Below are 144,179 nucleotides of genomic sequence, written 5' to 3' on the forward strand. Positions count from 1 at the left end.
ATGTTTGCTGTAGGTTTGTGGTAGATGGCTTTAACTATATTGAGGAAAGTTCCCTCTATCCCCATTTTGGCAAGGGTTTTCATCATGAATGGGTGCTGGTTCTTGTCAAATGCTTTTTCTGCATCTATTGATATGATCATATGATTTTTATCTTTTCTTTTGTTGATATGATGGATTATGTTGATTGATTTCCGAATGTTGAACCATCCTTGCATCCCTGGGATGAATCCTACTTGGTCATGATGTATGATCTTTTTGATGAGTTGTTGGATTCTATTGGCTAGTATTTTGTTGAGAATCTTCGCATCCGTGTTCATCAGGGATATTGACCTGTAATTTTCTTTTCTTGTGGTGTCTTTGTTTCCTTTTGGTATTAGAGAGATATGGGCTTCATAGAAACTGTTTGGGAGAGTTTCCGTTTTTTCAATTTCCTGGAAAAGCTTGAGAAGAACTGGCAATGTTGTCCCATATTTTTTGCACAGTCTTTTCTTGTAATTTGTAAATGTAAGGCAAATGAAATTAAAATTATTTTCAAAAAATGAACATAATATATAAAGTTTTTTAAAAATATAAACCATATTTCATTTTATCAGTCCATTATCTAGCACATATGACGTTTAAATAAATCTGAATCTCTCGAAGAGTTTGGGACTTTGGCTATGGGAAGACTGTTTGCTAGGGAAAGGGCATCATTTGACTCAGGTCCCAGGACTGAAGTCAAAGCAGCCACAGAAATCAAGCATTGCAAACATCTGGGACGATGCTGATGCAAACAACTTGCTTATGAAAAACATTTTATGTTGAATTTTAATGAAGAAGGGTGTGTTTCATAAAGTCAAATTGTAAGTTCCATGCCAGTGAATTTTAATACTTCACTGAGCATATGGAAAGGAAAGTACGTACATGAGTCAGGAATGTGAAGCTTTTTACGTAAATGGAAAAGTAACCCCCAAAAGCCTTATACTTGTTGATGGTCCAAGTGAGACCATCGAAGTTAGTAGGCTAAGTTACCAGGAAAAGGAGATTTAATTTCATCCTTTTAGACGATGTTATCCATAATGAATTTTGCTTAATACTATGACAATTGGTGGATCTGACTATTGTTTCATAATGAATTAATATTGCTGCTATAGGGATGATTCCTTATTCTAGGAACTGCGCAGAGTTTCAAGCATAAAAACAAGTAGTCAACAGAGTCGGATCTTTCTTTCTGCTCAAGACAAGATATACAATCAGTTCAGTAAAGTGTGCTGAGTGATCCTTAGCAATGTAGATAGGATGCACAAGGAGAATTGACAGGGTAACAAAAGTATTTTAGAAACTGGAGCGGACATAGTATTATAACATAGTAATGCAGACTGAGAACTCACAAAGCCTATTGAGGGGTTCTACACCCCTATGTGAATCTGTTGAGATGCCGGACAGAGAAAAACTCATGATAACATCTTAACGTAGCCTCAGACTTAACAAACTTTGTTGTCCTCCCTTGAAAGTTCTTCCTGAAAATCTCTGTTGTGGAATTAAAGTAGGACTTCATATTTTATTAATTCAATTTTCAGGCACTGCAATGCTACAAAAAAACCCTTTTTGTAGCATTGCAGTGCCTGAAAAATTATGCCTTCCTAGGAGGAGAGGGAGAGTGGCTCAGGAAGTCTGTTAGAAATCGTGTCTTTGTTGCTGCTATGTTTCCTGTACAGTAGGCAGGCCTTCCTCTGAAGTCCTGACAGTTATAAAATTGCAGCTTACAGCACTAGGATGCCACTTGACTGATGATGCATGTGCAGTATATTGCTGGAGTGAAGGGTTTTCTGCCAAATAGCTTAGACACAGGTAACAGTCTAGTAGCTGGTAAACTTGGCTAGGAGGAAAATCCTGAAAAGAACAAGAGTCACTGAAAGCCAAAGACAGCTGTAAGAGGGCTTTCCATTGTTGCTGTTATTATTTGTTATTTGCTTTTGTTATTATACCTGTAGGCTATTACAAAAACACTCAGAACTAGATGACTGACTTCTTAGAGAATCAATTCACATTTTCCTGGTTTTTTCTTTTTAATTTAAAACCTAAAGTGACATTTTCCTTTAATATTTGGCCTGTGACAGAGGGTTATAAATTCTTCCATTAAAATTAGGCCACATGTGCTGAGAGAGTGCTAATAAGGAGCATGAACTTGGGAAGAGAGGCAGATCTAAGTTTAGTTCATGTTCTGCCACTGTGTGAAATAGAAATATTATGTACTTTTCTCACTTTCATTTCCTCTCATGTGGATGAGATAATAGACACCATGAAGTCAAGTCGTTTCAAAGTTAACTTGAGGAAAATATAAAAATTCTAAGCAAAGGGCTTAGAACAGATGCAAAGAGTGTTCACTAAATAGGAGCTCATATCTGTATCATATTAAAGGAGAAATGCACATTCCCAGGCAAAATTGTAACGTTTTGTGTAAGACTATTGGTCTTCAAGTCTCTATCAACATCAGTTCACTCTCTTCACTTATATAAAATGTAAGCATTCATAATCAGATGGCTATGCATTAACATTCAGGTAAATGTAAATATCAATTATAAAGTCATAACATCTTAGAACCAGGGGATTCCCCCTCCTCCAGCCCACATTTACAAGTGATTCTTGGTAAAAATGTGGATTTATAGAAATAGGGATAAACTTGGTGCAAAAGGATGAGGGACATTCCTGTCGCTTCTCTGCTCTGACACTGAACAAGTATTAAACTGCCTCACTTCTTCAAGGCTGCTTTCCACATTAAGAGCCATAACACTTCACTGCAAAATTGTAACGATTTCATAAGGTAGCATAGCGTACTTCATCAGTGAAATTATGAAAGGAAAACCTCATGTTTAAACAGTATGAGAGTGTGTGTCCCTGAGGGAAGGCTGAAAACAAGAAAGGCTGTGAGTCTGTGAGTCCATCAAAAAGACAAAACGAAAGAAAGAGGAGCGATTGATGAGCCTTCGAGACTTGTTATAATGTCAGAGGACCACGCATTTGAAGAAACCAGAAATCAAGCCGTAAGATTAAGGTAAAACGGGATATCCTTGCCTGAGAACTGACCAGACTTCCGGGTTCAAGACTGAATGGCAGGGCAGAGGCACAGCTAAACCTGAGAGAGCCAGGAAGGGGAGCCCGCACATGAAGAACTTGCTTCAGAGTCAAGTTGTCTTTCACAAAAATGAACAAATCCAGCAGGATTCATTTTCTCCTTTTTAAAAGTCTCTTATGAAATCTCCCGTGGAGCTGATAGCCACAGCAGAGCTGTGAGTGTCATCAGAACCCCAGCCCTCCCCAACACACAACGTATATCACATTTGGTCGGCTGATACCAAAGAGTATGATTTCACATGTAAAAAGACAATACCACGCATTGTTGAAAAGTTGGCTTCCACATTTCAAGAAATTTAGAATTGGGTGTCTTGTTTGGGTGCTCAGACAAGAACTGGGCTCTTGCACCCAAATTGTCTATTGAGTGAACAATATCCCAGCATCATCAGGAATCTTATTGCAGCAACAAATGAGAAATCTTTCTTCTTCTTTTTTTTTCCACGATATTCCCTCCATGCTAGAGGCTAGGATTACTAAACTCCATTCCAGGTGCAGTATTGACATTCATCTTTCTATCCACCATCCTGTGATATTGTGAAAGAGATAATTTCTACTCAAACACTTAAAGCCTGTGTTCTCTGTCACATTTGATGATAGGATTTCCCTTGCCTTTATTAGGTGTACATTATTCAGATGCTGTATCAAAGAGTCATTGTTTTACTGAGCCCAAAAAGTAAATTAAGTCTTTGAGAGGTGGATGACTTTGATAAAAAGCTTTAATTGGGGATACATAGAAAGCTGATAATTTTGCTGCATGTTTAGCTGAAGGTATGTATACCAGCCTGTGAGTTCGGGTGCCTTTACAAGCTGCTACTGCAGCTCAGAGAAGCTTTTATTCTCCCTTTGGTAAGGGGATAACAGTATTGAACATTGAACACAAGCATGACTTCTTCATAGGCAATGTACCTCATGTGTGTCAGGAGGATTTCAGCTTGGATTCCTGTGCCAGTTAAAAACTAAATCTTTCTTGGTGGAAAGCAAATTGCTGACACTTGGAGAAAATTCTAATAGAAAATCCCATCCAAGTGTATTCAAAAGTGAGATGTCAATCTTTTCTGAAATTTGTTGAGCAGTCTCTTAGTATCAGCAATGAGTTCATTTCAGTTAAGGATACAGCAATGATAAAAGATAAAGATTAGAGAAAAAATGAAGTTGGCATTTCTTTTCTCCTTAAAATTAATTTTCATGCTAAGTATCTTGGCGTAAGTATTTATGTTATTCTTTCAATTGCTTTTAAAATAAACTTTAGTCACTGTGATTTACCATATTGTTAATGGCAGGATTTCATGCATACAATACTCAACATCATCTTTCACCAGAGAGTCCTTTTCCCTCCACTATTGTCTCATGTTATCTTCTCAAACTATTTCCAACACCCTGCCACAAACTCCACCATGATAAGCTCAATTTTGTAAGATAACTTCTCAGAATTTGTTGTCTTGGTCATTGGTTATCCCCTGATTTTTTTTTCCCCACATGAGAGATCATTTTGTATCTGTTCTCCTTTTGGCTAACCAGCATACAAGGCTCCAGTACTCCAACAGTGTTACATTATGACAAATTGTATGAGTTAATCTTTTAATATAGCTAAGTATTACCTCCATGTATATCTCTTCTCCCATTTTTGATGTTTTCCTTGTTGAATTTTAAGTGATTTCATGTATGCGTGTATAGGTATATATATGCACATATAAGGCTGTTGTCAATTGAGTGAGGGTAAATACTTTCTCCCAGTTTGGGGGATTTTTTTTTTCTGGTAGCCATTTATTTTACAGTACAAAATCTTCTTAATTTGTTTATCCTTGCTTCAAGTTGTGTGGCCACTGGCATTGAATCCTCAAAGATACCTCGAGATTCAATGTCATAAAGAATTCTACCTATGTTTACCACAACAAAATACATGAATTCAGGTCAAACATAAACATACTTAATGCATTTTGAATTTACTAGAGTGCATGGTATGAGATAGGGGGTCTCAACTCATTTGTTACATGTAAATGACCAGTTTTTCCAACATCATCTATTGAAGACATTTTATTTATTCCAGTCATATTTTTTAGCTCCATAGTCAAAGATTAGAAGACTATATACCTGAGGATCTTTTTCTTGGCTCTCAATTTTATTACATTAACATTAAGAACGTGTCCTTATTCCATTAACACATTGCCTTGATTACTATAGTTTTATGTCATAATTTAAAGTTTGGAAAGAAAAAGTCATATTTTTATTCACACGACTGCATTGGCTATTCAAAGATTTTTATTATTCCATATAAATTTCAGCAGGATTTGTTCTGTCTTAAAATTTAAAAAGCCACAGGCATTTTTATAGGAAATGCATTGGATATGTGTAGTGCGTTGGATAGGATCGTCATTTTGACAATAATAATCCCTTTGATTCATGAATAAGGAAATGAGCTTCCATGTTCTTGGTTTTTTCTTTTATTTATTTTAGAACAGATTAATATTTCCCTTTTACAAGTCTTCGACCATTTTTTATAAACTGGCTCCTCCGCCCCTCTCAGAGAGCCCAGCAAGCTGCCGAGAGTATTTCCCCCACACGGCAAAGCCTGGCAAACTCCCCTGGCAAACATATGAAGTATTCGATATGCTAAACACAGTAAAAACAAGTCTCACAATGGAGATGTTACTGGGCCCGCTCGAGCAAATCAATGAACAATGGGAGGACAGTGCTTATACTGAGGTTCCCAAATGTTGGATATTTTAAGGTTCAATTGTGAATGACAATTTCTTAAATAATTCTCTCTTCTATTTCACTTTTTTGCATATGGGAATTTCATGGATTTCTCTGTGCTAATGTTGTAGCCTGTCATGTTTCTTACACATTTTCTTTATTTTTTTATTTTTAACACTACTTGATTTTCTGGCACTATGAGAAATTTCATTACTTCTACTCAGATTTCTTCAATACCCATGTCCACCTTCCTACATGCCAAATTCCACAGGATGGATATGTCATTCCCAATGTTCTCTCTTCTGAAATCTGACACGCCATTTCGTCGGTAAAGAAACAAACAGCACCCGGCCCAGAAGAGGTCAGATCTGAACACCTGAAGAATCTGCCATCAGTACTCATCAATACGCTGGCTCCACTCTTCACATGCTACCTGTCTGAATGCAAGGTTCTGTCCCAATGGAAAACCAGCAGGACTGTATTACTGTAGAAGAAGGGAGACATCCACGACATTGGCAACTATCACCCGTTCTGCCTATTGTCTGTCATCTATAAGTTGTTCACTCAAGTCATCCTGAATAGGATTGGCAGAACACTAGATGAATGACAACCATGAGAGCAAGCCAGGTTCCAAAAAGGAGTCAGCATGATCGACCATATGCACACAATAACCAAGCTATTGAGGTTTATCGGGAGTTCAAGATGCCGCTCTATCTAACGTTCATTGATTTAAAGAAGGCCTTTGATTCTGTTGAGATGGAAGCAGTCACTGAAGCCCTAGCCAATCAGGGCATTCAAACTCAATACATCAGGATCCTCCGTGAGCTATATTACGGATTCACTATCAGGATCTCACCATTCTACAAAGAAGTGATCGTTGATGTCAAGAAAGGGGGTCGGCAGGGTGACACCATTTGACCGAAACTCTTCAGTGCCACCCTCCAGAACATCATGCAACGACTGGAATGGGAAGGAATGGGAGTGAAGAAAGATGATCGGCAACTACAACACCTTTGCTTTGCTGGTGACATTGTTCTAATAACACCAAACATTAGCCAAGCGGCACAACTGCTGGCCAACTTCGACCATGAGTGTGGAAAGTTAGGACTATAGCTGAATCTTACGAAGACAGTGCTTATGAGAAACAGCCTTGTTCCTGACGCTCCATTCACTCTCAATGGAACGACCATCTCCGAATGCAACAGCTATGTGTACCTAGGTCGAGAGGTCAACATGACAAATGACCTGGCACCCGAGCTGCGCAGGAGGAAGAGAGCGGCTTGGAACGCCTTCAAGAACGTCGAAGAAATAGCTAAGAGGACGAAGAACCTCTGGCTCCGGGCACATCTCTTTGATTCCACTGTTCTTCCTGCATTAACATACACCTCAGAGACCAGGGTCCTACGCAACAAGGATGAGAACGCAATTGCTATTGGATCTCCCAAAAAGGAATTGAAAGAGCTATGCTTGGAGTATCACGTTTCATTCAAATGAGAGAAAGAATCCGGAGTCCCATCCTCCATTGACAATCAAGAATCAGGGATGCTGTCTCATTTGCCAAGGCATCAAAAATCAGATGGGCTGGACATGTAATGAGATTTGGAGACAACTGCTGGACTAGAGCCGTTACCGACTGGATTCCACAGATCGTCAAAAGACCGCATGGCTGTCCACCTACCAGATGGTCAGACTTCTTCATCAAGATCCTGAACAATCGGTTTGAGGCTCTTCGTGTTCCTAGAACACACAGATGCCAATGGGCTACACTAGCACACAACAGGGACAAATGGAGACGTTAATGGCGCCCGCTCGAGCAAATTGACTATTAACGGGAAGTCAAGTGATCAAGTGATGAGATAGTTCAAGATCTTATGGGAAACTGTCTGTTCTGCTCTTGAGCAAGATTTCTCTTACTAGTAAAGCAGCATTAGAAACAAAAATTTAGTTATTATCATTTTTGTTGGGTGTTATTTTTTCCAGTCTCAGTTTTCTCAACTGATGGGCAACAGAAATAAATTCTAAGAGATTCTAATGGCTAAAATATTGAAAAATCAAATAAATATTTTTATTACAACCCAGATTTAAAAATTAGTACTCATGAATCTAGAGAGGTGTGCACAACTGACTGAGTAAAACGTGCGGAATAGATCAATAACTCATAGAGAAGACTTCCCATTAATTCATGTAGGTACTCTGCTCTCAGAAAGACTACGAAAGACATAACATGCGTTGAATGAAAGCTGAAGAGTGATATTTCTTCCAAACCCTTTACTCTGAAAAGAAGGGAATAAGCAACTTCACAGAGCGGGATCCTGACCAAATGTCCACAGTCAACCTGGACATGTCATATTTGATATATAACAAGCAAGTCTAAAAGTATGCATTTTTAAAATAGTAGTGTTGAGAAAGGGAACTTTGCTTTTGATTCTTTTCCTGAACTCAGAAAATCAATAAGAAATTCCAAATATAGTATATTCTACAAAGTATCTGTTCAAGAAACTTCACAATTATCAAGGTCATCAAAAATAAGAAGAGTCTGAGCAACTGTTCTAATCAATAAGCGCCTAAAGAGACATAGTAACTAAAAGTAATGTAGTGCTTTTAGAAAAAAGAAAAAATGTTGTGCAAAAACTAATTCTATCTGGATAATGTACATACTATTTAGTCACAATATATTAATATTTGTTAATTGTGGTAAGTGTTTAATGCTAGACTGTTAAGACTAGTGGAGACTGTGTGAGATGCATAAAGTCCGTACTATGCAATTTTTCCAAACCAAAAACTAAAGTAAGAAACTAATATTAAGTTATTTAATATGCTTTAAATTTTGGATCACTACACTCTGAAATGAGAAGTACAGAAAGGACCAGGTTGTTTCTATATATTGGAGGGATTGAAAAGCAAAAGTGAGTTTTTGAGTGGCTACAGAGGGCCCTGAATCCTGAGAGTATTCCCAGCCAGGGTCGGTAATCAACACTCTACTAATTAGAGACCACAGATATTTGATTTTTCTCTTGTACTTTTCCTCTGGGTTCTGAAAAAACAAAAGGTATGTGCCTCAAAGCCTCCTTTGGCAGTAGATCTCTGGGTATATGCCTCAGAGCCCCGTTTGTAAGTGAGTCCCTGGTTACTAGCACAAAGAAGGAAAATTATGTGACATATATGTAAAATGACCAAGGTATATGCTATACACAGGTCAGTCAAGTGAATTTTAGGATGAATTTTGGGTTGTGGTTTGTAGTTTTCCCTATCTGTACAAAGTACTGCTTTTTGCAGCGTGCCTCACTCTATAAACTCAATTTTAGCCCAAAAATTATATTTAGACTGATTATAACAGATGCCATTTAGTAAAAGTAACTATAATTATATGTTTATCTCTCTGAATTTTTGCTTTACTTTATTTCTTAAAAGACTTTCATGGATCCCAAAGTTATATTCAATAATTTTTAAAAGAAGGTGTAGACATTAAAGTCTAATATTTAAATGAAAGTCAAAGATTATAAGGCAAACTAAAAATGAAACTGTGGAGAGAGAATACTACATAAAAACTTAATGTAAGTTTCTGGCATTTGCAACACTGGTGAAAATATGATTATAGATTTACTATCAACCAAAATATAAAATAAATATGACTTTATGCATAATTCACAGTATGATAAACCTGGGTCAGTAGCAATGAATACAAAAAATGCTTTTGAGCTCTGGAAATGTTATGATTTTTATTCTGAGTAATGGTTTCACAGGTATAAAGTTGTGAAATTTTGCAAAGTTATATATCTGAGATGAAATTTTCTCTATGTATTTTCTACTTCACTAAGTTCTTTAAGTCGATGAAAAGAACTGAAGCTGAGTAGAAATTGTTTTGCTTTTAGAGAAAAAGGAGCTATTTGACAAACTATGTTTTATCAGAGATTAGCCAGAGACAATATCAGTTCTCTAACTACTTTCTTTTGTGCAATTCTATTTGGAAAGATACAATATAACGTGGTGACTTGTACATACCAGACCCTTCTCTTGTCTCAACCTGTTTAAAATAAATATCTATGCATGTACAGGGGTATCTTTTTGTTGTGTTTCCCAGTGAATGTGTGACATTGTGCCCAGATCATACATGCCGTAATTCTAAGCAAACAGACTAAAAATGCTACTTTGTCCTCTGTGTAGCTGTTGTGTTATCTTGCTCCTGATCTGAGGCTACAGCATGATATCAGTCTCAATTCTTCTCTGTTTTATTCTGTCTACAGTAGATATTATTTCGAGAGCTGTCAAACATTCAGGAACTAAACTACTACCCTTACCAATTCATTTCCTGGTATGGTTCATCTGTCCCTAGAATTTATCACAGTGACACAATGATAGACAACCTGCTATCTTTCTTTGTTACCTTTGTTTCAAACTTAGGATATCAGTTATATTTCCTATCAATTTATAATGTCAAAGGTTTTTAGATCTCCCCAAGTCAGGTTTTTCTTATTTTCTAGAATGGATCAGAGAACTCGATATGCCCACTTAACTGTTAGATACATGAATTTTGTTTAAGTGAATGGTTCAAGAACAGCAAGATGTTAAAGTTTCATAAATCAAGGTATGAAGAAACGTTATGGCACATCCAAGCCCTCTTCAGGTATATAACTCTCCGCAAATTTCTATGTATCTGTCAACCCTGAAGTTCTTCAAAATTTGTCCTGCTCAGTTTTTTATTAGAGATTAATTATATAGTATTCCATGTTAATTCCAAGTTAGTATACCACCATCAGTGACTGAACTAAACAAACAGCTCCTCTTGCTCATTGATATTTTGGGGAGAGCTTGGAAGTTTTGATCCTATCATCTACCATGTGATTGGGTTTTCTGAACCAGCCATCATTGTTAAATGATTATAAAAGTCACCTGATTGTAAAAATGAAAGATGATTTTGTCATTTTCAACACTTAAGAAATTTCAAGTGTTTGGGGTATTATCACCTATAATCTGTTGATAAAGAACACTTATCTATATCTACACTTATCTGTATACCTAAATTAATATCTGTATGTTATGCAACTCACAATGCAACAGGAAGTAAACAATTCATAGGGAACATAGAGGAAGATTATCTTCTAATACTCACAGGCTAAATCAGCTCCACAGAGGCCACCTGGGTTAGATCTGGTGCAGAAATCTCCAGGGGAAAAACAAAAAACATAAGCCTTCGTAAAAGAAGGGCAGGTTGAGTTGCAAAGACAGGGACTTGGGTATGGCAGATGGAGACAGCAGCCTAATTACCAGAAGTGGTGGAGACTTCAAAGACAAGCTTGACAGTTCTTCTGTTCTAGTCTTATTTTTAATTGTGCAGACATATCAGCCTCACTTCTGGCTTCAGCTTTTACACACTCTTTTTTCTGTGTGCATTGAAGGCGGGGCTCCTCTCTGGATTCTATTAAATGCTCTCCCTCACTATATATGACTCATAGCCCCTCTATTACAGCCTTTGTCATCACATTGGAGTCTTAGATTACTTCCGAGGCTTTACTGGCCAGACTCCATGAAAATAAGGAAAATGTTCTTTTATCTATAGAAACTTTCCTCTGGTCAAGTTTCCTCAAGTCAAATGACAGACATTTATTAAGCCCCTGTTGAATGAATACCAGGGTTATCTTCTCAAACTATTTAATACAAGGACACAATTAGTCCAAGAATAAAAATGTTTCCAAATCATCAATCTAAGAGTAAAATAATTATTGTTGACAGAAAAGTTGTTAATAAAAAAATCTAAGAAAAAGGTAACAGAGAGATATGACAGTGGCTAGCAAATAATTGCCCTACCCAAGTGAGTTCAAATCCTGGCACCACTGGATCTCCAAAGCGTCTCTTAAGATAGCTCTGGAAGACCTCAAGTATCTCCAAAGTGATGCTGGTGATGCCTAGAACACAGGGTTTAAGCTGCACTGCATCTATGATCCCTCACACTGAAGTCCCATGTTGAATATCACTGGGAGAGGCACTTAGGCATAATGAGCACTAACTGGGAGCCCCTTAAATAATTAATAAGTAGGCGTATCACTTTCTTATAGTTACATAAACTATTCCTATTTATATCTCTTTCTTCACACATAGCAAAGTTCTAATTGTTCATCTTAAAGCTGGAGAAAATTTGATTTGGTTGATATTTTAGACTTTGCAGTTACTATATCTTAAATAAATACATAAATGTCTTAGTTGATAAAATTTAACTTTGCTTTGTGAATCCTTGGAAATACCTTTGTATTAATTTATTTCTTGAATGTATTTGAAAAGACTACATTAACTATTTAAGGAAGACTGAACATTTAGTCTGAATATATAAATGACTTGCTCCTTAAAAATAAATATCCACTAAATAATAATAATCTGTGCATTAATCTTTTCAAAATGCTATTGAGAGAAGCACAGTTAATGAGTAGATCATTATTGTTCCTGAAAAAAGAAATAATATTCAATGAAAGGACCGTTGATCTGTGTAACTATTGCAATATAACTATATGCTCAGGAAACAAGTAAATCTTTGGGGAACTTTTTCTTTAAATCTTTGTTTAAATTTTAGAAGTTGAAAATCATCAAATTATAAAATCAATAATCATGATTTGAAATATTATATAGTTGTGTTACCTTACTAATGTTTATGAAATTCCAGTGGAACATTATATTATTCTAATAGGGAACATATAAAAATTCTCTCATCTTGAGATCAATTGAGAACACAATGGCTATTTTTTAAATAATATATAATATATAATATATAATTATTGCATAATCATTGATGGTAACAGTATTCAAAAGGATCCTGGAGTTATAGAAGTATTTTGAAACTATCCCTATGTTAGTACCCCTCTATCTTTATTTTTTACCTTCAGAAGAAATAGACTCACCATTTTTGTTATGACAAAATGCTATTTTCACATCACCTAAATACGGCCACTCAAATCACTACTTGTAAACTTGCTACATTTTACTTGATTTCCACATTCTACAAAAGACAGCAGAATCCCAAAAATATTAGAGAGAAGGACTGGAAACGATTTGGCTGGATACAATTTTTCCCGCAGTCTTAACTGAGTTCTTAACAACCATGTTAATGAACTTCTCTGTCTCTCTATAGCATCAGGAATGAAGGGGTCCTGTTACAACTTTCTCCTATTCTCAATCATAAATTTTTTGCTATGCATTTGCAAATATTGTACTTGCAGTATAGAATGTTCTATAATTTTGCACATAGAAGTTACATGTTTCTTTTTCACAAGAAGCACTGATGACATTTGCATCTTTCCAATGAATCCTAAGTATAACTAATGACTTAAGTTTTATACAATTAAAGAACTCATCATGACATCTGTGATGACGTTTATCACACCTACAAACACTATTGTTGAACATAAGGTGGAACATAGTGGGGTGCTTTCCCCTCTATGTTAGTGGATGTAGCAGTTAATAGTGGCTGAAAACAAATACATGGTACCACATGATGTTTTGTGTTCTCCCAAGAAGCTGATAATATTGAAAGTAACTCCGATAATTGGAGATTTTATTTAAAAGTTTCAGTTCCTGCTAAATTAGTGAATGTTGAGTGAAATGTTAGTCTTCTATAGCTTCTTTTAAAGATGCAGAAGGTACCAATGTAGGACAATGCATCTATATACTTTTTGTTATCTTTTAAAAATGAGTGAAATGAGTGTAACTTGTAATAAAATTAATATTTTATAATAAAACTTTCTCTTTTTTCTTTATCTATATTCTTTAAAAATTATAATCTGAATAAGCATGATCAACTTCACTCTGTCTTATTGTTATTGTGGTTATCTAAAATCTCTAGGAATTTCTGTTAATCCACTAACTTGTGACTCCTGCATTCCTCTCCTGATATCTTCTAGGTGGCTTGAATAGAAATATAAATGATCCACTCAATTCTCTAAAGGCTTGATTTTTTCAATCACCTCTTTTATCAGTGATATTTTTGTGATGCCCAGTTCAGCTCTCCAACATTCCTATTCTACATTATTACATTTCCCTTTTTTTATTTTTTTGCTTTTTATTTTATTTTATTTTATTTTTGCTTTTTGTGTCATACCCACCAATGCACAGAGGTTACTCCTTGCTTTGCACTCAGGAATTACTTCTGGCGGTGCTCGGGGACCATATAGGATGCTGGGAATTGAACCCATGTAAGCCAATGTAAACGCCCTACCCACTGTGCTCCAGTGCCACCTTTTTTTTTTTTAAATCTCTACCACTCTATCCTATAAAGTCTCATACAAGCTCTAGCTCTCAATCTTACAGACACCAAACTTACTGAGAAATACCCCAATCTTATTTGGAAATATCAAGCCTAAAAATCAATTATCAATAAAATCTGAACCACTCTTAGAGATACCTGATGCTAAATACATTTACACAATTAAAATGACTTAATATCATGGTTTAATATCACTGATAAATGATTACCAATGTCTTGATAATCATTTGTATATCCTCTTTAAATCTACTATCTTTACTTTAAGTAAAAGTAAAGTAAAGGCCCTCCCGTTGATCATCGATTTGCTCGAGTGGGCCCAGTAACGTCTTCGTTGGAGACTTTGTTGTTACTGTGTTTGGCATATCGAATACATTATGGGGAGCTTGCCAGGCTCTGCTGTGCGGGCGAGATACTCTCGGTAGCTTGCCGGGCTCTCCGAGAGGGGCGGAGGAATCGAACTCGGGTCGGCCATCTGACAATTATATACTCTCTCTCTGAAGTTCTAGAAACCTCATGAATTCAGCTTTTTTTTTTTTAACTCAGCTTTAGTAGAGTTCATGGCCACTACCACTATTCTTTACTTTTATTTGCCATATATTGGCTAGACTAAATTTTATTTCAGATTAAACTTAATCACATTTATTACCTATTATATTTTCTCCACTATGGTTAACACTGCCTTAAATTTTAACCTTATTAATGCATTTGTATACTGTCATTATGAGTTAATGTTATATAATCATATTGTTCTATTGAGTTATGAGAAAATTCAATTCAGTGTGGAGTCACCTATAAAAAAATGTATGTACACCAGAGCCATTTCTGAGTAGTATATGCAAGTGTGGATGTTTACAAGCAGAGGATATAAGAAGAAATCACTTCTATTTTGTCACAGATATAGGAATAAGCTTTGTGTGTAGTTCATCAGAAACATAGAAAATTCATAGTAAGCAATTTGTGTACACTTCAAGAAAATTATAGTATGTGAGTTCAGAAAGTAATTTCTTATCTTGAAAAATATTCATATTCTAGTTTATAGCCTCATATAATAATTTCTATCAAAATTCTATATATACTTTTATTGGTTTGGGAGCGACACCTGTGGTGCTAGGGTCTTCTACTGGCTCTGTGCACAGAGGGGACCATATTGGATGCCAGGGGTCAAATCTGAGTCTGCTGCATGCAAAGAAAACACTGTACCTACTATACTATACCTAAGGACACTATAAAAAAGGTAAAGGCCCTCCCGTTGATCGTCGATTTGCTCGAGCGGGCCCAGTAACATCTCCATTGGAGTCTTTGTTGTTACTGTGTTTGGCATATCGAATACACTCAGTAGCTTGCCGGGCTCTCCGAGAGGGGCGGAGGAATCGAACTCGGGTTGGCCATGTTGGCCGCTTGTAAGGCGAACGCCCTACCCGCTGTGCTATCGCTCCAGCCCAAGGACACTATATCTTATAGATTTATATACAGAATTATGTAAGGTAATATACAAGGTAATATATAAATATAATACATATTTATGTAAGTTATATATAACATATACAAATTTTGTACATTTTACTACTATAATTAGCTTACATATTAAATGCATGTAGTGTTTATAATCCACATATATGATTTTAAGATGAAGCACTTTTTTAATCTATTAAGAATTTATTTACATTTGAAATTTACTTAGGAAAGGTTTCCTAAAACCATGCTAAAAATATATAGTTGGGTTATTTTTAGCAACAGGGTGTTGGGAACACACTAAGACTGAACTACTGCCTCTTCCCTTTATATGCAATGAGCAAACACATACAGACATTGAAAATTCATGAACCTTTCTTAAGTCAGAGGCATCCAACTCCCCCAAAGCAAGAGTTCATCTGAATTTTTCTTAGAAAATTTAAAAAGTTCAAGGAAAAGGACACGATGAATGGTATAGCACTCACACTCACCTTTTGACTGAAAAGCCATCTGGAGAATCTTGTGTCAGCACTATGCATTGAAGCCAGGAAAGACCCACAGTTATGAACCCAGGAATTAGATCTCACAGCCACCTCTCAACTGTGTATGCACAAAGAAACCTATTCTGTGATTGATGCCGAGGAAAGGTCACCTTCATCTTGACCATTTGGCTCTCTCAACCCTCTGTCTCAGTAACCAGAGCTGACTTAATTATGCTCCTTCAAAAAAGAACAGATAGCAGGAAGGTCAGGTTCAGGGAGGGGGCTATAATTTTCGAAGCACTTCCTGTTATGAGTCTGACTTTTGATCTCTGGTTATGGCTCAGGCCAGTGAGTTGAAGCAAATGGTATGCATGAGTCACTTTCTGGTAGTATTAAGTCTGGAGTGTGGGCACATATCTGAAGGAGTGTTCCACTTTTGACTCTAGAAATTACCTTTTCATCCCACTTTTCTCTCATGTAGGAAGTTTGAACAAATTGTGTCAACATTGTCTGTGTGTTTGAATTGAAATTTATGAGACAATACAATAATGCTCTATAATAAGCATTGAGTTGTTCTAATGTGCTACTGACATAAAACACTTAGTTACGGCCTTTCATTATTGACACACTGCTAATATATTAATATTGTCTAATTAAATTATTAACTTAATCGCTAATTCACTTACTAGTTAATGGAAAAATTGAGATTATTCCCCAAGTTGTATAAATAAACAAACACTGTATGTCTCTGCTATGTAACATTTTTATACACTACCATATTGATCAGGCATCAGTCAAACATGGAGGTGATATGATCTTGTAATGAAATCACAAGAAGAATGTGCTGAATGAGCTTTCTGAGGAATTTTATAGTAGAAGTAAAATATGCACCAATAATTTAGTTTTATAGTTAAAATATTTTTGTATGTAAAACAAAAGTCAATAGCTTGAGTAGTTATTCCCAAATAGTGCCATCATTTTTTAAATTTCATAGGTTTTCAAACTTTAGATATTCTGAATAATAAGTTTTGAAGTTTCTTTATTTTGCATCCTACATAGCCAGTTTAGAAAATCAGTTTTATCATTTTCATAATTGTACCTGGCTCCCAATTCTATTATGTTAACACATTATTTGAAAAGTTCACAATCAAGATTGAGAAGTAGAATAAAAATTGGGGCATTATTTCTTTTTGGGTAATGAATATTGTATGTACACTTGAGAGTTCAAAAAGTCAGATTAATTGGTTAGAAATATTCCATATTTCCTGAATTGATGCAATAGTTACTAAGAAGTTAGGAGTCAGTGATTCAAAGGAAACTCTTGTACATTTTTAAAGAAAACATAAAAGATCAAAATTATTTATATAACTATGTATTTCTGAATATACTGTTTTTATTTTATTTTGATGTGTGTGTGTGCAAAGAGGGGGTGAAGTTGTGCCATAGTTGGATATAACTTAGGCGTACTACTGGCTCTGTGATCAGGAATTACTCTGTTCATATTCAGGGTACGATATGTGGTGCTGGGGATCAAATCATGGTCAGCCATATACAAGATAGTGCATCTTCTTCATACTGTCTCACTGATCTTAAACTTCTGGTTTTGACAAAGAACCAGTCACATGTCATAAACAAAATTTGCTAAATGGAATGGACTTTTAGACCCATTTGCTTAATCATTTAAACACAAACACCGGGGCTGGAGTGATAGCACAGCGGGTAGGGCATTTGCCTTGCACGCGGCTGACCCGGGTTGAATTTCCAGCATCCCATATGGTCCCCTGAGCACGCCAGAAGTAACCCCTGTACTTCGCTGGGTGTGACCCAAAAAAAGCAAAAAAATAAATTAAAAAAATAAACACAAATACCACCTATGGTCATATCCAAGACAGTATTGAGAACTGAACGCTGAAAGATAAAAATGAATATTATGGTATTGCTGATTTTTTTTTCTGAGAGCTGACTCTTCTTTTATCCAGCGTCTTCTGAAGAATGGTTTGCTTCAACGAATTACAAATGAACAGTCTCTGCAGGCACACCATTCTTTTGGAGGCTGATTCCTTTCTACAGTTTAGCTCATTCGGTTTTAAATGTTTCCTTTGACTCCAATGAAAAATTAGCTTGAAATAAATACTCCAAGATGACCACAAAGCCCTTCTGTGCTGCCCACCGATTGTGCATCAGCGTCAGATTTGAGTGAAGGCATCTGGGGTCAGGCACAGCACGACCCTCCAGCTCTGGTTTCACTTAAGCTCACATTTTCTCTATGAAGATAACACACACTTTTCAGGTTTGGTTACCTGCTTCACCAAGTGTGCTCATTCGTCCTGATATAATTTTTAACCTTTGAAATGTTTTGCTCTTCCCCTTTATTTTCATAACATACATTTCATGGGTTCTTTACAAGAGATGTCAGCATACCAAAATCTGGTAAGGAAAAAAAAAGTAGGAACGTTAATAAAACTTTTAAATATTATATTTTTAAAAAATTGAGGTGCAGAGTGTTATTACTGTGAATTGGACACTTACCTTGCATGTGGCTGACCTGGGTCCCAGCCCTAGCACCACGGTCCCCAAAGTCCTACCAGGAGTGATTCCTGAGGTCAGAGGCAAGAGTAATTTTTGAACACCAGCTGCTGTGGCCCAAGAACAATCCAATGGACCAACCCAAATACTCTAATAAATAGTTACTGGAGAGAGAGTACAGCAGGTTGAGTCACTTGTCTTGTATGCAGACAACCTAGATTTGATTGTCCAAACCTCATATGCTGCAACCCCTTTCCCATCCCCGCACCATCCAGAGTGATTCATAAGTACAAAGTCATGAGTAAGCCCTGAGCACAGTCAGGTGTGCCTTGCCCATATACAAAAAATGAAAGAAAGAAAAGGAAAAAATAAGAAAAAATAAAAGAAAGAAAAGAAGAACAAAAGAAACTGAAAAATTGATCTTTAAAGTGTGTTTTTTTCCTAGAACATACAAATTTGATTCTAAAATTCATTAAAAAAAGCTAAAAACAAATGCAAAAATTTGAATAAATTAAAAAAATCAAGAATAAATTAGGAGAACGGCAGAGCCTGGCAAGCTCCCATGTCATATTCGATATGCCAAAAATAGTAACAATAATGTGTCTCATTCCCCTGACTCTGAAAGAGCCTCTAATGCGGCACAGTTGGGAAGAACGAGTAAGGAGAGACTGCTAAAATCTCAGGGCTAGGACGAATGCAGACATTACTGGTGTACACTTGAGCAAATCAATGAATAATGGGATGACAGTGATAGTGACAGTGAAATTAGGAGAAAGTTGCATTATGAGATACACACACTAAATGTCATAATGATAGAATGGAGCTAAAAATAAATTTTAAAAAATACAGGATTTAGCGAACACATGCTTAACCTGGTTTTTATCTCCACTATTGCTGTTCTCCTGCTTATCTTGTGGTGCAGTTTTGGATACTCTACCACTGAGTGGCTCAGGTGGACCCTGTAACTTTAGGGCCACTTGAGTGGTGCATCATGTCTCTGAACTGACCCATTATCTTGGTAGGAAAGTATCATAAGTGGCCTCCTGACCCTGGATTACTATTAGGAAGTTTTTTTTTAAAGGGAGAGAACTATACCATTGATATACATATAAATATTATAGGAAATAAATACAGGATATGGCTGGTAGAGAACAAAAAAATCAGAATCAAATCTGTTACTTAAGGAAGTTTATTGCCAGATAATCACACATTAAAGACTGATTATTATGGCATTTTTTCAAAAAATGGTAGAAGTAACGGATAAAACAACAACAAAAGGATTCTTCTCTTACTATAAAGAGATGTGACTTCCATATGGCTAAGAGTTAAATATGAGAGGAGAAATTTTTTATTGTTTCATTAAATCACCATGAGATAATCAGTTAAAAAGTTGTCCACAGGGGCTGGAGCGATAGCAAAGTGGGTAGGGCATATTTCTTGCATGCTGCCAATCTGGGTTCAGTTCCCAGCATCCCATATGATCCCCTGAGCACTGCCAGAAGCAATTCCTGAGTGCATGAGCCAGGAGTAACCCCTGTGTGTTGCAGGGTGTGACCCAAAAAGCAAAAAAAAAAGTTGTCCACAATTGGGGTTCACTTATATAGTGTTCCAATACCTGCCCCTTCACCTGTGTACATTTCCCACCAATTTCCCTCCTTCTACCCCCCACCTCTAGTCTGACTCAATGGCAGACTCTCTCTCTCTTTCTCTCTCTCTCTTTCTCTATCTCTATCTCTATATCTATCTCTCTTTTTCCCGCACGTTTGGGCATTTCTGTTTGCAATACAGGTACTATAAGGTTATTACATATATTTCTCTACTTTCATCATCCAATTATTGTCCAGTTATCATTTCCAATGGTCATTGTCATAGTAATTCCCTCTCTATCCTATCTGCCCTCTTCCTCTTTCCCCCACTTGGATCAGTTCTCCTGGCCTTCATTTATGCTGTCCAATATGTGCATTCCTCAAATAACTGGAAATTGAGCTTCCATATGACCCAGTAATACCACTCTGGGTAATATTGCCTGAGGTCCAAAAACACACAGCAGAAATGCCATCTGCACTTCTATGTTCAGTACAGCAGTATTCACAAAAGCCAGAATATGAAAACAAATCATTGAGGACTGAAGAACACATGAGTGGATAAAAAAAAAAAAACCTATGGTACATGTGTACAACAAAATACTATACAGCCATCAGGAAGAATAAAGTCATGAAATTTCTTTATAAATGGATTGACATGGATAGTATTATACTGTGTGAAATGAGTCATAAGAGAGGATGACTGCTCTTATTTGTTGAATATTTTAAAAAGCATGGGAGAAACAAAATTTTAAAAGAAAAAAATAAATATAAAAATATCTTAACTTGAAGCCACATATAAAAACACTGAAAATTCAAAGTTTTTAATTAATTTTATTACAAGTAAAATAGGTTTTTTTTTTTTTTGCTTTTTGGGTCACACCCAGCGATGCACAGAGGTTACTCCTGGCTCTGCACTCAGGAGTTACTCCTGGCGGTGCTCAGGGGACCATATGGGATGCTGGGAATCGAACCCGGGTTGGCCACGTGCAAGGCAAACGCCCTACCCGCTGTGCTATCTCTCCAGTCCCAAAATAGGTATTTAAATTTATAAAATAACAAGTGTTTAAAAACTTAAGTCAGCAATTGAAAATGCATTGCTTTATACATAAGATTTTTAAATGATTAATGTCTAAAATATAAAAAGAACACTTGCAGTCAAAAAATCAACAGCCCAGTATTAAAATGATCAATTAATTCATCTGTATAATAAAGAGAGATATCAAATAACCAATAACTAACACACCAATACCTTTTTTTATATTTGGGTCACACCAAGTGATCCTAAGGAATTTTTTTGTGGTTTAGTGCTCAGGAGAACATGTGGGGTGCTGGGGATCAAACCATCTGTCTTCCCCCTGTCTCCACAAAAAAGACCAGGTCTATGACTTTCCTTAAATGACTGGCATTCCATCTGCATTTGCTAGCAAGACATGGGATGTAGGACGTACCAGAGCTTCACTTTAGGGACCAGACAAGAGTCCTACCTCCACATTTCTAATCAATCTTTATATTACTCCTATTACTATTGAAGACTACAGTGGTGAAAGAATATGAGGAATTGTCCCTTGCCTTGCTTATTCCCTCCCTTCCTTCATTTTTTTCTTCCTTCCTTCTTCCCTTCCTTCCTTTCTTTCTCTCGTCTCTTCATTCGTTGCTTCCTTGCTTTCACTAATTTCCCTTGTCCAATGATGATGCATGAATAAATTCTTTGGACAATGCACATGTCATATTGGTCCTGGTAGTCATGGATACGGAAAGGAAAGACACAAATGATTGCCCTGGAAAAGTTGAATCCATAATTTTATTGAGTCAGAAAAACTCTCATAGAGTTTTAAAATGGTTCTGTGAGAGCACAGATAGTAAAATATGTGAGAGAAACCTGGGAGAATAGAGACTGACTACAGAGGCTAAATGCACTGGAGTGGAAGTAGAGGGCTCATGGAGTCACCAGTATTTAGCTTATTCCTTTGACTACGGACCATTGAAACAAAGAGAACACATTTCAGACAGAACAACTCAACATGGGATAATAGAAAGAAAAAAATACCAGGTCCAGAAAGATAGCAGAGAGGATAAGTCACTTATTTAACATGTGGTTAACTCCAGTTTGAAGCCCAGCACTGCATATGGTTTCCTAAGCACTATCAGGAGTGATATTTGAGTCAGGAGTTAATCCTGAACACCGTTGGGCATGGTTCAAAAGCAAAACAAAAACAGTAACAACAATAACAAAGTGAATACAAGTATAAATCATATGTGTTGACATTGTTCAAGGACAGTGAATTTGGGGCACAGGTAGGACCTATCCCAATAATTGATTCGTGATGAGGGATTAGGTACCATCAGACAGAAATGACAAAAACTGTGTTTTTAACATTTTGATACAATATGAATGACTATCATGTCATAAAAATCATGTCCAAGTACATAAAATATGCATCATAAATGCACTGTTAAATCACTATGAAATTTATATACTACAAACGATCCTTATATAAACTTTATACAGTTCCATATAACATTTATAAGCATGAAGACACATCTTCAATGATAAATGATTAGCTTTATAGATCTATATTCAAATTTTCTCTACTTTTAACTCACATTGATAACTACAAAGAGCATAAAATTAGGAATATAATCAGTTCAAATAAATTTTATTTTTTACCTCTTTGGTCATTTACTTTTTACAATTTTTTTTTGTTTTTTGTTCAACCAAATGAAAACTTGTTTTAATCCCGGTGACTTGGCCAAAATCTTTTCTTTTCCTTAAAAGAAGAAAAAAAAATTTTTTTTAGAAATTTTCATTTTTCCCATTCTAACTTTTCTCTATGCATTCAAACTCATTGTTTGTTTTTGTTTCTAATTAAGTGAATTTTCTGGTTCAGGGCTTTTGACAATGCCAAAAAAATGTAATTAAAATCACACTGGTCACAAGAGGAGACTTTTGGCAAAGGCATATTTTTATTCCATTCCTGAAAAAGAACATATTCAGGACCTTGGCCAACCTGATTTTTATCTAACTGGCTAAAAGGCCCAGGAGCTGTAAACTGTCCATCCGACTTGTATGCCTGCCAACCCTCTGGAATTCAGAGGCCTCTTCTCAAAAGTTCAAAGACTAACTTCTGATTGTCTGTAAAGCTTATTTTGAATCTGCCTTGAGGGAAGCACTTTGAGGTTAATCCTAAAGTCTAAATCCAAATGAGACGCAAATGGAAGGCTTCTCCAAAAATCTTGCCTCAAATCTGAATCCGGGGTAGCTCTTAAAAGCAGGCCTTGCCATGGGGACAGTGACCTGCTCAAACAGGTTGAGGAGAGGTAGAGAAAAGAACATTGACGGGGGAGGACTGAGATGGACTGTTTAGCAGAAAAAATAAAAGAAAGGCACATCTGGCTCTGTTTCCCTTTCAAAGATTCTGTAGAGTTATAGAGCAATATTGTATCATTTAATTCATTCATTATTATCATTGCTTAATCAGAGGATGATTAAAGCATTACTCATGGTAATTTTGTATCAAAATGCCCTACAGAGTAACTGGAAACCTAAAAGAAAATGTTTGTTTTCCATTTCTGAAAAATTCATTAAACATATAAAAGTTTGTTCTTCATAAGAGTATATCTAAGAATATCTAAGATTACAAGGTTTGTCACAGTCACCACCGATAAAATGTGTGTAAAGAGGGGACGGAAGGAAGGAAGGAAGGAAGGAAGGAAGGAAGGAAGGAAGGAAGGAAGGAGGGAGGGAGGGAGGGAGGGAGGGAGGGAGGGAGGGAGGGAGGGAGGATGGGAGGGAGGGAGGGAAGGAGGGAGGGAGGGAGGGAGGGAGAATGGGAGGATGGGAGGGAAGGAAGAAAGGGAAGGAGGGAGGGAGGAAGGGAGGGAGGGAGGGAGAGAGGGAAGGAGGGAGTAGAGCAGGAGGAAGGATGAATGGAGGGAGGGAATAAGAGAAGGAACAAAGGGTGGATACAGCTACAGAAGACAATATGAATGCATGCAGCTCCCACAGGACTCAAATGGTCTTCATTTTCTACCTTGATCTTGCTCTTCACTTTCTACCTTGCTCTTACTCTTACTTACAGCTTAACTTGTGTCATTTCAGCCTTTAAATCTCAAATTCTTATCATTATACAGAAAAGAATTGAAGTAAATAAGTTTGTTCAGTTTATTAAAATAGAATGGACTCAATGTGTAAGCTTAAAATATGAAAGGGGATTCTTTTATGTGCACATCCATTATAAAAGCTTACTACACAGAGGTTGATTAAAACATCCATTAACGCACACAGTTACCTTCTTGTGTGTGTATGTGTGTTGTATAAACTTTTAAGAATTTCTCACTTAACAGCATTCAAGTTGAAGGCACAGTGTCATTGTTGTTAATGACAGTCACTGCACTTTATATTATATTCTCCAGAAGTTATTAGTGTATTATATTGTCTTAATTCTCTGAAATGTTAGAATGTGTGTACGTATATGTATATATATATGCATATATATGGAAATTAAATTAAAATATCAAAGGGAAGCAAGAAAAATTTTGAAAGAGACAAGGCTGCCCAGACTTCATTCCGTAAAACAAAGACAAATAAGAGAATTAAAATTCAAAACTGGTTGTCTTTTCATATTTGTAGTTTTGTATCTAGAACTTGATATGTGTTTATTATTTATGTGGTCACCTCCCCTTTTTTTACTTCCTTTAAAAATACAATATGGCTGTCAATAAAGTAATAGATCCTATATGAAAAGTCTAATTTCTTTTCTACTCTTAAATATTGTACTTCTTTCGACCCCTTAAATATTGAATAAGTGCATTTACTGACCATTCTTATTAGGGTTACAAAAAAGGTCAGAATTGTTTTGTATTCTATTCTAGACTATGAAAATGTACCTTACAAATATTTGAAATTGGATATCTAAGATATTCACTTACATTTTTTAATAAAAGGTAAAATGCATATAAAATATAAGTTTATAAAGAAACAATTCATTGTATCTTGATTTAAAATAAAAGATTATTCGTGAAGTTGTAGCCCAATGGGTGAATTAAAGTTCAGGGATTAACTTCTAAAGTTTGACCTTCACATAGTTCTGTGATAAATATTGAAATAAGTGGGAACAGAGAGTTGCTTTCACTCTAGTTTGCTGTTTGTTCTAGTTTGCATCTTTTTTTACTCAGTTCTACACAAGAATATCAATAGAATTTTTCAATAGCCTGAAGGGTTAACTGTGCCTTCCTTCTGAGCTTATCAGCTTACTCATAGGGAGTAACTTACAAGCAAGCTATAAAGAAAGGCTAAATTCTTGGGTCAGAGTGTAAGGCTGTGTTAAGTAAGGAAGAATTAGAATTGAACATAAATTAACAGGTTATGACCTAGTAAAAGCTTCCCACAGTTAAAGCTCTTTGAAATTGCAGTTTGCCTTACTGTGTATTTTTGAAAATCAATAAAATTAATACTAATGCTTCTGAAATGATTATGAGGGGAGAAGACTACATTTTAACTTCTAAATATAATGCTGAGTTGGCAGCTTTGGAAGATAGAAGGATGATGGTAGCCTACTAAACGCTGGATTCACTGCTTTAGAGTTCTTGGTATAGATATAACCTAGAACTCCCATTGTTCCAGGCCTTCCTCCAACCAGATTATCAAGAACAAATATTTCTGAGATGATTCCCTAGGTCATGTTGTCATTAGAAGAAAAACAAAAGGACTCATTTTGAAAAGATTTAATTTTGAGTGGTTTGAAAATAGATGGAACAAATTAAGTAATGTTTTTGTTTTGTTTGTTTTTAAGAAGGAAGTTTGGTAACTTCCAGGGAGCTGATTTGGGTCTTGGGTGTTAGATCTGGAGATGGTGTCTCTCCACTGAGAGCATGTCAGATGGTACTGAGTGAAGGAAGGAGATTTGAAGGAAATAGATCACATCTCTTTACCAGGCATTCTGGCTTCTAAGGAACAGTAAGAAAGAACAGCTTAAGTGAAGATGGCACTAAAAGACACTCACATAGTAACACTTCACACTTGGAAAAGTTCACTGAATGAGAGCGGACTCGGTTAAAGGGGAAATCTATCATTCCTTGCCCCACAGAATGTCACCAATGCTAGAATCAACCTGCTCATGTCTTTTTTTGTTATAAAACAAACAAAAAAAACATTTTGATAAAACTGATATGTTTACCTGTATAATAGAGTCAAAAGAAAAATATTTTCAAAACATGTAGAACGCTTCTTGAAAAACAGAATTCAGCTGAACCTGAGAAAATAATAGATTCAGTTCTGTTTTTGTTTCAGACTACGTGGATGAATCTCATTTTTGGCATTGGTACTTTTTTTTAATATTATATGTTAAATTCTTTATTGGTGGCAAAGAATGAAACTGATTTTCCTTTGAGAATATGGTAACTTCTAAATTTACATTGGTCAAACAAGTGTATGATGAAATGCTACTGTTTATAACTGGTCTTCTTCTACTTGAGAAGAAAAACCAAACCCAACTATTTATTCACTGAGAATTATTGAAGATAGATTGTCTGCAAGATATTTTTTCATGTAACTGTCACTGTCACTGTCCTCCCATTGTTCATTGATTTTCTCCAGAGGGCCCAGTAAGGTCTCCAGTGTGAGACTTTGTTGTTACTGTGTTTGGCATATCACATATGTCACGGGGAGCTTGCAAGGCTTTGCCGCGCGGGCAAGATACTCTTGGTAGCTTGCCGGGTTCTCCGAGAGGGGCAGAGGAATCGAACTCGGGTTGGCCATGTTGGCTGCATGCAAGGCAACTGCCCTACCCACTGTGCTATCGCTCCAGCCCGTTTTCATAACTCCCATTTTCACTTCCATAGAATGGAAGACAGGATAATGTTAAAGCCCTAAGTTATGAGAAAAGGTCAGAAATTCTTTATTTTATTTTGCTTTTTTATTATTTTCATGAGGTATCTTGATTTATAATACAGTTAATTACACATTTCATGTATACATCATCTCAACCCCGCACACATCACCAGAGTGCCTTCTTCCTTTAGAATTCTTCAGGATGATGATGTTTTACTGATTATAGCATTAGAACAGGTAGTCATTCATGGATCATAATTTGCAGAAATTACTTTGCTGATATAAATATCAGTATGTGTCTGTGTTGGGAGATAAAACTCTACAGGTCCAGAGAACAAAAAAAGAAGATGGATAATCTGAACACTTGGCAAAGTATATAATTTTTATCTAGAAAGAACTATATTTTAAATATTATCTTTGTGTGATAAGGGGAATGAAGGGCATATTCATGCAAATGTCTTCAAAATCATCTAAAATTATAGAAAAGAGAGGCAAATATAACCATATGAATGCCTCATGATGAACACAGCTAGAATATAGATGGAAGTACAATTTCTAAACCACCTGTAATTACAAAAACACATACCAAAATCCAGAAGGATATTTCTAAAGCCCTGCATATCTCTGAGAAAATATAGGTAAAAAGTTGTCTGTTGAAAGTCAGCCTTAAGTGGTAGCATAAATATTTCAATCAATTTCATTACTAACTGTGTGGAGGGACTTTAGTGGGATCAGATTTCATCTAAATGAGAAAAGTGTAAAAGGAAAGCATCACTGTTTGGCTCTTGAATGATACCGGGGTAAGGGAATTGGAAAGAAACATTGAATCCTACAAAAAAAAATGGAAAAAATATCAAACATACACAAACCCTTCCACAACTTTATCTCAGAATCCCTATGGTAATGAAGCTACACTTTCATATGCAAACCAGATGGGTGTGGTTGGGAATTTGTAGTCATACAAGCTAGCACATTATTAAAAAAAAGTCCTTAAAAGTGAAAATATAAGCTGGCTTCAATGTATTTAATGTAGAAGAAAGGAATGAAAGGGAATTATAAAATTTTACCTAATAAAACTGCTCTCCCAAAACCCAACCATGAAATAAAATAAAATTACAACACATCACTCAGAAGTGAGTTAATTTTCAAATGAACATACTCATAAACAAAATTTAACAAATAAACCATATAAAACTTTAAGGACAAAAAAGTTGCACAGATTATTGTAAGGGAGATGAAGATTGTCTAAAAGAAATATTTTTAAAATATTAAATCAGAAATGAGAAATAATTATCATATGACCAAGAGATAATAGAATCTGGTATAAATTTAATAACAGAGATTTTTTTTAAAGAAAACAACCAGAAGTACATAAATGAGACAGCAAATAAACAGAAACTATCACGTTAAATTTGTTGAAATAAAACTAAGAAAAGCAGTTTATTTTACTGGAATGAAATAGTCTTTTTAAAGGACTCTCACCTAGAGAAATTTGAGGGAAGAGAAATAGTACATCTTCAAGAGAAAACGTAGGTGTCTTCCGAGTGTAGGGGATCCCAATATATGTACATTTATGTACATTTATGATTGTCTATTCTTTATCTTTGTTGGAGTTTACCGTGCATCTATTTTCAGTTTTCAGCTGGGAGGAAAATATTGTCGCACTATCACTTCATTTTAGAGAAAATTAAGAAATTAAAATGATAATAAATTATTTATTTTCCATTTACAGAAAAAAAACAGGTGGAAATATTTTTATAATACTTAAAAATATGTTAACACTTTAAAATTATCATAATTTTTAAGTATTAACATAAAGAAAACTGAATATTAAACTCCAATGAAGATAAAGAATAGACAATCATAATCCTATTTTTTTAGTCAGATTTTGCCTTTGGTAAAATTCCAGAGTACTAAAAGAATTATTTTAACCCTTATATCAGTTTTATAATTGCTTCTTAGAGAAAAATTACTAATTTTGTACTACTTTTGTACTAATTTTATTAATTTTAGTCTTTATTATCAATATAACTTTGGTCAATGTCATTTTACATATTTCAGAAGTGATTTTTTTTAAACATCTTCAAAAGTGAGTCATCAGACCACAGCATCAAAAGTATTAAAGGTTTAGTTTTAGATTGGTTGTCTATGAGACTGTTATTCATTTCATTTTGTTTTGCTACCAGAAGAAATTCAGAGCTATCTCTTTTTTGCAACTATGAAATCTTTCCTAGGGTTATGCTTTGCGATTTTTAAAATATGTAAAAAATAATAATGTAAGGTTCTTTCAACAGCGAAGAACACACTTAAAACTTAAAACTGTTGTAACATCATATACCTATTTGAAGATCTCAGGTAATCAGTAGAAGAATAAAAGAACGTTAAATCTAGGGAGGTAAAAAAGACTGATAGAATCAAGCAAATAGAATTAAATCATCTAATCAGTGCTTAGAATATCACTATGGACATAATATTTAATAGAAAAAAATTATGAAAAATTACTTTTCAATGGGATAATGGCATGTTAAAATTTATATTTTATAGATTTTTACTCCAAAAGAAAGCTATAAATGTCAACATTCTAGTTAAAAAAATTGTAAATAAAATACATATTAAATTTAAAAAAAACTGAGGAGTTATATATTTTTTTAATTTTAATCTGGAACTAAAGTAAAAAAGAATGAAAAAAAGAGAAAACTTTTATGTCATATTTGTAATATCTGTAACCTCCCTTCTGGATGTTTGCAAACCACCATGCAAATAAATCAATACAATATCGCTAGGAGATGTCATAGATGCAGGTTTTTTACTTGCTTTATGGAAATAAAAATTTGTTTTAAGAAATAGTCTGAACATAGACTCACTGACCATCAAACAAGTTATTTCTTTACTGTGCATTTTCTCCTCTTATTTAGTTTAATCCATCACTTTTCTAATTCTTACTCCTGTAAACTCGATTTTCTAAGATTGAAATAGACAATCTTAAACCCACAGATTTCAATGACCATGTATATACTCAACGCTACAGAAGCAAGAAAACAATTTTCTGCAGTCGAAACATTTGAAGTATTAGAACACACACACAAATGCCCATGTCTTTAAGTTTATCTTGACATGATTTGTATCTCTGTTACCACATGTATTGCTTGACTGAAGCCAGGGAAAGACAATTTCCTCCTTTGTTTTTCCGCTTGCATCTATAATCTCCAATATCCTCCAATAATTTGGCTATACTAACATTTTTTGAGTCCAGTTATTTCTAAACACATGTTTATCAGTACTTTCAATATGAGTAGGAACTTCCTATATACATTTTAAAATCAGTCATCGGAATTATTTTTAAACTGACATAGCACAGACAAGACAGACAAGATATGAGTAGAATTCTCTTCAACTGTACTTTAAAGGCATTAGAAGATGTAGTTACTATCTGTTTACTGTGCATCTACTTCCAGTTTTCAGCTGGGAGGAAAATCTCTATTGTAGTACCATTTTATTTTATAGGAAATTAAGAAATTAAAATGATAATAAATTACTTCCTTTCCATTTACAAAAAAAACAGGTGGAAAAAATTTAATCTAAGAATCCAGAAAAATTTCTCTAACCTTGAAAATCCCTAATTCTAAGAAAATCCCTGATTCTTATTAACAATGTGAAATACTTTGCAATAAAATTTAAAGTATGCGAATATTATATTTGCATACTTTAAATTTAAATTCTCATATATTTTCCATACACTTATGGTAAATATAAAATACATCTCAGTTTTATTTTTCTTTTAAATATCAAGGAAGAAATTTTTAATAATTACTTTAATTATCATACTTGTTAAGTATTAACATAAAGAAAACTGAAGATTAATACATTCTGAAACCATAATATAATTTTTTAAGTTATCATCCTCTAGTTTAAATTTATTATAGAGTTATAAATTTTATTTCCAACTTTTGCCTCTTAAAATATAGATATGGACAATGCATTCACAATGCAAAAATACCTATCACATTCTAAAGCATGGTGTTTATCTATTTATTTTAATTTTGTTGTTGTTGAATCGCAATGAGAGACACAGTTACAAAGTTGTTCACAAATAGCTTTCAGTCATATAATGTTCATATAATGGATATTATATATATGGATATGTCTCTTTACCAGTGTCCAGGGTACACTTCCCACTACTAACATACCCATGTGTGGTGGGAAGGGATTGGCTAGAAAGCATGGTATTTTAACACAGTAAAGATTAAAAATTATGAATTTATTTATTCAAAAGTCTTTAGAGCATTTGAAACCTGAGTAGAAACAGTTTCTAATGGGGGCAGGGGGCATGAAATAGATCAAATAATATGGCCAAGATGTTGCAGAGCTAAATTTACGTGAAGAAGATCAAAAAGAAACAGGTGCAAGCACTTCAGAAAATAAATATGAAAGGTTAAAAAGGGTGTTACGAGAAAGGAAAAAGAGATTAATTAAGCATCTTATTTAGATGGTATAGTCAGAAAGTTCCTCTCTAAATTGACAAAAGAGATAATATATAAAATATGCTCTAGAAGTTATAAGCAGCCAGTATTCAATGTTGAAGATCTCTTGCTAACTTGACCACAGTTACTATAAATGATATGGATATTATGAATATATTATGAATATATGAATATAACAAGTAGGTAGACCGCTATTTCATCACATGATGGAAGAAATAGCTTTTCGTCTGATGAAAGAAGTACCTCTATGACTGGGCACATAGGGAAATTCTATGGTTAGCAAATTCTCTGCATAGAATGCTCTAACTTCCTATTACACCTCTCTGGTTTCTTGAAAGATGCTTTTTCTTCAGCTTACTTTCAACACAAGGAAAAAAGGTGAGTCCAGTTTTCAGGTTAATCATCTGAATATGCACTATTGTCAGACAAGCAAAACCCTTTATGTTGGGCTTGAATGCAGTAGTGAAAAGTATATTTGCTACTGACAAACTTTGGAAGATATAATACATAGTTACTTTTTATAGAGGGAAAAGTGACATATGGTAGAAATGTATGTACATTAACTCTTAACAATAAAGGATGGTTTAAAGAACAGTAAAACAAGAAAATTGGAGGAAGTGGATGAAACAGTATGTATACATCATGTGGCATTGTGTACTTTACAGAGGACATTAATACTGTAATGGTCACGGTTCTCCCGTTGTTCATCAATTTGCTCGAGCAGGCCCAGTAACGTCTCCACTGTGAGACTTGTTGTTACTGTGTTTGGCATATTGAATACGTCACGGGCAAGATACTCTCAGTAGCTTGCCGGGCTCTCCGAGAGGGGCGAAGGAATCGAACTCGGGTCGGCCATAGTGGCTGCAGGCTGCATGCAAGGCAAACGCCCTACCGCTGTGCTATTGCTCCAGCCCAATACTGTAATGATATTATATTAATCATGATGTCTATATTAATGATAATGTCTATAGAGTGCCTACAAAGAAGTCATTTCACAGCTTGCATTTGAAGGTCACCTCTTCTTGCCTTAGAATGCTTCTCCAAGGGTTCAAAAACAGAGTGGTTATGATAGCAAAGACACTGCAGAGAACAATATGGGCAGACTCCCTCTTACAAGGCTATAAGGTTGTTGTGTGCCACTGATTAATTCTAATGCCTCAATGCACACTATCCTTACCTCGTAAAGCTGTGTTTCTACCAGACTTCATTTAGTCTATCTATATAAGAAGTGATTCATCCTTCCCAGATTTTCAATTACAGGGAGAAAAAAAATGTTACACTAACTTTTGTGCTATGTCTTTTGTAAAGCAGCATGTTTTACTTTAATCAATTGAAGAAAATTTTCATAAAAGGTAGAAAATATAAAGTATATCTCATATATACATATAACATACATAGACATATATAGAGAGAGATATAACAGCACATATATATGCTGATACATACACACACATGCACGTATATTTCAATATGTACCTATGTTGATCTCTGGACTACCCTTTTATCTCGTTATTCCCATAGTAACCAACTATGCACAGTTGAGGCATGGTGATACTTTGTGTGAGTTTCTTGCATTCTGATATCTCTGAGAATGATGTCTGTGTCTGTGAATACAGAGAATGATAGTGAGAAGATTAGCAGCCTTTAGACTAGAGGAATTTGAGTAAAGGTACATGGAGGCACCAAGAAATGCTTGATTTCACTCTCCCTACTGACTCATTTTTTTACAAATTCCCTCTTTATATTGACTATGTGGGTCCAAGCCTCTCTCAATTTTTCTGGAGAATTATCTATTGGGTCAAACAATATCTATTATTATTTCCAAAGTACATAAGAAATTGAGGGTTTGAAAGATTAAATAAGAGTCAGAGAGATGTAAAGATTTGTCTTGCTTTCAGCCAACCTGTGTTCCATTTCTGACACTCCATATGGTCCCCAGATCCCACCCTAAGCACCTTCAGTTGTGGTCCAGTATTTTTTTTAAAATGAACCTTGCCTAAGGCTCAAAGAAACCTCATAAATTGAATATATATATATTTCGAATAAGAAAATATTTAATAGCTGTATAATTGAGGAATGGGCTGGAGTGATGGCACAGGGGGTAGGGCATTTGCCTTGCATGTGGTTGGCCTGGCCAACCCAGGTTCGATTCCTCTGCTCCTCTCAGAGAGCTTGGCAAGCAACCGAGAGTATCTCACCAGCACAGCAAAGCCTGGCAAGCTATCCGTGACATATACAATATGCCAAACACGGTAACAACAAGTCTCAAAATGGAGACATTACTGGGCCCACTTGAGCAAGTCGATGAACAATGGGAAGACAGTAGACAGTGGACATAATTGAGGAATACGTTGTTTTGATTATCACTCAAATGTTGTTATTTTATTTTTTTAATGAATCACCGTGGGGTACAGTTACAGATTTACAAATTTGCATGCTTACATTTCAGTTATACAATGATCAAGTACCCATCCCTTCAACAAGTGCCCATTTTCCACCACCAATGATCCCAGTCTCCTTCCCACCATCCCCACCCCATTCCCCCACCCCATCCCTCCTTTGTGGCAGGGCATTAAAAAAGGTTGTAAGCACCTCTTTAATATATCATAATTATTGCAGATTATAAAAAATATACTGTATTTTCAAGACTGATAGCTGAAGCAAAGTATTTGAATATATTTTATTCTTTAAAAAAATAAGAGAGAAAATAAGTTGAATAAAATTCTAATATTGGAGCTTAATTTCACTATTATAACATGTTTGGAATACAAAATTAACCATCATAAAAAACAAGAAGTGGTGGGGCTGGAGCGATAGCACAGCGAGTAGGGCGTTTGCCTTGCATGCAGCCAACATGGCCTACCTGGATTCGATTCCCAGCATCCCATATGGTCCCCCAAGCACCACCAGGAGTGATTCCTGAGTGCATGAGCCAGGAGTAACCCCTGAGCATCGTCGGGTGTGACCCAAAAAGCCAAAAAAAAAAAAACCAAGAAGTGGTGAAACACTATTAAATTCAAGTATTTAAATCAATAAAATTAAATTGGATTTTTAAAGTTGCCAGTAGATTATAAGGGCTGGAGCGATAGTAAGTGGTAGGGCATTTGCCTTGCATGCAGCCAACATGGCCGATCCGAGTTCGATTCCTCTGCCCCTCTGAGAGCCCAGCAAGCTACCCGTGATGTATTCGATATGCCAAACACAGTAACAACAAAGTCTCCAATGGAGATGTTACTGGGCCCGCTCGAGCAAATCAATGAACAACGGGAGGACAGTGATAATGACAGTGATAGTAGATTATAAATGAGTTATCTCACCTTTCTTGATTGTTAGTTCTCCAGTAGAAAACCAGTGTCATAATTTTACTCAAAAACTTGATATAATGTTGGGCTACAATAATTGGTTAACAAGTATTTGTTTTACTAACAGGTCTATTAACAGATAAAATGAATAAAATGTTATGTCATTTAAGAAATAAGACATAAACCTATAATATAATGTAAATTAAGTTAAAAATAGGGGGACAAATATGTGTAGATTTACTTGACCTCAAGAATCTAATGACATTTTTGATAACGGGGATGATGTAGCAGTAGCACATGCTAGTACTACTGTAAAGGATGATGCCTTAGTAAAAACGGATTTTCAAAATAGATTAAAGAAGCCAGAGAGATAATACAGAGGTTAAGGTGATCTCTTGCATGATGTAGATCCTGGTTTAATCTCCAGCACTTCAAGGAATAATCCCTATATTCAGAATGATAAGTAAGCTGTGAGTACTGCTGGGTATGACCTTCCCCACCCTTCACCCCCACCAAAATAGGAAGTGTAATTATGAATTGGTTTCTTTGTATCTTTAAAGGTCATTGGGATTTCTAAGGTAGAAGACTCTCCAAATACAAATGAAAGCCATCAGTTTACACAGGAATCAGATCTTTTAAAAGTTTCAAAAATTGCATTAAAATAGGTTTTTATTTTCACTTTTGTAGGTATTCAAATTCTATTTTACTTTCACGAAAAAAGGTTTTTAATATGATGTCCAAAGAAAAGGACTTTATGTATGTATATATATATATACACATATATATGTGTGTGTATGTGTGTGTATTTATATGTACACGGTGTATGTATAAGTACACACACACATACATATATATACTATGTCATCAATAATTAAGGATGATATATCAAAATAATCTTAGGTAAAATTGGCTTCACAACAAACAAAAAAGAAATATAGATAATATATTAATAATAATTTTATAAAATTTATTTATTTAGGGACTACACCTGACAGTGCTCAAAGGTTATTTCTGGCTCTGGACCCAGGAGTTATTCATGGACGTTCTCAGGGGACCATTCAGGATACTGGGGATCTAACCCAGGTTTACCCATGCAAAACAAGCACCCTATCTACCTCACTATCACTCCAGTCCAATAAATGATAAATTATAGTACAGATGAGCCTTTACTGATGTCCTATAATTCAACAACAATCAGAAGACTACTGAGTTAATTAACACTGGGTTATTATTAGACATTAATTTCCAGTTTTGCATGTCTGAGCTGCACGGATCATGATTATGAGCCAGAAGTCACGAACAATGAGCTCTGACTCTATATTAGAAACTTTATGAACATTCTTTTATTAAGCCTGCATGAAACCCTATGTAGTAAGGACACTTACCATTATACAGATTGGTAAACTAATGTTAGGAGAAAATAAAATGAACTCCATTGAGTTTGCAGGCAAGTACGGATCTATGACTTGCTTATCGCGACAGAATGCACATCTTCAACACACACACTAATCGTGATATTTTTCCCTGGAGTACAGTCCAGGAGGGGAGAAAGAGAGACTTCCCAGATAAGCAACATTAATACAGAGTGGGCTCACAATTAGAGAAGGGGGTAGGGCAAGCTGACGAATGAACCTAAAATAAAGCCAGTGATTGGAAATCATGAATCCAGGGAGGGCGAGGAGCAGGTGCTGAGAATTCATCATGGTATGGTAGAATGATGTCAAAGGGGACCTCTCTACCTGTGCATATCAAATCTATCTGTGCTGAGAACTATGGCACTCTAGCTGAAACCATACTGAACTCCCAGAATCTTTTGTTTGCCTCCTGTATTCCCAGCTGATTTGAACATCTGCCTGCAAGGCACAGCTCTAATTAGTGTAAATATGCTGTGCTGAGATTAAATAAATATCAAAACACATTACTGCTCTTGCCACCTCATTCTTCTCCCATTACCTTAGCTGGAATTGTAATGGTTCAAGTGCAATATCTCCCAGTAGCTCTCTTATTTTTTTTTTCCTGGTGGAGAAGCCAATATCTAAGCAACATAATTCAGTTTCTCTGCATGTCATCATTTTGAAAGGACTTGAGGAGATTTAACTGAAGCTGAAAACTATTACAGAAAACAGCCTTGCAAAGCTGACTCCAAGTTACCAACAAACACCTCTTTGAATTGGGTCTTCTATTTTTGCCTGTTTTCATTTATCATTTTTATTTTTCATAGTTTTGTTAAACATGTGTTACTTGAAAAATCATGTGCTAATACAGATTCTGGGTTGCCAAACAAAACGAAATAGAGACCAGAGAGATAACATGGGGATTATGGTCCTTCCTTTGCATATAGCTGACTCTGATTTGCTTCCTGGTACTACTAGAAGTCACTCCCAAAGCCAGGAATAAACCTTACAGACTTCTGGGAGTAACCCCCACATCCAAAATAAATACATAAAAATAGAACACAGTAATGACAAAATGTGATTTTCCTAATAAAGCCACATAGTGGGGTAGAAAACATGAATATATTATATAATACAATGAAAGCAATAAATTTGATGCAAAGAAATATATGAATTTGGAAATAGATTATATCCTTATGGAAAAATGACAGAAGAAATCTCTGCTGACTTGGGAAGAAGAAGAATATTTTACTGCTATCTGGATTAGAGATTATATTCAGAGATGAAATCTTCTGGGAGAATTTTGACCAGAAGAGGGTTCATGAGCTATTTACATGCTTCTTGAAGTACAAAGTACCACTGCACTATAGCACTGTCCTCCCGTTGTTCATCAATTTGTTCGAGCGGTCCCAGTAACGTCCCCATTGTGAGACTTGTTGTTACTGTGTTTGGCATATTGAATATGATTATGGGCAGTTTGCCAGGCTTTGCCGTGCAGATGACATACTCTCGGTAGCTTGCCGCGCTCTCTGAGAGGGGCGGAGGAATTGAACCCGGCTCAGCCAAGTCAGCTGCGTGCAAGGCAAATGCCCTACCACTCTGCTATAGCTCCAGCTTTCAGTTCAAATAGTTTCCTTGCCCTTGCCAGGTATACCATTCATTGTCATTTAAGATAGGAATATTTCACATATTTAGCCAACCATCTGCCTTTTATAATTAAAAGTAAGCTTTATGAAATCAAGAGTTTAAGTTTCCATGACCATTCATATGCTTTCAACAATATTTGACAAATAGCAGATTTATGATAAACATCACCATTTATCAACAGCAAAGTTTGAGGAAAAGATTTTCGTCTTTGGCACTTTCCTTTTTCCTGCTTTCTATTTCTTTCTTCCTTTTTTCTTCCTCCCTCCCTCCCTTCCTCCCTCTCTTCCTTCCTCTCTTCCTTTCCCTCCCTCCCTTCCTTCCTCTCTTCCTTTCCCTCCATCCCTTCCTTCCTTCCTTCCTTCCTTCCTTCCTTCCTTCCTTCCTTCCTTCCTTCCTTCCTTCCTTCCTTCCTTTCTTTTCTTTCTATTTGGTGGGAAGCTGAGGGTTGGAGCACTTCCTTTAGCTGGATTTAAACCCTCAGGGTTCTGAATCTTGTCCCAGTTTTATGGATGAAAAACTAAGTTTCACTGAGATTAGGTTTCAATGAGGTTATATAACTGAACCAAAGAACCTGGCCACCTCCTGAGGTGTGAAATCTGTTCTTGGAAAGGGGGAATTAGTGGAAGTGAACTTGGCTGTCTGGCAGGAAAAAAGGGAATGGATCTAACTAAATTCAGAGGCTGGTGGATAGGAGGGTAATTTTATTCCTGGAATAGCACCAAGAAGTGTCAGTACCCACAGAAGCAATAATTAAAATTCTAAAGTAGTACTTGTCCGAAGTCTAGGTTAACTAATCATTCTTCTATTTCTTAATGATAAATATGACATCAGATTCTATGCATTTGCTCTTAGAAAATGTCATCTATAACAATATATATACCATATATTTTTCAACTTCATCATCACCTAACAGATTTTTAAAAAATAAAAGAAAATGAACAGGGGTCTGGATGCAGTTCATTAAAGTGCATGCCTTGCAAAAATGAGGCTCTGTGTTTAATTCCCAGCATTACAGGAAAGGCAGTTGCCTTGCCTGCTGCTAACCTTGATTTGATGACCAGAACCCTACACAGTTTTAGAAATTATCTTAAACTTGGAGAAAACTTGACTCACAGTTATAGTGACATACTGCTCACAAAGAATCTAGAATTCAGGTTTATCTGTCTTCCTGTTCAATGATCATTAGGTTGGTTTTTCTGTGCTGATTATCTCCTTGTTTGTTTCCATCTCCTTTTGCCTTGGTTTGCTGGCTCATCTCATTGTCTTGGGTAGTTTGTGTGATAGAGGTCTTTGCAAGGAATTTTAAAGGAAAGATCCCCTATAGACATGTTAACCTAAAAAGATTCCTAATATAGAATTTTCATTCAAGCAAAGGAAGGTGTAGACAAGGAGCACGGTTGCCTTTCTGATTTTGTCATTGAAGAACCGACTTTCCCTTGGCTGTAGTCTCTGGACTCTGTGGGGTATGAAGTACAGTGAGACGATTTCTGTTGCTGACCCCCGTAACCTGCACCTGGTTGTAGCTGCAGAGTCGGGAGAAACAGCTTCTATTTTCAGATCCAGCACAAAGCAGAAGAGATATAATGAGATGGGAAAGAGGAAAAATGTCTTTCTAAAATCCAACTTTGCAGAAATAAAAAAACCCTGAAAATCATAAGGAACCTACTGATTGATGCTCAGAACACCCCTCGCCATTTAAATCAGCCAAGCCTGACTTTGCTCTGTCCCTTAGGGGAGAAGACCTAGTTCCTCCCTTAAAGTGACTCTTAGTAATCCTTTGAAGCTAAATCTTACCAGGAGCAGATAAAACTGTTCTAAACTTTCACCCTTGTGATAATGCAAACACAAAAACAGTGCAGGAGGGACATTATTCTGGCAGGTAGTTTGAAAATGCTTATTATGGTTGGAGGGACCGTTCGGGATGGGAAATGTGTGCTGAAAGTAGATAAAGGACCAAATTTGATAGCCTTTCAGTACCTGTATTGCAAATCATAATGCCCAAAAAGTAGAGAAAGAGTATGGGGGAAATTATCTGCCATAGAGGCTGGGGGAGGATTGGGATGTGGGAGCAAGGGGATACTGGGGACATTGGTGGTGGAAGATGTGCACTGGTGGAGGGATGGGTGATGGATCATTGTATGACTGGAACTCAAACATGAAAGCTTTGTAACTCTATCGCACAATGAGTCAATAAAAAAAGAAAGGAAAGGAAAAGAGAAAAGAAGAGAAAAGAAAAGAAAAGAAGCGAAAAAAGAGAAAAGAAAAAAGAAAAAAGATGCTGCAAGGTAGGAGGTCATTGTTGATAGAGGTAAAGATGAAGTTTGGATATACAGGAACAATGTGGTTAAAAGGAGTAGGCTTAAGTATATGGATGCTGATAAAAGATGAATCTTGTTTGTTTGTTTATTTTTGTTTGTCTGTTTTGAAACTACCATATTTGTACTTAGGAATCTCTCGTGGAGGTGCTCAGGGAACCATAGGGAATGCCAGACATCGAACCTGGACCAGTCGCATGCAAGGTAAATATTTTACCTGCTGTTCTGTCTCTCTGACCCTAAAGATGAATTTTTATGAATTTTTATGATTTGTGAAACCAATGGAACACTGATCTGTATAAAGCATTATCAAAAATGGGGGAAAAAAACATGTACTGTCAAGACATTGGAGAAACATGAAATCATACTAGAGTTACCACTGGATATAAGTCCCTATTATTTATTTATTTATTTATTTATTTATTTTATTTTATTGCTTTTGGGGTCACATCCGGCAATGCACAGGGGTTACTCCTGGCTCTGCGCTCAGGAATTACTCCTGGCAGTGCTCAGGGGACCATATGGGATGCTGGGAATTGAACCTGGGTTGGAGCGTGCAAGGTAAACGCCCTACCTGCTGTGCTATCACTCCAGCCCCAGGCCCCTATTTTTTTTTGTTCTCTAAATGCTATATAATGAGGGAATCCTTTATTTTTATTTATATATTGTATTTTTTTGACCCTCCAAAGCCGTGTTTAGGAGGCCTGGGGGTTTCTAACTATGATTCTCAGCCATTGGGGATAGTGGTTCAATTAAAGGACTTGAGGATATAGTCCTTTCCTGGGGTGACTGCAGTTGCTAGGGGTTACACACAGGACACTTTAGTTGTGCTGTGGTGAGATGGGGATGGGGGTTGAAGGTGGTGGTTCAGGTCAACACTTAATTGATGCCCTGGAGACTGTGTAGTGTGAGAGACAGAACTGAGGTCAGCGACATGCAAAGTACGTGCCTTATTCTCCAGAGATCTCTCTAGCCCCTGAACAGGAAATTTAGCTTTTTGGGTTTGGGCTTTTTATATTTTGAGGAATCCATGCCTGTCGATATTCATGGGTTACTCTTGGCTCTGTATTCAAGAATTACACCTGGAGGTGCTCAAGGGAACTTTATGGAACTCAGGGGATCGAATCCAGGTCAGCCACATGTAAATAAGAGCCCTACTCACTGTACTGTCCTTCCGGTTTTCCTAAATATACAGTTTAAAATTAAGAAGTTTTTTTTTCTTCTAATTTTAAAAGAAATTTTAATTTTAAGTGTCTAAGGACCCAAACAGCCTTCCACCTCCAACTGTAATGTATCCAAGTTCGAGTCCACAAGGTGGGGAGGGAGGGTAGAAAAGGAACATGAAATACTCATTTCCAAATAAGTCTTCCTTGGGAATTCCTGCCTTGAAATGGAACAAATCCAAGCTCCAGGGGATAAGACTGAGGACCCTGAGGAACATTTCCCAAGTTATGTTGTCATCTGGACGTTGCAGCCTAGAGATGGCAATGTCAGGGTTCTCCTGATTTGGGAAGCCCTCCTAACCGCTGGGCCTCTGGCCTCTGACCGCAGTTCCTTGCATTTCTGGCAGTAAAAGAAGTCAGGGACATTGGTCTTCTTTTGATTGATATCCAAGCCTACTCGTATTGGAGTCGAGCATCCTCCACCCAGATCCTCCAAATTCCAGTAGGCGGGGGTCACACCCACCACCTGGCCCCCTGGCGCCGTGTAATCCCATCAATGGCCAAGACTCGGAGACTATAAAATCCAGCTCCCGGACGAGAACAGTGCAGTCTCCTGCCCCCGCGCCTGGCTGTTCCTCGCCAGGGCCCCTTGGAGGGGAGCAGGTTGAGCTTTCCTCCCCGCCCCGACCAGGGCTCCGGCAACTGAAGACCTCCAGGACCAGCCACCACCATGCTGAGACCACTCTCCTCACACATGAAGGTACTGGCAGAGGGACAAATCCACAGGGGTTCCAGGGCCAAGATCTCCAAGCCTACTCGGACTGGAGTCGAGCATCCTCCACCCAGATCCTCCAAATTTCAGTAGGCGGGGGGTCACACCCACCACCTGGCCCCCTGGCGCCGTGTAATTCCGTCAATGGCCAAGACTCAGAGACTATAAAATCCAGTTCCCGGAACCACTCGGCCGCGAATGCGAATGTCTTTTCAGGACATCTTTTTTATGACATCTTATTATCTTATTCCTACTTTGGACAAACTTGCAGGCTATCGAATGTAGCCTGCCCACAGGGCAGAGTCTGGCAAACTCCCCGTGGCGTACCAAATATGCCAAATACCAGTAACAATGATGGGTCTCATTCTCCTAAAGAGCCTTGAATATAATCTCAGGGCTAGAATGAAAGAGACGTTACTGGGGCCTGCTCAAGGCAATCGACAAATAACAGGATGATGAAATGAAATGAAATGAAATTTAATTTTAAAACTTTTAATTTTAAAAGTTTTTCATAGAAACTCTTTTAAACATTTTGAATATATAAACTAAAAATTCCAAAATTTTATCACTCAGAATGATTGTTTATTATAACTTATTTATTGTCATTTATCTTCTGCAAATATGCACTCTTACATATTAGATGTGTACATATTTTACATGTTAAAGGAGACATTTTTATGTACATACACTCTTGAGTGGGGGCTGGAGCAATAGCACAGCGATAGGGCATTTGCCTTGCACGCAGCCAGCCCAGCTGAGCCGGGTTCGATTCCTCCGCCCCTCTCGGAAAGCCCAGCAAGCTACTGAGAGTATCTCACCCGTATGGCAAAGCCTGGCAAGCTACCCGTGACGTATTCCATATGCCAAACACAGTAACAACAAATCTCACGATGGAGATGGTATTGGGCCCACTCAAGCAAATAGATGAATAATGGGAAGACCATGACCATGACCCTCTTGAGTCTTACACTTCTTAGTTTTATGTATTATAATTATTTATATGTCAAAGACAATTTTTTCAGGATATTGCTTGGCTGGAGCGATAGCACAGCGGGTAGGGTGTTTGCCTTGCACGCGGCCAACCTGGGTTCAATTCCTCTGCCCCTCTCAGAAAACCTGGCAAGCTACATATCTCGCACACACAGTAAAGCTTGGCAAGTTACCTGTGATGTATTTGATATGCCAAAAACAGTAACAACAAGTCTCACAACTTGTTGTGAGACGTTACTGGTGCCCACTTGAGCAAAATGTATAATATTACATTATTAACATGCATGAAGATAGTGATTTTACCTAGTTATTGCTATCCAATCACTAATTTTTGCATTAACCTTTGAAATACAATACCTACATAATAGATGTTGTATACGTGTCTGATGTTTTTCAGGGCACCTTTTCAGAAGGGAGATGAGTGAGCGCAAGATAGTAAGCATTTTTAAGTCTTATAATATGCTTCAAGTTGTCTTAAATAATGCTTTTATTAATAAAAAAATTACATAAGTTTTAGAGTTTCTCTATTTCTGAATCCATGCCAATGTGGATGTGATCATTTTTTTTTTAAATCTTTGACATATCACACTTCCATTGACCTTTAAGAATGTTTTATATGTGTTGTAATCTGCTCTTTGGCAGATAAGAAATGAAAACATTTTTCTCCCAGTTCTTAGCTTGTCTTTCTATCCTCTTCTCAGATTCTTCACCAACAAAATATTTCATGCAGCACATTTCAGAGGTTCAATTTATCAATATTTTTTGCTATGATTGTGGGTTTTGGTAGAAAGTCTCTTTGCATATATATATATATATATATATATATATTTATTTTTCTTTCCTCTCTTGCTTTTTTTAAAATTTTTATTAGTGAAACACCATGAGGTACAGTTGTAGACTCACAAATTTTTGTTCTTAGGTTTCAGTTATACAATGATCGAGTGCCCATCCCTCCACCAGTGCCCATTCTCCACCATCACTGATCCCAGTATCCTTCCTACCCCCCAGCCCCCCATCCCATCTGAGTATATTTTTAAAGTTTTTAAAGTGACATTTGTTTATAAGATTATTTAGACTCCAATATGCATCGATTCAAATAAAATCCTTTATAATCTATTTTTTTAACCACTAAAACTGTAAGTCTATTCTTTAATATAGATTTACCCCTTTTATGGAAGTTTAGCCTTCTAGGCAGTGCTCATGGAGGCCAAGGACCATTTCTGGTTATCTTGGACAACTGGCTGGGCCATACAATGCCAGACAGGATGTGGGTCAGCTCCAACGGTATACCAGGTTGTATTGGGTATTAGATGGGGGGAGGCAGGAAAGGGAGGTGGGGTTGGGAAGGGCATATTGAGAAACTGCGACCCAAATTCTGGTCCATCCCCGATGGTCCTCTCATTCCCCAAAATGAATAAAGCCTAAATTTTTAAAGTCTAATAGAAATACCATAGCAACTCTACTCTTATTCATCTAAAGAATATGAAAACATTACTACATGTGTCTCCTTTTAACAAAGTTTGCCCAATTTTCTTTCTCCTTCCCTTTTGGTAAACACAAATTTAGCAATATAATTTAAAACTTTATTTTTGATATACTTAGTTTATTAATTTTGTTTTTATGTACAACAAGTGAAACCACATAACCTTTGTCTTTCTCTAACTTCACTAAGCTTGTTACCCTATAGTTCTAATCATGCTGTTATAGATAGAGGTTTCATTTTTATAGCTGAATTAAATCCTAATCTCTATATAAATCACAATTTATTTATTCAATATTTTATAAATGAGTCACTGTCACTATCGCTGTCCTCCCATTGCTCATCGATTTGCTCGAACGGGCCCAGTAACGTCTCCATTGTGAGACTTGTTACTGTGTTTGGCATAACAAATATGTCAAGGGGAGCTTGCTAGGCTTTGCTGTGTGGGTGGGATACTCTCGGTAGCTTGCCGAGCTCTCAAGAGGGGTGGAAGAATTGAACCCGGGTTGGTCAGGTAGGCCGCATGAAAGGCAAACGGCCTACTGCTGTGCTATTAAAATCGCCCAGTGTGTGTAATATAAGCAACCCCCTGTTTAAGTTGTGTAATATAAGCAACCCTCTGTTCAAAAAATAATTTTGGAATTACTGCACCAAGGTTTGACTGAAATCTTACTCCAACTAATGAGACTGTCTTGGTATTTGGAATTATTCCTCGTTTCAAATTTTGTGTTTTTTGTAAAAAAAAAAAAGGGGGGGTGAGCTGTAGGATAACACTGTTCTGTCCTTCCTGCATAGCCTCGGGTAGTTTAGGTTTATTGTGTTGCTCCCATCACAATGTTCCCATTCCTCTGTTTATTTGTAACATCTTTGTGCAAATACTGTTTTTCTCTTCTCCCAAAGTCCTTTGCATAGTCTATTCAGAGCAATCTCCTTTTTGTTTGGACACAAGAAGACATGCTTTTGTAATGTGACTCTCGGTGATATTTTCTTCCTGGGCATGGGTTCTCTCACCTAAGCCTCAGCTGCCTTTACTTCCTAGTGCCCCTAAAAAGCAGAGTCCCAATGAGGGACTGGATGGAACCAGGGCAAGCGGTAAGCTATGTACTACCCTGGCATCGAGATGGGCCTGGCCAAAACGCCAAAATGCTTAACTGTAAGTTAAGAACTTGATCATGGACAAATGCTGTCATGATTCAAAAAGTAATAACTAGATTTGGACCCTGCTAGGGTTAGGAATGCTTCATCTGGCCTGAGTGCTGTAGTCTGAGTCTGTGGCAAGATGTCCCCAGGAGAGCTGCCCTACAAATCTCAATGTTATCTCTTACTGTGTCCATACAAAAATAGCTAGTATTGATATGTTGGTAGTTATTGGACTGAGGAAAAGAGAAAAACACCTTCTGAGGTATTTTGCCCTTGGGCAGCCAGGAAGGGCTTTGGAATGCCTTTAGGTGGTGTTCCCTTTGAACTTGGTGGGCCCTCAGGAAGGACTTTCTTATGTTGATTTGGCTACCTGACTGGGTGGTGTGTCAGCCCAGACTTGCAAGGGAGTTTGAGAGACAAGAGTCTGGGAGAGGAGAGAGGAGAGAGCAGGGCAGCAAGATGGACAGCAGGAGAGGCTAGCAAGGGGGAACACATGCTTGAAAGAACCTGTGCCCTCCGTAACATAAATTTCTTCTATGGGATAAACTTCCTTGTAATAAACTACTGTTGATGTAGGCAGGTAGACAGGGAGGGCCCCCTCCCAAGGCAACGACAAAAGCCAGCCCTGCAGAAAATAGCAAAACAGGAACTAAGGCTCGATGACCCTCACCTGGCTCCAGCAACAGACCCAAAGAAGCTCCTCTAGGAACAAAAGGCCAGGAAAGAATTTCAAAGAAGACCATCACCACTCCCATCCTCCCTGGCAACCTCCTTAGCAACGGGACATTTACCTGGGAAGAAGCCCCACGTGGGGGCAGGTTGGAGGAACCCTATAAAGGCCACCTTGAACTAAGGAAGTGCGTGCATTTGCTGCCTGAGCCCACGTGCTGCTTGCGCCCATGTGGCCGAGCACATGTGGTTCCCGAGCACATGTGTCGCCCGCATCTCCCCTCTTGAGATGTGTACTTTCATGCTTTCGTGTCTTACTTTACTCTCTCACTCCCTCTCCCTTCCTCCATACCTAAAAATCCTCCAAATAAAATCTATTTACTTCACTGCTTGTCTACTCCTGAAATTCCTTTCTGCGAGGTGAGACAAGAACCCAGCAACCCTGGGTCCCAAGTGACAGAGGCGGGTGGGGAGAAAATGACTGTCTTTCTCCTCCCCGCTTCACATAAGTCACCCGTGGGGCCCACCGACATCACTGTGAAAACCAATCAGCCTGGCCCTTGTCTCTTCCTTCTTCTTTCCATTGCCAACAACCGTACCAATCCAGAAAACACACAGTGGCTCTAGGGCACCAAACATGGGCAATGAGATAGAGCTGTTCAGAGAGCCCGTGAACACACAACTTTCAGCATGCCTACTTTTTTACAGCTAGTGTAAATGAGTATTCAGATTTTTTCCATTTCTTGCCTATTATATAATGCCATAGTAAACATTGTTATGTATAACCATCTTTAATTAAATCCTATGGAATTTCAGTTTTTTTGCAAAGCAATCATTTTAGTTTCTTATCATGATTATACTAATTACATCAATTGTATCTGTAAGGGACAGGCCCAAAATGGACCACCACCATAATTAATTTAGCTTAGCTTAATAGGAACCTGCATTGCATAATAACTTGTTTTTCAAGGAACAGGTCTAGATAAGCTTTTTCAGATCCGCTTTATAGGAGCCTGCACTGCAAAATAACTGGTTTTTCTGCCCCTGACCAAGGAATTCAGATACAGGTACTCGAAGTGTGGGGGTCAGACCAGATAACCGGATGTCTCTCATAAGACCCATGTTGCAAGACCCAGGACTGCCTTAAAAACCTGTCAGTTCCTAAGCACCGACGCAAAATGCTGATCTTTAAACTATAGGCTAAGAAGTGATGTACCCTTAATTGGATTGGTTAGGAAAGCATATGTTGTTACAAATCTATTGGCTATGAAATGCGCGGGCTTTGCTGTAACGGCCAGTGAAGGCCTATATAAGATCCCCTTTGAAGAGGTTCGGGGTCTTGCCTCACCTAACTGACCTGCGTGTCTGTGTAGGCGGCTTGACCCTGGCTAGCCAGTCTTACAATAAACCTTGCTTGCTGTTTGCAGTCTCTGGAGTTTCTTTGTCGTTAAAGGGAGATCACGATCCGCGCCCTAACAGTATCAAAATAGAGTTCTTTGCCCTACATATCTCCAATGCTGTTTCTTCTTTGTCTTTTCATAGCTAATTTCATAGGTACAATAGAATTTATAGGTTCGAGATAAAACTATTTAAACCTGGAGAAATGATATGCATGATTTAATAAACTAACTTTCTTTTCTATATAAAAATTTTATCTATATATATAGTTGTCTTACATTTCATGAATATTTCCAATGTATTTTTAATTTTTTAATAGAACTCAACAAAACAAACATTGTGCAATTAGAAGTGTTTTATAAATATCTAAAATAATAATACTATACAAACATCACATAATATAGATGAGGTTTATGTGTCTTAAACAAATGCTAACAAAATTAGAAAAATTCTCTCAGAGAGAATTAATGGTTTCCATCACTCAGTATTTTTAAGTTGGGAATGGTGAATAGCAGTTGATTATATGTGGGTTAAATAAAAATTTAAATAAATGTGGTATGAAAACAGAATATTATAGAAAAGTCACAGTGAAGATGAATATACCAAGCTTACAAAGTTTTGTTCATAATCCCACCACTGAATTTTGTGTCTTTTCTTTCTTGCACTGCATGCAATATTTTCTGTTGTTAGTTTGAATAATACAGAGTTTTAGAAGGAAATCTGCGGTCACAGTAAAATTGATGATACAGAGACTCCCTTTATAATAAACTCTTAGCCTTCACACAGGTCAAACTTTCCCAATTATCAACATTCACAGAAAAATAGAACAGTTGTTATAACAAATGAACCACTGAAATCCTTAGTTTATGTTAGGGCCCACTATTGGCGCTTATGCATTAGTATGGGCTTGACCAAATGCATAATAAAATGTGTCAGTTAATATAATATCATACAGTATTTTATTAGTTATAATCCCCCAGTACATGGAAATATAAAGCACTTTCTTATATTCATAGTTTTTCTTTTTTCATAATGCATATAGTTATAATCAAACAGAATGCACCTTTCTCAGACCGGCTTACTTCTCTTAGTGATTACATTTAATTTTTCTTCATACATTTTTATGACTTGCTTGCTATTTTATTTTGAAGCCTCAATTACATTCTAATTATCTAAAGGTACCACAGTTGGTTTGTCCACTAGCTTACAGAATTGTTAGGTTCCAATATTTGGCAATCAAGTATAAAGCTACCATAGGTATCTGTATAGATTTTGGTATGAAAAGAAATTTTTAACTTACATATTTGGTTCAAATGAAAGAATTGTGATTTCTAGATTTTCTGGTAAGAATATTATTGTTTTGGTGATAAATTGCCAAACTGTTATCCAAAATGGCAGCCAACAGAAGTGAATGAACAGAAATGAATAGAAGTTTGATTGCTCCACTTCCTTACCTCCTTTGATGATGTCAGTGTTCCAGATTTTTCAACTAGTAGATGTGTAGTATTACTAGCTTGTGTAAACTCAAAAAAGGGGCACAGCACAGTGGCGGTGGCCCTATCTCTCCCGCCACCCGCATTCGGTAGTCTCACCCTGCTTCCCCCACCCTGGGGAGGTTGATGGCGATGGGCAGGCGAAGGAAGGAAATGAGGGTCAGGCTGGTTGGTCTTAATCGCAGTTTATTCCAATCCTCTCTCCATCCATACCAGTCTCTCTTCTCTGCCTCTGCCTCTGTTTCTTCCTCACCCATGCTACTTCATTCTCCTTCTCCATCCCCCTTCATCCTCCTTCTCTGGAGTTTGGATTCTGATCCCGATCTCTTTTCTCCTCCTTCTGATCACCCAGCCCATTCTTAAGTACAGGTAAATTCCAAAGCATGAGGGGTTAGGGTAATAATTACACATAGGTGTGGTCACAATCAATAGGGGTAAAATTCTTTCCCGCAGGGAAAGCGCTCCTAGGACAGATCCTCTCTCAGCAGGACAACCCACCCTAGAGTGGAATCCCATTGGTGTGTATCCCCTCTCCTTGTCCGACAAGCATATAAGCATATACAATATAAATCATTTTGTATGGATACAGTAAGAAATATCTTAAACTTATAGAATGGCCTCCTAGGGCCATCTCGATCTCAGACTACAGTGCTCAGGCCAGATAGTCTTTCCCACCCCTAGCAGGATCCTAGTCTTGTCGTTACTTTTGAATCATGACAGCATTTGTCTATGATCAAACTCTTATAGTTAAGAATCATGGCACTTTGGCCTGGCCCATTTCGATGCCAGGGTAGCTCACCGCTTGCTCTGGGTCCATTCAGTCCCTCACTGGGACCCTGCTTTTGGGGTGTTAGAAACTAAGGGCAACTGAGGCTTAAGTCGAGAAAGCAGATGCCCTGGAGTGAATAATATTGAAAGCCAATTAAATCCTAAGTTACAAAGCATAATATTAACGGTCTTCCTGCATTCTTGCAAAAAGGGCATTGCTTTAAAGTAAACTGTTCAGAAGAGATAAGGAAAGGAGAAAGGCAATATTTCACTCATACATATAAAATCATAGATTTCTGAGGAATCTAACCTTACAAGTTAACAGAGTCTGTTTAGGAGGAAAGCTGATTAACTGATTGGAGAGGAGAGCATAGGGAAGAATTTAAAGATAAACACAATGGAATGGAAGTGCCTCAGGAGCACTGTAATGGGTGTAACCTGATAAACCTAAGCTCCTTGTGGAGAAAGGACAAAGCAATGTCATCCTACACTAGCTCTTTATGACTTTATATTTTTCCAATGACAAATGACATTGAACAACTTTCCATATGCTTCCCACCTGCATTTCTTCTTCAGAAACAAGATTGTTCAGGATTCTATTCTACATTTTAATTGCATTGCTCAAATTTCTATTGTATTTTTAAGGTTTCTTCTATTACTTTTAACATATTGGTGAGCCCATGCCTCTATTTTCCCAAACAATCACTTATCATCCCCTTACATAAGCACTCTTACTACTCCCAACAGCTCACTGAGCCAGTGACTCACTCTTCATTTAACTTGTACATATTTGGTCTCTCCACTTATGGACAATTAATTGTTCTCGTTTTCAATGTTATCAGAGCTATATGGGTCAAAGAAAACATTATGCAAATTAATTATTTGTCAGCATAAAGAAAGTTTTTGTAGCTCTGTATCTACCATTAGAATTACTTAGTATAATTCTCAAAAACAAACTGTATTTAAATAGTTAATGAGATCTTGACTATCAAACTTAGAGAAATCTGGAAAATTCTAAAAAATATTAAATTTATTTTTAAAAAATCTCAATTTTAATTTTTCTGAGGAAAATCAACAGAAAACTGTGAAAACCACTTTTTAGCATATCTTCATTATCAAGTAGAACAGTTGCCCTATACATTCCTTTTAGATTTCTTATGAAGTAGTAGCATTGTAGCACTCTCCTCTTATTGTTCATTGATTTGTTCGAGAGGGCACCAGTAACGTCTCCATTGTGAGACTTGTTGTTACTGTTTTTGGCATATCGAATGCATCCATGGGGAGCTTGCCACCTCTGCCATGCGGGCGGAATACTCTCAGTAGTTTGCCGGCCTCTCCGAGAGGGACGGAGGAATCAAACCCAGGTCAGCCGCATGCAAGACAAATGCCCTACCCACTGTGCTATAACTCCAGCCCTTATGTACCACTGTCACTGTCCTCCAGTTGTTCATCGATTTGCTCGAGCAGGCCCGGTAACATTGTGAGACTTGTTACCGTGTTTGGCATATCGAATACATCACAGGTAGCTTGCCAGGCTTTGCCATGCGGGCAAGATACTACATACACTCGGTAAGCTTGCCGGGCTCTCTGAGAGGGGCAGAGGAATCGAACTCGGGTCAGCAGGGTAGACCACATGCAAGGCAAACGCCCTACTCACTGTGCTATCGCTCCAGCCCTTATCAAGCAGTATTTTATTATTTTGCATGTTTTTTATTTCAACATATGCACACACTTTACTTTCACAGTAGCAATAATAAAGTGAAAGTGCCCATCCTTACTGTCATGTGATATCTTCCCAGTTTGTGTGGATTCACTTTTACTTTCTCTCTTGAATGCTGAACCTGTCTTTAGAACTGGATATAAGTTCCACTTTCAATCTCTTTAATGGAACAATGAAGAGTTATGCTCTTTTTATCATTCTACAGAGAAAAGTATTGACTAACAGAAAGAGTAACTAACTAATAGGAAGAGTAACAATCATAACACAATGCTACCCTGAGAATAATAGGCACTACCTTTCAAATTTCTAAGTCTTCAACGAATCTGCCCAGCTGAAATGACCTTCTATCAATGTAGCTTCTTTCTCTTGTTCATGAATCTTGTTATGCATCTGAACAGGCTCCATGTAATTTTTTAGAGGATACAAGTAAAGACAATCCCAGACCTCTGAGATTTTAGTCTGTATTCTAAAACTTGTGAAAGTAAATGTTCCTTACTTAAAATTGTATAGGGTAACAGGAAAAAAAAAACATAGAATGTATTTACATAATAATGTTAGGATTTTCTCATAATGTGACCTATGAGGTTAAAAGCCTTTCCATTCAAGATTAGATCAAAGTTATTTGAAATGGAGATCGGCAATCCAGAGGGAGAGAGATGAAGTAAAGAGAGACATTAAATGAAGGAGGACAAAGGGCAGACTAGACCAAGAAAAAGAAACCAAAAAGGTTATGTGCCAAAAGGAGCAGGTTGGGATTTTGAGGGAAATTGGGGATATTGGTGAAAGGAAAGTTACACTGGTGATGTTGAAACGCCAAATGCTCAAAACAACTGTATAAGGAACAATTTTGTAAATCACATGTTTTTAGTAGTGATCAATTTAAAAATACATATATTTCGATCAAAAAAAGAAGAGAAAAACCAAATTAAAAGGAACCTTCAGAGAAAAGTGGGACACAGGGAGAAAAAGAAAGTCAGCAAGGCATAATTTGGTTCTCCTACTGGAATTGGTTCTAAGAGACTGACTACTGCAATAGCATTTAGTGTGGCCTGCAAACTCTGCTTACTGATTTTTTAAATAATTTTTTTAACTTTGTTAGTATTCTTTAAGAGAGTCTACTACAGACCTTGCTCTTGACTAAACATGGTGGAGAACACAGGTCCATAGGGACCAGTAGATGCAGTGGCAGCCTTGTCTCACACAATATATCACCAGATAATAATTTCAAAAATGTTATTCTCATAAAGGGAAAGCTGCGATAAAAGGTTAGATTTTGAACCAGGCTTACCCCCCATAACAACTTTTTCTCCCTGAAAACATAACAACAAAGAATGATGAACTGTAAATATGTGGCTCTGTCTTTTTTTTTTTAATTCTGATGAAACACAATGATGTGAAAACCATAATTCTTGCCATTTAGTCAGCTCTGTGTTTAGCAAACATTTATTGAGTAAGAAATAAATGATAAAAGAATGAAAAAACTTGATGCTTGTATTTTTAATTCATTCATTTATTTTTTTAATCAAATCACCTTGAGATATAGAGATACAATGAGTAACAGATTGGGTTTCAGTCATTCCAACAGCCATCTCTTTACCATCATATATTTCCCACTACCAACATCCTGTCTGGTGTTTCCCTCCTGATTCCACCTATCCCAGACTGTCTCTATAACAGATTTTCTATAACAGTACTCTATAACAGTATTTTCTGTGTGTCTGTCGGTCTGTCTGTCTGTCTGTCTCTCTCTCTCTCCTTTTGACATTATGGTTTACACTACATGCATAAAAAGGTTATCATGTTTGTCCCTTTACCTACTTTCAGCACTCAGTTCTTGTCCAGAGATAATATCTTACAACCATCCTTGTTGTAGTGGTCCCTTCTCTATCTTAACTGCACTCCCATCCACCCCTACTTCTGTGGTACTTGTTTTGAACTCACAAATGGATATTAGAAAATAAGTTCACAAATGCATAGTCCTGCCAATCTTATTTAATTTCCACTATTACCTATTTCCACTATAATTAGTCTACAATTGGAAAGAATATGTATGTTCTCACTTCTCTAAATAAATTGATCTTTATTATCCGAAGCATAAACTCATTAAACACAAGTAAAACAAAAGATCTTTTTTAAATATACATTTCTTTCTCTCATCTGACTTAGTAGGAAGACTAGAAGATTTATAGCTCAAAGAGAAAAATTGTAGATTTGTATGCTCTAGTAAGGTTTACTGAAGATTTCAGCTAACAGAAGAAGATGCAGCATTTCTGTTGTTAAAAAGTCTAGGTCTGCCAAATCCAAGAAAGCTTTTTTCTCATCAGAACTGAGCAGGCACAACCAAAGTTATATGAACAAGACAGTGTCCTCTGACCTCGGGAGGCTGAGGAGAATGACAGGACTTTTCTTTGTGGCTTAGCTGGTGTAATCATCTTGGCTCTTAGCTGAAGTGGCTGAGTGTTCAGAAGCTGGGCACTGCACATTCATTAGGAACCTAGCAGTTATATTGCTGCTAAAAGCCATTTCCCTCCTTACATTTCTGCCTATGTCAAAGGGCGCATTTCAATAGATGCATTATAAGCAGGGTGCATTACCCTGCTTTTAACTTGAAATCTTATAACTTTAACTAATTTAGGAGGGACAATCTTGAGTAATTTTTTTTAATGTGGATCCGATGCCAATCAACTGGCATTCTTAAAAATTATATATACCTTATTTCGAACCTAATCAATTAAATGACAATGCCTTCACTTGAGCCTGGGAAATTAGATTTTTATTTAATTTTATTATTTTCATGCCAGGCAAAAGAATAAAGTTCTTTAAAAGTGCCATCAACAAAGGTAAGCACCCAGAATAAAAGATGTTTTGAAGACCAAACAACATTAGCAACATTAGCCATCCTGCCAATATTAGTGACAGCGATAACCTAAGTGTTTGTTCAATGGATCATAAATGTGGAATATAAATATTGTGAAAGATTCCAGACAGGAGCTAGCATACTCAGTTTTATCTATATATGGCAAAAAGCAGGGCTCCCAGACTGGAAACTGATGGTTTGCTCATTCAAAGTACTAGATGAATTCAGTTATCTACTTTCCATTGCCAACAAAATAGAAACTTGAGAGATAATGTCACTATGTCCAAAATCATCAATAAGAAAAAAGCAAAATTGCTCACTAGGCAGCAAGCTTATTTTTTCATATTGTTGGCAAATGTCTTGCAAGGAATTTCTTATTGCTTTAAAAATGAATATTATTCGAGCTCAGCATTTTACACCCTTCTCTGTGTTTCTCTTTTTGAGCTCAGCTGCCTCTGCTCTTGTTCAACTTGTGTGAGATTGAGGTTTATAAGTCATGTAAGCTTCAGCTTCAGCTTCTCCTACATTTGTTGTAGCAGGTGATTTCTTGCTGGATCACAATAAATGGAGACAAGTAGTGTTATCTTCCCACACTAACATCCAGCGGACATTTAAATGAGTTAATTTAAATTGATGTTGGTTATGGACCTTCCTGTTTCAAGAAACCAGTAAATTTAGCACTGAAAATTGTATATATTTTACAGAATCTGAGGTTCAGGATGATGGGCAGTATCCCAGTTATAAGAATTGCAGCAATAAGAATAAATATGTAACAAAACTAAACTTTTCATGAGACCAGTGCCATGGTGACTCCCTTTCACATCTCAAGTCCATGATAAGGAAAGAAGGAGGTGGCTTTTAGAAGACAAGTCTTCCTTCTAAAGTATAAGCATTCAGAAAGAAGATAGCAATATTGATATTGTGGGACAGCTGATTCCCAGGCCCATGAATGTTCATATCTACCCCAACAAGATTTTTTCTGAACTGCATATTTGCAAAAGTAAAACTATTCAGGCAATTTTTCTATAGGAAAAAGGACTAATACTGTAGAACACTAGAAGATCTGGAACTAGTGTGTTAAGGATATGAAAGGTATGATTGGCTGTATGAGAGGAAGCCACTATCTATCACTTGATCACTTGATCCCCCATTATTCATCCATTTCCTCGAGCGGGTGCCAGTAATGTCTCCATTCATCCCTGTTGTGTGCTAGCGTAGCCCAATGGCATCTGTTCGTTCTAGGAACATGCAGAGCCTCAAACCGATCATTCAGGGTCTTGACGAAGAAGTCTGACCATCTTGTAGGTGGGCGTCCATGCGATCTTTTAACGTCCTGTGGAATCCAGTCAGTAATGGCTCTAGTCCAGCAGTTGTCTGTAAACCTCATTACGTGTCCAGTCCATCTGATTTTTGATGCCTTGGCAAATGAGACAGAGTCCCTGATTCTTGAGTGTTGACAGAGATCAGAACTCCAGATTCTATCTCTCATTTGAGTGAATCGTGATATTCCAAGCATAGCTCTTTCGATTCCTCTTTGAGAGACCCAATTAGCGTTCTCATCCTGTTTTCGTAGGGCCCAGGTCTCTGAGGCATATGTTAATGGAGGAAGAACAGTGGAATCGAAGAGATGTGCTCGTAGCTGGAGGTTCTTTGTCCTCTTAGTTATTTTTTCAACACTCTTGAAGGCATTCCAAGCTGCTCTCTTCCTCCTGTGCAACTCAGGTGCCAGGTCATTCATCATGTTGATTTCTCAACCTAGGTATATATAACTGTTGCATTCGGAGATGGTGATTCCATTGAGAGCGAATGGAGCGTCAGGAACAAGGCTGTTTCTCATAAACATTGTCTTCGTAAGATTCAGCTGTAGTCCGACCTTTCCACACTCACAGTCTAAGTCGGTCAGCATTTGTGCCGCTTGGCAGATGTTTGGTGTTATTAGAACGATGTCATCAGCAAAGCGGAGGTGGTGTAGTTGCCGACCCTCTATCTTCACTTTCATTCTTTCCCATTCCAGTCATCGCATGATGTTCTCGAGGGCGGCACTAAAGAGTTTTGGTGAAATGGTATCACCCTGATGAACCCTTCTCTTGACATGGATGATTACTTCTTTGTAGAATGATGAGATCCTGGTAGTGAATTCGTAATAGAGCTCACGAAGGATCCTGATGTATTGAGTTTGTACACCCTGATTGGCTAGGGCTTCTATGACCGCTTCCATCTCAACAGAATCAAAGGCCTTCTTTAAATCAATGAATGTTAGACAGAGTGGCATCTTGAACTCCTGAGAAACCTCAATGAACTTAGTAATCGTGTGGATATGGTCGATGGTACTGAATCCTTTTCGGAATCCGGCTTGTTCACATGATTGTCTTTCATCTAGTGTTCCGCTAATCCTATTCAGGATGACTCGAGTGAACAGTTTGTAGATGACAGACAATAGGCAGATTGGGCGATAGTTGCCAATGTCGTAGATGTCTCCCTTCTTGTATAGTAGTACAGTCCTGCTGGTTTTCCATTAGGATGGAATCTTGCATTCAGACCGGTTGCGTGTGGAGAGCCAAGCCAGTGTATTGATGAGTACTGATGGTAAGTTCTTCAGGTGTTCAGGTCTGATCTTGTCTGGGCCAGGTGCTCTTTGTTTCTTTACCGATGAGATGGCATGTTGGATTTCGGAAGGGAGGACATTGGGAATATATGTTATTGGGAATATATATATAGGGAATATAATATAATATTCCATAATAGAGTTCACTCTGCTTTCTTAATCCTGAGTTGGGGAAGTGAAAATTAAGTGGACTGAGAGTACTCATCATAATATTCAAAGATATTTTAAGGAATAAAATATTTTATATGCTCAATTTGGGTTCATAATTTTTACTTATCACTCTAAGCTTTTCAGATACCAGGCAAATTGCATGATTTCAATGACTCCTGAACACCATTTTGTCACTTAAATATGCACTGTAGTTAAGTAAATATGATCATAATAATGCTGATATTTATGGTCTTCATAAACAGTTACCTTATCTAACACCTCTGAAGAGCATAAGACCACTCCCAGCCATGCAGTTGTGTCTACCTCAAGTCCATGCACACCCCACTTAATCAAGAGTTCTCATTTTATACTCTAGTACTAAAAATTTGTTATTAACTGATATTACCTGTTCTCTTATTTTGTTTTCCTATACACCACATATGAGTGAGATGATCAGGTTGTTATCTTTCTCCCGCTGGGAAATTTTGCTCAGCTGATTTCCTCCAGTTCCATCCAAGATGGCACAGGGTTAAGGGGCTTTCCTTATATATAGCAGACCCCATTTTTTACTCAGAACCACATGTTGTAGGTAACCTGAGAACTAACTGGAGGCATCCCCCAGCAGAGATACAAGAAAAAAATCAGAGCAGAACTAAGTGTGTGTGTGTGTGTGTGTGTGTGTGTGTGTGTGTTCGAATGTGAGAACTCCAATTTGTAAAATGTAAAATAGTCAGTGCTTTCTCCTGACCTGGAAGTTGGGTAATCACATTGCTAATTCTCACAGAATTATAACTATCATATTTTCAGTAATAAAAAAACAAACTTACATGGAAGGCAGTTTTAATTTTTTGAGACACCCTCTGACAGAAAACTAAGCATGGGCTTTCTGTTTTTATTCCAAGTTGCCCGGGATAAAAAATGTAACCTGGCCTTTGAAATGGAGAATCTACTGGTAGCACAGTTCAGAGTATGGTTTAACAATTCTAATTTTGCATCTAAGTTGACCATGGCCACCATGTAAACTCATCTACTGGCCCTGCTTCAGAGACTCATAATTAAATCTTGAAAGAGATTAACTAGAAACAAAACTTTCTCAGATACTCCAGGATCCTGGTGAGACCTCCTGGGTGATATGCTCTCTCTCTCTTTCTCTCTCTCTCTCTCTCTCTCTCTGTGTGTGTGTATGTGTGTGTGTGTGTGTGTGTGTTTGGGTAGGGTGGGGAGGAAGGTACAGGTAAGTTCCCATCCTGCCAAAACCAGGACAGCTGCACTCATACTTCAGCAGTCCCTGTCATGCCTACATCCGGACTTAACTGTCCCACAACTGAGCAACACTGAGATACATAACTGCCAAAAATTCCAGGTACACTGGGTTTTTTTGGCTCAAAACTCTGGGTCTTCTGATAGTCAAAGAACAACCTCTCCTCACCTCCCAGTACTTCCTAAAGCCCTGTCAGCCACATCCATGTTACACCACCATGTAAACTCACTGCCTAGTTAAATATTATGGATTTTCTGGACTGACATCTCCAAACTCTTCAAAACTAGCATCCCAATAGGAGCGAATCAGATTGGATGGGAACATAATGTAAAAGCCACCTAAGTTTGATTAAAATAAACATTAATACTGGAGGCTCAACTAACAACAGCTTAGTAAACCCTCAAAGACTTAATGTCCCCATGGTGAGATACAAAAATTTGACAAATTTTCTTTTACTGAAGTATTTTTTAACCATTCCATTAACGATTTAGTGGTAACAAGCAATATAAAATAAATTCTTTTGGACCTGCTATTAAGGGGTGGTGATAGGGTTGGTGTTGGAATATTGAATGCCTGCAACAAATGCATCATGAACAACTTTGTAAAAACACGGTTTTTAAATAAGGTGGGGTAAAAGTAAAGTAAAGTAAAGGCCCTCCCGTTGATCATCGATTTGCTCGAGCAGGCTCAGTAACGTCTCCATTGGAGACCTTGTTGTTACTGTGTTTGGCGTATCGAATACGTCACGGGGAGCTTGCCAGGCTCTGCCGTGCGGGCGAGATATTCTCGGCAGCTTGCCGGGCTCTCCGAGAGGGGCGGAGGAATCAAACTCGGGCCGGCCATGTTGGCTGTGTGCAAGGCAAACACCCTACCGCTGTGCTATTGCTCCAGCCCTAAAGTAAAGGCCCTCCCGTTGATCATCAATTTGCTCGAGCGGGCCCAGTAACGTCTCCATTGGAGACTTTGTTGTTACTGTATTTGGCATATCGAATACATCACGGGTAGCTTGCCAGGCTCTGCTGTGTGGGCGGGATACTCTCGGTAGCTTGCCGGGCTTTCCGAGAGGGGCGGAGGAATCGAACTCGGGTCGGCCATGTTGGCTGCGTGCAAGGCAAACGCCCTACCGCTGTGCTATTGCAATTACATCAAATGCATGTGTATTACTCTTAATTGCACCTTCACTGCAAGTGCAAGACATGAAGTTTGGTGATATGTGATTTTCTGAAAAGTAATTAACAAAAACACAGATCCAGTCCTTGCTTTCTTGCAGTGCCTGAAAAATGGAATAAATTTAAAATGGCCAGATTGATTTGGCCGAGCTGTGAAGTTTTTCTTTTTTTTTTCCCCATGAGTATCTCATATGCACTGAATTAGCTAATAAAGAGCAAGACTACCAATAATCCTCAGAAAGACAACAGGCAAAGAAGGCTTAGATATTCATGGATTTTTAGAGTAGAGTCTTCTTTACATCAAACTGGAACCCTTGTTTAAATCCTTCTTTATGCAAGCATGCATAATTCATATATACAGAGTATGTACGCACATGCAGACCCTGTTTTCATTTATAAAAATACACAAACACACAAGTAAATGATATATCTCAACAATAGGACTAGAAACCTATGCTTTATTTGTAGATGGGAATTTCAAAGTGAATAGTCTTTTTTTCCCCCTTCTTATAGCCTGTTTGACAGTATAACTGATTGGACTCATCTCAAATACACAGCATGACCTTTATGATTCTGGTATTTGGAAGAGGTATTAGACTTACTCCATTGCCTTGTGGATTTGTTCTATATGGTTACCTTTTGTGGAACATAATTTGCCCTTTAGTACATAAGCTAACCTCCATTTTATTATTCCATGTTATAATGGCTTTCCACTGTGTTTATTTGTTAAGCACTCTAAATCACTGTGATTGTTTTTACCCTAAAGTATTTTAAATGTCTTCTTGTTATAATATGATCATTCAATCATCTTTTCAACAAATGTTTGTCAAACACCCACCAGGGGCAAGAAAAAATGCTATCCACAGTTTATATTAATCAAACTTAGAACAAACAGGTTCTGTCCTCAAGAAAGTGTATATTCTCTGGGAAAGAAAACAGAACATGTGATCAAGGTAAAGAGGGAAGTTTACTTGGTAGAAAAGTAGAACTGTTAATCTATGAGAAGGGAAGACAGTCCACTAACTAAAAATTACAAAAGGCAGTTCTATTTCTATTTTTCAATCATGTGTATGAAAAACCATTATTAACAGTACTGTAAACCATAGAATCTCAATATTTTTTTTAATTTGTTGAGGACTTTCTAGCGATAAGTGTCAGATCCTCTGTTGGTCCTGATTGGGGAGAGCACTCATAAGGAGAAATGAATAAGGTAGGGAATGCTGGCAGATGTATTTTGTGTCATTTCTTCATTAATTGGCATTTTCTCTGATTATGTCTTATTTCTTGAATCACTACTGCACTATGGAGAGGCATAGTAGCTTAGTGGCCAAGTTTACAAAGGATAGACACAAAACTTTTAGTTTAAATTCTGCTTTTCCCCACATCCTGGTAGACTTGGGCCAAGTCTATAACACTATATCCGTTTTGCTCTTATAAAATAAGGATTCTTGAAATGCTACCGACTTCATCTTCTGAGGATGATGGGATTGGAATATATCTAACCCATACATATCCAAGGGAAGTGTCCAATCCCCTTTGCAAGAGACTAGTAGATACTCAATCCTTCTGGTTAGCTAAGGTTTCTGCTTTCTTTGCTTTGTCCTGAAGACAAATCCTAGTATATACCACAAATAGCCTGATATTGTTTTAATATCTGGACATTTAGAAATGAATTTGTGGACCCAACTTTCAAATTGTCTTAAGTCTTATGGAAAGTACAAAGTCATACCTAGTCCATAGCAGTAATACAAAATAATAAAATTTTTAAAAGTTAATTCTATTGAAGGATAAATATAGGAGAAAATGAAAAGAAGTTCCCAAGGAATATGAGTATAGATGTTGGCTTTAAAGGATAAGTAGAATTTTATCAAGGAAACAAAATGCAGGTATTGATTTCAGGTTTAGAAAAAACATACTGAAGGGCATATATATTAACCAGTCATCCATATGAAATTAATCTAGATAACCTAAAAGGGAACATGTTTGGTGTTAAGGCCACAGGGCATCTAATGCTAGATGTTCTAGGGGTTATGGTAGTTTCTAATGGATTGAGACTAAAACACAGAGACAGAGAAAAAGAAAATATTTATGTTAATTTAAGAGCACTTTTGCCAAATTTTCTAGTAAACCTTGATATCAAACAATTTAAATTGCCAAATAACCACTGATCAAAATCATTCGGACTTAATTACCTCCTCTAATTACCAGAGAACTGAATAGATACATATAGTTAAAATAAATTAATAGCAAATATTAGTAACAAAAACAATTGTGGTATCTATCAAACATAAGAGATCATTAGAAATAGGGAAAACTTCACAATTATTTATTAATTTTTTTGTTAAAACTCTAGTCCCTTAAAAATCTCTAAATACAAATCAAAATCATACAACATTTTTAGAAGTGACCTTTATTTCACACAGATATTGCACTTCATATTTGTATGCTTAATCACAGGGTTATGAGTAACAAATGCATTCATTGTATGCACTGTCTACCTTTCACAACAATTTGTGAGAAAAGCACTAAATCAATATTTTTCTCCCAAATAAAAATCTAGGTCTTACTTTAGACCACAATGATTGCATTTGTTCTCTAGATTCTATGAATCTCGTTTGTGTAATAAACTATACCTCACCTCCTGTATTTGTTTGCTAGTTAAAAAAGCAGTATGAACAGGGTTTTTTGATCACTTGATCACTTGATATCCCGTTACTCATCGATTTGCTCAAGTGAGCACAAGTAATGTCTCCATTTGTCCTTGTCGCATGCTAGTGTAGCCCAACGGCGTCTGCTTGCTGCAGGAGAACAGTTTCTTAGAGCAATTAAATAAACTTTGCTTCTAGTTCTCGAGGTTCCAAGTCTAAGATCAAACTCTTATATTATAGTCATTCTGAGGCAATCAGAAAGAACCTTTCTGTTGCTTTAGCAGATTCATTGGCAATGGCTGATGCTTTTTGATTTTCTGAAACATCATCAAAACTACTCACTTAATGTTTGTATGGTGGTCTGCAAATGAATCAGTGACCAAATTATTTTTTATATGTATACACTCATTAAATTAGAACTCATCCTAATGACATGATCTAAAATGATTGTGTTTGTAATGATGTTATTTCTAAATAATATTACATTCTAAGATATGGGCTTAAGAATTTAAACACACGGGTTACAGAAAAGATACAATTAAATCCATTGCACTTCAGTTAAATGGGTATAAAGAGAAGGAATTATGCCTCATAGATTTTTATGTTGTTACAAGCTTAAATCTTGGAGAAAGTCACGTGGAGAACAACTGGAAAAACTAGGCAACAACAAGCAAGTAAAATATTTTAATTTATAAGATTTGGATTTGAAATTAGGCACAGGTTGTCCCAGCAGAGGGTCAGTGACAAAGTGTGAGGTGATAGACAGACAAGGAATATGCATTGAAGAAAAAAATGTCAGCTGTGAAAATCCCATTTCTAAAATGAGTAGCACTATATAGAGAATATGATGCAATTTAAATTCACTTGAAAAAAAACATTAAAGTAATGAGAGCTAGCTCAACTGTAGAGGACATAAATTATTTGCAGGGAGAAGGGGAGAAATAAAACATAGAAGTTAGGTAATCTACAAACAGAATTTGAACTGAATTTGAGCAAGGATTTTGCTTGGTTGATTTTCTTATTGGTATTTGTATAATTTCCTTAAGGAAATCAACATTGTTCTATGTGAAAACTTACAAGTAAATATAATAACCCATTAATTGGATGTTTCTACATGTCCATGAACTTTGTTTTTCTGTCAAGATTGTTGATTGCTGTTCTCTTGTTCCTCACTTCCTGTTTTTCACTTTTGGGCAGTGGTGTTGCTGTTTAAATAGCCAAGGGGATCAATTCAACATCAGTGGCCAGCCCCTTGGAGATACACAGGTTTTGTAATATTTGAAATAGATTTGCATATTCAGTGGGAATAATCTTTTCAAAAAATAGCTAAATGCATCAGCTCGGTTCAAGTACACATCAGAAATGTTAACTCTGTCTTATAAAGGGCAGTCACATGAAATCTCTTAGAAGAAATCTTATTGAGTTGAATATTCTGTTTATGAAAGAAATTCTAAGAGAAAATACCTTGCAATTGCCTTTTGCTTCTCAGAAGCATATTGCTATTCCTTAAAGATATAAGACAAAACCCATAAAATAGTTATCTGAAAATAATTTTTTTTCTCCCCACAATCCTTTTAGAGCTATAGCAGAAGAAAAATAAATAAATACAGTGACAACTACACTTGTTTTCCATCATTTAAACCAGAGGGTAGAAAAGTTGTTTAAAAAAGAAGGAAGAAAGAAAATCAGATATACCAGGGTATGTGTCTCAGTGATAAACACATGTTCTGTTTATGAAAATACCTGATTTCATTTCATTTCATCACAGAAGTGGAGGAAAAAGGCTAGCTAATAAATAATTTTGGCTTCCAGAGACGAGTGATTTCTGTATGTCATGTCATGATCATGTCAGCATTGAAGTTTGGACTATTTGCATATACTGGATAAAGGCTTCTCTCCTAAAATGTATTGACAAAAATTATTTTTTCACCAGTTTTTAACGTTGTGTATTAATAACATATCCAGACTAAACTACACAAAGGGAATTATAAATTTAGATAAAGATCAAATGAAAATAATCTAAAATAATTTATAATATGCATTCATGTGAGCAGTATGACTGCATATATTGTTTAAGTTAGAAAACTTAAGATAACATTTTGAACTACCCTTGAGTCTTGAGTCTACAAAGTCAAAATCAATTTAATTAATTAATTAATTATTTTTAGTATCACATCTGAAAAAGTTATCTCCTAGTGACATGCAGTGCTTGATAAATTATGATACTCGGTATTAAGTCCCAAATGCCATTAAGTAAAAATCTGTGATAAAATTTGTCCTGCAAATTTTCATCTTTTGTAGTGTCAATCAATTGTTCCCCAGACTGATTGGAAGGTATTACATTTTTAATATTATTAACAGATGCGTTATAATCCCACTGAAATTTTAATTTGAATATTTTATCAAAAATAAAAAGTATGTTTCAAAGGTTTTTTTATATGCACAAATGAGTTTTATTTTTAAATTTAAACAGGTGAATTACTTATATTATTTTTGGCAACAAAATCACATAATGATGAAAATACTTTAGAACACCTGTTTATATAATATTCTTACCAATGATTTATTTTTTAAAAATACTCATCATTAAAATGTCATCTTAATTTGATGGAATAAGTATATCTGTGTTTATGTAGTTATCTTCTGAGCAGTATGTTTCTGGAGTTATTTGGATCCTTTGTAATATTTTTTCAAAAGGGCTTGCAAAGATTTGGTTCTGCTATTTTCTTACTGTCCAGATATGCTCACATTATATGTATAACTTCAAATCTAAGTACTCCTACTCATCAATATTACAAAATATTTAACCATTTTGTGAGAATTTTAAAATAACATTGAACGATATGACATAATTTTATAATAAAGTATGTATCAGTCATTAAATGTGAATGTTCTGAGGTTAAACAAATGAAAATATTCTCTGATTTCTCTCATTTTTTCTGACTTCTCTCCCACAAGAAAACTTGCTTAAAATAGAAGGAAAGAAGATCAAATATACCAGGCTATGTGTCTCAGTGATAAGTGCAAGCTTTGTTTATGATGTTTCATGATAAGTGGTCACTTGACATATGTGAAAGACTGAGTAGAGCAAATTTATTCAGTTGTCATCAGTGGGGCGATATGTTACCTTTGTTTTAAAGGTAGATAATGTTAACAGTCATTTTACTGTTTTCCTCTTGAGGTCCAAGTATTAACTTGTGCACTCTGTAAGAGAAATTTTTGACAGAGAACACTCTTTTTACTTTGTAATAAGGACCGAGTTTTTACCAAAGACCTATATGACTTCCTTAAAATATGGGCATGACACCAGATGAGTAAGTGAGATCTTCTCAGACCTACTCTTGAACAGCAAATGGCCATTTCTATGAATTCTTTGATTTATAGCCTAAAATTACATGATTCTTAATTATCCACTTTTAAATTTATTCTGGCATTTTCTATATGCATATATACATAAGTATATAATAAAATAGAATTTTCATGAATTACCAAGATTTGGTTTCTCTTGCTGATAACTCTAGAAATTGAGATGTATGAAATTAATAATTCTTCATTATGTAATCATTTCCATATTCAATAGACATAGGTGTGTTCTATTCTTGTGATTTTTTTCTTCAGCAACATATACAAATACATGAACCCCATTATGAGAGTATTTTGTAAGTTCTAGAAATATCTTCTCTCTTTTTTATTCTTTTTTATAAATTTATTTATTGAATCACCATGAGAGCAGTTACAAAGCTTTTGGGTCTCAGTCATACAATGATAAAACACCTGTCTCTTCACCAGTGCTCATTTTTCACCACCAAAAACTCCAGTATACCCGCCCATCCCACACCCTCACCCTATCTGAGGGACAGATGATTTCCACATTACTCTCTATTCACTTTGATTTCATTCAATATTTCTACCCAGACCCACCATTATTATTTGGAATTTTACCCCAACACTCAGATCTGCCGAAATGGCAACTGTAGATAATTTGTTTTCTATTGCTGGTAATGAATAACTACTGTGGCCACATGGTTTTGGAATTTCGAAATTTAACAATTAAATCTGGAGTGATTTCTGTCAAAACTTGCTGGGTTCTGAGATTTGTTTCTGAGTCTCTGGGATCATGGCCGTTAAGCAGCTTGATCAGGACACAGAGAGGCCATCTGTGGGTGGCAACTCAGGGTCTCATTGGACTGAGAGAAAAGGGCTGTTTCCACCCCTATTCCATGAGGCCCCCACGTGTCTCGTCACTGCAGGCCCAAACCTGATTGTCCAATAGTCTCTGGAGGATGGCAGCCACCAAGGTGCCTGGGGGAACAGGCCAAGGTACAAAACCTATTCCCACCTGGGGTGGCTGGCACCAGTAATCTACCATGGGGACCAGACACATTTCTGCCAAAAGCTGCTGGGTTCTGCGATTTGTTTCTGAGTCTCTGGGATCATGGCCATTAAGCAGTTTGATCAGGAAACAGCGAGGCCTTGCCTCCAATTATACAGCTGAGCTGGAGGTAGTTTGTGGGTATGTCTCCCACATACCTAACTTTTGGCCATTTACTTTCTTGGTAAACTTGACTCCAAGTTGTTGGGGTTTGGCCAAAGTCACAAAAGCAATTTTGGGGTATCTAGAAGTCTGAAGGCACCATCAGGCTGCTGATGCACTCGTCTCACATGTACAAATTGACCTGCTGGCGACACCATACCCCCAATATCTTCTCTCTTGTTGAACAACTTCTATGAATCTTTAATTCACCATACAGTTTAATACTTGACCCATGTGTCAGTAATTCCCTGGAATAATATTACTATCTCCTCCATTTCATCAGATTAATTTTAATAATTCATGATTATTTTGGGTAGTATTTGTACTATGTCAAACCTATTCTATCAGTCTGTCACTCTTCATTAGATTATGAATTTTGTAAGAAAGGTAAATGATAGCAGACACACATGTGGAAAGAAGAACCAAAGGTAAGACTATTGAACTAAGGTCTAATTTAGGTCAACCTTTTAAAAAATATCTCTTTCTATTCTGTTTAGGGATAAAAGAATATGTTGCTTACATCAATTTGATACCACCTTGTTTCTACAAGGATTCTTTCATGTATCAGTGTGTACAGTAATCCTGTATATGGTCAGTGCTTCCTATGCATAGGCATACACAGTTTCTGAAGCTCCTAAGGAGTGCTTCTTCTTTCCACACTCCTAGGAGACAATGCGGAGGGTCTTCTTTAAGAGCTTTATGGAAGGGATAACAGAGCAAATGAGTGATAGCAATATTTGAACCAAACAGAGCAGCATATTTCTTTGTTGTGTGTACCTGTAATAGTTGTGTGAAGGTACAAGTTTTTAAAGTAGTATTGGGAAGTGTATCCTTGAACTCTGGATACAAAGCCAAAATGCTGCCCTTTCCCCTTTTGACTCACAGAGAGATATAGGAGAGAGACACATGCTAAGGTATGTATCTTGTGTCTTCCAAAATACTTAGAGAACTAACTTGGGGAAGAAAATCTTAGTCACAGAGCATAGTCCAGAAGGTGAATAAATAAAAAATAAAACACTAAATTGCTTATATGCTTATATGCTTCCAGGTCTGGGTCCCCAAGTCATTATGATTTGATGATTAATGATGATAGTAAGTCTTGTGTACCTAAAAATTTTATAAATGAAATGCTGGAATATTCAGGACACTAAGTGATCATTTCTTGGATTCTACAGAGCATGACATTAATTCCTTTAACAATTTCATGTGCTGAGCATTAACTTAGTGCTCTTATTTACTTTAACAAAAATGAGTGATGCCAGGAGAAAATAAAGGAAATATCCATATATATTAAATAATTATTCTGCTAATCAGTGAGAGAAACAGAATCATAAGCAGTCTTATTAGCCAGCAATGAATTTCAGCTGGCAAAAACATGTGAAGTAGTTGGGAGAATAAGAGCATCTCAGTAAAGAGCATGTGGAGCAGGATATGTTCAAAATTTTAGTACAAAATATCTACTAAGAGATAATGCAAATTTGTAAACTTTTAAGTATTTAACATATTATGCTATCTTGTAATTAGCTGTTTGCTTGTGTACATAACAAGTGGTTGGAGCTATATACCACAGTGGTTAGAGTGTTTTCCTTGCACATGGCTAACATGGTTGACCCAGGTTCAATTCTTCCACCCGCCTCGGAGAGCCTGGCAAGCTACCAAGAGTATCTCGCCTGCATGGCAAAGCCTGGCAAGCTATCCGTGACATATTCGATATGCCAAACACAGTAACAGGTGCCACAATGGAGACGTTACTGAACCCACAAATTGATGAACAACAGGAGGACAGTGAAAATGACAGTGATATATACATATTTTAAAGGTCACAATACTTCATAACTGGTACATTTGTCTCTAGACTAAAATCCTAATCTTAGGTATTTTGTTCATCATTACTCACTTTAGGCTGAACAGGAAATGTTCTAATCTTTTCAAGATGTGATCTTGATTTTGACATAAATTCCCAATCTTGAGAAAAATCTCATGTCTAAATACAATGGTTTCTTTTATTTGTCTGTTTTGGGGCCACAGCCTGAAATGCTCTGGGGTTACTCCTGACTCTGCACTCAGAAATCACTCCTGGCAGTGCTCTAGGGATCATATGGAATGCCAGAGATCAAACCACAATTGATCACACGCAAGTTAAACACACTACCCACTGTGCTATCTCTCCAACTCCTTAAGTCCAGCAGTTTTAATATGCATGAAAAGGAAATACTAACAATACATAAGTCAAATTATATTAGTAAAGACTCGAGGATGAAATGGAATATAAGGTTTGTAAATCAAACTTGAACTCCAGGAAAATAGAAAAAAAAGAACAAACAAAAGATATTCGTTCTAATAAAGCAAACTGAAGGAAAAATAACTTACTTCATAGGGGCAGTAGTAAATAAGATTAGATCCCAATATTAGAAAGATCCTCTCCTCATCCTTCAATCCAACTTCTCTTTCTAGATAAAACTCCTTTTCTGGAATACTTTCATCATCTGATTGGAAAGATAAATATTAGTTAGTACAAAACACCGCACCTTAACTCTTTGTTCCCAGAAAATCAGAAAGGAAACCAAAAACAAAATTCAACAGACTTTATTCAGTTCAGAAAGATCACAGAGAAAGAGAAGATTCTTTTATTTTTATTTTTTGGCTGCAATTCAACACCATTATTATATGACTTAACTTTCATATTATATTGTATATGCAATTAACTCAAGCAATTATTCGCATGCTGGAGGAGGGTAGAGGAAAAAGGAGGGGGAAAGGCAAGGGAGGGATAAAAAGAGAACTGGAGAGAGAGATTAATAACAATTTACCCAGTCATTTCGATGACTTATGATGCCCGGAAGGGGGCCAGCAGCAGGAGATCTGCGTCTTTTTTCCCAGTTAGTTTTAGTGCCTGTGTTTCTCACAGAGAATGAATATTTTTCCACTTCGAGTTTCTACTAAATAACATCACTTATTTTTTTAAAGACCCTTATTCCTGAACACAATCTCAATAGCTTATATAACGGTCAGTGAAGAAACACCTGTATTTCCCGGTGTTGAAAATAGAAGTTGGTATGCTTTATTTATTGAGAAATGCTATTTTGCTACCTAGGGGCATATAATATGACTCTTTATAAAATATTTAAGGGCATTTGAAGACAATCTCTAGAATATTCTATACTATATAGATTTTGTTTAAAATATCTCATTCACTATTTAATGTATAGGTTCAGAAAATAATAACATTGTTTCTTTTAAGTTCAGGCTAAGTGAGTTAGAGGTGAACAAGTTGATAGATAAAATGCATAGGATTTTTTAAAAAATAATGAAATGTTTTAAAGTTGACTGGTGATGTTTGTATATACATATTGGTAACAATTGAATTTTAGGGCTTTTAAGTTCTTTAAGTCTGAATTATATAGCATATGAATTATATATCTGTAAGGCTAGTTAAAAGAAAATGCCTTCTTCCTGGACTAGAAAGATAGCTCAGCGAATAGCAGTGCAAGCTTTCCATATGCAAATACATGAGATTAATCAGCAGATAGTCAAATTGGATAAGTATTACTGAAAGTGGTTCCTGTGACCCTAGAGCACTGTTTGGGAGGCCCTCAAAAATAAAATGAAATAAAAACATAGATGCATTTCTCTTTGATTAAACTAAGTGAAACTATGTTGATAAATTGTGTTCAACTTTAGTCAAGAGAGAATAGTTAAGGATATAAGGTGTACCATTATGATTTGAGGAAAGAAAGAGCCAATAAAACATTTATTCATTGGCTTTGGAATAAGAATGGCTCTTGTTTCTTATTTTATTGAAGACTAATTCAGTGCCTCTCCTATCTAAAGATAAATAATGGAATTATAGATTGTACTTATAGATTGTAAATCCAGTGTCTACTTTTCAGTTCTCTCTGATTTCTCCTTTTCTACAAGGCAAGAGTTTGATTAGGAAAGAAGAAAGCGAGGAAAAAACTAGGAGGAATTAATATATAAAACCCTATGGGCAAGGAGATGTGGATATGGGAACAGAAAAAGAGAGACGAGGAAACACCATGAAGCATGCAATACAACCTTCACATTTGCTCAGCTCTAAGGGAAGAAACATCTTCAGGCAAGAGGGAAGTGAGTGGAAATGAAATGAGACCACGGGAAAGATGAGAAGATGGGCAGAGAATCTATGATCTATGCAAACATAGCTATGAAGAGAATTTATGAGCTAAATAATGCAAGAAAATAATGTCATATATTTTTAGAGACAGCTATTATGAAGGAAGACTTATGGAGACTCTGCTTTAGTTGGGAATGTGGCTGCTATTACTTAGAAAAAAATATTAAAAAGGAATAAGCAGAGAGACAAAGACCGAGTGGTTGAGTAAGAATTTGTTGCTGCCATTCTTGCTTTACCTTTAAAGTTGGCTTATGAAAGAGCATTAGAAGTGGTCAAAAGGCCTTCTGAACCTGCATAAAACATCTGAGTTTTCTGTAACTAATTTTGTCACCTGCAACTCACATGTTCCCCAAGCACCACCAAGACTGATCCCCAAACACAGAGTAAGGAATTAACTCTGAGCATATCTGTCCTCACATAAACATGCAGTGGATGGTTACACATAAGACTCGATCTAAAAGAAAAAGAGAATTAGTAGACAGGAAGATATGAAGAAATGAATGGAAAGGTAAAGCAAAAATAGATTGTTATTTGAATATAAATTATTACAATATCTAATGAGAAATCTTATTCATTTGTATGAAATCTTAATTTTCTGATGGGCATTAAGGTGCTTACAAATAATTGAATAGATACAAATTTTAACCAAGATTTGAGACTATGTGGCTTCAGATAGGACTGTTACATTCACAACATGCAAGGAACTTGTGGAGTTTCTTTTCTTCTTATTGTAATGTTTTGGATTTTAATTTTATTTATTTATTTTGGGTTTGAGGGCCACATGCAACTGTGCTCAGAGTTTACTACTTGCTCTGTGCTCAGGGACTCCTGGTTGAACTCAGGGAACCATATGGGTTCATGCATGCAATGCTTCGCAATGCGTTGTACTACCTCTCTGCCTATCCCCCTCACCACTTCTCTGCATGACATTTTTTTAATTGAATCACCATGAAATACACAGTTGCAAAGCTCTTCTGTTCATGATTGGGTTTCAGTGATGCAATGTTCTGACATCCAACCCTCCACCAATGCACATATTCCAACAACAAAATCGCCAGTTTCCCTATTTTTCTGAAAGCTTTAAAACTAAAATTTTATTTTGAGCACTGTAGCACTGTAACACTGTCCTCCCGTTGTTCATCGATTTGTTTGAGCAGGTTCAGTAACGTCTCCATTGTGAGACGTTGTTACTGTGTTTGGCAGATCCAATACACCACGGGGAGCTTGCCAGTGCAGGCGAGATACTCTCGGTAACTTGCTGGGCTCTCCGAGAGGGGGAAGAATCAAACCCGGCATATTACATTTATAACACACATCTACAAATTTCTTTAAAGCTAATCAAATGAGCACAGTTATTATACTTAGATTCTGCAAAATATTCATTTCAAATCATTTCCACTGTTCCCTGTTTTTCTGAACTTTCTGTTTCTCCTCTATCCTTTATTTAAATCCTTTTTTTTTCTTTCAACTTCTCTTTCTCTTTCTATTCTGGATCTAATATCCAATTTGATGTTCTCAAGTCAAAAAAAAAGAAAGTAATTGTTTAAAAAAGTCAGTGTCATAATTCTTGCACTGTTATTTATGTGATTAAAAGGAGGTTCAAGTTTTTTCTCTAACACCTATCCCTGCAATAGTGCTTATGAATACACATTCATATTCTCAGTGGGGGAAATTTCGCCACAGCTCAGGTACCCACTGGGCTTTTCTTTACTTTTGACAGGAGACATATAGAGTTTATAGTTTTTTTAAAGTAGTATAGTTTTTTTAATCTGAATTTCTAACAGAAAAAAAAATGACATTTTTTTTTTATGCTCCACTCATGCTGGATCGTCATACAGGTGAACCCAGTGATATCCTTTGCAAACAAAGAAAGCCTTGGGTAGAGCTTTTAATATGAAGGTCAGGGTTGTATTTATATTCACATTCAATTCTGGAAGGATAAAAAATCAATAGCTATAAGGCTGACATACATTGCCTATAGCCTTGGCTTTTCTTTAATGCAGTGCTGGAACACACATGTGCACACACACAAAAGGAAACTTCTGCAGAAGAATCTGGCTCATTGATGTTGATATAAAGCACTGCTTGGTCCCCAGACCCAGAATGCATAATTTTTCCTGCATATGCTTTTATATTTTTGATACACTCAGTTTTATTGATTTTGCTCATTGTATTGTGCATTATATAAAGGCATTGCAAATCAGTTGGTGTTCTAACACACCTTCTTATTTTTCCGGGATTCCTTATAAAGGAAGGAATTATAAGGAATAAGAAATTCCTTATAATAGGAACTTTAAAATTGCAAAGGATCAGGATGCTCCATGGTTGAGAAGACCAGTGATAATGTCTGGTAGTGGTAGATTTCAGCTCTAATAGAAAAGGCAGAAAAAAGGCCAAGTCCCTTTCTTGGTCACATGTTCAGCTACAGTGACATCGCTCAAGCTATTACCTGAATGGTCCATTAAGCATATTGAAAATGAGACAGAATCCCTCAGTCAGACAGAATTCTTTATCCTCTTTTTATCCTTGGATTTTTACTACTACAAAGAAATTGTAAAGCTACGGTAAAAATTTTCATTCCATCTGAGAGTTTGCTTTTCGCTTATTTTTCTGCCATTAGATGAAAAATAATATTATTTAAATTGTCCATGTTCCAGATACAAAGTCATCTGCACAGATGAGTGACGTATCTACATCATTAGGTTACTCAGACTGCTTTTCCTGGAATAGTATTTAAATTGTTGCTCTGTGTGTGTGTGTGTGTGTTTGCACGCGTACGCACATGAGAAAGAGAGAGAGAAAGAGAGAGATGGGGGGTCATAGAAAATGATAGAGAATGAATCTGTTCACCATTATATCTATTCAAACGAAAAGGGCAGTTTTTATGATTTCTTGGGGTCAAAATACAAATAGATCTTGAAAGAACTGCCTTGCCAGGGGCAAAGCTCAACAGTAGCAATGTAATAGCTGCAGCTTCTTCTGTCCCTGGGAGGGAGTCAGTGGGCCTGAGAGGAACACTCCTCCTGCTCACCAAACTCCACAAGCATTTCCTCTGTCTCTTTCTCCTCAAGCTCAGTCTTGAGAAAAACAAACCCCAAAGAGGAGTTTTCACTGCCCTGAGCAACCGTTTCATGCTCAGGAGCAGACAGACAGGTCAAGGTCACAGAATGTTCAGACAAATACTTGGAAAGTAGGAATCAAGATCCTTTATCCACAGTAATCCCCAGTGGGAAATAAACCAGATTCTGAGCAGAAGGTAATAAAATAAAGGAAGGCACCTCATCATCCATATTTATTGACACAGATATTAATCGTGGTTGCTAAACTTCTGAAGCTGGAGGTAGCCTTTCCCCAGGGGAATATTAGCAGAGGTTGGCTTCTGTCCATTACAACAGGAAACAGAAGATGCAGAAACAGAAATATAAAAAGTATTATTAAATACTATAAAGTTTTCCAAGTATATTGCTTAATCTTATATTCAGTAACTATTATTTTAAAATAAGAATTAATAATTTGATAGCAAATAGTTGAGATTACCAAATATAAAAAGAAAAGACTCTAATTTTTCCCAATAAAAAAACTTCTTGGGGCTGGAGTGACAGCACAGCGGGTAGGGTATTTGCCTTGCATGCAGCCGACCGGGGTTCAATTCCCAGCATCCCATATGGTCCCCTGAGCCCCGCCAGGAATAATTCCTGAGTGCAGAGCCAGGATTATCCCCTGTGCATCGCCAAGTGTGACCCAAAAAGCAAAAAACAAAAAACAAAAACTAAAAAAACTTCTTACACTTTTCTATAATTATATCTAATTGCTTTTATTCCCTTTATTTGCTCGAGCAAATTGATGAACAATGGGACCACAGTGCTACAGTGCTATTATTACATTAATAGATATCCTTTAAAGTTTAAAATATGGTGAATATAGAAGTTTCACATTATGATATTTGGACATAATATTTTAAAGCAATTCTTATCTTATACTTTCTAATGAACATATGGTTTCGAGCCTATATATTATTTCACCATCTGGCAAAGAATTGGAATTTTTTTGTTTATTTTTTGTTTTTTTTTAAATTTTTTAATTTGTTTTTTTTAAGCTGTTATTTAGTTATCTTCGTATAGAACTTCACTGTTCCACAAGTTTGCCACTCAACTATGCCAAGGAGAAGCTGAGAATAGTTTTCAGAGTGGTTTCCCCAGGGTCAAGCTATCTTGTTCTAGAAGATTCCATGTGGAAAGCTGAGGGTTGTACTAATAATGCACAGTTCTCTCTTTATGGCGATGATAATTGTTGGGAAAGAAGCAAAAATGCATGCTGAGTTTGCAGGCTGTCTTCATCATATCAACAGCCTTGCTGTGCTCACTATCTTGGAAATCCACATTATTCACAGCTAGAACTTGGTCCCCTTCCTGAAACTCTGCTTGATGTGCATCAGAGTGCATAAAGAATTCCGTTGAACTATTTAAATATCTAAACTGTTTTCTTTTCCTCACTATTTTTCCTAATACATACTAGTAATATAGTTTAATAATAAGTATGCACTGTACTGTAGCACTGTCCTCCTGTTGTTCGTTGATTTGCTTGAACAGGCACCAGTAACGTCTCCACTGTGAGACTTGTTGTTACTGTTTTTGGCATATCGAATACTCCACAGAGAGTTGCCAGGCTCTGCCATGCTGTTGGGATACTCTATAATATTAAATTCTTTTAACTACTTTTCCCAACTTTTCTTTCCATTTCCACCATATTCAGAAATATCCTCAAATATTAATAGCTGAGACAATCCTTTGAAAGAATATATAGTTAAATTATATATTTTGTTTCAATTAATTTTCTAAAATCTGAGAACAAGGTAAATGTCATCTGTATTGGTATGTATCACGGCATTATACAGTAATCTTTTTAATTTCATTTTAGAGGAAAAATTAGAAATATTTACTTTTAAAGACCTAGGAACTTTATGATTTATACTATGATTCCCATACATAATCTGTTACTGTCAAAAGTCATTTCTATTTTTTTGTAATTCTATATATTTAGTTTTCCTTCCTATATAAGTAACACAATATATACATGTAAAGCACAAAACTGTTGGAGAATTAAATGAGTTATGTATAGGAAGTATCCAGATCACTCTGCCAAATAGTAAGCTTACAATTATTTGTAATGATTAGTTGTTGCTATTGTTGTTCACAGGTCAGTAAATTGAAGTCTTGGGCCTGAAGATATAGTACAGCAGGTAAGGCATTTACCTTCAAGCCACCTACCAGGACATGATCCCTAGCATAACTTATGGTTCCCAGATCACCTCTAGTATGTTCCCTGAGAACTACCAGGTGTAACTGAAAGAAACAATAGAAATTGAAGCAGAGAAGGTATATAGCTTTCTCAGGAAGATACAGGAAGGAACAGAATAATTTCAAGATAGTATTTTGATGCTTAATATACTCCTTTACATGAAATATCTATGAGGTTGAAGTACATCATAGCAAAATAGCATCATATCAATGCTAATTCTGTTAAAGAAAAATTGACAGATCTAATTATTTCAAGCCTTTCTTGTGCTTCAGTAAAATTATCTGTTATCTGTTGATGATGTGATATCAACAAAAGAATTCATTTTGTCAGGATACATCTAGTTTTGAACCTCAGTCAGTTCTTCTAGTTACTGTATCTAACATTTGATCTTTTGTAGTTATAATAGCTGTTATTAATAGTTAATATCTAAATATAAATTAATGATATGAGGTTAGCATTTTGTTATGATAGCTAAATAACTGTATAAAATTGTGTACTCCACAGAATACACCCTACAAATGTAACCTTCTCTACTTCCTAATGAGGCACAAACTCTTCCTACAGATTCAGTAGTTGCTGAAATTCTCGCTGAGTGCTGCATTTCATGCCTGAGTAGAGATGGCTTGTAGAAAAGCTAGCACAGTGCACGGTTAGAACTTCTATTCTGAAATAAAGTGCCTGAGGTTCCTCTCCATCATCCACAGTGCTCTTCAAATCACACAACTCTTTACACTGCACTCTTCTTGTTTAAGTGATATCAGGGTTCAAAACCAGGGAATCACACATGTAAAAGCAAGGTACACTACTGCACTTCCCTAGCCCGTACTTCATATTTGAGAAATCCCTTGTGTGCTAAGTGTTTATTTTACCCTCTGAGTGTTTTATTTTCTCTTATGTGATACAAGTCCATAGCCAAATTTATCTTAATTTTTCACAGACAAAGAAACTGCAGCAGAGTTGACTGTACATCCCTATGGTGATGGGAAGTTTTGAATCTACAGATCCAGAATTAGAGCCAAGTTCTCACTAATTCCCAAGGACTCTGCATTAATCACACTGCCCACTACTCTAGACACAGTCAATGTGTCTCCAAGATCATATTTCATACATAAATTATTTGGAATAAGAAGGTGAGCCACACCCATAGGTGCTCAGGGACGACTACTGTCTGTGTTCAGAAATCACTCTGGGCAGTCTTCAGGAGAACATAAGCACTGCTAAAGACTGAACCACGATTAACCAGCTGCAAGGCCAGTTTTAATCTCTACAATCTCTCTCCAGTATGCACAAATAAGTTCTAAGATAGTAAAAGGGTCATCAGAGAGAAGGGCCATAATCTTCATGATGATGTTCTCAATGGGGAAAACAGCTTCACAAGTCAAGATGTTTCGGAATCCTCCTCAAAGTTCTTAATCTAAGAATTCTAATATTGCTTCAAAAAGAAAAAAAAAGAAAAAAAGGAATATATTCTACCATTATACCTTGAGATTTTTGCTATGCAAATTGGAAGCAGAGAGATTTTCTTTGAATCAATTAGTGATGATGAGGGGTCCACAGATATTGATTGAGCCTCTGGGATGGATTAGGGGCCGAGTAAAAATGCCTTTCTGGTTTAACTTATGGTTGGAAATATAGACATGTTCTCCCGCAACTGCACTGCTTGTTCCTTTATCTCATTAAATTAATGTCCATGAGAGTTATATGGAGGATGGACTCACATTTTTTGATATTTTTGGACAATTTTTCTTCTGTATCACTTATGGCAATTTCTCAGCTAAATTAATAGTGATATTAAGAAGTTAGTTTCTTTTTAACTGTTATGAAGGATTAGAAATATTTTTTGAAATTTTTTAAGTAGAAGGCTATGGAAAAAATTGTAATTTAAAGAAAGTTATATGGGAACTGAAGTGATAGCACAGCTGGTAGGGTGCAGCATTTGCCTTGCACGTGGCCGACCCAGGTTCGATTCCAAGCATCCCATGTGGTCCCTCGAGCACTGCCAGGAGTTATTTCTGAGTTCATGACCCAGGAGTAACCCCTGTGCATCACTGGGTGTGACCCCCCCAAAATAAAGTTATATGGCTTATAAAATACATCAAAATAATGAAAAAAATTGTTGACAGCAAGAGTGTAGCCTGTGCTGTTGTCAAATGAATAAGTATTTCCTAGAACTACCATGTTGAGAATTTCACTTCAGAAAGCGCAAACATAACTGTCCATGTAAATTTAGCAAGGCAAAAGTGAAGGGAAGGAGAAATATGGTTATTTCATGGTTGGATAAGTTAAACAAAATCAGAGAGAAATGTGGGATGGAGGAGGTTGCTGAATCTTTGTTAGGCATATCAAAAAATAAGAGAAACTTGTTAGTATTGAAGCTCAAGGCATCTTCAAAGATGAAACACCACTGACCAAGCAAATGGAAGCAAATATAAACAAATTACACTACAAAAAACTGAGAAGCTTCTGCACCTCAAAAGAAACAGTGTCTAAGATACAAAGAAAGCCCATGGTATGGGAAAAAATATTTACCCAATACCATCTGATACTTTACCATCTGATAAAAGGTTAATATCAAAATTTTATAGACACTGGTAGAACTTCATAAGAAAAGGCCTTCCAACACCATCAAAAAATGGGGAGAGAAAGTGAATAGAAACTTCCTCAGAGAAGAAATTCCAATGGCCAAAAGGCACATGAGAAACGTTCTACACCACTACTCATAAGGAAGATATGAAATCAAAACAACAAGATATCATCTTACCACAGATACTGGAACACATTCAAAAGAACAAGAGCAACCAGTGATGGCATGGATGCTGGGAGAAAGAAACTCTCCTTCATTATTGGTGGGAATGCCGACTTTTCCAGCCTTTTTAGAAAACAACATGGACATTACTCAAAAAACTAGAAATTGAGCTCCCATTTGACCCAGCAATACCACTTCTGGGGATATACCCTGTGGGTCCAAAAACACATAGCAGAAACATCATCTGCACTTCTATGTTCACTGAAGCACTATTCACAATAGCCAGAACCTGGAGTGCCCAAGAACAGATGGCTGGACAAAGAAACTATGGTATATCTACACAATGTAATACTATGCAGCTATTTGGAAGAATGAAGCAATGATATTTGCTTATAAATGGATTAACATAGAAAGTATCATGTTGAGTGAAATGAGTCAAAAGCAGAGCGTCAGGTTTAGAATGACTGCATTAATTTGTGTGTGGGCAAGAGGATGGTGGTGAATGGAACAGGTAAAGGGCACCTGTGGTGGGAAAAGTACACTGGTGAAGAGACAGGTGTTGGAACAATATATGAATGAAATCCAATTATTAACAGTTTTGTAAATATGTATGTCACTGTGATTCAATTAAAAATTAATAAACAGAAAAATAAAAAGTAAATTAAAGAAAAAGAGACTTGTCAAAGATTCAAAATCAGGATTGTATATCAGTTATTGAGGGATGGTCATGGTCTCATTTCAAAATGTATTAGCTAAGCAAATTCTTCTTTAACTCTTACTTCTTCTCTTTCTTATTCAGAAATATGGATAATATTTATTCGTAGCAAACTACTTCATAAACATGGGAACTGAGATACAATGATGTTGAATAACTTTCCAAAGGCACAGAGGATCGGACAAAATCCAGGCCAGATTTCTGACATTTCTGCTTCTAACGACTGTCATCTCAGTAGCACTTTATTAATTCTCTATTTGAGAAAATTGATCCTCCTTGAGGGTAAGTTTTGTCTGAATCACTAGGATAATTAAGTTGCTGAGTTAATTTATAATCTCATATGACTCAAAATTTTTATTAATCCATTTATTTAACATTGTCTTATTTTAACAAGAAGCAAAATCAATTGTGAAAATCAGTGTGCCGACAGGTAGCAGCTAGTGCTATAATCATGTTTTACCCATTTCCTCAGTCACCACCATCAATGCAAGATATCCAGCCTGTGGAATTATGGAATGCACCAATTCATACGGAATATGACTGAATACAACTCCATTGCCTGCCTAAAAAATAAAAGAGCCCTTCTCAAGACCTTCTGAACCATGTGATTGATAGTCAATAAAATCTTCTAAGTCTCGAGTTGGATCTTGTGACATACTATTTATATTTTACTGTAAGTGAAAGTTGGTTCTTCCCTTCTAATTGTCAGGGATATCTACAGAATCTACATGTTCAAGATGCTACTCTTTTCCGCATGTTCCTTTCCTTTAACATTATTCATCACCTTTGTGCGGATATATTATCCTTTAGGTTCTTGAGGTGCTGGATCTAGTCAGACCTGTCATATTGACAGCATAAAATCTATTATATCTATAGAGATACAGCCAGGGTCAGAAACCCTGCATACCTCTATGATAGAACTAACTGGTCAAGGAATAGCAGCACATATGGTACCCAAAACCTGGGAGAGCTTGTCCTTTGTTCTGTAATGTTCTCTTTGTCCAGTGTTCAGCAAGTATTGCATATTAACACCTGAAAATTTCTGAGTATGAAGAATTTTTATAAGTATGAAGGTATGGGAAATATAAATATGTATTATTCAGAATAATGCAGAAACTTCTCTTTTTAAAAGTATTTAACATTTTTTCCTTATTATGTTATTGGGAGTTTTCCAAAATTGAGAAGAATATTTCCAACCAAGTAATTCCTGGAAGTGGAGATTGTCATTGGAAAGTTTAATCATAGCACTGGAGCTTTGACATAACTTCCACTAAAGATGATGTGATGAACCTAGTATTTCTTGAATTCAGACATTATTTTCTTTTTGTAATTTCATAACCAATTGTGATACTTCTTCTTGGTATTCTTTATTCAGCTGAATAATTATAATTTAGACCATGATGTTTCTGTGATCTGTAGTAAAGAATTCTGTGATTTCAATGAGGAAGAAGAACAAAGTCTCTACCACCTAAGACACTAGCACAGTAACAAAATGTATTGAAGACTCGTCTGTAGTACCAAGTCAAATGATAGTTTTATTTGGATGCAATTGCCTTAAACCTTCAGAAGGAAACACTAAGCAAACCTAGTGGAGAGCAGCAGGCTGTCAGCTGGAATATTTTCCAGAAACTGGAGTTCAGTCAAATCCACCACGATATGTCTGTTATTTTATACTTCGTTCATTTTAATTCCCTCTGCCATTAATACACAAGATAATTTCTGAAAAATCTAGGTCTCAAATGCTTCCTAGCATGGCACATCTGTTGAACTTCTCAGAAAAGATGCTGATTGCTATTATGAATATTCCATTGGAAAATGTTTTTTATTAAAATGTCATTTAGGGAAGGATGGAATTTTAATTAGCTTCCAGGGCAACATTTACGTGTATTTCCTATGTCAGGTATATTCAGAAGTTACCTTTTTTAAAATCAAATTTCAAATAAACTATTTATGAAAGTTATTTAGATTCACAGAAAAACCATCAGGATCATAGATCATCCACATATTCTCTACTTGTGACAAAAAGTTCCCCTGTGACAAAAATCTTGCATTAGAATAGTACACTTATACAAATAATGAAGCAATATATATCGGTATGAGGTGTGTGGGGGTGGGTTTCGGTCCATACCCAGTGTTGCTCATGGCTCACTCCTAGTTCTGTGCTTAGGAATCACTCCTGGCAGGGTTCATTTACAATATGTTGTTCCAGGGATCAAACCAGGGTCGGTCACATCACTTTATGTCCTGTACTACTTCGCTGGTCCCTCAACCAGAATTTTTAATGAAAGTACATGACTTAGTTTTCCTTAGTTTTTCACCTAAAATCCTTTTCTGCTTGAATCTTATAGAGGATACCTATCATAATACATTTTTTTTTAATTAGTGAAACACCATGAGGTACATTTGTAGACTTACAAATTTTTATGCTTGGGTTTCCGTTGTACAATGCTCGAGTGCCCATCCCTCCACCAGTGCCCATTCTCCACCTCCACTAATCCCAGTATCCCTTCCACCCCGCTCATCCCCCACATCCCACCCTGTCTCTGTGGCAGGGCATTCCCTTTAATTCTCTCTCTCCTTTTGGGTCCTGTGGCCTGCAAAAGAGGCATCGAGTGGCAATCATGTTCAGTCTAGAGTCTACTTTCAGCATGCTTCTCCCATCCTGGGGGGATCCTCCCAATACCCCCCATTTGGTGCTCCCTTCTACACCTGGGCTGCCTTTACCCCTAGACTGTGAAGCTGGCCTCCAAGCCATGGAGTAAACCTCTTACCTACCATAATACATTTATTATTATTCCCTCATGAATTTTCAGCTGCATATGAAGGCATGAAGTATTTATATATTTTTCTGTCTGGCATTCATTTTACAAAATGCCCTCAAGATCCATTCATGTTGGAACCAGAGAAATAGCACAGCGGTTAAAGCACACGTCTTTCACCAGACCAACAAGGGTTTGATCCCCAGTACTTATTTCCTATGGTCCATCAGGAGTAATCCATGATCAGCAGAGCCAGGACTACTGCTATGTATGGACCCCGAGACACAATAAATCCATACATATTGTCCAAAAGGAAGCATGTCTTTAAAAATATATATATACATACATAAATATATGTATACACCCATGGACTGGAGCAATAGCACAGCGGTAGGGCATTGCTTTGCTCACAGCCAGCCCTGCTGAGCCGGATTTGACTCCTCCATTCCTCTCAGAGAGCCTGGCAAGCTACCGAGAGTATCTAGCCCGCATGGCAAAGCTGGCAAGCTATCTGTGATGTATTCAATATCCCAAACACAATAACAACAAGTCTTAAAATGGAGACATTACTGGACCCGCTTGAGCAAATCGATGAACAACGGGAGGACAGTGGCAGTGATACATACACACACACACATATATATATATGTATATGTGTATATACATATATATATATGTGCAGCATGGTTTATAGTGCTGTTAGTGATAGATTGCATGCATGAAATATTCCAACACCACAATCTCCAGGATGTTCACTTCTATCCATAATTGTAAGATTTCTTTTCTACGGCTGCATAGTATTCATTTATATATATGTGCCAGAAAAGTCTACTCAGATTCCTCGCAAGCACTGCAAGTTAAAGTATCAACTATATAATAACTTTAGCTCCTTAATCTTCACTTCTGCATAATATCCATGTATTAATGTACTGAATGACTACCCACAAATTAACTAAATGAGAAGTCATAGAATCCTAGTTTCAATCCTTTGCCACATATCAAGTCAGAACCTAGTACTACAAGATTTAAATTTTTTTAATTTTATAGTCTTATACAGTCTTATACAGCGATAGCACAGCGGGTAGGGCATTCGCCTTACAAGCGGCCAACATGGCCGACCCGAGTTCGATTCCTCTGCCCCTCTCGGAGAGCCCGGCAAGCTGCCGAGAGTATTCGATATGCCAGACACAGTAACAACAAAGTCTCCAATGGAGACGTTACTGGGCCCGCTCGAGCAAATCGACGATCAACGGGAGGACCTTTACCTTTACCTTTATACAGAAATGATTATAAAACATTCCTTTCAAAGTTTTGTTTTAATAGCTAGCACTAAAAGAAAATTTAATTCTCCTTTGTTATGTCCCAAATTTCTGATCTAACCTATTCCCACCTTTAACTTTTATAAACTACTGAGCTCCAAATATACCAAGTATATTTTCTTGCCATTAGATTTATCTACTGAAATTTTGTTATAAATTTATTATATTAGCTAACAAACAATGTAATATTGGAAATGGCATGGTTAACTGGTGAAGTTAAGTGGCTGACATGTCTGTGTTGGTTCATTGCTATTTTGTACCTAATGAAATAATCACACAATTTTCTCTTCAGTTTGTTGATGTGTCTTTTCACAATGATTGATTGTATATGTTTAATTATACTTGTATCCCTGGAATAAATCCATACTTGATTATGGTGTATTGTCCTTTAGATATATTGTTGAAATCCACTTAATATGAGGTTTTTTAAAATTTAGGTTTATAAGCGTTATTGGGTTTTTATTGTCTGTGTATGTGTGTGTCTCATTTGGGTCTTGAAGTAATACTGGTCTTATAAATGGAATATGAGATCATAACCTTCACCTAAATATTTTGGAACAGTTTTTAAATGATAAAATTTAAATTCACAATTAAGGTATTCTGTCTGGGTTTTTGATTGCTGTTTCTATTGTCATAGCAGTCACCAGCCACTTCACATTTTCTATTTTTTTTTTTTCAGGACAAAGTCTTGGAAAGAATTTGCCTAATTTTTCTATTTTGTACACTTTAAATGCAGACGTATGTTTATAGTATACACTTCATTTATGATTTTCTTTATTTGGATAAGTTTTTCTTTGTGAGGTGAGCAAAAATGTTTATTGATTTTGTTGTTTCTTAAAAAGAACAGATCTTTGATCATATAATGTCTTCTTATAATTTATTCCATTCCAATGTTTACTCTTTTTTCTTTCCTAATGACTTTGTGATTTATTTTGAATTCTTCGAATTTTACTATATATAAGTTTATTCTGTGTGTACCATTTTTTATGTATCCAAAGTGTTTTGTTTTTGGTCTTGGAGTCACCCAGTTGTGTTCAGCACTTAGTCCTGGCTCAGTGCTAAGGGATTTCTTTTTGCAGTACTCAGAGTATCCTATGTGGTACCAGGAACTAAATCTTATCCCTTGTTACCATAAGAAAAACATTCTGCTGGTGTCTTATCTCTTCAGTGTCCACATATCTTTATAAAAAACCTTTATAAAACCTTTATAAAAAAGAAATTTTTCATTTTTGTTAGTTCCTAGAAGTATCTTGATTTCTCCTTTACCTTTTATATGACCAAATAGTTGTTCAATAGCATGTTATTTAATCTCAACAAATTTGAATGTTCAGGAAGAAGAATTCTTCTTAGCTAGCGATAGCACAGCGGGTAGGGCGTTCGCCTTACAAGCGGCCAACATGGCCGACCCGAGTTCGATTCCTCCGCCCCTCTCGGAGAGCCCGGCAAGCTACCGAGAGTATTGGATATGCCAGACACAGTAACAACAAAGTCTCCAATGGAGACGTTACTGGGCCCGCTCGAGCAAATCGACGATCAACGGGAGGGCCTTTACCTTTACCTTACCTTACATTTCATCCACTTTCTCCCAAGATTTTTCAGCATTTTTAAATAATAATTGTTATATGGACTAGCAAACTTGCTATGTAGATTGACAAAATAAGACAGTGCTCTTCCTATGCAAATATCTTAAATCATATTCTTATTTTTCCATTAAAAACTCGCTTTTTCTGTGCTTTTTGAAGTTCTTTTGGATTGGGGGAGAGAGGACAAACATGAAAGAGTTCAGGTCTTACTTTTGGCTCTGCACTCAGGCTCAAGAGACAAACTGGGGTTCTGGGTGGGAATCAGTCCCCAGTTGGGTTATCCATACGCAAGGTAATTTCCCTAAGCACCATGCTATCACTCCAGTCCCCAATCCACTTTTTTAAAATCCTTGTACTCTGGTGTCTATTTTTAGAATTAGACATTTCTTAGAAACAATTATCTCTTTATCACATTATGCGCGCTCTCTCTCTGTCTCTTTCTCTCTCTCTGTCTCTCTATATATGCATGTATGTATATATGTACTATCTATGTATATGGTCTCTATATAAGTACATATCTATGTGTATATTATCCTCTATATATACATATACAGAGTATCCCTCAAGACTTCATCTCTAACAAAACCTTTTATTACCATATTGTTTTGCCATCTACCTCCTCATTTTGATATATTTCCTTCAGTTCGTTTGATAGATATTTTTATCCCTGTCTCAATGTATATATCTACTTTTATCTACCTATAATTTTAAAAATATCACTGAAACACATATAAGAGATCAATTTTTGGCATTCTGCTTTTTGACTATTACTGTGTTTCATGCTAGTTGACAAATTAAAGTAGCATAACTAGAAAAAAAATGATTCCATTCTATTTGTCTATCATAGGAAGGTGATTTAAACAACTGGTTTATGTTCTCATACTTCTGGTACCTAAAAATCTGATATTAAGGGTTCTTGTTCAGGTTCTAATAAGGACACTTTTCTTGGATTTCAAAAATAGACCTTTCCTCTAGGTTTGTACTTGGCTTTTCCTTGGTCCTGGTTATTTGCAAATAAACTCATTTTGTCTTAATTACTTCCTTCCTATTCTTAAATACAGCAATTTTGGAAACTAAGACTTCACTGGATAAATTTTAGAAAGAAAAGAACGTACGCACTGACTTTTTAATAACCATGATTACTGCTTTCTGGTTCAGTCATATATCTTTTTGAACCTTTTTTCACTACAGTAGAAATTCAGTTCAGCTTGAACTGAGGATTTTTTTTTTCATTTTTTTGGGGGACGACCTGTGCTCAGGGGTCATTCCTGGCTCTAAGCTCAGGGATCATTTCTGTCAGAACTTTGGAAATCATGTAGGGTGCCAGGGATAAAGCCAGTGTTGAATGCTTACAAGGAAAGTGCCCTACCCAAAGTACTATCCTTTCTGATGTATTTTTTCTTTCTATTAATCATTTGTATTTTTATCATTTATTGATGAGATTGTGTATCTTTCACAAATCTTTTACATAAGTTCAATCTTTAATATCTTTAATACTATGTAACAGATACTAACTTCAATTATATAAGCATCTATATAAGTTCGGCATTACTAAGACTGGAAAAATTAATAATCTTTTTTCACTAGCTTGAACTTAATATAAATATTTTAATGACATTTTCCACTATATTTATATATACCAGCAAACTTAGTTTCTTTATTAATTTAATTTAACATTTGGTGAAATATTATAGTTAATGTTATCTAAAAATGTCGAATCATTTTACTATTAGATATTTTAAAATAAGACAAAACTGTTGAAAAACTACTGAAATTTGGTAGTCTTTTAAATTTGAAATCCATGGAAACCACTGCTAAATGTTTCACTCTTTCTCAAACCATAATTTTGTCATAGGTAGTAGATCAGACTTTCCTTGAGTAGTCTAGTAATAATAAGTAGTAAGCCCAGAAAGCACTCACTTGAAATTTATTAGTCTCGAAAGAAGAAAGGCAAAATTGAGAGATTAAAAAATCTTCAGTAAGTCAGCTCAGACCCTGGTGTGTGGCCCCGGGACTTCCATCTCTCCCTTCGGGACCTCAGGCGTCCCCGCAGACGCCTGGCGAAACGCAGCTGTGAGCGTCTGCCGTCCCCTCTTCACTCCTCACGCGGCCCCCACCTCATCTCAAAACCAGTTTTCCGTGGAGGTGTCGCCTCTTCAGAAGTGGGCGTGGCTTCAGAGTGGGCGTTGCCTATTTTCTGGCCAGCGGCCGCTAGTGCACCCAAGGTTGTTTACGCATTCTAAGGAACCTAGTTCCCAAGGAATTTAGTCCCCAACCTACTCAGCAATATGAAGAAACAAAGAAAAGCCCCACCACAAGTAGAGTGGACAACAAAAATAATCCAGAACATTCTGTCGATACAGCTCACCTAAGGGACCTCTCTGACACAGAATAGTACGAAGTCATCAAGATGTTCAATCAACTCAATGAAACGGTCAGACAGACAGCCAGTAACACCACAGAAAAAATCGACAAATTTCACGAAGAAATGAGAGCAGAAATGTCACGATTAAAAGACTCCGTAGGTGAAATGAGAAACTCCGTTCCTTCTCTTAAAAATAGAATGATCGCAGCTGAAGAGAGAATCAGTGAGCTGGAAGATCAGCTGCACCAAGCCAACACACAACAACAAACAGTGGCAAGGGACCTCAAAATAGCTTTTCAGAGAATCAGAGTCCTAGCAGATGATTCCAAGAGGAACAACATTAGAATCATGGGACTACCTGAAGCTCAGGGAAACAATCCCAATGAAAAAAACACCGTCAAACAAATCATTGCTGAAAAATTCTCAGAGCTCCGCAGTGCAGCCATTCAGGTTCAAGAAGCCCAAATGGTGCCAGCTAAAAGAGACCCCAACAAAAACACTCCAAGACATATCATAGTTAGAATGATTGATGCTGCTGATAGAGACACAATACTGCAAGCAGCGAGGGCAAAGAAGGAAATCACATACAAAGGAGCACCCCTTAGATTCACAGCAGACCTATCAGAGGAAACTCTGCAAGCCCGAAGGCAGTGGCAAGATATAGTCAAAAAACTCACTGAAATGAATGCTTCACCAAGAATACTCTATCTGGCTAAACTCTCCCTCAAAATCGAAGGAACAGTACACTATTTTCTAGATAAACAGCAGCTCAGGAACTTCATAGACTCAAAACCAAACCTACAGCAAGGCCTAAAGGGGCTACAATAAGACAAGACAAACCCTACAACCACAACACACCCTACAGAAAATGACACAAAACCCCATAACCATACTCTCTCTCAATGTCAATGGTCTAAATTCACCATGTAAGAGACACAGAGTGGCAAAATCGATACAGAGACAGAACCCAACACTCTGCTGCCTACAAGAAACTCATCTCAACAGCCAGAACAAAAACAGACTAAAGTCAAAGGATGGAAAACAATCCTGCAAGCAAACAGCTCCTTCAAAAAAGCTGGGATGGCCATACTAGTATCCGACATTAATTTCACATTGAAAAAGATTAGAAGGGACAGTGAAGGCTATTTTCTCTTCAATAAGGGATACATACAGCAGGAAGAAATCACACTCTTAAATGTATACGCACCTAATGAGGAAACAGCTAAATATCTAAAACAACTGCTAACAGATTATAAGGAGGACATTGCTACCAACACAATAGTACTTGGAGACTTCAACATCGCCTTATCAACTCTGGATAGATCAACAAGAACAAAACCCAGCAAGGAATTATTGGCTTTGAAAGAAGAAAAAGAAGAGAAAGGGCTTATAGACCTATACAGGGCTTTACAACCCCAAAAGAAAGAATACACATTCTTCTCCAGTACGCACGGAACATTTTCCAAAATAGACCATGTCCTAGGACACAAAACATACCTCAACAGAATCAGGAAGATAGAAATAGTATCAGCCATCTTTTCAGACCATGATGCACTGAGGATAGAAGTGAATCACACACTGACACGGAGAACAAAATCAAACACCTGGAAATTAAACAACTCGATGCTGAACAATGAGTGGGTCAAGAATGAAGTCAAGGACGAAATCAAAAGATACCTGGAAACAAATGTGAATGAAGACACAAACTACCAGAACTTATGGGATGCAGCGAAAGCTGTATTAAGGGGAAAATTTATAGCTCTGCAAGCATATCTTAGGACTGTAGAAACGATGCACATAAACAACTTGACCTCACAGCTCAAGACCTTAGAAAAGGATCAACAGAAAGAGCCTAAATCAGGCAAAAGGAAAGAGATCATAAAACTTAGAGCAGAAATCAACAACATGGAAAACAAAGAAACAATCCGAAAGATCAATGAAACCAAGAGCTGGTTCTTCGAGAAAATAAATAAGATAGATAAACCACTAGCAACACTCACAAAGAAACACAGAGAGAGAGAGCCTTAATAAATCGAATCAGAAATAAGGATGGGGATATCACAACAGAAACTAAAGAAATTCAAGAGATCATCAGAGACTACTTTGAAAGTCTGTATGCCACGAAACAAGAGAACCTAGAAGAAATGGATAAATTCCTGGATTCCTATCATCTCCCAAAGCTGAATCAAGAAGATATAGAGTACCTGAATAGACCTATTCACATCAAGGAAATTGAAACTGTAATCAAAAGTCTTCCCAAAAACAAAAGCCCAGGTCCAGATGGATTTACTAGCAAATTTTTTCAAACATTTAAAGAAGACCTATTGCCAGTTCTTCTCAAGCTTTTCCAGGAAATTGAAAAAACGGAAACTCTCCCAAACAGTTTCTATGAAGCCCATATCTCTCTAATACCAAAAGGAAACAAAGACACCACAAGAAAAGAAAACTACAGGCCGATATCCCTGATGAACACGGATGCGAAGATTCTCAACAAAATACTAGCCAATAGAATTCAACAACTCATCAAAAAGATCATCCATCATGACCAAGTAGGATTCATCCCAGGGATGCAAGGATGGTTCAACATTCGGAAATCAACATAATCCATCATATCAACAAAAGAAAAGATAAAAATCATATGATCATATCAATAGATGTAGAGAAAGCATTTGACAAGATCCAGCACCCATTCATGATGAAAACCCTTGCCAAAATGGGGATAGAGGGGACTTTCCTCAATATAGTTAAAGCCATCTACCACAAAGCTACAGCAAACATCATCCTCAATGGGGAAAAACTGAGAGCCTTCCGCCTAAGCTCAGGGACGAGATAAGGATGCCCACTCTCTCCATTGCTGTTCAATATAGTACTGGAAGTACTTGCAATAGCGACCAGGCAAGAAAAAGATATTAAGGGCATCCAGGTAGGAAAGGAAGAAATCAAGCTCTCACTATTCGCAGATGATATGATACTATACTTAGAGAACCCTAAAACCTCTACCAAGAAACTCCTAGAAACAATAAGCTTGTATAGTAAAGTGGCAGGCTATAAAATCAATACCCAAAAATCCATGGCTTTCCTATATGCAAATAGTGAAAGAGAAGAAAGTGACATGAAGAAAACAATTCCATTCACAACTGTGCCCCAGAAAATCAAGTAACTAGGAATTGCCTTAACTAAGGAAGTAAAGGATCTGTACAAAGAAAACTACAAAACGCTACTTCATGAAATAAAATAGGACACGAGGAAATGGAAAAATATCCCCTGTTCATGGATGGGGAGAATCAACATTGTCAAAATGGCAATACTTCCCAAGGCACTGTACAAATTCAATGCAATCCCTATAAGGATACCCATGACATTCTTCAAAGAAATGGAGCAAACACTCCTGAAATTTATATGGAACAATAAGCCCCCACGAATAGCTAAAGCAATTCTTGGGGAAAAAAATGGGAGGAATCAACCTACCTAACTTCAAGCTCTACTACAAAGCAGTAATAATCAAAACAGCATGGTACTGGAACAAAGGCAGAGTTGAAGACCAATGGAACAGAGTTGAATATACTGACATCTCCTCCCAAACATATAATCATCTAATCTTCGATAAGGGGGCAAGAAAAGTGAAATGGAGCAGGGAAAGCCTCTTTAATAAATTGTGCTGGCAAAACTGGACGACTACATGCAAAAAAGTGGGCTCAGATCTCTGCCTAACGCCATGCACAAAAGTAAGATCGAAATGGATTTATGACCTCAACATCAGACCGGAATCCATAATGTTTATTGAAGACAAAGTTGGCAAAACTCTCCACGATATTGAAGTTAATGATATCTTCAAAGATGTCACGCCACTGGCCGAGCAAGTGAAAACAGAGATAGATAAATGGGACTATCTTAAACTAAGAAGCTTCTGCACCTCAAAAGAAACATTGACCAAAATACAAAGACAGCCTACAGAATGGGAAAGAATATTCACCAAATACACATCCGACAAGGGGTTGATATCAAGGATATACAAGGTACTGGTTAAACTACACAAGAAGAAATCACCCAACCCCATCAAAAAATAGGGCGAGGAAATGAACAGAAACTTTCTCAAAGAAGAAATCCGAATGGCAAAAAGGTACATGAGAAAATGCTTTACATCACTAATCATCAGAGAGATGCAGATCAAAACAACAATGAGATACCATCTCACACCTCAGAGACTGGCCCACATTCAAAAGAACAAAAGCAACCTTTGCTGGCGTGAATGTGGCGAGAAAGGGACCCTCCTTCACTGCTGGTGGGAATGCAGGCTGGTCCCACCCTTTTGGAAAACAGTATGGACGATTCTCAAAAAATTAGAATTTTATCTCCCATTTGACCCAGCTATAGCACTCCTGGGAATATATCCCAGAGAGGCAAAAAGGTATAGTCGAAGTGACATCTGCACTTGTTTGTTCATTGCAGCACTCTTTACAATAGCCAGAATCTGGAAAAAACCTGAGTGCCCAAGAACAGATGACTGGTTAAAGAAACTTTGGTACAATTACACAATGGAGTACTATGTAGCTCTTAGAAAAGATTAAGTTATGAAATTTACATACAAGTGGTACTACATGGAAAGTATCATGTTAAGCGAAATGAGTCAGAAAGAGCGGGATAGACACAGAAAGTTTGCATTCATCTGGGGAACATAAAGCAACAAAACGGGAGACTAACACCCAGGAATGGCTGAGATTAGTACCAGGAATTTTGCTCCATGACTTGAAGGCCAGCCACATGTGCTAGGTGAAAAGGAAGCTCAGATAGAGAAGAGAGCATCAAATAAAGGGTGTTGTGAAGACCCTCCCAGGGTGGGAGAGACATGCTAAAAGTAGTCTATAGACCAAACATGATTGCCACTCAATGCCTCTCTGGCAAAACACAGTACCCAAAAGAAGAGAGAGAGAATAGGGGGAATGCCCTGCCACCGCTGCAGGGTGGGAAGGGGGGGGGATGGGGGGAGGGATGCTAGGACCCGTGGTGGGGGAGGATGGGCACTGGTGGAGGGATGGGTACTTGATCATTGTATAACTGAAACCCAAGCACAAAAATTTATAAGTCTATAACTGTACCCCATGGTGTTTCACTAATAAAAAAAATGATTAAATTTTTAAAAAATTTTAAAAAAATAAAACTCTTCAGTAAGTAGTTTTTCAAATAGAATTATGCTCTGGTAAAATTCAAAAGAAGCACAAGAATAAGGTCTGCCCATTGTATGACTGAACCCAATCATTATCAAATTTGAAACTGTGTATCTCATGGTGATTCAAATTTAAAAAAGTTATTTAACAAAGAGAATAAAGGAAAATGTTGGTCTCCTTCTATGGTAAACAGATAACAGTATGGGGAATAGAAAGTGTCAAAAGGAGCTGCCTAGTTTACCCTTGACTTTAGATTGTAGAGACATAAGGAAGGAAACCAATCAAGGGAGGAAGTAAAAGAGGCAGACAGGAGGCAGACAAATTAAAGGAAGGAAATAATTCAAGGGACAAAATAAAAGATGAAGACAAAATAGAGTCAGGGATCAGGGACTCTGGCACATGGGTGATAGAGATGTGTGATATATGTGTCTTTATCTAAGCCACAGAGCCAACAGCCCTGTAAACATAAGAGCCAAATAATAATAATAAATAAACTCAAACTGGTAGAGGGATGGGTGTTTGATCATTGTACCCAAGAACAAAAATTTGCAAATCTACACTGTACCTCATGGTGTTTCACTAACAAACTTTTTTTAAAAAAATGTAAATGATGGAGAATGAGCACTGGTGGAGGGATGGGTACTGGATCATTGTATAACTGAAATCCAAGCACAAAAATTTCTAAGTCTACAACTGTACCTCATGGTTTTTCACTAATAAAAATTTAAAAAAATGTCCCTGTTAAGAAAAATAGTACAGTGGATAAGGCATTTGTTTTGCTTGTAGCTGAGCTGGGTTTGATCTCAAACATGCCCATATGACCCCTGAACACTCTAGGAGTCATCCCAGAACACAAAACCTGGAGTAAGCCTCCAGAAGTGCTGAGTGTGGCCCCCCAAACAAAAGTCAATCTAACAAAGCAAGGTGCTTTTTAAGGAGCAAAAAGAGAGGTGGGAAGGAACCTATAGGCTTGCTGAAGGGAAGTTGACACCTTTGGTGAATTGGTGTTGAAACTTTGTAAGTCTGAAACTCTATTATAGGCAACTTTGTAAATCACAGTGCCTAAATATAAAAGAAACATTTTTAAAAGTTTGACCTCTTTAAATAACCTCTAGTTCAAATTTATGTGACAACAGTTAGTGCTAGGCATTCTCAAGGAAGAATGAGATATCAAAGTAGAAAACTGTTTCTTCAGGTTCCTGTCTTACTGCCAGCTACAAAGTCCTTTTACCTCAGTGGAGAAAGAAAAAGACTTGAAACTACTTGGATTCAAAGTAAAGCACATTCTCCTACCTTGAACTGTTTTATTTGACAAAGGTGTGCTTTGCTGGAAGATGGAAGATATCAGTTAACTGCTGCTTTTGTGATTGTCATTGTATACAACCTATCAGAGCATACTCTTCAAGGTAACTGCCACTCCTTGTTTGCAAAACTTGAAGAGATATAGTCTACTGACCCAAACTCACTTTGTAGTATGTCTTCCAGGGACTAAGTTTGGTTGCTGGGAGATATAATCCAAAACCAATCATAATTAACTCCGTTTTCCTTAATTAGTGATGATGCTATGAAATGCAATACTATGAAACAAAGAAATAAAATTAAAAGATTGAAAGATAATCAGATACAAGAGAAGCAGTGATATTAAATTACATGTAGGAAAATATTTAGATTTATCCATAAAATACAAGAACAAAAGATGCCAGTAAAACAATATTCAAATAGTTTGGACAAATAGAATTTTAAAACTGTGGATATGGTACCTGAAGTGACATTTTGAAGAAACTTGTATGGTGGATATTTATGTACCTATATGGGTGCAGCAAGAAATAGATGTAGGAGGGAGAATAAAGAATTAAAGAATTAATAGCTTAGGGTAATATAAGCTTAATATATATGGCTAAGCTAATTAATTCTGTCTAGAAAGCACACAGAAAATCAGTCTGCAAACTCTGGGAGATGATCTCAAGGAGGAAGAGAACTGTTTAACTTAATATATTTTAGTCACTAAATGTCATCAATATATCACAGTGATTAATTTAGGCATGATGATTCATGCATATTATTCTTGTCTTCAATATGCAGTCTCTTGATGTTGGAGATAGACTGGATAGAGAAAAAATCAAACGCGTAATAAAAGTGATTTTCAAGCAGCCTTTCAGAGGAGATTCACCATATACTAACATTGTTTATTAATGATCTAAAGCCGCCTCCTTTGCTCGACACTGATCATGCTTAGTAGTTTGGTTCTTCTAGACATATTACCATGATAAGCAGATTTAGGATGCTAAATTTGCAACAAAAATAAAGAAAAAAAGAAAAGTGAACTATATGTCCATGAACCTTCAAATGTTTCATTATAAATTCAATTCTGAAATATCGTTTTTGTGTTTATTTGTTTGAGGGCCACACATGGTAGTGTTCAGGGCTTACTTCTGACTGTGCACCCAGGGATTACTCCTGGCAATGACTAGGGGAGTCATATGTGGTGCTGAGGTTTGAGTCTGAGTCAGCTATATGCAAGCAAGTACCTTACACAATTCAATATCTCTCTGGCCTAGAATTTCTATTTCCATTTATTTCACTTTTATTTCTGATGTGTATTAATATTAGAGAGTCAAAGAATTGTCATTAAATCCTTAAATGTATAATAATCTGTAATTATTATACATAATTTAATATATATTAAACATGTGGTCACCCATCCAAGTACTAACCAGGCCCAACCCCGCTTAGCTAAAGATCCTAAGCATTGCTGCGTTGCTGGGCTCAAGCAATAGCATATCGTAGGGCGTTTGCCTTGAACGCAGCCAACCCCACTGACCCAGGTTGGATTCCTCCTCCCCCCTCGGAGAACCCGGCAAGCTACAGAGAGTATCTCGCCCTCATGACAGAGCTCCGCTGCCTGGCCTGGCAAGCTCCCCGTGATGTATTCAATATGCCAAACACAGTAACAAAAAGTCTTACAATGAGATGCTACTAGGCCCATTCAAGCAACTCGATGAACAACGGGAGAACAGTGCAGTGCATATTAAACATATATATAATTTATATTTATATAATTTTAAAACTGTGGAGATGGTATATGAAATGAAATCTCTATGGATGTCATAGAAAGTATTTTAAATTTTCAAGGATATCAAACAAACAAAAAGGAAAATTAAAGAATTAAGCAACAAAGAAACTAATCGTATCATGCCCAATGGGACATCAGTAGGGAGGTGTTGCAGAAAAACTCAGAAATCTCTAGACTTAAATTTTGCTCTACTGCTTGTGTCTTACTTGTGTCTTACTTCAGCTTACAGTCTCAGGTTCTTCTATGAACAAATAGGTCTATTGAAAGTGTAAAATGAGCTGATCTAGGTGAAGTCATTGGATGGTTCAGGAGTCATGAAGGACACTGCTCCTTTGTGCTCCTTCTTCCCTGAATTCTGTATGCATCACTAGGGTTTTAAATTCCTAATTCATGCCCAGCTTGGAACTAAGTGAAAGCTAGAAACAGAAATTAGACAGTTAAGGGATTTATTACAGATAATACCTAGGTGGAACAGTTTGGTGAGCATGTGACCAAATCAACTTTGCCAACATTGCCTGTCTGATACCTCTTTACTTAGTCAATCCGAATCTTAAAATTGCCAGCTAAAATGACTCAGTGAGAGGATGGGAGTCATACCTGTGGAGGAAAGTTCTCCCTTAATATCTTAAAAATAAGTGAAGAAGTACAAATTCCTGTGCTCAATTCTATAAGCAAGGGGCTCTAGGCTGTTAAGTAAAAAGTACACAAACTTGAGTGAAGAGTGAATGATGAGAGGTTCAAAGTTTAAGTTAGTATGTATCACTCCCAGCAATGCGTGGAGCAAGGAATTAAGAATTTCTCCCAGGAAACCTTTGCCTTTTTTGTCACAAAAATCAGAAATATTAAAATTGGCTTTAACTCTGACCTTTCCTTTCTCATACATCTAGATCCAACTCTGTTTTCTCAACCATTTGTTCCCACCTTTAAATGCCCTGAACAATGGTTAAATGCACTGCTTTTTCTTATGTTCCCTCATGTTATTTCTTCCATTTTCTCCTCAGTTTCAAACTCACAAGAATGCCCGTACAATTTTTATACTCCCAGTCATTTTTCATTTACATATCCAATCACAGCTTCTCCCTAATACTTTCTTATAGCTCAATTTCAAAAAGTATCTTTTTGCTCACTGTTTTGTTTAGCTTCTCAGCAAAATGTATTTATAATCCATATTATATAACAACTACTTTTGCATAACAGAAAAATATAACTAGCATCTAATAACAATTGACAATGTACCCAGTTATTTTATATCTTGATTATTTATTCTCCACAACACCCTGTGGTTTAAGGATTTATTACATTTGCTGGGTCATGTTGAGTTAAATATCAACTAAACCCAAGTGAGAGAGGAATTACCTAGACTGTGATAATCCTGTTTTCAGAAAGATCACTAGTTTCTTTAATAGAATGCTTAGCTGGTGCATCATTGCTTAGAAGTATCTGAGAATATAACATGGCAAGTTTGTGACTTGTGTTATTGCCAGACTAGAGCCCATATTTCTGTTTCTCTGGAATTTGGGGCAAAGGTTGATACTGAAGAGACATGTGGCAGAGATATCATGAATGACAAAATGGCATATGGATAGTTTAAAAGGTTTCACAAACAATTCTGGCACTTGGACCATTTCACATTTGCCATGAACACCAGGTAATAATTGCCCAAATCCACTTTCCATCTCATAATAATAGGGGAAAAATTTATTCATTGTTAAGACACACAGGGCTATCTAGGTCATATTTACATTGCTTTGTTTAAATCATCTAATGTTGAATTTAGTCTTATAATTAGCAAACTGGTATTTATCAAAATATCAAGATTAGTTACCTGGGGATTCTTGGACAATGTTTCCATCAGTCCAGGAATATTAATCAAAATTGTGTTTTTCAGGGTTTACGTATTAACAGTTAAACCAGATTGTGCTAAATCTGATCTTGTTGCAATCAAAACAAGAAAAGCATCACACAAGCATGTAAAGTAGTTCACGTGTGTGTTTATTGTCTGACAAGTACAATATAATTTTTTGAGTCAAGAATGAGAGAGAAAAGCAGATATGGTTGTGCTTTTCCACACACTTCATTGCCCATAAGAGGAGACTAAATAAGGCATCTTTAAAGACAGGTTCTGGGCAGCTGCAAGATGTCTTTTCCGTATACTAATTTATGTAGCTAAGAGATAAGTAAATTAATCTTCATTATCAATCCGCCAGATAGCAAGAGTCAAACTGAATTGCCACTCCCTGAGCACAGGAAGGAAATCACCCACATGGCAGATGGTGTGTTTTCTCATGAATCCAGGTGCACCCATGACAGATTTTGGCAACAAGAATAATTTTCAACCCTGGACAGGCCTGTCGATTGCTTCTGCTTACTTTTGGTCCTGCCTCTTGATGAGCTGCAATTGTGATTAGACAAATCACATCGTCTATAATCTGGTCCCCTTTCCCTTAGCCATGATTCATTCTGACAAGGAAAGTTTAAAAGCAACAAGTAAAATATGATAAACAATATCCATCATGGCATAGGGGAGCCTGGCTAAAAGCTTTCTGTCACTATCAATAATACTGTTTAGTTTTCAGTTTCCCCCTTTGTATTGCATTAGTGGCAAATACAAAATCTGTGAGAAACATGAGCAAGCATGGGTTTGGTGGCGAATACCTATGCCATTCGTGGACTTTTCTGACATTTTCATCAATAGTGGTTACCCTGACTCTGTCCCTTGGAGTACTCTATGAGATGAAATTGTGTGAAAAACTCACCTGTGTGAAAAACTCTGAAAAAGCAACTGATCCCCTGTCCTCAAGTCTCATTTCTTTCTGACCCACTTTCCCTCATCGGTTCCTACTATTATTTTTGAAAAGCTAGCCTTTAACTTCCTTGGCCCTCCTCGTGTGTATATTCCTTCCCTGGTGTTCTAGCATTGGTGTCACCTTTCTATATTGCCTTATTCAGTGACTTGGTCTATCTCAGCTCCAGACACTTGGAGATGAAATTTTCCACCTGGATCCACAGCAGCTCACCTATGATCCCAGAAATATGACTTTCGTGTGGCTATTTCAGCTAGGGTTACATTTTGAGAAAAAAAATGGTATTACACTGCTTGAGGTTTACATACCAAGTGTAGACCTTTTGAAAAAATGCTTTTTTTTTTTTGGAGGCACTTATGGGTTGCTCACCCATTATATTATTGACTATTCTCTGCTTTCTGTTATTCTTTTTTAACCTTTTCAAACAATTTTGCATTTCATCCCCAACAAACATATTTTTCCTTGGTTGATGAATAAAACCTCAATGATTTCTACAAAAAGCTAATTTCATTGCAAAACAAATAACCAGGATATTTTTCTTGGTTCTTACAACTATAGCCAGAAAATGGATTCCTCTCATCAGTACTGAAGTCCATGATAAAAAAAATAGGTAAAAAAATGTTCTTTCTTCTAGTAGCAGGTTTCTGTCTTTGAAGAAACATAATAATAAGAAGATAATATTAGAGTGAAGATTGGCTAACATGTCAGTGTGTTAGGATAAACCTAGTCATCAAAATTCATCACTGAATTCTGATTCTAGTTTGCAGGCCTTCTAAGGTATCATAAAACACGTTGTGCTTCTAAAAATTAGCTGCTGCTTTTATACTCCACTTGCTTTTTTATAAAATGGATAAGGCCTGTCCTGCTTACTATACAGATATGCTATACAAAAATCAAATGAATTATTACAGATGGCAATACTAGGTGAATGATACATTTTTATTCACAGTGGGTTATTGTTATAGATAGAGGAGTATCAGTTGTTCTAGTCAGGCAATATGCATTTTTTTTTTGCTTTTTGGGTCGCACCTGGAGATGTGACCCAAGGTACCATATGGGATGCTAGGAATCAAATCTGGGTCGGTCGTGTGCAAGGCAAAAGCCCTACCCACTGTGCTATAGCTCCAGCTCCGCACAATGCATTTAAATGTTTCATCAGTATAAAAATATTTCCCAGAAGAATTATACATTTTAGTAATGAAAACTATCCTTTGGAAAAACAGAAATAGTTTGGTATGATCATTTTTAGTTTGTCAAAATTTTCCTGAAACTATTTTTGTTTATATTCAAGCAAGTTTTTTCCAAAGATATGATATTCAGTGTCTGCTACAATTCTTGATAATTCTGTACTGATCTCTCCAGTTATGTTTTACTGAGTAACAGCAATCCCCAAACTCAAAGCTAAAACATATGATGCATCATGCTTCTGTGGTCACTTGGGTGGTTCTTATCATTTTGTCATCTGACCACTTGACTAACTTCTGCAGTTGGTTAGAGGCTGGACTAATATGAATGATCTACTCAGACCCTATTCATGTTTGGTGTCTAAGGCTGCTTGATCTCACAAGCATGTAAAGTAGTTCATTGGAGATTCTAAATATTTAGTGCATTTATTGCATTCATAATTCTTTTATACCCAATCATCTTATCTGGGATTTTTTCCAAGCTATGCTCAGGTATCCAGGAAGGAAAACCCCAATAATAATTACTTCTGGCATGCCTGATCTCATTTTTTACTACCACAATGAATCTTAAAAGCCAAAATTTAAGGAACAGAAACAGTGCTATGGCCACATTTTCAAATACTCCAACACATTAATTTATATTCCTTACTTCTAGATAACTTGTCAAAAATAGCTGAGTCTTTTTCTTGATGTCATCCCTATGAAGATAAAGGTGAGCCAGAAAGAAACCTCACACACAGAATCTGATCTGGGAAGGACAAGAAATGCAGAAAATAACTGGTGATTGAAGGAAAAGAAAAACAGAGCTGGAAATAAGATGTACTCTTGAGGAGTCTGTTGTGCAGTCAAAGAATTTCAGAAGTTTAGATTCACTTGGGTCTAAAGTTTAATTATACACAATTTTACATGACTCTGTCCTGACTAGAACTATTCTTAATGTATTAAATAAAACTTCATGTATATGTGTAAATATTTTCTTCAGGGAGTACAGTATAGTTTCTATACCACAAGTAACAGTTTCACTCACTAATCTCACAATAGTGCTTGAGAAAAATGTTAATTACATTATGCTAAGGAGGGATAGAAAGAGGGTGGACAGAAGAACATATGAGAGTGGAGATGGGTTATCATGTGAAGCAAGAACTAGAGTCATTATTTCCCCATAAGGCAGAGGTCATTGATTCAAAATAAATGGTAATTGTTATTGAGTTATTAACTTATTTAACAAATATTCATTGAATATCTACAGTATGACACCAATTCTAGAATACAAAGATGACATTCTGAATAAAAGCTGGATAAATTTTTTAGATAATTCATAAAAGCCCTTCCTGAAAGATAATAAACACTATCAGTAAGACTAATCTTGATGATGTGTTTAGGTAAATGTTTACAGGGAAAGGTAAGTACCCTGAAGAAGAAGGACACACAGGGCTATTTAAGTCATATTTGTGCTGTTTTGATTAAATAACCTAATATTGAATTCAGTCTCATAATTAGCAAACTGGTATTTATCAAAATATACAACTTAGTTACTATGTTTGAAAATTTAGGCATGGTGATTCATGCGTACTATGGTAGGGAGCCATGAGGGACTAATTTTTCCCAGCAACCAAGCTTAGTCTTGGGAAGTCACACTACCAAGTAACTTTGGGGGCAATAGAATATATATCTTCAAGTTTTGCAAACAAGGAGTAGCAGGTACCCCAAGGAGACATATACATTGATAGGTTATGTAGAATGACAACCACAGAAGCAGCAGTGAACTGATATTCCACCTTCCAGCAAAGCACATATTTATCAGACACAGGAAACAGTTTAAGGTACGGTCCTCCATAAAAAATTTAGTTTACTATAGAGTATCCTGAAGAAGATGATCTTTCCATTATAATGTCATAAAAATGTAGCTAAGCATTTACTAATTACATAACTTTAATTAATTTATTTAAATTTGATTCTTTTTGAATGAAGGCACTTGGCAGAATTTAATCCTAATCTATTATCAGTATTATTGTGTCAAAATCTTTATATTATTCCTGGAAGCTAATGCAAATGTTAAGCTCTAGAGCTGTCAGAAATGTAAACTAAAGGGAAGAATGGGTATTTAAACTCTTAAGGAGAAGCAAGGTGTCAAACCATGAGCGGTTGACAACAATTTATGAAACAACTGAACAGAGTGTTTAACATGAAGAGAAAAATCAACCACATGTGGTGTAGGTAAAAAAAAATTAACACTGAGTCAGATAAATTGTCAGATGGGTGATTGCCATGCACATAACTAACCCAAGTCCTATTCCCTATACTCCATATAGTTCCCTAAGGCCTCTCCGAAGTGATTCCTGAGTCCAAAGCCAGGTGTAATCCCTGAACACCATCAGGTGTGACCCCCAAACCAAAACCAAATGAACAAACATAAACAAGAAACATGGTCCTAGGAGATAGCCAAGACTCATCCCGGTTTGATACAGTATATGCCCAACACCACCAATTTCACTGGGGTGATCCTGGTAGTCTCTGGAACTGCAGGGAGTAAGAAAATCCTGATTCTAAAGCTTAGCATTCAACAGCCCAGGTGACTGAGTTTCACAGGGAATGTGTTGTCTGTTCCTTGAGCAGTCTTTGGAAACTTCCCCCTAAAATAACCCCCAAAAGCAAAGAAATATGAATGAAGCAACATTGATAAGATCCCGGTACTACATGTGGTTCTTCCTCATGACATGCCAGAGCTTACTGATGAACCCAAAACCAGAAATAGCCCCTGAGTACCAACAGGGATGGCCCCAAAACACAAGCAACAGATCAAAACCAGAAATAGATCAGAGCAAAAACAAAGTAACTGCTATCCCCTCACCCCAACTTTGTCTGCCTAGAAATCTTTATTTTCAAGTGAGGCTCATCTGAGTTTCAATCATTCTTTACTGATACTCCATTATACATGTAATATCTATCAATGCCCATAGAAGTGAGAATATACAGAAAATGTCTTAGTGTCCGTGTCCTTTATTTATGCATTGTGAGATAACTTAGTAACCATCTCTTTTTCTTGTGAATCTTGGACCTTGATCAGAGTTTCTAATGTTCCTAATGTTCCTCCAGCGCCTCTGAGTTTACCATCTGCAGCAGCAAAGCCGGGCCAATAATGCTAACATTATCAGACCAGAGTGGATGAAATAACACACAAAGGGTGCAAAGACTCAAAAAGAGATATGGCATTTATGGTTCTTTCTTGTGAATATTTCCAAGCAGACATTTGCGCTCTCATCTCGGTGGGTAAGTCACAATAGAGACCCTGATTCTTTCTGGTGTTTGTAGACTCCCTCCAACAAATTAAAGTTCTTCTCTTTGGGTTTTGCAGTACGCAGAAAGTATGCAACCCCACCGATCCTACCTGCCCACTCTACACCCTTTGTCTCATACTACAGAAGCACTCAAGCCCTATGTTTGGCTTTGCTTTGTTTTTCTTTGCTGTTTTTGTGGGGGGAAGTGGAGCAGAGACACAGCCAGCTGTCCCCAGGGCTTAATCCTGGCTGTCATCAGGCATCACTCCTAGCAGTTCTCAAGGGACTATATGCATACCAGGGATCAAACCCAGGCTCAGCAACTTTCAAAGTAAGCATACTAACTGCTGTCTTATCTCTTGATTCCCAACTTATATGTTTTTAATACTAATACTGTTATCAATTTTAAAAATTTAAAATTACATAGGCCAAATGCTAGAACTTGCTTTTTATCAGGCACTGGGTCAGACACTGAAGGGTGAATATAAAATTGCAAGTGTAGGACAAACAAGGAAGGGGGAAATTAGCATAGGAGGATATAATGCACAAACTAATTCATTATTTTCTCCTTTCTAGAGGTGAAATTTCTGTGGCATTCACAAATTTTTATTTAAGGTCAGGAGGAGATCAAGATGAAAATGCAAAAATAGAGGACGAAGGCTAAGGTAGTGATAAGACTATGAAAATACACCCTAAATTTGAATGTTGGGCTGGAGCGCTAGCACAGCGGGTAAGGCTTTTGCCTTGCACGCAGTCAATATGGTCGACCCAAGTTCAATTCCTCCGCCCTTCTTGGAGAGCCTGGCAAGCTACTGAGAGTATCTCACCCTCACGGCAAAGCCTGGCAAGCTACCCGTGACGTATTTGATATGCCAAAACACAGTAACAATTATCACAATGGATATGTTACTGGGCCCACTCAAGCAAATTGATGAACAACGGGAAGACAGTGACAGTGACAGTGACATTTGAATGTTAGAATATAGGAGAGGACTATAGGAAAGTTAGGAGAGTCTTAATAGGGTTAGTTTTACTTTGCCATCAATTCTCAAGAAAATGGTTTTCTTGATTTATAGAATCTTGTCATGTATGCTAATATAGATTATTCTACACATTTTCTGGGAATTTATTGAACAGCTTCCCGACAGAGGGTGTGAGTGGGGTTGAGTGAGATCTATTGGTGAAACAAGTCCCATAGTAAATTATCATCCTTTCTAATACCATCTTGAGTTTATATATCATTTTTTTCTTCCAAGTTATTCAGAGAATTTCATATATACCACTATGCTTTGCCTAATGTTCCTGAGACATAATTAGGTGCACGTATTACTGTGCTTATTTTATAAATATTGACATCTGACATATTGGTTACAGAATGTGCTTAAAAGAACATGGCATCACAACTGTCATCAAACTGCACATTATTATCAGTCATTTGCAGATAAGTTGCCAAGTAAATAAAAATGTTTTAATCATTTCTAATTGATTGAATAGCTGAATATTTTATATAGACTTTATAGTTCAAAAGTAAATTACAATAGCTTATTATACAAATTTCAGAACAGCATTAAAAGTATAAAAAGGAAAAATAGAAACAGTGCAGATATTATCACTAGGATAACAAGAACATTATTTACACAAAATCATATTATAACAGAGTCAATAAAGTGATGTGACTATTGAAATAATCAGATAAATTTCAGACGAGGATGAGGTGACTAAGAAGATGCTGCAATGGGAAAGCCTGGCAAAAAACAGTGTGATTTCAGTTAGAACAGCAACAGCTGTTCTCGTGTGGGCCAAAAATTTAACACCTATGGATAAATTTGGTAAGAGAGTTAATTCATAACTATGTTTATATCTATATATGTACAGATTTAGATGCAAATAAAAATATAAATAGAGCCACATAATTTTATGCAAATTATATCATGTCATGTTATTTCCTGAAATATTAAAACTAGCTTTACTTTAAAATAACAAATTTTAAATTTTACAGAAATGAACTAAAAGTTAATCATTGTACTAAATGTCAAATAGCACTGTAGCACTGTCCTCCCATTGTCCATCATTTTGGTCGAGTGAGAACTGGTAACGTCTCACAATAAATTGTGAGACTTGTTGTTACTGTTTTTGGCATATTGAATTTGTCATGGATAGCTTGCCAGGCTTTGGCATGTGGGCAAGATACTTTAGGTAGCTTGCCTGACTCTCCAAGAGGGTTGGAGGAATCGAACCTGGGTAGGCTGTGTGCAAGGTAAATGCCCTGCCCACTGTGCTCCAGCCCAAATGTCAAATACAAAGCTACAAATTAAATAACAGAAGAAAACTTAGATGATCTTGTGTGTGGTGAAAATTTTAGATGTAAGAATCAAGTCCAGATTCGTAAGAGAAATAATTGATAAACTAGACTTTATTAAATATTAAAAAAAAACTCCAACGTGAAAGATAGTATAAAAAGTATGAAAAGATGTTGCTAACTGGTAACTGGTTATATATATATATATATATATATATATATATATATATAGCTTTATTTGGGGGGTCACACACAGCGATGCACAGGGGGTTACTCCTGGTTCTGAACTCAGGAATCACTCCTGGAAGTGCTCGGGGGACCATATGGGATGCTGGGTATCAAACTCAGGTTGGCCGCGTGCAAGGCAAATGCCCTACCTGTTGTGCTATCGCTCCAACCCCTGAAAATATTTTAAAAGATACATTATTTAAAGGGCTGGAGCGATAGCACAGCAGGTAGGGCATTTGCCCTCCGTGTGGTCAACCTGGCCTACCTGAGTTTGATTCTTCCACCCCTCTCTGAGAGCCTGGCAAGCTACCGAGAGTATCTCGCCCACACAACAAAGCCTGGCAAGCTACCCGTGACTTATTCGATATGTCAAACACAGTAACAAGTCTCATGATGGAGACGTTACTAGGCCAGCTGGAGCAAATTGATGAACAACAGGAAGACAGTGCTACAGTGCAGTGCTACATTATTTAAAAGGTTGTATTCACCCACAAACATCCTTGGGGGTGGAGAAATAGTACAGAGGGTAAGGCAGTGGCTTTGCATGCACCTTTATGGGTTCAATTCCTGACACCACACCATTCACAAGAACTCCATCAGGTTAGTGATCCCTGAGCACAGAGGCCAAAGTAAGTCTGGAAAACTGCTGAGAGTGACAAGAAAGAAAAAGAAAATTCTATCACCCATAATATAAGAATTCTTAAAACTCAACAATGAGGAAGATCTCACCCATCCTTAGACTATAGGGAGAGTTGAGAAGGGAATTAACAGCTTTGAATAATGACAAATCCTTGGCCTTCAATTGTAAAACTGATTACCCAGAAGTTGTGGGGAAGGGATGATAGGGTAATGAAGAATGGAATAGAAGTGATATAGAAAGAGTAGTTAAGAGTCATGGGCATATTGTGACATTGGGGTGCAACAAATTTGCACACTAATACTGCATATTTTCACACTACTGTAGCCCTCTTACCTAAATGATGAATGTTAAAATATAATTCAAAAAACTTAACAGTAAAATTAATTCCATTGTAAATGTATAAAGGGATTTTAGCAGAAATTACAATAGACATCTAACCAAAAATATTGCACATTTAATAAATATACATTAAAATATGCTCAGCATTACATATAATCAGGGAAATAAAAACTAAAGCAATGAGATATCATTATGTACCTATATAATGACTACTGACCACAGTAAATGTTGACTACAAAATGGCACAGCCACTTTGAAAGATAATGTACTCAGTTTCTTAAAAACCTAAACACTTACATGTGATTTAGAAATTGCATCTTTTGATATTTACCCCAAAAGTTGAAAACCTAAACTTACAAAAGTCTGCACACAGATGTTCATAGCAGTTTTCACTTACAATTGCTAAAACTTCAGCACACAGCCGTACAGAGAGAAGAAGGACCACATGGAGGGCTGGCTCCACAGCTCCCGGAGAAGACACCAGGTTCCAAAAAGAGCCGAGATCACCGGGAAATCCCAGATGGGGTAGGTGCCGTATCCCGTCTCCCCCAGATGGAACCCCAGTGACCAGAAGCCTCTACAAGCATAGCTCGAGTATGCGGGAACTAGGACTTTTCCTCCAAACCGCGCGGCCGCATAAGCGGCCACGCGACATCTCTGTATATACAAAGTGATCAATGGGAAGTAAATCACCCAACGTTTCTCCCTGAAAATCAGAGTTAAGTTTGGAGCACAGCCACAGCCCCAGAGGCACAAGGACTTAATGCAGAACCCAGCAGCTTGAAGCAGAAAAGTGAACGGACTATGCGTTAATCCAGGCCATCATGTCTGCCCGGAGGGTAAAGGGTGTTGCCCCATTCGCCCTCTCCTCTCTGGAAAGAAAGATGGCAGCCGCATGGGAGCCTTGTGGAGAGCAGGTATGAGCCGGGGGTGTGGGGGCGACTAAAACCTCATGGGAAGGGGGGCATTCAGGTCCATCCTTCACGCCCTACCGAGGCCACCAGTTGCCCCCGACGAGCGGCTCTTAGCACGGCCACGGCCCCAGAAGCACAAGGACTTAATGAAGAACCCAGCAGCTTGAAGCAGAAAAGTGAACAGACTATGCGTTAATCCAGGCCATCATGTCTGCCTGGAGGGGAAGGGTGTTGCTCCCTTCTGCCCTCCTCCCTCTGGAAAGAAAGATGGCGGCTGCATGGGAGCCTTGTGGACAGCAGTTATGAGCTGGGGGTGTGGGGGCGACAAAAACCTTATGGGAAGGGGGGCGTTCTGGTCCATCCTTCACGCCCTACCGAGGCCACCAGTTGCCACCCACGAGCGGCTCTCCAGCACGGCCGCGACTCCAGAGCACAGAAACCAATCTCTTAATTATCTGACTCTCAGTAGAAATACTTCCAGGGTTAATTAGCAAAATAGCGGAAATCCAAAACCAACATTTAATTCTTGAACCCAGCTGTAGAAAGGGAATCACTTCACAATGCTTTCTCAGCATGTCTGATTTGGGGGGAGGGGGTAAACTCTAAATAATAGTGGTGCATCTTTTATTGAAACAATGAATCTAATCAAAGCAGATAGAGTGTCAACTAGAATTCATCTGCCTCGCAGGCATTGGGAGGGGTGGGGGGTGGGGTTTTACTGGGCTTCTTCGCGGTAAAAAATAAGTATTGGTAAAGGGAAAGGTGTTTGATATTTACATGACTGAGACCTAAACCTGAAAACTTTGTAACTTTTCCCACAGTGAGTCAATAAATAAATAAATTATTTAAAAAAAAAAAACAATTGCTGAAACTTGTGAGTCACCAAGGTGTCCTTCATTACATAAAAAAATAAATAATATATCATATAGTCAGACAATGGAATGTCACTTACCATTAAGGTTAAATGAGTTGCCAATTCATAAAAAACATGGTATTTAAATGCATGATATTAATTGAAAGAAGCCAGTTTTAAAGGGTGCCTAGTACATGAACAGGCAGAGCACAGAGGATACTTAGCACAATGGACATAACAGTATGTGATATTATGTCGGTGTATTATGTCATTATAGTCAGTATGCATTTATCGCTTCCTATAAATGTGCAATGCCATCAGGGAAATCTAATGTTCACTCTAAACTATAGATGATAAGAATAATCACGGTCACGGTCACGGTCACGGTCCTCCTATTGTTCATTGATTTACTCGAGCGGGCCCAGTAACATTGTGAAGCTTGTTACTGTGTTTGGCATATAGAATATGTCACGGGGAGCTTGCCAGGCTTTGCAATGCGGGCGAGATACTCTGGGTAGCTTGCAGGGCTCTCCGAGAGGGGCGGAGGAATCGAACTTGGGTCAACTATGTTGGCTGTGCGTAAGGCAAACGCCCTACCCGCTGTGCTATTGCTCCAGCCCAAGAATAATCAATGCAGGATTTTTTCTAGTAAAAATAAAAAAAAATCTAATCATGGCAGGTTATGTTGGGGAAGCTTATGCATATGTGGAGGCAAGACACATATGGAAAATTTATTTGTCAATTGTTTTTCAATCCTAAAATGATTCCCAAAAAGAAATTTTAAAGCCAGGGAGATGGTATGAGTATCAGGGGAATCTGGTGGTCCCCACCACTGTAGAAGTTGGGCAACTCAATATCATTGCTTGCACCTTAGTATGAATGAACTGTCTGAGTCACATGGCCTGGAGTGGGCCCCAGAACACCTGATCATTGCTTGGAAGACACATAAAAGAAACTGCTGGTATAAAATTTTAGATAGACTTACATCTTTTAGATAGATAGACTTACATCTTTTCTGTATATTTGATCCCTCAAAACTTTAAATTTTATGAGTGAATATGGAAAACAACCAGAGGTTATTTCAGTTATCCCTCAATTAAAATATGTGCTTCAATTTTATGCCATATTGGTTTACTGTATAATATCCCAAAGGTAAAATGTAACTTTTTTATGTTTCTCCTCTCTCACCTTCTGATATTTGAATGATATATTAGTTTCTATTTTATCTGTCATTTTCTCTTTTATAGACATTACTTTATATAGTTCAAGTGCTGAATTTAAATTGTAAAGCATTATGGATGTGTTTTTTTCCAAAACATATTCATTCCAGTAATTTATTTCTTTCATGTTTGATTGTGTTTTATCTTCATAGCAGTTCTCTATCCATATGCTTTCTGTATACCCGAATGACATTTACATGGGACCATTTTTCCTCCTCAGTGTTTGCTAAAAGGCATTCTATTATCATCTGAAAATGAAGAAAACACATAGAATTTTTACCATTGCTTGTCTGTTTCTCTATAGAGGGACTGGTTTTTTGATAGAGCAGATGATTCAAAAGAACATACAGCAATAAGGTTACTGTTTTGATTTCTTTTTTATAATATTTGAGAATGTCTTCTTGTTTCTTTTATACATTAAAAAATGCTTATTAATTCCCAGAGAGAGAGAGAGAGAGAGAGAGAGAGAGAGAGAGAGAGAGAAGGAAAGTTCCTGTAATAGAGGAGGCAGGCGGGAATTCAAGGGGCCAGCAGTGACAGACAGGAAACTGGGGTCATTAGTGATGGCAAATGTACATAGGTAGAGGAATGGGTACTGAAACATTGTATGGCTAAAACCAATCATGTACAGCTTTGTAACTGTGTATTTCACACTGACTCAGGTAAAGGTAAAGGTAAAGGCCCTCCCGTTGATCGTCGATTTGCTTGAGCGGGCCCAGTAACGTCTCCATTGGAGACTTTGTTGTTACTGTGTTTGGCATATCAAATACTCTCAGTAGCTTGCCGGGCTCTCCGAGAGGGGCAGAGGAATCGAACTCGGGTCGGCCATGTTGGCCGCTTGTAAGGCGAATGCCCTACCCGCTGTGCTATCGCTCCTGACCAATACAAATCACTGCCCAATATCACACTGGCTCAATACAAAATAAATAAATAAATAATTGTAAAAGCAAATGAAGGAAACTCTAGCACAAATGTTTTTAAAGAAATCAACACCCTGATTATTACAACTGGCTACATTTTTCTAAGTGTAACAAGGAACAGAGAGATACTTAAGAAATAACCAGTTCATTAGCAGAAATAAAATGGAATGAGAGAAGTACAGAAGTAAATGCCAAATAGGTTAGAAAATCTAGTTACTTTTAAATCCCTCAAAATATAAAGTGACGTTTAAAGTCACTTTGCTGCACGACTAACAATCCCATGAATACCAACTGCATATGGTAGAATAATCTACCCTTTGTTAAAGATGAAGGTAACAGACACAACTAGATCACAATAGGTGAAGGTCAGTGAGAAAAACTGGAGTAGGTGAGAGGCATGGAGATTTCTGTGTCTCCCAAGAGAGAGAATAAACAGGTTCACAAAATGTTTCAACCATGACCCATTAGCCAACCTGCATTAACTCCCATCCCAGGACTAGCAATGGGCGCATAAGTAGAATGAGCATGGTGGCACAACAAAGACAGCAAAAAGCTCTGACCCAGGACAGAGCTGCAAATGTCCAGCAGATTTAGGCCCCAAAACAGCATTTCTGATTCGACTCTGTTGCTGCTAGATATTTAGACATGCAGGTTGCTGTGTTAAGTCCTTGATATTTGAAGGTCAAATTTGAGGTTTTCCATTGTAGCTGTGTTTACTATGCTAGCAGGCAAATTATGCTTCAGAACTCTTTTTTATGGCACGTACACAGAACGTATAGCCAAGCTTCCAAGTCAGCAACAACAAAAAATAAAAAGGAAAACGAAAAAATGAAAAAGTCACAACTCTGGAGCTTTGCCATGCACAGAGAACTTGATATTCCAAAGGGACACATGATTGCTTCTTTGTTCCCTTCTTCACAAGATATTAATTAGCCCCTGAGGAATAAAACCATAAAGTGGCTTATAGCTTAGTTTAGCACTACTTTGGCTCTTTGTGTTGGCCAGAGCACTGATTAATTTTTTAATTAGTCCTATGACTTCCTTATTGAAATGTCTGTTACTAAATAGTAACTACTGATCATCAGCAAGCTTCTCCTCTTTTAGATCAAGGGTGACCAGGGACTATGCATTAAGTCAAAGCTGCTTAGCAGCTATGCGGGGCTTTCAGAATCCACTGCTAAGTGTAATCTCGTCTACCCACTGGAGGTGCTTACCACTTACATTCCACCAAGATCAACAGATTTACACCTCTAAGTTATAAGATTATTTTTACAGCATCCTGTTTCAGATCATCTTCCGGAATGCCTTTTTCCCACCTAAATAACTTTCATATAACTCTTCTCTAAAACAGTACAATGTGCAAATCACTGCTTATAAAAACTTACCAATAAATATCAGTTATAGTTTGTCATTGTTTGTTATAAATATATGATTTAACAAATGGCATATAGCCAGGCCATCTACTTTAAGGCGATGCTAGTCTTGGAAGCAAGCAAATTAAGAATCATATATCTGAAGAGGCAGAGAACACGTAAGGCATGTGCAGCAAAGCCCTGAGTATCATCCCCAAAACTGTATTTCTCCCCATATTTCCAGTAATAGTTCTGTTGGCTTTCTAAGCACAGCCAGGCAGAGCACTGATTGTTAGGCCTGTAATAACAGACTGAATAGTCAGGAGTGGCTGTGCCCCCCCCTACCCCCCCACCCACACACACACATAATCTCTCCTTTCCCCCAGCACTGCTGGGTGCAACTCCTAGGAAAAATTACCATATTTGCTGTTACTATTTTAAAGCATTATTGGTTGCTCTGTATAATTCATGGCATATTGTCAAACAGAAACATGATAACAGAGATTATTAGTTCCCCAAAATGTTTATGCACTAATCAAAACTCTTCCAATTACAAGTTATATGACTTTTAAAATATAATTTATCATCACAGAGGTTGATTCTTTGTCATAGGATTATCTTGAGTGAAATTATGCTTCTATAAAAGAGTCCCGGAAGAGCAATATGTCATCAATATACAAACCCTATTCCTTTTTTATTTTTATAAAAATGACTGTTAAGATCTTCTTACAAGCAACCCTTGGTTTGCTACCATCATAAAATATGCATAAAATTGAGTCCAACAAAATCTCCCATTGTATGCATTGTCTCCTTCACTCCCTTTGCTTCAGCCACATAACCCCATTTTACTGACATCCCAACATGCACCCTCTTCCTGCTGTCTTTACAGAAACTATTTAATTGGCTAATTCCCAAACCTCCAAGGCTCAAATCTCAGCTTGTCTCTATGGTATAACTTCATGCTTGCCTTCTCACAATGTCAGTGCAGATTCCCTGACAACCTGCCCCCTAAAACATTCTTGAGCCAAATTCCATGCTTGAAGGAACAACGCATTTCATGAGCCTCCAGATCTTTGGTTAATATAGATAGGTACATTTTAAATTTCAGATACAGTGAAACATTAAGTATTGATTTATCTTGCTTACTTTGAACTCTGGCCTGTGTGAACCAGGCACCCTGTGAATTGTGCTGAATGTGCAAGGAATAAGAGGTGGAAGCTGAGGGTTTTGTTTCATTTTGGCTCAGTTTTCATTTTATTTGCCCAGCTGGTCTGAACACAATTTAAATGTGAACTTCACCTGGAAGGAAATATCATTTAGCAAAGAGCAATCCTTATTCACCTTAGTCCTTCAGGAAGCTTTCCCCAAGCTGTGATCCCTCTGTAGGCAATTCCATGTCAATACATATGCAAGAGGATATAGACAACCTGGAGCAGATGCTGTTGCATCCCCTTGGGAAGCAGGGCACAATGCTGAACTATGTAAACACCAACCCCCTTTTATTATTATTATTTTTTGAGGAAATTTCACCAAGGTATTTCACATCATCTGGATTATTTCTTTGAAAAAAATTACATTTTAGCTTTGCTGCTTTCTACTTTATGTCATTTACTTTTATTATTTCATCCACATTTTATGCATTTGAGATCAGATTGTAACAATAATAAGGAAATCTATTTATTTGGACCTGGAGGCAATATTCTGAATACATATTCTTCTCTAGTAGACCCTAACCATATAGGCTTTTCCTAGAACTGATTTTATTAGATTTCTTGGAAGAAAGCAGAAAAGATTTGCTGAATTACATCTCTAACTCATGATCAGACAGAGAGCAGTCACAGGCATTTTCAAACGATGCAGGCATGCAAAAGCCTCACTTAATGCCTTTCCTGAGATGGATACATATGCATTCTGTGAGTTTGTAACTGATATTTGGAATGACAGTTTTTTTTCTTATTAAAATTGAAACCTTTGATTGTATCAGTCATTTATTTTTATTTCTGAAATAACAATAGCAATGTTAATAGTGCATGAGCATATACTGATTTCACTCAGGTGCATAGAATCAACAGCTGTCTTCTGTGATACCTGGAGAAGGGGAGCTCCACCCAACACCCAAAGATTCGGAAGTATCAATTCACTTCTCCCAAATGATTATGACTTAAGGATGTACTACAAAAAGGTCATATTTTTCTAAGCCATAGCCTATAGTACTTTTCACAACACAGCTGAAAAAATATCCATGTTACAAATCAGTAAATACATATTACTTGTTCCAAGTCTTCTCTAAAAATCACTTGATCACTTGATCACTTGACTTCCCATTAATCGGCGATTTGCTCAGGCGGGCGCCAGTAATGTCTCCATTTGTCCCTGTCGCGTGCTAGTGTAGCCCAATGGCTAAAATGGGATTCAAAATTAAAATGGTCAGTTTCTAGTAAGAATTGTTATCTAAGTAATGGTGTGCTTTATATTTTGTAAAGTTTACCTAATTTTTAAATTACAATTCTATGGAGAGATAGCACAGTGGTAGGGTGTTTGCCTTGTAAGGGGCCGGCCCAGCCGAGCTGGGTTCAATTCCTCTACGCCTCTCAGAGAGCCTGGCAAGTTACCGAGAGTATCTCGCCCACACAGCAAAGCCTGGCAAGCTACCAGTGACATATTTGATATGCCAAACATAGTAACAATAAGCCTCACAATGGAGACATTACTGGTCCCGGTCCCTCTCAAACAAATCCATGAACAATGGGAGGACAGTTCTACAGTGCTATTAGCATTATCTTTTTTTGAAGTGCCTTGATGGTTATCTAACAATAGCTGCAAAACCCCAAGCTTCTGTGTTTTCCATCATTAATTCTAATTTAAATCAGCCAAGCCCTTTTTGTTCTCTCCTCCCTCCCAACCTCTCATAAATGGTCACAAGGCACATTTCAGCCATGCTACACAACCTTGGACTCCTTCCTTTACTTCAGCAAAAATATAAAATAAGACACAAGACTACTTCTGGAAGGGAGCAAAACAAAAGGCCTCCATAACCATGCCATCAGACTCTGCACCAAGCTGTTTCACCTGGGGTGTCCCCAGAGGAGGGTGGTGAGAGCCCTCCCCTCCCCAAGGGACTCAGCCCCGGCAGCTGAAGACCTCCACAATCCAACTACCGCCATGCTCAAGGCCGCACCCCACACGCTCCGACCGAGGCTCACTTATGAGTGAACATATTCCTGGACCTCGCAGCTGTGACACATCATAAGATACTCCCTACCCATTCTCATAATTACCACATCATATTTGATGGGGTTCAGACAGTAGGCAACAAATCAGAGGGAAATGTATGTATATATATATACATATATGCATATATATGTGTTTTCAGATATATAAGGTAAAGGCCCTCCCGTTGATCGTTGATTTGCTCGAGCGGGCCCAGTAACATCTCCATTGGAGACTTTGTTGTTACTGTGTTTGGCATATCGAATACTCTCGGTAGCTTGCCGGGCTTTCAGATATATATATATATATATATATATATATATATATATATCAAAGCTTGCATCACCCAAACTTTAAAAACATGTTAGTGATATCCTATAGAATGTCTTAATGACTTCTGCCAAAATAGAACAATCTTCACACTGTTTCCTATTTGAATACTTTTTTATAAGCATGTTCAGCTATTGTTCATAACAGACCATATAAAGTATATCATTTCGGTTGTGTTTTGGGACAGATCTTGGGGTTTGGTATGGAAACATCTCAAATTTGGTGGTGGGAAGGTGTAATGGTGGTGGGATTGGTGTTTGAATATTAAATGTAATCAAATATTGTGAACTAACTTATAAAAAAGTCTATCACTATCACTATCACCCCGTTGTTCATTGATTTGCTTGAGCAGGCACCAGTAACGTCTCCATTCATCCTGTCACATGCTAGTGTAGCCCGATGGTATATTGGGGGCTCTTTCAATGTTAGGGAAATGAGAACCATCACTGTTACTATTTTTAGCATATCAAGTATGCCACAGGTAGCTTGCCAGGCTCTGTCGTGTGGGTGGTGTACTCTCCATATACCGTAGTTTGCCAGGCTCTCCGAGAGGGATGGGGGCTTTTGGGGAAGCCTCTAATCACCTTTACAGGTATTCCTAGTTAGGCATATATGTGGGTAGGAGACTCTCAATAGCCTACTGGGTTCACTGAGATTGAGAACTAGGCAATAAGAATTCACATGGCCATATTTGCTTCCAGGAGACTGGTTTCATAGTCTCTGGTTCTTGGCCATTGATGGGGTTACATGGCAGTTGGTGAGTATAACTGCCTAGCTACTGGAAGATGGGGGATCTGGGTGGAGGATGCCCAATCCAGAACCAAGCAGGCTTGGCGAGCTCAGCCCTGGGTCCCGCACACCTGGGCTCCTCTGCTGGTTCCTTCATGTGTGAGGCCCATCCTAGTGTGTGGAAAGTGGTCTCAACATGGCTGTGGCTGGGTCCCAGAGGATTTAAATTTAAAATTTAAATTAAAAAATTTTAATTGTATAAAATAAAATTAAAAGAATCCTGAAACAGAAGAACTGAAACTAGTATATATTGGGAAATTGAAGTCCATAATTCTGGGGAATTCCTCTGCTCACCAGGAGAAAAGTGGGCAGTGAAAAGAAGAAAATGACTGATGTACAACAAATTTCTTGTTAGGAGATTTCATAAGTTGCCATTAAATCTACTTTTTATCTCATTTGCAAAATACACACTTGGCCAGACACAGCTACAAAGAAGCATGAGAAATTTCTTTGACCTAAATATCTATGTGCCTTAGTACTATTTTAGCACTGTAGCACTGTACCACTGTCCTCCCATTGTTCATTGACTTGCTCAAGCGGGCACCAGTAACATCTCCATTGTGAGAGTTGTTGTTACTGTTTTTGGCATATCCAATACAGCACGAGGAGCTTGCCAGGCTCTGCCATGTGGGCAGGATACTCTTGGTAGCTTGCCAGGATCTCCAAGAGGGACAGAAGAATCGAACCTGGGTCAGCTGCATGCAAGGTAAATGCCCTACCCATTGTAGTATCGAGCCAGTTTCTGTAGTGTAGCAGTTATCATGTTCACCTCACATGCGAAAGGTCCCTGGTTTGATCCCGGGTGGAAACACTTGGGCTTTTCATGAAGTTGTTCACAATAATTGTTTACATTCAATATTTCAACTCCAGTGCCACAATCATTGCACCTTCTCACCACCACTACTTTGAATCTTATCACCAGTATCTCAGCTCGCCTCTTAGGCAGATACTAAATAGTTTATTTTCTATTGCTTGCCATGAATAGTATGAAGTGTCATGCAGCCACGAAAGTGGCCGTGTACTCCTGGAATTCTAAAATTTTTAAATATTTGGGGTGTGGAGGCATCTCTGTGGCATATTACTCTCCTCCAAGATTCATTTGTGAGTCTCTGAATTGTGGCTGTTAATGAGCTTAAATGACTCCCAGAGGCAGTTCTTGGGCTTGACTGCCAGAAAACTGGAAGGTCAGGGAGACATGGGGAGGTTGCCCATCCCTGACTCTGTAAAATCTGGAGTTTTCAGTCACTAGTCTCGCATACTATATACCTAGGTTCTTTAGCAGATTCATTCTCCTGTCTTGGGGGGCAGGGGGGGGATCGAGACAAGTCTGTGAAGATTTGCCATGAGCATTGCAGTGATTGTGTTCTGGAGGTTTGCAGCTGCTGGGGTTCATTTGGGGCAGACAGAGGGACACACCTGCCCCACTCTGAGGTGCCCTGTTGAAATCATTCTGGTGAAGAGTGGAGAGACATCTCTGTGTCATGCTGCTCTCCTCCGAGATTCATTTGTGAGTCTCTGAATCATGGTCATTGACGTGCTAAAATGACCTGCTTTTGACCTCTTTAGAGACTTATACAGGGTCTCTGAAGCAAGGTCAAAAAATGAGCTTGTATAGCTGAGCCAAAGGTGGTTTATGGGTGTGACTCCCACATACCTAATATTTGCCATTTAATTTATTGGAAAACTTGGTCCCAAGTTGTTGAGATCTGTCCAAAGGTCCAAAGGCACAGTGATAATTCATAGTATCAGGAAGCCTGAAGGCTCCATCAGGCTGCTGATGCTTTTGCTCTGCAGGTACAGGTTGACCTGCTGGGATCACTGAACCCCTCCCCCCACCGTAGGACTTTAATTGGTGACATAATTGGAAAGAAACAGATGCATAGGATGAAATCTTTTGTTTAAGTTTAGTTATCAATTTTATTTTCTTTATTTCAATGTTTTATTTTTTAATTTAATCTCTAATATATATTCACAGAGGAAACAATGCTCTATTTTGCTAGTTTTATTTTCTGATTTTTATTGAGAAAATGTTTGCTTAATATACTGTATGCGTTTTATACATATAATTTAATGCCTCTGCAAAATATGTTGCCATACCAGACCCACAACCAAAATGCCAGTATTCTACCAATGCCCCCCTTCTACTTTAATTCCCTTTTTATATGCAATCTTTTGGAAATTAGCATCAAGTTTTACTGTACTTTCAAGGACCAAGGAATGTAATTCTGTTTTTTACACATTATTAATCTTTATACTACTCTTTGAAGATTGCATTATAATAACCCAGTTTCAATACTACACATACCCCATTAGAAAAGTAGCCTGGTATTATCACATATGTCCACAAATTACCATTACCTTCAGGAAATCCTGAAGTTGTTGAACATCTGTTTCGTGTAAGAGACCATGTAAAATTTTGGGATTGAGCAGTATATACAGACATCCAACACCTGCCTTCATCTGTTCAGCATCTTTTCGTGTGTTTGGCTTTCATGGTGTCAGTATCAAAGTTAGTACACTATACCTGCAAGGCAAGTGTTCCACTGCTGAGCCACACCTCCCAGTTAGCCCTGCAATTTGATTTTGATTCCATTGGTTGAGATATATCAAGTACCAACTTCACTATGATGCATTAACTCCCAAAGATACTTCATCTCAAATGATACCAGGGATGTATCTGGCTTTCCAGGGGCCACAATGATTTGTCAGCTATGATTATAACTTCCTAGTTCATCCCATGCAGCTAATGTCACTGGATACATTTATAGGCTCTTTTCCAGGAAACTTCCTAATTCATAAGTCTAATTTCTATGCTCATTTAGCACGTTATACTTATGCAAAGAATTCTCAGATAATCAATTCTGACAGAGAGTAAACAAATTCATCGATATTTAAGTAGTTGTATCTGATAACTTCATAACTAAGACAAGTGCTTTAACCAGAGGGATCAAAATCTACTGATGAGTTTGAAGGTACTCTAAGTAGATCAATAGAGAATATATCTCATAACAGCAGAAATTAATTATTTTGATGCATTGCCCCTATTCTTACCTTTGTAGGGTTCTGACCCCATTTATTTTGGATACACTAATTATGTCCATAAGGATTCCTATGAACTTATTATAACACTGGTCTCTCCAGTGATATTTTACAGACAATATTCTGGTTGTTCTCTCAGATCTGTTACCTGAAAAAAAATATATGAAAAAATTCTCTAGAACCAAAATTGGTCTGCTGGGTCTCATAGAATAGGATAGGTTCTTCACTGATCTTCCCTGATGGATTCTTTTCCAGGACTAGGAGATTATCTAGGATAAACACAAATTACCTGTAAGCCCTTCCTAGTTCAAAATTGTGTTAGCCTTCATTCGTTCATATACAAACAAACCAGCAAACTCACAGACCTCAGATAACACAGCTCACACAAGGCTCTCGAAAACATGGAATTAATATTGTTATGCACAGCCGATAGCTCTGGCTCATCTCAGCACACACCAGCAGTTACTGAAATGTTGACAGCCTCTCACTTCAAACATCTCTTTCTTTCATTTCCTCCATCTGATGACTTCCCTAGGTACCAAGGGAGCTTTCTTGTGGTAAATATTGCAAGGGTACTATGTCCCACACACCATGACATATTGTGTATATTTAGCAGAATAATTCTAGGCATTTTCTGCAATTACTCAGAGAGATTGAACGCCATGTCCATCACAAAGGTATGCCTTTTTTTCTTCCTTCATTTTTTTCCGAGGGGTAGGGGTTTAAGTCACAAACATCTGTGTTTAGGATTTACTTCTGGTTCTGTGTTCAGGGATCACTCCTGGCAGGGCTCACTGGACTGTGTGTGATGTAAAAGATGGAACCTGAATCTCTCCAATGTAAGTCAGGTGTCTTATCTTCTGTATTATCTCTCTCGATCCCTCCTTTCTTCTTCCTAACCATCCCAACTTCTTTCCTCAGGATCCTTTCAGAGTAAACCAAAACATATATTTTTCTACACTTTTTAACAGATGAGAGAAAGCTATTCTTTTATAATAATTCTCAGTCTTTAAATTACAAATTTTATGGACATGTCAACATATCAAACATTATAAAGATTGATCATTGCTTCACACTCTTACAAACTCATACAAACTATGTTTCCAGTAACTTCAGATGTGAAAATTTAGATTAAAAGTTAACTAAATTCTTTTATTTATTATATTGGTTAAGATTAAAAGTTACCCAAATTCTTTTCTTTATCATATTGAAATAGCATTATAAAGTTCTATATTCTTTTAATGTGTCATTGAAGTTGCTGAGTCAGTGAATCAGAGAGAAGAGTAATCTGTAACAAATAGAGAACAGTAATTTCACCCTTAATTCAGTTCCAAATGGCTCATTGTTTTAAATAAGAAAAGTTAAATTATGAACAAAAGTCATAAAGTTGGAAAAATTACTAGACAGAAAACAAAGTGTATTAACCATTAAAAAGGTATTCTGCCTTTGTCAAAATTCATCAAAAATACATTGCCTATTAGATATTGCTAAATTATAGCTCATGTTTCTCTTTAGTTTGCTATTGTTTTCATGTCTATATTTTCAACGGTTTTCATCTTGCATGCAGAATCACTTATCTATCCCAAACTTATAATATAATATTTGTTCTTATATATGTTCAATATTTATGTTCAATATATATGTTCAATATGCTGAATATAAGAATTATTAAAAATAAGTATCCAAATAACAGAAGTGCAAAATTTGAAACATTTTATTTTTCTTTATTGTTGGTGGCACACATCAAGATTCTCAGAGTTTACTCCTGTCTTTGCACTTAGGATCACTACTGGCAGGCTCAAAGGACCATTTGGGGTACCAAGGATCAAATTTGGGTCAGCCAAGAACAAGGCATTCCGCCTACCCCACTGTCCTATCACTTTGACCCAACAAAATTGGGGATATTTTAAAGATGTGAGCTACTCTCTATCATTTGAGCAGGTTCAATTGTTGGTTGATTATGACTTTAAAAAAATACCATTAAATATGTTATTGGGGTTTTGATTTCCATATTTTCAATATATGTGCTCAGTGGTATAGAAATTGAGAAGCGGGATATAGTATTGAAACAATGGCACTCACTCCAATTGAAAGTCTAGTGCTACCTTTATATGAGAATATAAAAATAAGAGAGTAAAAGAAAACATGGGAATTATTTCTATTTGTTACAGGAATCTAAATGCAAGGATTTTGTGATCTTTCCTTGACAGTAAGTTAGGAACATTTATGGAAGGCCTGCTGTGTGGGGAACACTCTATTAACTACTGTAAATTGGCTCATTTACATATTTATCAGAAATGTAGAGTATTATGCCCTTTTCTATTAGTAAGATAAATTATTTAATTCACGGCCTCATGGAATCATTACTTCAAACCCTGAATATTGGAAGTCAGTTTGTATTTATTAAATAAACATTCTATGCTGGAATATAATATGTAAGGCACATGCTTTACCATTGAGATACATCCTCAGCTCTTGCAACAGAACATGAAAGAGAAAATTTTACTTTAAGGTCTATGTAGTGAATTTCTACGAAATAACAGAAATATATAAATATCCTCCAAGCACAGCCAGTAGTGATTTCTATGTGCAAAACCAGGAGTAACTCCTGATCATTTCCAGATATAACCCAAAAAACAAAAATTATTATTATTATTTATTTATTTAATAGAAAATAAAATAGACTAAACATAGCTTCTATTTAAATTGTAAGTACTAAGATTTGGATATATACCTATTTTTGATTTGTTGACTATTTTTAATTTTATGGTTTAGTTTTTCTTACTTTAAAAAAAGAATTAGAGCCGGGAATGGCCCCTGTGCATCGTCAGGTGTGACCCAAAAAGCAAAAATAAATAAATAAATAAATAAATAAAAATTAAAAAATAAAAAAAGAATTATACTAGGTGTTACATGCATTAGGAAATGCATCTCTTAATCCAGGAGAATGATAAACTAGCCAGCCACAGCAATCAGATCTAGCTGAGTTAGGTCCCATGATAGCTTCCCTATATAAACCAGGGGAAATAAAACAGTATAACCCATCAACTAAGTGTTTCCCACTACAAGTTGAAAAAATCTAATTGGAAAGGATCAGCAGTGCCATGGGTTTATGGTTCCTCCTACAGTTTTCTGATAATAGGCCTTTCACTTGCTCTATTCCTGGAATGAGAGATTTAATTTTTTGATTGGAAAGATCCAGAGGACCTTTGACTTCCCATTTAAATAGCCCCAAGTTGGTGGCCATGCTTTGTTGGTGGAAGTGTATCTGCCTACACAATGGGGCACTTCACCGTCACTCTCAACGGGGAGCTCGCTTTCTCAGGTCAGAGAGGATGAATCAGACTGCAAGGCTCACAGCAGGCTGAGCGCAACGTTGTGCCCCAGCTGTCATCCTGAAGAAGACTGGGGTTAGGCACCAATATGTAACGGAGAGCGAGTTCTCCATTAGCCAGATGGAACTTCAAGCTGTTGCCAGAACTTGCTGTCTTAAACTTACACTGTGAAATGATGCGGTGCCAGACAAAGAAATATGGATCATCAGCACGGCCCTTGAGATTGAACAAACTCAGCTGATACTGATGCAACACTCTTCTCCAGGGAACGATAAACCACCACGGGATGGTTTGTGAGGCCATGACCAGCAATGGCATCACATGCCTGACCCCCTCCATGTCATGAGAGCAATTTCTGAGTCGGTTAGCAAGGCAGATTCCTGGCTATCGACCCTGGATGGCAGCCAGGCAATTGGAACTGCACATCCTGGATCTGGCACTAGTGACACAGAGACAACAGGATGGGACAGAAGTAGCTTTCACAGAGAGGGTAGAAGTAGGCACATCTGACAGCCAAACAGAAAGTCAGGGAAGCACTGCTGAAAGGTCAGTCTGGGGACGTACTGTATTTGATTGAATAACCAGAGCAGGCTTTTTGGTATTTTGAAGTGTGACTATTATGTAAAGTCTTTTTTCTACTGGCATTACTTAAAAACACAGAATTTCATTGTACTCTTTTTGACTGAGAAACATGATTTCTTGAACCCAGGATGACCAAACTGACATGGGAGAATGCAGAATGACTGCTTTCTCCTACAAGCCCAGGAAGGTATGACTTTCAATGCTCCAAAGTACAAATGGGGTTACTGGAACAAAAAGTTTCTCTAGGATGAAAATGAATCTTTTAACTACTGGAGACTAAGGGGAAAAAAGGTTTGGGGGGCAGCGGTACACCCCCTCGTTGATGTTTTCTTCAACTCTTCCACATCCTCACTCATTGCTCTCAGGGCTTCATTCCTTTTCTTCTTTCCCTACTTATCTTTCCCCAATTTTCTGACCAACTCTTACTCTGTTGCTCTGATATATGTTTCTAACATCTATAATTTTGGTATTTAGTTTTTTTCTTTCGTATATTATTTGGACATATTTTAAACTTTTTAGACAGATAAAGAATAGTATAAAGGTTCGTTAGGTACTCTTTATGCAGATTAATAAACTTTTAGCATTTTGCTATGTTTTTTTTAGCTTTATCTCTGTCTTACCCCAAATGTGCTGGAGCGATAGCACAGTGGTAGGGCGTTTGCCTTGCACGCAGCCAATATGGCCAACCCGAGTTCGATTCCTCCGCCCCTCTCGGAGAGCACGGCAAGCTACCGAGAGTATCTCGCCCGCATGGCAGAGCCTGGCAAGCTCCCCATGATGTATTCGATATGCCAGACACAGTAACAACAAAGTCTTCAATGGAGACGTTACTGGGCCCGCTCAAGCAAATCAATGAACAACGGGAGGGCCTTTACCTTTACCTTTAGTAACATATTATTTCTGCACTGCTTAAAATTAGTTGCCAAGGCCAGATATCCTCTTTTTTCTCACATGTTAGTGTGAGTTTTCAAAATTAGCTACTTTTCAATAAAAGTCACATAATTATCAGTGCCAGAAAATTAACAGAATTCTAATATGTTATTAATGGGGTTACACAGATTTAACAAATTGAAAAACACTGATTTTGTCAGTTCTTTCCCAGTCTGGGTTTGTCTAATGCTTTCGTATGATCACAAAGAATATTTGATAGGGGAAAACAGGAAAATACCAATGATAAGCTGAGTTCATTTTTGATGCAGGTTATAGGAGACACATAGCGGTGATTCCTCCCTTATTGTCAATTAGAACTTCAGTTTTGACTTTCTTTGACCATGAGAACCACATCCCAACAGAGAGCTGGAAAGTTCTCAAAATCTGTGTCTTCAGAGCAGCATTCTCCACAATCCAACTTCAGAGAGATTCCCATTACTTCCACAGATACGTATGTAGATAATATCTATGCTGGTAAAATATTTTATCTATTTAATAGTATCCATCACGACCTGAGATCATCCATTTATTCATTATATATTGGGAACATCACATCTTGCTGATTGCTATTCGGGAGCACCTAAAACTAGGCATCATTAATTTCAGTTACTCAATGCATCACTCAGAATATCTGGTCAAATCCAGAGAGGTAATCACATGCCCAATTGATTATACACCCAGATTGAATTCCACCTGTTCTTTCTGCACTCTGAGCTCTATCAAATAGAGGTTTGCCATCATCCTAGTAATAAGACATAGAATTTCATACTACCTTTGAGTTTTATGTTTTTTCTGATTCCTGGAGTGTTATTTTTCATTTAAGTCTTTGGAAAGACCCTACTCACTTTTTAAGTGATAGGGCAAATGTCACTTACTTTGGGAACTCATTCTTAACTTTACAAGGTAGAATTTACTTCCCTTGTCTGTGATCCCCTAAGAGCTTATACATAATTATAGCATAGCGTGCAGTGCATAACACACTGTTAAATAGCTATGTGTCTTTAAACTTCCTTAAGGTCAGGATTAGTTTAAATCTGCAACACCAGGAAAAACACAATCATTGGCATTTTTTCTTTCTTTTTTTTCTAATGAAATCTTCCACCCAGAAAATCAGCAAGAGGCCATTCACCTTTCATTCTGTCCTTCACAATAGCCAGACTGACCCTCTTGTTTTAGAATTTGATAGAGTGAAAGCAAGCTCCACCTCCAAGCCCTTTCCCTAGCTCTGCCTTCACAATATATATGATCTACTATTGTGGTACTAAATGAGAAATTCCAAGTTAGTTAGTAGAGAACTGAAGGTTTCAAATATGGCTCCTAAGCAACACTCATTTTCGAGTGCTATTTATTTTGAGCATAAGTGTTAATGGATTGAATAGCACATTTGGCTTTGGGCATGGAACTGAATGCTTTGACCCCAAAGTAAAACTAATCTGGAAGATGATGAGCTACCTTCCACAATAATAAAAGGGGAGGGGGAGGGGGTAAACCTCAAAGAACGCAATGAATTCAGCCTAAGATTAAATTAAGAAATATGAACACACTCTTTAGTTAGGAATCTTCCCCAACTATTCTAATGATTAAAAAAAAATCACAGTAACAAGAAGTCAAAGTATATTTCAGTGCAAATTAAAAATGATGATAAGGACCAGAGAATTAAAACAGGGTTTAGTTCTTTTCCTTGCATGAGGCCTCTGGGGCTCTACTTCCAGCAATGCATAAGGTCCCCTGAGCACCTCCATGGGTCATCCCTGGGCACAGAAGCAGAAATAAGATCTTATTACAGTCAGGCGTGGCCCCAAAACACAAATAATAATGATGATGATGATGATGATGATGATGATGATAGTGATGATAATAAAGTGTTTACAGAGTGTTTTATTTATACCCCTATCATGTCCATCGTTCCTCTTTTTCCATGATTGACAAATAATTCTAAAATAAAGTGCCATTTCTCCTAATAAGCACAGAAAGAAATTATGTACTGATTGTGTATGGGAGTCCTATGGGGGCCTGTGTATGTACAATGCCATATGAATCAGGTAAAAGGGTGGCAAAAGAATGACTACATTTAGGTGGAAGGTGGAATTGACCCCAGTGTGTGCCTGAAAGCTGCCAGATGGCCTATTAACTTAAACTAACTAGCTGTGCTTTATCAAACAACATGTATTTGCTCTGTGGGCCTTTTCCATAATACACTTCTTTGTTTAGAAGTTTCTCCCAGTAGATACCTACATGAATTGCATTTTCTTCTCATGTCAGGCACCATCAGAGTGTAATTTTACTAGTCTACTCTCCCCAAAAGATAAGAACATTTTTGCTTTCAGGAATGATGGGGCAAAAGGAGAAAATGTGTCAGAATATTCCAGTAAAGTATCCCAGCTATGAATGAGAAAGAAATATATATTCTAAAGGGATCAGTATCAATAATGATTCTATAAAAATCATTCAGCTGAATCTAAACAATCCTTACCAATCGTGTAGTTTCTCAAAGAACATTCAGTGTACCTCTCTTCTTATCCAAAGAACCTGTAGCTTTCTATTTCTTCACTGCAGAAGCCATAATACATATATCTCACTTCATCTGTCGGCCAGGACCTAGGGACAGCCACTTCCTTTGAAACAAAAACTGCAAAGTTTAGAAAACAATTTAAACCCCACTTGTGAAAAAAAAAATGGGAATCTGAATGGTACATGAAAATCTTTGCTTTTCATTTTAAAGAAAACTATGTGAGTTATAAATACAGAGAGAGGTTGAAAGGTGTTGGTCACTTGGCAGCATGAAAAATGTTCATTCTGTAGTTTTGTAAAGGAAATTGGCATGTGGGCATATACATCAATTTAACAATTCCAAGAAACACTGACTCCTGCTATAAAATAAATGAGAAAGAAATTTTTCGAAATTCTATTTCCATCTGTGATGGCCCTTTCTTTGGACTTAGCTTTTGTGCAATTTGGATAAAGCTAGAAGATAGTATGTTGGGACAATGTGTTTAGGTATATAGGAATAAGGTGTGTTTATATATATATATATATATATATATATGAATAGTAGCTCAGATATTGCCTTGACTTGTAGGTGTTCATAAAATCCACCTCATAAAACACTTGTCTTTTTTTTCCAGATGGAGGGGGCAAAGGAATGGCATCATCAGTCCTAAAAAATTACATTTAATGTCAGGAGAATTATTTATTTGTGAAATAAGGCACTACAGTGTAATGGTATAAAAACTTAATGTTCAAAGTTAATTTTCTTTGCATTGCTCTGCATACTTTAAATTCATTGCATCTCAAGTTGTTTAATTCCCAGATAGTTTATCTATCTTCTCTTGCTCACTCACAGTTTCTCTCTATTTCAGCCTTTTTCAACTTCTGATAGAAAAGTCCGTACTCCAACAGAAGCCCCTGTATAAGATCAAACAAAATTGCACACTGATATTTTCCACTATTTTTATAATATATAGTGTATGGAACTTTTATAAGAACAGGATCTTTTACTAAGATACATATTTTAAATTGGCATTACTGATCTTTGTTTTAAATAATATGTGAAAATAAAGATTGTATTTGTCTTTAGAGGGAATAAGGATTCATCTCATGCATAAGGGATCACTGAGATCTAGCACACTGACTCATCTTGAGATCCTTCTTTTCCAAATGTTTGAAACAATGCAAAATGATAATGTCTAAGTATTTCATTGAACATTTTCTAGGCCTTTCTTGGTAAAATGATTGCAAACACCTCTATGTAGCAAAATGTGAGGTTTGGTTAAGAATGAAGGAAGAATGAAAAATGCTTAGGGGTCTAGTGATAGAGTTTGATTATATATTGATTATATATTGATTATATATTGATTATATTTGATTATATATCGATTACATATTATATATAGTAGTATTGCATTGATGGAAAATAATAGTGATTATACCAGAGAGCATTATAAAATAGAGCAGAGAAAAGTAGAGACATTTTTGAATGTATTGCCTAGTGATTGGTATATATAATTGGTAAATCTGGAAAAAAGGTATAGAACGTCTAAATCTTCTTGGAACCTTCTATAAAATAAAGTTATATTCAAATAAAATCTCCTTTTAAGAGCATTCTTGAAAACATCCATTATTGCCTATTGTCATAGTTGGTGACTAAAGCCCCTTGCATGTGTGTTCTCTCAATAAAATCAAGTGTAATTAAAGCTCTGTAAATTTTTTTCTCTTTTGTTTTTAAAATCTCAGGTTACACTTAAATATGATATCCATTTTAGAAGCATATTATTTGCATAAATCAAAAAATATTTAAAATTAGAATATATTTAGAAAAATAGCATGATTTTCTCAATGTTTTTATTTTGGTCAACTGCACCCATTCTGCTCTCCCTCAGTTAGGCTGAGAATACATGAATTTACTATCCAAAATATTCATATTCATAAAGAAGAAATAGTCTCTCAAACTTGGATCTGAATGAGTTGGGAATCTTCTATTTTAAATATTTCATAAACCTACTTAAATCTAAAATAAATGTTCACCAAATATCCTTCATAATCCATTTATGAAAAAGGATTATCTTTTTTCAATTATTACAACCGCTAAGAAAAGTGTATGTAACATGCTTAAATGTGTTTACTAAGCAGAAAAATTACACCAACACAATTTTCTCTTTGCAGGAATGTTGGGGTCAGGGATTGCTATTCATGAAATTGCCACATTAGGATTCAAAATGTAAAATTCATATATATATATTTTTAATCACTCATTGACATTTAGGGTGAGGGTGAGGTGTTGCAAGAAAAATAGCTACAACTTCCAACTGGAATGATTTTTCCTGGTACCAGCTATGATTTTCTTGTTGACTCCATCCATCTTAACACAGAAATCTCTTTTTTTTTATACTTTCTTAATAGATGCCTCACAGATGCAAGGATCCATGGACCCATTCGTAGATTAGCTTCAGGCTTTATATAAATTGCACTGATCTATGCTGTTTTGCTCAGGGTGGAAAAAAAAAAGAAAAAAAAAAAGAGTCAACACACTAGCAGGATTGGCCAAAAGAAAAAAGAAAGGGGGTGGGGGGGGGAGCCTTCCTTTTCCAGGACTGCTAATCTCTTCCTTTTGTTGCTTGTTGTTTTATTGTTTGACTTCAAGTTCTAAATAATACCTTATTAGTAGCAGCGACTTCAGAGAAAGCTGTTAATGACAGTGGGTGGGGGCCGAGGGGAGGAGTCAGCTCTGGAACACGGAGATTTAATGTTTTCTTTCTTTTTCTTCCCTTTCTCTATCTCCCTCCTTCTGCTTTTAAAATTCCACCTTCCCTGCTCGAATTCCAAATCGTTTCAAAGTCCAGTGACGGTTTCTCCTCCTTACATGCCCTTATTCTTTCAAAGGGGGACCATCTGAACTGAAAGAGAAAGTTTATTCAGGTGGCTTGGATGGAACAAGGCCCCAGTGATGTGGGGTGGAGCCGCAGACACAGCCTCTGTGTCTCTTTCGGTGCCTCTCTCCTAAAGAAGCATAACAAAACCCAGCAAAACAGGCCGTCAGTAATCTCCTAGCCTTAGCCAGAAACAGGGGTGAAGGCAGTCTGCCCTCTCATTATAGTCTTGGTCTCAAGGTTAGAATTAGACCCTTAGGGTAAGGAGCTGTCAATTAGAGATAACTCCAGCCAATGCCGTCTGAAAGCTAGACTTATCTCCTAGCAACCCTGCATTCAGGGCGCAGCCCTCAGCGCTGCCTGCAGCTCAAGAGTCATCTTGAAGACAGCGAAATAACCTTTTCAATTCGAGCAGATGCATAAAGAGTTCTGCTTCCTTCGTCCTCCATGGAGTCTGGGTGACATTTGACTGGAAATGGGTCTGAATCTGGAAAGAATTAAGATTTTCTTGTTTTCCTGTTGCAGATGTTTCGAAAGGGGAGATTTAATAGAAGTATCTAGCCCCACAATCAGAAAATCTAAATTCAATCTAAGGCTGGATACCTTTGGCTTCCAGATATGAGTCCATCATGTTTATGTATAAGCGGACATATTCTTCCCTCACATTGCCTATTTTATGCTCAGGAGGAATTTGCCAACAGTTGGGAGTGGAGTGGCTATGGTTGCCACGGGAACTCTGCTTTCCTTTTATCTAGATGGCAGGGCATAGAGAGAGGCGACAAGCATAAATCCTATTAAGAAAAGCACAGGGTTGTGCACCATTGATGTATGGAACATCACAGAATTTACTACTATACTATATACTTGGTGCAAAAAAGAAAACCACACTCACACACATACTTTCCTTAGAGATGTCTATTCATTAGATTTAGGATCATGTTGTTGATTTTTCTAATCTCAAACAGAGTAAGGATGACAAAATACTGGGAGGTTACTTGGGGGTGGAGGAAAAACCAGCCTTTGATTTTCCATTGGTGTCTGCAATAACAAAGGTGTATCCCAGAAATGTGGCAAAAACAGAGGTTGCAAAACACCCAGCCTGCTGCAGGGTATGAGTTAGGCACTCCTCATGGAATTAAAGATTTGGTTTAACAAAGCTCTTTTGTAAAGTAACAGCCTTCTGCAGAACTAGCACAAACCCTGAGCAATGCCATTTATTCAGAAAGATCCTCAAAAGGACTCACCTCTCAGTCTCCAGGGATCAGCACTGCTTCTATCCTTTTAACATATCCTTCTATCCTTTTATCATTGATAATACCAGATAAAGCTAATTTTAAATTTCCCCCAATCTATGCCAAGCAATTTATCAGTGGCTATTTTTGGGGTTGGTTTTTTTTTTGCATTTAAATCATTATTAGCAGCTTAGGGGACCACAATAGATAACCAGGAAACAAACAAAATCAACAATGAAGCTGACTGATATGTCTTCCATTCTTTATGCACAACAATGTAAAATAGCTGTCATTTGGGTTACTGAAAGTTAACGGACAAGTACATTGGTTCTTCCGTATGCAGTATAATAAATAAGATTTACCCCCCACAACCTGTATAGCGTGGCAGGGGATTTATTTTTACCCACCCTAAATCTCAGTATGCAGATAAATTGCTCATTAAGTTCAGACCTATTTGTTTTCCTATTACTTCTTGTCAACACCAACACAGAGAGAGGCTTTTCTCAGAGAGGAAGGGAAAGTCTTGAGGAAATTGAATTTTTCTTTTTTTTCTTATAGATGTTTAAATGGAACAAACATACATATACATAAATCTGTTTGAAATTTTTAAAACAAAGTCCATATACAGTTTCTATATAGAGAAACCACCTAATACATATATACCATCCAAAAATCTTAAAATCAAGTTATGTGTAATTTGCAGGAATTAATGATTCTCTGTAGTCATAAAGGTGCACAAAGCTTGTAAATTATTTCAAGAGATAAGAAAAACTAAGTTTATTTTCCTCATGTTAATTTCACATAAAAATATATCAGTCTCCTGTATATGATGTATCACTCTTTTTACAACAAAAATTGCTATTGTTGGATATTTTTTTCTCGCCTTGTAGCATGAGGGATATCTCTGCATTTTTAATATGCCAGTTGGTATTAACTAGAATACAGTAACAACAAAAATGACTTTAAAAAAAGAAACATCAATAGCAATAAAATTTTATTTTATTAAACAACAGACTGGTAATCTCCCCAGGACTTTTCTGGTGGATTCTATCTTCAGGTTTTTTAGAATGTGACTGAGGTTAACCTCTTCACTGCTGTATGCATTGAATAAATTCTCTGCACATCACTGAGAGGCCCAGAGGCCCACCTCAGGCTCATTAATCTGTGGCCAAGAGCTTCAATTTCAAAGTGCTTTTGGTCTGCAAAAAGGGTCAAAGAGCTGACTAGATGGAGATGCAAATTTGATTCCTCCCCAGCTTTTTGGGGTATCTTGTCTTACTGAATTTATTAGTTTATATTGCATACAAGAGAATAAATCTTTAGTTAAAGAGGGTCAGTATTTGACAGAACTTTTCTTCCCAATCTAATTGAAAAAACTGATGACTCTGGACATCTACAACATGAAGAACCAGGTTATATATACAAGACTAAATTTAAGAAATGCAGAATTTCACTTTTGTGCATAATTTACTTTTGATGAAATATGCTGTGAAAAACACATTTTTTGAGATATCCACTTATACATATGCATAAATGTATATATGTGCATGCATGTATAATACAACCTAAATATATTTGAAATTATTTCTTGATGTGTTCAGCCTATAGTTCTCAATAAACTAGAAATATATTGGTTGAAGGTAGCAACATAGCAGAGAATAAATCTAAGAGAGAATATTCAGATTGTTTCTTGATTCTGAGTTTGCTAAATAACCTTGAAAAAGTCACAGTCACCTATGTTTTTGAATATGAAAAAAATATAGACTCAGCTGGGATAAAATAAAGAAAAGGGATCTGGAACTATAGCACCCTTTGCAAATATATTTCCATGCCTTTATATGTGTTTTTATTTTGCAAATAAACAATTATTTGTCGATAATATCCCATAGATTGTCAATCTTTTTAAAAATACAAATGAAAATATTTGGTTATATTATTTTAGATTTACTTCTGGATAACCCTAAATTGTTCTTCAGTCATAATAAAAGTTTAAGAATCCCTTACTTCATTTACCACCTAATTGAATTTTTTTTAGTTTTATAATATTGAATTCAAGAGGTTATTTAATTTTCTTTGTTTATAAAGTTCACTGTATCACTGTATCACTGTCACCCTGTTGTTAAATCCAAAAATAATTCATAGAATATTTCAACATCAAGCAGGGCTTTACAATTTGACTGCTGAACTACAAACTCTATTTTTTTACCACTGACTAGGCACCATTTTAGCTATTCACAATTATGTTGACAAGTTTTCCTTAGCTGTATAGGATGTTATCTAAAGGGTTATTATTACATTCAAAAATAGATGTTGGAGATTAAAACTTTAATGAACTGGGGAAATAAGGAAAATATATTTACCCTAAGAAACAACATGTTACAAAACATGTAATTTACATATTCACATCATTATAACTACCTTTGGCTAAAGTTTCTTCTAAGTCTCTAATTCTTACTTCAAAAAAAATTATCTATAAATGTCTTTATTATTCAGAAAAGTGGCAAAAAGATTTAAAGAATGAAAGTTTCTTCTGTTTTTTCTAGATATCTTAAGAAGCTTAAAAAGACTGAATTTATAAAGGCACTGTCTAACTTTTATTCACTTTTTCATTCTATTGCAAGTTTCAGTTATAAAGAACTTGCACTTGTAATATGTGTATGTACACAAAATTGTGCATGTGTTCATGTACACACACAGAGTACTAAAAAGTTTTCAGAATTCTAGAATGACCAAACTTTCTTGAAAGTTGAAATCAATTATCCAAATCTGATTCTAATACATTTATATATTTCTTACCAAAGAGTGCCACACCTTATTTCTACTTTCACTTTACATTCAAACAGTGAACTATTCATAGACATGACCAAAGCAGGTACTCTATGCACTACCATCCAAGTGATAGTGAAGTGAGAAAAATGTAAGTAGATTATTCTTTGACTTTCACTATGCCTAAACTGATGAACTAAAACCATAAAGAAAAACCTTTCTGGTTACCTCACCCGTGCTCTGAACTTACCAACGCATGAGGTATTTCAGAGATTTATTCATGAGACTCAATCCTGGATTTGGATTCAGGATGGGTGCAGAGGCCGCTGACTCAAGAAGCCTGCAGGGACCCTGTGGCCACTGCTAGGCAACAGTCCATCCCCAGCACAGCAAACATACAGACCACAAAATGAATGACCTCATCTACAAATCAGCTATTTGATATGCAGATCGGACCACAGACCTCTTCAATAATACAACACTTCTCAGGCAGCAGGTGCAGAGAAGAAGAAGTGAGTGGCATTTCGTCATTTCAAAAGCCCGGCTGCCTTATTCTCCCTCTGGCCCTTAACAATTTCTGAAGCTCTATTATCTTCATTTTTTATTTAGACGGTCCATTTACAGAATCAGGGTTCATCCTCTGCTCTTGGTTCAGAGGCCTAAGCTTAAGCCTAGACATGAAGCAGGATTTAGAAGCCACATGAGCAATTGAGGAAGGATAACATCATCTGGACTCTTCTAATAGATAAAAGAGCAAAACAAAAACACCAGCAGGTCTAGCCAGGGTGCAGTTCTATCCACTCTCCCACATCACATATGTCTAAGGACATGTGTCTCCTTGAAAATAATTATTGATGCTTATGGAAGAAAGAGATTTTTGCTTTTCCATTTGTGCTGAAAGTAGCAATGTAAGTTAAGGATAAAATAAAAAATATCTACCTCAATTCTTTATTAATAGCTTTTGTATGTGGTCACCATTGCATTCAGCATGACAGTGTGAATGTCTTACATCAGAATTATGGCTCACTGGGTCATAGGATGAAGGTGATTTTTATCCAACAGTGAAAAATAAACAGTTCCTTTCAACCACCACCCCTCCCCCTGCCACCCTGCCAGTCCACTTCCCCAGACTTCACACCCATGGTGAGATCCTACATGTGCTTCATATGGTCGTAAAGTGCTGTGTAATATAATTTATATTGTCTGTGGTTGCAGGTTATGTCCTGAAAGTCATAAACTATTACAGTTTTATGGCTCTGCTGCAGCTATTAACTAAATGAAAGAGTTATTCATTTGAAATCTGGAATCTGTACAATGCCCAGGCTTAAATTCATCAGGATCCACTAGTGGAAAATATGTGAAAAGATTAAAGATAAAAGATAATGCACAGTGGGACCAGGGTGGGTGTGGCAAGCAACCATGAAAAGCTAGAGTATTATTACACTGGGGTTTTCGTAGGATTCCTAAACACTTATTTTGACATGTCTAAAAAGTCACACATTCAGCTCTGAGAATTGAATCACAAAGTTTATTTGAACTCATCTGTGCATATGTTGTGCATCAAGTAAAAAGAATATACGTGTTTGGACATATTTCACATATGCTGGAAATATGTGGTGTGTGCATGTGTTTAGACAAATATAAATGAAGAGAAAGAAAGACAATTGGGGCAGGAGATTGAAATAGTAAATATTTGCCTTTGGCTTAAAATTTGTACCACTTTCTTATGAGTCAACAATTTTCTGTTCAATATTTTATAAATTTATCTATTTTATGGTCTATAATTTTGCATTTAAAAAATAACCATGGATAAGTCTCAAAATATGCTTATTCTTCTAACACTATGGATTAAACTATGGATTAAAGACCCAAAAATAGCATTTTGTTCAACATATTGACATCGAATATACTTTCAAATCTTCACAGCTTTGAAGCCATCTTTGCATCAAGAGACAAAGATATAACTGGCGAAAATCACAGTTTGTAATTCTTCACTAACAAGAATGAAAATTTGAAATTTGAGAACTGTGGTGAATAGAGACAAATTTGGGGAATAATGTCTTTAATCACCAACCAGGTTTAGAGAAAGGGCTACATGAATCCCCAGAGAAGAGCAAATAAAAAGGTCTGAAAATGGCCCTTGATCATTGCCTTTTTTGTTACCAACTAAATCTACTGTCCTCCCAAATTCCTATGTTGATGCCCTAAGAACCACTTCTTAAAGGTTCTTAACCACCCCCCAAAACACACACACACACACACACACACACACACACACACCCCAACCCATGACTGCATTTGGAGATGAGGCTTCTAAGAAGTGGTTAAACTAAAATGAGGTTATGCTGATGAAGACTCATCCAATAGGGTCACTATCCTCATGAAGAGATACTAGAGATTTCTTTCTGTCTCCACATGCACAAAAAAATAGGACCATGTGAGCACACAGACTTTGGGCCACTTGGGGATAGCAGGAAGATTTTGCTAGAAACAACACTTACAAATCTTGGACTTCTACCTCAAAAATATAAAAAGAAAGTGTTGTGGGGCCCAGATAGTGCTACAACTGGTATGGTGCTTGCCTTGCACGGCAGACCTGGGTTTGATCCCTAGCACTCTATATGGTCCTGAAACCTATCTATCACTCTTGAGTGTAGAGCAAGAGTAAGCACTTAAAACTACCAGGTGTATCCCCAAATCAATAAAACAACAAAAAAATAACATTTCTATTGTTTTGCTCCCTACCCTGTGTATATGAGTGTTATCTTTATTTTAGGGGATTAATATACCAGAATTCCTAGAACTGTTGTATTCTCCTCAGATGTGAATGCATTATTCATAAAATCTGAACTAACGGTAATATTTACATGTAGTATATAGTATAATAACACTTCTAGAAATTTTTTAAAAAATCAACAAATGAACAGCAGCGATGCTTTTAAGATTTTGTATATATATATAATCAATCTAAAAGTATTAAACTATTTTACCATCATATAGGTAGTACATCAAAGGTCCCCAAAATGCTTAAAAATAATAAGGGGCCAGATCTATAGTAGTGTATAAGGAGTTTGCTTTGCATGCGCTGACCTGGCTTTGATCCCTGGCACCTCTTATGTTCCCCTGAACCCTGCCAGGAGTGATTCCTGAGCACAGATCCAAGAGTAAGCCTTGATCTCAGCCAGTTGTGGTCCCAAAACAAACAAAAATAAATAACAAATATGTGTAACATATGTTTACCTTTACTCTTAAAGAAGCACTTTTTATGGTCACATGATAGAAAAATTAAAGTAGTTGATGGTAGTAAAGAAGTTCCTCTTTGAGCTAAGAGAAGAAAAATAAATAGGCCTGGATAGGAAGGAAATAACTAGAGAAAATGCTAAAACTTTACTTAGTATCTTTATTGGGGGAGGGAAGGGGCATACCCAGCAAGACTCGGGCTTACTCCTTGCTCTGCACTCAGGCATCATTCCTGATGAAGTTTGGGGTGATCGTACGGGTCGCCAAATATTGAACCCATGTGCACAAGGCAAGTGCAACATCACTCTGACACCATCCTTTTTAATCTATAGTTAGAAGCTTTAGGAAATAAGCTTTGCCTTTTCTGTTTTATAGGTAAAGAAAACTAAAGATCAGTGGCATGAAATAACCAAACTGGAAAACTGGTGGACTAGGATCCAAACGTAAAACTTCCTTACTGCCATTCCATTTGCCAACATTCAGGTGAAAAGAGGTATTTAACTGTTCAGTACCTCAATAGTGTGTTGCCTTCAAAAAGATGTATGAAGGGAAGGAAGCAAAAGATTCATGTTGGAAGATAAAGGGTGAACAAAGATAGAGCGTTAGACAAATTACAGAGTTGTAGAATAAACTATTTAAATAATTTTTTTTAAAAAAAACTGCTGAACCATAAAAAAAGTATGAAGAACATTAACTTTAGATTGTGAAATATTTGACTATCAAGTCACCCAGTTTAGTCTTCAAAGACTAGGGAGTCATTAGTTTATTTGGGACATATGGTTACTTGGAATGAGCGTATTTACACTTTACCTGTCCCAAGTCAATTGAATTGACACCTTTGACCCCATTCCAGTTGGGGTCTATCACAGAGAATGATACAAACACATAAAGAGACAGACAAAAGCACACAAATTGTCCTCATCCCAGCTTCACAAGCCATTTATTCAATACAATATTGCTCACCTACTACTCCATCAGGCTTTCAAGAAGTGAACCATTGTTGACGGAGACATTAAGGAGAGTTAGTAAACACATCAACATTCAATGGGTACATGAAGATAGGAACTCAGGTATTTTACATAGCTAACAAAAGGCACCCTTAAAATGTAAAGTCCTGACCATTTCCTATTTTACTACTGTGGTCCTTAGAGTCCCTTCATCTTAAAGACCTTATACAGTCTTATTTTATATATGCCAGGCCTATTGCACTTTTTCAGCTGCTGATATGTGTTATCTATTATATTATCTTTTCTATTCTTTCCTGATTTATTATTCTTCCTGGGTGCATTTTTGCAAACTCTTTGCATTATAATGCATAAACTATCTGCCTAGGGCTTCTCCTATCCTTGGAATTTTTGTTTGTTTGTTTGGGGGCCAAATTTCACAATTACCAAGATTTTTCATATATTTAGGAAAAGTCCAAGTACTTTTAGAAAACATATCTTTGGGAGTAAAAAAAAATTTTTAAAAATAAAAGAGTTAAAATATGCAAAATATGCAACTTCTTTCTCCAAGAAAAGCAAATGATGGAGTATTTGATTAATTTGGCTTTCTCATAATTTCCTTCTTTTTACCCCCTGGTTTTGGTTCCACATCCACTGTTCTCAGGGCTTATTCCTGGGTCTGTGCTCAAGGATAACTCCTAGCTAGTCTGGGGAAGCTCTATGTGGTATAAGGGATAGAACCTGGGTCATGCTCTTACAAGGCAAACAGCCTACAGGTTGTACTATTGCTCTAGTCCCTGCTATTTCTTTTGAATTGCTGGAAGCTGTCTCAATCTTGCTGTATGTTTTTTCATTGTGTTCATGCCATGCTGAAAGAATTATGCTGCCTATTCCAGGGGTAAGATAGCTTTTCAAGACACATACCATAAACTTCACTGCAAACTTGGATCTACCACAGGTGCCCCATATAAATGTATCAAACAAACTTAAAACTGAAGCACAGTAGAGGAACAAATATACTCTTCATATTGGATGTTCAAACTTAAAAATTTTAGGTCAATGCTAAGAGAATAGGTGCATGATAAAGAAATTTGACAAACTGCTGGTGAGTAATAAAATAATTGAATTATTTTAATTTAAAAAATATTATTTATTATTGGTGATATACTTACCAGAGAAGGGTTAGAAATTAAAAGTTGTATAACTAATTAACATTAAAAGATATACTTGTGTACATGTTTCTTCCAATGAAAAAAATATTAAGCATCAAAATATTTGGGTGAACGATACTTATTTAAATTATGCCAATGTCTATTTAGAGTGAGAAAGACAGATACATTTATACTGGGGCATAACAGGGGTGAATATGGAGATAAAAGGACAGTCAAGAGACTAGATCAAAACTTAGTGGCCACAAATCTATGTTCCTGCAACAACTCCAAATAATTTTTGCATAATTGAGCAATAGCACAGTGGGTAGGGTGTTTACCTTGCACGTGGCCAACCCTGGTTTGATTCCTCCATCCCTCTCGGAGAGCCCAGCAAGTTACCAAGAGGATCCCGCCCACATGGCAGAGCCTGGCAAACTCCTCATGGCGTATTCCATACGCCAAAAACAGTAACAAGTCTCACAATGGAGACGTTACTACTGCGTGCTCGAACAAATCGATGATCACTGGGAGTACAATGAGCAATGTGGGCCTTTTTCAGACAAATATTGCAGATTCTATATTTTTTGCTTCTTTTCTATTTGACTTGTAGAAAATATAAAGAGAAAGTAGATCTCATTTTGCAAGCACTCAGTGAAGTGCTATGCAGTATTCAACCATAACGTCCTTGGTGTCAAACTATGATTTTGTTACAGTTTTTAGTCCACACCCAGCAGTGCTCAGGGCTTACTCCTGGTCATGTGCTCAAAGATCACTCCTGACTGAGCTCAGAGGACCATTTGGGGTACCAAGGATTGAACCCAGGTTGGCCATGGGTAAGGCCAGTGCCTACCCACTGTGCGACCTTTATGCCCACCCCCTCCGCGCCCCCCCACCATGCCAAACTTATTTTAGAGTTACACCAGCCAGTTACAAATGGGAGTAGCCTTTAACCTAGTCTTGCCACCTGCCTTTACATGTGTGTGCTGTAAATGCTATTGGTCTCCACACTTTGTATCTCTTTGCTCACTCTCCAAAACAATAAGGAAAACATTTTTTTTAACTCTTTCCAAACTTAAATTATTTATTCAACTGTTTTTACATTTGGCACTCTTCCAAGGTATTTTCCTTGCCAGCAATTTCCTCTCTCTCTCTCTCTCTCTCTCTCTCTCTCTCTCTCTCTCTCTCTCTCCCCCTCTCCCTCTCCCTCTCCCTCTCTCTCTCTGCTCTCTGTTTTTCTAAGCTCATGTGTATTTTAAGAAAATTCACTTCCATATGGTCCTCATTTCTGGTCTCTTAATTCATCTATATATTGTTCTGTTTATTATTCAATATATTTTCTTCAGGTTCATATTAATGTTTGTATGTTTGTATTTAGGAAGTAAGTTTCATTTTAAGGGCTTTTTCTTATTTTTTCCATTCTTTTTCCCCTCTAAAAGTCTTATTTTGGCAATATAGATAACAGTTATGCACAAATAGATCTTAGCATCTTCCTTTATATCACAAGTAAGAATGAAATTCACAGTGAATACAGAATGCCAGGTTTGGAACTCAGTAGCATTGATTCCATGTTCAATTCAGTCCTCCCATATACCCTGCAATAAGACATTGCATCATGTTGCAGGTGGACTCAGAGAAATAGAGTGTCCCTCAGGCAGAAGATCATTAGGATAAATAATCACAATTTAGGTCACTACACCTCTACAAACATGCACTTCTGCAATTTCCTGGAATTCTATCTTATTTAAAAATAAGGCAAGGATCTATGAAAGCGTATTTATTTATAGTGCAAATAAAATGTGTTAAAGTTTTTCTTTAGTAAGATTCCAGGGAAATTTATTTCTCCCTTGGTGAATTATAGCTTCAATGTCCTTATTGAAAGAGTTACAATTTTTGTTCCTTTTTTCTTCCTGAAGACAAAATTCTTCTAAATGGAAAATGCCTAGAAGACTCTTGACCCCGAAATATACTGAAGAGAAGGAAATAAATTGAGTGTAGTAGAAGGGAAGAAGAGACAGATGAGAAGTAATGGGGGCAGGAGTCAAGAGGATTCATGTACATTGGTGGTGTTAGGGAATGACGGAGCTAAAGATCCATAGAATCAACAACACTGAAATCATGAGAGCAAACTTTAATAACCAAACATAAAATATGCCTTTAAAAAAAGGCAGGCTGAGGGTTGTGACGCGCTGTTGGTGGGTAGGAGAGTGAACCTGGTAACATCAGTGGAAGGAAGTTGACATTGGTGGGATCGGTGATAAAACATTTTCTGTCAAAAACATAACTAGGAATAACTTTAAAATCCACAGTGCTTTGGTAAAATAAAATTTTGGGGAGGTGGGGGAAGATAAAGTTTCTCAACAAAGAGCTCCCATTATTTGGTCGCTGGATCAATGGTATCTTAAAGAATCCCATGTCTATGTCTAAACATAGACAATTAGACTCTTAACTGTTCTGAGAATTTTGTCATCTATTAAAAATAGTAGATAAAACTGAAGCTTGAATATGTCTACTTATTCATGATAAAAGAGAGGTAAGTGGTCTTTTAGGTAATGGCTGCAGAAATTATGGATGAGTGTATTTTATACTTCATACCTTGCTCTTTGAAAAATAGACTTTATGTTTTCTTTACATGCTAAATGGGCATAATATGTATGTCATTTTCCTTTTAAAGGTGAGAAATCTTCTCAGGTAATACAAATGTCAAATGCTTTCAACAATCTAGAATATAAAATACTTGTAAGTTTGATTCTTACCATCCTCTGAGCTGTTGCTTAGGTGCTGAGATTTCCTCTGAAAAACATCCTGGCAGTCCAGAGAAACAGTAGAGTAGGTAGGGCTTTCATGTGTCTGACCTAGACTTGTCCATGGTACCATATATAGTGTACCAAGCCCTGCTAGAAATGCACCCTGAGAGCAAGCAGAAACAGTTAAAAGCCCTGAGCACTGCCAAGTGTGGCCCAAAATCTAAAAGAGAGAGAGAGAGAGAGAGAGAGAGAGAGAGAGAGAGAGAAAGAGAGAGAGAGAAAGGCATGCTGATATTACGAACTATAAGTTTTTTATAGGGAAAACTATTTCAACAAATATTGTTAAAAGTTTCCAAGTTTATATAGGCTTTGGATCCAGCAAATCTTTACTATACAAACATGTCTTTTCTCCAGAAATTCTTCATTAGGAAAAACCCAATGACCATGCATTTCACAATAAAATTAAGTCTGAAACAAATGAAGTTGCTTTTTTGTACCTCCTGCTTTCCAGAGTGCTCTATCTATCTATCTATCTATCTATCTATCTATCTATCTATCTATAAATATACATGTTATATATAATGTATTATATATTGTGTATATTCAATGATTATTAAATTAACATGTACATGAAAACAATAATGTCACCCACACTGCCTCTAAAATTAATTGTCTAACAAATTATGTGATAGTTATATTTCAACTAAAGCTATGAATAAAAAAGAATAATGTCATTCATTTTGGTTGATTTATTTCAAAGTACTGATAACAATAACATGAGAATTCCTCCTACCCACATAGCAAGGGAAGGGTGGTGTCAAAGGGGAAGTATATACTTTTATTCTAAGATTCACTGAATAACCGAATTTAGATTTCAATCCAGGAGTATCCTAATTTTAAAATGTTCTTAGTTGCCATGTCTCCTGTTTTTGAAAGATTAGAATTAAAATAGGAGTGGGTATTTTATATTCTAGTCAAGAATAAAGACAATGCCTGAATTGCCTAAGTTACAACTTCTGCTGACTATTCCAATTACACACTTGCTATATTTCAAACATGAAAATGATTTGTGTAGGTTGGTTTACATAGGAATGACATTCAGTAAAGGAAATATATTCCTTGGTCTTTGATTTTCTTAACAAGCAGCTTTCAACTTTCTGTTTTATTAATTGCTCTGAAAACCTACAATTTAAGTAAAACTAATTACATTTGATTTTACTCATTTGGTTTGTACTCTTTTAATATAAGTGAGATTGAACACAATCACTCTCATCTATATGTGTTGTATATGATATGACAATAGGAAGTACCAGGAGACATATATCTGCTCCTTCAAAATTAGATCTAACTTGATTTCTAATGAATGGTTTGCTCTTGCAAGAAATTGCCTTGACAAATCTTTTCTTCTGGGAATCAATATTTTTTCTTGTGTCTTTTTAAAAGCAAATTTCCTAGCTTTCTGTTACCTTTTGTATTTTCTACTATAAGAAATGAAAAATATAAGTTCATATTATGAAAATCACATTTTGATCAAGATATACATGGCAGTTTTGTCATTCCAGAGAATATCATGGCATGATTTTCCAGAAGAGCAAATTGGGGTTGCTGTCTTTGTAGATCCCAAACAGGAAGTCATTGTGAGATATCACAAAGAGACTGAGATTTTATAAGATGCAGTTGTTTTAGAATAATAAATCAGAAGTTAAGGAATATGATCAAATCATGATATATTACAAAGTTCAAATTATTAACATGGAGAATAGGAAATCAGAGACAAGACATTTTCATGAATTTTACCACCCTCAGATCATGAAACATATCATTTTTCCTGTTCTAGTCAGAACTTTGTATCTCTATCAACAGGACAGGATCATTCCTGTATTTTCATTAAATGACCACATGATTTCTGGTGTAAATGCAAGGTTTTTCTTCATGCCTTTCAGAAAAAAAATGAATTCTCATATATGACGGAGAAAATCTTATACTTACTAAATACACTTAGAATTGAGGGACCCATACACTGACGAATCTCACAAGAAAACAAATTTACTGATCTTCATAAATTTCAACCTTGTGGTTCATCATGTTTAATTCTTTGTGATTTATATTATGATTTTGACAAAATGAATAAACTCCTCCAGATTTATTTAACTTTATTAAAATTGTGATAAACATCCGTCTCTCATGCAAGGAAGTTAGAAAGATTTGACAATAATATCTATGATGAATTTGACACATACATTTTGATAGATTCCCTTCACCATTATTGACATATTCCAAAAAAATAACTTGCAATTCAAGATAAAAGGGAATATAGGTCATTTTTATTTAAGTGGCACCGTCCCTTTTAACTTAACTTTATGCCCCTACTATAAGTCTAATTTCTTACAGCCTCAGCACAATGTTGATAATCAAATATCTTAAGAA

General features: G+C 36.9%; 1 long non-coding RNA gene across 1 annotated transcript; it reads right to left on the reverse strand.

Annotated features, from left to right (window-relative positions):
* Positions 1-1,774: 1,774 nt before the first annotated feature.
* LOC130035593 (uncharacterized) lies at positions 1,775-69,375 on the reverse strand. Its single transcript, XR_008794248.1, has 3 exons — positions 69,258-69,375; positions 32,889-33,016; positions 1,775-1,872 (listed from the first exon to the last, which is right to left on the reverse strand). It is a non-coding gene; the product is annotated as an uncharacterized LOC130035593 (long non-coding RNA).
* Between the last annotated feature and the right edge of the window lie 74,804 nt (positions 69,376-144,179).

Source organism: Sorex fumeus, unplaced genomic scaffold (assembly GCF_029834395.1).
Source record: "Sorex fumeus unplaced genomic scaffold, SorFum_2.1 ptg000006l, whole genome shotgun sequence".
NCBI classification, from domain to species: Eukaryota; Metazoa; Chordata; class Mammalia; order Eulipotyphla; family Soricidae; genus Sorex; species Sorex fumeus.